Source organism: Scomber japonicus, chromosome 21 (assembly GCF_027409825.1).
Source record: "Scomber japonicus isolate fScoJap1 chromosome 21, fScoJap1.pri, whole genome shotgun sequence".
Lineage (NCBI taxonomy): Eukaryota > Metazoa > Chordata > Actinopteri > Scombriformes > Scombridae > Scomber > Scomber japonicus.
The window spans coordinates 8,828,769-8,972,947 of NC_070598.1; the positions used below are offsets into that span (position 1 = coordinate 8,828,769).

General features: G+C 38.3%; 1 protein-coding gene across 5 annotated transcripts; it reads right to left on the reverse strand.

Moving 5' to 3' along the window:
• Window positions 1-11,948: 11,948 nt before the first annotated feature.
• LOC128382042 (cadherin-12-like) lies at window positions 11,949-73,807 on the reverse strand. 5 transcript variants are annotated; one of them, XM_053342020.1, is made up of 13 exons: window positions 73,527-73,807; window positions 53,221-53,515; window positions 50,401-50,520; window positions 48,405-48,572; window positions 45,823-46,010; window positions 32,525-32,778; window positions 27,251-27,391; window positions 25,394-25,408; window positions 23,541-23,634; window positions 20,203-20,212; window positions 18,250-18,381; window positions 15,976-16,227; window positions 12,260-12,827 (listed from the first exon to the last, which is right to left on the reverse strand). In XM_053342020.1, exons 1-13 carry the CDS (start codon window positions 73,770-73,772, stop codon window positions 12,316-12,318), a joined length of 2,427 nt encoding a protein of 808 aa, XP_053197995.1. In that variant the 5' UTR covers window positions 73,773-73,807; the 3' UTR covers window positions 12,260-12,315. The 5 variants fall into 5 exon arrangements, with proteins under 5 accessions (XP_053197994.1, XP_053197995.1, XP_053197992.1 ...); XM_053342019.1 differs by lacking the exons at window positions 20,203-20,212; window positions 25,394-25,408 and adding an exon at window positions 11,949-12,148 and having other exon boundaries at window positions 12,366-12,827; window positions 18,250-18,367; window positions 23,532-23,649; XM_053342017.1 differs by lacking the exons at window positions 20,203-20,212; window positions 25,394-25,408 and having other exon boundaries at window positions 18,250-18,367; window positions 23,532-23,653; window positions 27,255-27,391.
• Window positions 73,808-144,179: the final 70,372 nt, after the last annotated feature.

Genomic DNA, 144,179 nt, shown 5'->3' on the forward strand with positions numbered 1-144,179 from the left:
AGCTTTACAATTTTCTCAAATGCAGCATACGTGCACAAATACAGTATAGTTTCTTCCTGAAGAAAAAAAAAAACTATCTGGCCAATTTCTGAAAAACAAAACTGTTGTAATATGAGTGTGAGTAGAGTTGCACTGACAACAACACAGACAATCAGTTATCTTTCACAGCAGAGGTGGGTCAACTGCCTTTTTATTAATAAATTACAGTAGGGATTTCCACTGGAGGAGTCTCAAATTTCGGTTTTTACAGAGGTGGTAGAAGTGCGATGACACCCATTTGTGTATTCATAGAAATATTCACAAGGGTAATAAATTGGAGAAAGTGTCATTTTAATCCAGCGGTATATAATTCACAAATAAATAACAAAATCATGCAAAATCATGATAAGTAGATACAACAGAAAGATTTAACTAAATGATAACGGGGCAAAACATGATAGAAAACAGCTGATTTATAAGATTACATTTGGCTGCAGTACAGACTGTCTATATAGCCTATTCCCCTTTGGTTGAGAGGATTAAGATAACTGTGTGGTTGATCTTGTTACACTGAATACAGTCTGAGGCAACAAGAATCTTAAAGCATAAATCTTAAGACTTCATGGTGTCCATCTTTGAATATGAAGGTCACATATATACTACAGCCAGACTGTATTAAGGTGGAATGATGTAGATCAAAATCTGTAGCACTCTCACCTCAAGACTATCTCATCCCAGGAGTAACAGGCCGATCTGAATATGAATAAATGTTTCTTTTTGCATCTATTCACAGAGGATTTTAGATATTGCACAACTCTTTTCAACCATGGTGGAGGTTTCAAGGTTATAAAATCTGTATTATATGAGTGTCCTGATTAGGATGCTAAAATGTGGTGGAAGTACATCCAACATTTACTGCATAAAAGAAATGTGACATCATTTATCAACCATTATCGATCAATTTGAGATGAGTGTAACAAAAATCCTGCAATATAAACCAAATATTTTCACATTGCATTTTCCAAGTCTGGGAAATCTATTCATCATACACATATAGTACAAGATTGAATGATGAAGACATAATTACTATTATCAAGCTGTCTGAACTCCATGGACATCATATGTCACTTCTCCACCGACAAGCAAGGCAGCCAGTGCATAAAAGCAGTCTTTGTATGGATACAAGGGAAGGGCAGCCATTAGTTACAAATGTACTGTACCACAATAAATTGGCATTACTTTGGTTCTCTTTATTTTCATATAATATACATTTAAATATGATTGAAGTGTTGAATTTTAAACTGCACAAAGGATACAGGTCCACGTGATTATATTACAGCATCTCAAAATAGTTAATGCTGACATTGCAAATGACTGGGAAAAAGTTTTTAGGTATTAAGTTTTTAGATATGGCATTATCTGTATATGGAAAAAATGGCTGTATCCCTTGTATTGATCGCTTTATTTATGGTCTTGGTCTACCAAATGTATTTCACTAGAACTTTACTGCATAATATGAATGTTTTAGATTTAACATTTTTTTTAAAAGTCTGATTCTACTGAAGTTTCACATATTTTGGCTTTAACTTGCCAATACTGCATTCAAAATTTTACTTTAGCAAAAGTCAAAAAACATCTGTCCCTCAAACATCATCTTCCACGGACTCTACCTCTAATTCAATGCCTCCTTAACCTCGTGCCACCCCCTGAGAGGCTCTCTACTTGTGTGTGTGATTGTCTGCAGGTGTGCCGGAGTCAGAGCAGAGCCACACCAGCTGCACCTCATCTCAATAATCAAGACCTCTACAAATACTCAACACTGCCACTTCCACTCTGCCAGATCGTAGCTTCTGTTTATTTGGAACTGTGCTTCCAGCCATTCTTAGCTGGCTGAGCATTTTGCTAGTTGCCTGCTGTCTTGTACCCAGGCTGATCTTATTTCCCTGTACTTTGGTCTGCTCTGTCCTCTGACCCCTGTCAGGGACCTCGTATCATCTTGTCTACCTCGTTCTCCTAATCTAGAGCCACGTAGATCTCCGGCTGGCTCAGCTCCCTACTCCCTAGACCTCACCTGGCTTAACCTCTAAAGTTGCTATCTTGAAATAGTTTTCTTTTTTTCAATCCTGTCTCTGGCCTGTCTGTGTTCCTATTTGGGTTCAAAAAGTATAATCAGCTAGATACACCTGGGTTTTAAAAATACTTGAAAGTGCTCATGCCAAATGGCCTTTAAGAGTATTAAATTATTATAATATTGTAAAAACTGGTGCTTGGAGAGCTTCTTAAAATTTTAGCTGGTTGAGTTGGGACTTATTTTAAATACCTAATAAGTTTCTGTGTTTTATGCAAAGCTTTATAAAACAAATATTCAATATATTATGTACATATATCCATTGTATAGTGACAGTGACTGAGTAACTTTACCATCACCTTTACAACAACAATTACAGTAAAAGGTATTATGTAGCACTTGATGCAGATGATTTTATTTATTTATATTTTGCTTATGTCACCTGCAGTCACCCCAGCTTGTTTATATTCCCAGACTGAGCTGTAAAAGTAGCTTGGAGCTTTAGACTGAACGCCTGTGTTTCACCCTGGAGCTGAGAAGATGTAGCCAAGGTGCAATTTTCACAGAGCACAGGTAAAATCACAGGCATCATTACACTGTATTATATGACTTGGGTATTATTTTAGTTCTATTTCAATAGAATTTAATGTTTTGTTTTGTTGGGTTTTTTTTGAGTGGCCCCTGTGGATGTGGTATGAAATTAGCAAATTGGTAGGATGTTTATTAAAAGTAACTCTTGGTCTATATTTGGACTGTTTCCCGCAGGTAATCACTATGATAATTACTATCACGACTCTCTCATTCTGCTACATCTCTGACAATAAATGAATTCAGCTTTTCAATAGACTTGTTAGCATCATAATCAGTCTGTCTCCATCATGTTTTATTCAACAGCTGCTGCAGTAGGCTATCTGCTATCTGCATGTTAAATCTTGTTTAGGTGCTATTACTTTAAATCATGTTCTCAATCTGTCATGAACTAAATTAAAATATTAACTTAACTACATGCCCGATTTGTGTTTGCTTGCATCAGGTGATGACAACATGAAGGCTTATTAATATGTAGAAAACTGTAGAGAACATGTTTGTATAATTAACAATGATGTAAAAATAAACCTTCTCACAGCATGTACTAAATGGGATTATTGTGTTAAGAAGTCAGTCACTGTGAGTTTATCTGCAACTTTCCTATTTACTCTCATTCAAACCTATTTATTCAGATTCTCACTTTAACATACCGAAACTGTAAACTGAACCTTTACTATACACCTGTCATTTGTTTTTATTGTATTTCACTTGTGTTTCACTATACCTGACTGCTATGACAATTTAATTTCCCTCCAGGTATAAATAAAGTAATATATTGTTGGATTTATTTTGGATATTGCTTAGATTTTCTTTGTTTTTTTGTTCCTCTTTATCATTCTTCTTCTTTCAATCAATGCTTTGGTTGCCAAAATATTTTATGTGTGGACTATTTGCCTATTAATTGCCATAGCTCTTGAATGCTTTACACAGTTGCAACCAAATATCAACATTTTTACATATATATATTTTTCCAAAGCAAAATACATGCAATATGTTTAATCCATGATGGCTGACATTGATTTTGTTTGTTTTACCATTCCTCTCTAAACAAATTGACTCAACTGTACAATTCTGTACAATACCAATGTCATTGAGATTCTGTGTGAGGCTTTCTTATCCATATACAAAACCCCAATATCCACACACAGTATTATTAAAATAGCTAATTTAGAGGATTGCACAGCATTGGTAGAAGTATCTGCTCTCTGAGTGCTTTCTAGTGTTAATCAGTAATCTGTCCAATTTCACAGATCTGTGGTCAGATCTTTTCAAGGAATCGGGGACTTCCACGCTGAATCATTTACTGTACCAGCAGTGCATAGAAGAAAGCTTCAGGCAGGGATGCTCTGCTAAATTCAATACTCTTGAAAGCTCTGACTCTCAGCAGACCCACATCTAAATTGGGTGCCACGGTAATAAGGTGGATTCACACATAAACTCCTGACACAGATAATAAAACAAACTGGTGTTAATAGCAGTTGAAAGTGTGGTTTGCCTTCACTTTTCTTTCCAAACATTAGTAAGTTCTGTCTGGATATCAACACCCACACGACTTTACAGCCATTAAATCTGGTTTGTTCACCAAACTGCAGCACTGGAAGAGATCTCTACTTTTAAATGATGTTATACAGTTCTTTGAAATTGTATGGAACTGACAAGTTAAAAAATTACAACAATCTGCTACAAGCGCACACAAAGTGTACATCCTTAGCTTGATCCTATATTTCACCAATGCATTTTGGGTTATAAACAATCAGACAGATGAAGTGCCTTCCTCTGTGTGTGTATAATATATCAGAAAAAGCTTAAGAAGGATCCCAGACCAATATTCTTGCAGATCCATCACACGGTTATACTTTAGTTGGCTTAGTAACAGCATGCATGGTTGTGTCCTGCTAGGCAGCTAAACCTGTTTGGTACTGGATTTTAAAATAGCACACACAGTCCCTTGAGACAGATACTATGTTGGAAATGGTCTATGTCTGTTGATGTTAGTAAAGCATTCATTGGTTTACTATTGGGTTGGATGAGTTCAAGCCATGTGTACTCATATGTTAAGTCTGAGCATGAGTATATTGCTCTCAAAGACACTGCTTGGAACAATAATGCATGTGTGTGTGTGTGTGTGTGTGTGTGATATGGTCTTTCCCCAGAAAGTATAATTAACACTTTTTAAAATTCATAAAATACTCCTTCTCCCTCATTAAAAAATTTATGAACATGCAGTTTCTCTGTTGGACACAGTACATCTCCTACTTCACTGTAAAGTCCATCCTCAGTGTTTGTGCACTGGAGGCTTCAAGTTTTCACATCACACTTGTATGTAATGTAAGTTGAATATTGGACCACAATTGGTGCCAAACTAACTGCGATGTCACAAATCCAGTTGATCGGCCCGCCCTTAAAAATCAGCTTTTCAATGAGCTCAAAGAAATGTCAACTTTAAGCAGATTAATGTGAAAACAACCTTCTAGTGTCAAAGTCTGCACATATATCATTATGCACAGTGGAAAAGATTATGGTGATTAAAGGGGGACTACAGGTCTTTTATTTGAAATGTTCTCATTCAGAACTAAAAGTGAAATATTAATTATTATATTGACAAATTGACTTCCATCATGGAATCTAACGTTCATTTGTGCGTTTCAGTCTTCTTTTTGCATTGTATTAGACCATAAAATATCTATTTATAATGACATATAATTATACTGTGATACCTTTTAGCAACACAACAGGAACCTTATCATTTTAGATGGAGAAGGAATGACAAAGAAATCAGCATCAACTGTCTTTTTTCCATTTGTCATTTAGAGAATGAATAATGAGTGGATCTGTAATCATGATTTAGTGGCACTGTGTGAAACTCTTAACAGTTACTGGCCATGTGATTATTACTTTTGAAGTCTGAAGAGGGCTCAAGTACACAACAACTGCTCACTGATGTCATACATTTAATACTTGATTTGATTTATCCAAGCAAGTACAATAAGTGAAAGCACTGTTTATGAAGTGAGACGAGAAGCACACATTAGTGAAAATGTTAACCTTCTTGGTTGAGTTCATAATGTCTAAACCTACAATGGAGATGCAGAATATTCTGTTCAGTTTATAATGTTTGACATTGCAATATTAAAGGTACAAGCTGCGTGCTGAATTGTTGTGACATTTCATGTTTAATGCATCAGTTTCCACTCTTGCCATTTATCGACTGTAGCAGAATTACCCAGGACCTTTTCATCACATTCTCAAGCTTTCTTAAATGACTGAAGCAAACTTTCTTTTGTATGAAATTTAGTTTTATATTGAAGATTTTCTTGTTTTATTTTATTACATGCTTTAAATTTATTTTGTCTTCTTGCTTTGCATTTGAAAGGCACTTTACAAATAAATGTGCCTCGTCTATTGGCATTTGGCTCTCATTTCTTTATTTCATGTCTCAGTTAATATTCTTAATATTTTTTTTATTTGTTTGTTAGGTAATGCAGCACCACTGGACAAGATGGACAGGTTGGAAAGCTAAAACTCCACAGAGAAGAAGCATTTACAGATGAACTTGGCCACACGTTTAACTCAAGTGTATGGACAGATTTTAAAAGTTACTCTGCAGTTTAATTTGATGCAGTACCCTCGAAGGAAAAACACAATGCTTTTTTTATTTAGTTATTTTCAACCCAGAGACAGGATTGCCTTCAGTAGCTGATTTTTAAGCAGTTTCCACATTAGTGTACCTACACTTTATAATTGTTGGTGATGATTAAAATAAAGGTTTAACTTTCACCCACACTGACATAAATGTGGTTTAAACCTCCCAATACAGTGCAATATACTGAGACACCAAGACCCTATCAATCAACACATCTCAGACAGGGTCGACCAACACCAAGCATTTCACGCTTCATATAGATATAATAGCTTGCAGAACTGTTGTATTGGATTGCATCTGATTTACAGCACCCACTTGAACCTGATGAACTGGCAACTATGTGCAAATTGCCTATGCACACATTTGTTTTTGTTTCTCCATCAATTAATGTCTTAATTATTGCTTAACACTCTGTAAACATGTTCTTAGAGTGTGATAATGACAGCTCTGTTTACCTACATGCCATCGTCTCAAGGTTCGTCACCTCTGCTGCTGCATATTAATAGGGTTAACAAAGGTTAGTGGCCACAAATATATGCAGCTTTGCACACTAAGATCAGCACATTCCTGTAAAGCAAACCTGTCAGCTTGCAAAGCATTCTGCAGCGGTGGTGACAGCTTTATTACCATATGCATAAATACTCTTAGAAAAGACCATTAGATGCAGAATAATACAAAGTGACTGGTATTAATTAAAGCACCCATATGCATCAGCACTATAATCCCTAACCCCCGTGTGCAATACAGGGTTTCATTAGACTCAGAGAGGCATAGTTCCATAGCCAACTGAAAAGTGCCAACAGAGACAGGTCTTGGTAATGTATTTTCATTTATTTCAGTCTAAGCAAATTGTTCAGTGCCTACAACAATGGAGGGGTGTATTCAAAAGACACTGTGACAACTCGTCCTTGTTGAATCATGACAGCTATGCTGGCACAAATTTGTGTGACTCAGGAAATGAATGTTGTAAACACCTTGGTTCACAACCAAACAATGCTCCTATAATTTGAAAGCACTGTAAATTGTGCTGTTTCCCTACATTGCAAAATCAAATATTTGCCACATCCTTCCCATGGCAAATAAAGCTTGTTGTTATGATGACATTATTGATAAATTACTTGCAAGGAGGACATTTTGATTTTATGGAGTCGGTCTACTCATGGTGGAGTATGGGCTGTAAAAGGCTGAAAAGGGGACTGAACAATGGGACAGTGCTGTTTACTGGTGCATTGAGGGTTGAAGTCCATCCAATCTAAACAGTATCAATGCCATCACTTTTTTTTTTCTTTGGCTTGTTTAATGGTTACTCTCCCCTCAGCTATTGCATAGATTGTGCCAGCTCTCTTATATTTATGCATAGGATGGCAGTCCCCTCACTCCTACACCCACACAACTCCTCCCTGTTAGTGCTGATGTCTCTGTTTAGTCTGTCTACTTTGCCTTATGCCACTACACAGGATGAGTCATAAGTGATATGGAAATGCTGTGATTTAGTAAAGGCCACACAACAACAGGTAGGATACAGTGTTTAGTAAGCACAACTACCCATCATACCAACTGAAAGAATGATTTCACCAAACACAGGGCTGCAGCTAATTCACTCTTAATCTCATAATTAACTGTAACTATGTTAAAAGAGACGAACTGCTAATCCTCACCTTGGATTTTTTAAACAATATTTTTGACATCCTGTCAATCAGCTAATTAATTTATTGTCACATTATTTGAAGCTATGCTCACAATTGTATTCTTAGATTTTTTTTCACCCACCTGAACAACTTTTTTCTCTCCTTTTGAAAACTCTGACCTTTTATATTTGATTTCTCAACATGGTGGCCTAATTCAGTTTTAGAGCCAAATATTGATGGAGTAATTTAAATTGATTAAAATACTAATTTACATATATTGAGGCTAAAACCACCTGATTCACTTTTAAAATATGCACTAGGAGTTTTAGCTAGGTATCCGTTTCATTACATTGATTTTGACGGAATCTCTAGGGCAAAAAGCAAATGTAAACAAGAATTATAAGTACATTCCTTCCACATAAACTACATTTCAAGTCACTTATAATGACAAGAGTGGATTCTAGCAGGTCGTGTGCACATACACAGGAAGGGAGAGAGAGAGAGAGAGAGAGAGAGAGCAATTACAAAAGTTACATTACCACTGTCACAAGCCTAAATTAAGAATAGTCTGTTTGCCAGCCTATAGAGCCCTAATGTGAACCCAGAAATGTCGAGTACCTGAAAGTTTTATGTTAGAAATGTACAGTATGGTTCCCCAACACTTAGAAACTGATGGCATAATTAGCATTTATTAGCATGATCACCTGCATGTGGACAAAATTGGACTGGTTTTGGGGTGATCCTTTTTCTGACATGGCCATTTAAACCATATCAAATTCATTGTAATGGGTCAGATGTCAGCAGTTCATTCTTGATTTTGGAGTCTCAGCTTTAATATAATGTATACATTAACCACTTAACGCACGCTGTTCCGTCTATGGGACGGGACGGATGTTAGGAGGTAGCCACAAGTTCTTCTGGATGATTTAAACACCAACCCTTAAACATGTATATTCATGCCGTACATCGTTGGAAAGCTTAGATTGTCCTGATTCATTCAAGACCACTCACGACTTATATGGTTGCTCACAGCCGTAATAGTATTAGCGATTAGCTCGGCTAGCCCCTCAGCTAAGTAAGAAAAGCTATAATGCCAACATACCTTCAAAGTCTTCCCTTTATCCACAACGATCATCTTATGACTCAGGACTTTCTGTACAGCTCGCCAAATATCCATTCTTGTGAAATATGAAATCCGTTTCCATAAAACCGGAATACTTTCCTCAATATGTCAACATGTATTTAGTCCAACACGTAACGTAATAACACAAATAACAAAGAATATACGGTCCGTTTACGTCATTTCCTGACCTGCACGTCCATCTCAGAGTACACGTGACTAGATGTTTACGACCGTGAGCCTCTCCTGCTTCTGACGACACCACACACAAGCCAATCGGTGTTTAGGATTAGGCAGTACATGTCTCCAAAGCCAATGAGGACATGTGACCGACGACATGGCTTTGATTGACTGCTGTTCTAGCCTATGGAAATGAAGTTGATAACCTTTTAGCCAATAGTCAGAGGTTTCCAACGGTGTATGACACTAAGCTATTAAGTTTGGCTGTCCATAAACAAACTCCAAGCGTAACCGGCGTGCGCCCGGTGCGTAAAAGAGTTGAACCATATATCATTACGCACTCGGCATTTTGGTACACGGTTGGTTCTTCTTCGACTTAACATATGACTTATACCAAAATAAACAGATAGATAGATAGATAGATAGATAGATATGGCCAAACAAAAAAATATGGTTATATGTAATAATAATAATAATAATATTAATAATAATAATAATAATAATATGGCGTCAGCTTTCATTAGAGACCAAGATTTTGATTGTAGGCAAAGGGGTTGTAAAGTTATAGGTGTTTGATTGTGGTTATACAGCTTTGGTAACCAAGTGTCCATTTGGAGTCTCCAAAAAGGACCTGAGGAAAACGCATGGACATACCTGTTGAAAAATAATTCTGAAAAATTCATCTTTTGGTCTTTTGACTCCAAATTTGGACTGCATGAAGCCAAGACCTGTGGCTCTGGCCTCATTGTGTCTATATCCTCCTGAATTTCTGTACACATGTCATCGTAAAGGCAAACCTATGGGCGAGTAAACAACCCCATCATTGTAACCTCTGCCACTCTTTGTCAGTAAGTCACAGAATCACACAGAGACTTTTACAAGAATCCTGAGAGTGTTTCCTTTCCAATGATACCAGACACATCTCTGAGTCTCAAACTATGTGGGATCTGTGCTGCTCACAACTTGGGCATGTTGTTTAGGCTAACAGCATAAAAAACAGGGGCGTGTGTTAAGTGGTTAAGCTGCTCAATGGAGCAACTGTATGCGCTGTCAATTGGGGCAGCATGCTCGCTTTTCCAATTAAGAATAATTTCACAGCATTGTCCAGACTATTCCTGCTGTTCTCGTGTTTTTCAGTCAGAAAGATGTAACAAATCTTTGAAACACGTCCTTGACTAAGCAACGTTACCATCTCCACCAAACTTTTATTTGCATTGGATTTATTACCTGTACTGCAGCCAGCTAGGTCAATGTGTGATCTACACTAAATACAGCAACACTCTGAGCATACATATTTACATTTTCCCACATTGCATTGTAAGAGAGGGGCCACCCCACATTCACATCGGCCACCATAGACCTACTACTGCAAACACAAATCAGAAAAATGCACTCTGAAGCAGCAAGGCAGGGACCAATAAACGTGAACTAAAATCCTACAACAAATGACATGATGCAATTTAGGAAGAAATTAACAACTGATAATAATGTAATTTGTTGGCACAGTCCTCTCTGGTGATACCTGCTCCTAATATTAATGGCTAGTGATAGTGACTACATGGCTGGTGTCAGCTATGGGCCATCATAACTCAAGGGGATGGTATTGTATAGGAGATAACTTATGTCAGCTTTGTTGCAATACCTGCTGGCTGTACGGGTCACAGATTACTTAATGTCCATTCAAACACATCACTGCTCATTTACCGAAGCTCAGCCTTGAGCTATACCTTTTGGATGAAATAGAGAGAGACTGAGAGGGGAATCGCTTTACATCCATTGGTAGAGGCTCTGCATAGTATGTCACTGACTGCTTTGGCTTTCGTTCAGACCTTCCATTATGTCGTCACCAGACCATGGCAAGAAAGATCTGAACCACTCTATTCAATGACTGTGGAAATAGGGTCATTTTGATACCTTACTGAAGCCTTGGTCTGACTTGTAATTTTTGCACCTTGATTGCCTTTCTAAGGCATGGGGGTGTTTTGCCGTATCAGGAAACATTCCCTTTTAAAAGCATTAGCAAAAGCCATTGTTGTTTTGTGAGAAGAAAAGCCAATCACTTGTGAATTTCTCCACTGAAGTAAGACTGAACTATCTTATTGGGGGGACTTCATTTAAAAACAAATACAATCTGTCTTTCATTTGATGGATGATGTAAAAGAAAAGGAAAAGAGAAAAGTTTCTGAGGTTGTTCTCTTTTAGTTTTTTTAAAATTATTTTTAACTGAAGAAAAACCAATATTTTCACTCAGATTTTACCCTAAGGTCAACATTGATGCAAACAAAATAAGTAAACATGAGGGCAGTTGTTTTTTTTTCCCAAGTGTGGTTTATTTAAGAAAACAGTGTTTATTACATGACTGAACTGCAGTATTTAGCCCTAATTTATCTTTTTACAACTCTAGTACAAGTCTATTCACAGGACCCACCTAACAGAAACATCAATTTTCTTGTGGGCCTTAATTAATTATAAAATCTTCGAGTGTCTCCAAAAATTAAAAATACAGATTGATGACTGAGAGATAAATAGATAAATACACAAAAGTCTAATCAAATCAATCAGCCAATAAATAAATAGAACAATAAATAACATTCAAAACATCTTTGGCCAAACTCGGGCCACTTCATCACAGAGTTGACATTGGTCTTGGTGGATGCCTCGGCCAGTCAGAGCACAGTACTGTATGCTGATTGAATCAGCTTGACCTATGGGGTTCTAAGAGAAAACACTGGGTGTGTGGCATGAAATGGCAAGTGACAGAACAATCATATTGAGGCACTTTTAAGGATGTCCTAGGAAATGACAACATTTCCGTGTGTATGCTTATTCCCCATTAGGAAACAAAGTGTCAGACAACAAACAACATTCAATTGAAAGGTAATTGAATGGCTGCTTTGCTTATGTAATAATGTTACTGTATATCCCCCCGCCCCCCCCCCCATTTTTTTTTTTACAATTTTGGGACCGAGCATGGTAAAGTACCACATAGAATAGAAAATGGTGAGCTGGAAAAACATTAAAACAGATAAATGAGAGGATGCTAAAACATTGTGTGTCACCAACCAAAGGAACATTGTTACATATTTGCTTTTTGAGTCTGTGAATAACATCAATGTGTGTTCTCCATTGTTGTTGAGTCCGATTGAGTTTCTGACTGTTCCCCGAATATTCCTGCCAGTGTCTTAAAGCGGGGCCCCCAGTCATTGAGGTAATCATAGTCCTCCTCAAGGTCTATAGCGTGGGAGTCAATGGAGCTGAGTGACTCAGCCACGGAGCCATCGCCCTCGTAAGCATACGTGGCAAGGGAATCGTACGGAGGGGCTGAGTTGTCCATGTCATGCTCTTTCAGACGCTCGTTGATGAAATCTCGGATGTCTGCACTGTCCTGTGAGACCGGTGGCTTGGGACCTCTCTTCAACTCAGGTTTGACATCTCTGCGGTACAGGTTCTCTTTGACAACCTTGGGATTACGAAGCGTACCCATGTCAAAGGCATGTGTGTCCTCCTCACCCCCTCCTTCATCGTCATAGTGGATGACATTATCCCGTATGTCCTCCTTGGATGACATGAGGGTTTCCTTCTTTTTCTGTCGTCTCAACCCCACGTAGAGGACCACAATGACTGGAAGAACAAATCATGAAAATCACGTTAAATCACTGTAAAGTGACCCATATCACCCCACCTTAAACACTTAACCTGTGAAGAGAAGAGATTATATCACTGTATCCCAGTAAGCACGGTTCAGATGATTTGCAGGTGAAAATATATTTTGAATTAAGTATTCAGCCTGTCTGTCAGTCAGTATTTTGACAACTATTGAGTAGATTGCTCTGAAATTTGGAACAAAAATCCATGCCATCTTCTTGATGAATTATAATCAGTTTAGCTATCCCTTTCATCTAACACCATTGTCAAATTACAATTTTTATTCTTCCAATGCTTTGTTTTATAGAAATAGATATGTTGTGCATGGAAACATGCCAAACTAAGATGGTGAACATGTAAACATTCCCTGCTTAACATCAGCATATTCATATTGTTATTATCACAATGACCAAATTAGCTTAGCATGTAGCTCAAATCACCACCACACAGACACAGGTTCACAGAGCAGATTATTATATTAGTATTATATGTTACATTTTTCCAAATCTGAGATTGTTAAATTGGTTTTATTTAAGACCTGGTTTACATTGGAATACAGTAAATAATATCCTAGTGAAACAGTATGAAGTCCATAAAAAGACACACTTTCACATGGATTAAATTATATTCTGGGTGTCCACTGTCTTTGTATGATTTACAGCTCCAAAAATGTCTTGGTTTTCTTATACTGGTTCTTTATGGAGTTCCTCATTGACCTCTTTTGAAGCAGGCTGTCTCTTGAAGGCCCACTCTGTCCTGATGGCCAGTTCCCAGTGCATTGGCAAACTTTCGGCAGCTCTGGCAGTTAGATCAACTAACTAACTCAAATACAGTTGTACATGTTCAAGCCTGAATCTGATCAGAAATATGTGAGAGGAAAACATTGCCAACCCATGTAGCAACAAAGACAACAGAATCGAAGGCCATTTGTGGCATTGCAACACAGCTATCAGAGCAAACTGAAGCCCTGGATTTTGACATGAAGGAGAGCATTATTACATTCAACTCACGTTTTGAAACCTCAATGTTTAATGTAGACATCCAACATCATAACAGTGTAAAAATGAAATAAAATCACTAAAAGCATGATGTGTCCACTGTAACCCTAGTTTTAACCTAGATGTCTTGACATCTTCTGACCTGCAAATCAGTTCTCAGTGGGGATTTAACTGCTTTAGCTGTCCAGAGTAAATAACATGTACTGTCAGAACCACATACATCATAAAAGGTAGTGAAGAAACTGTCAATACTGCAGGGAATAAAAATCGTACTGCTGGGAATATACCCAAAGCAACAGTTTACTGTTTTAGCACAGAGCACTTGCAGGTTGCATAAGGTCCTGCATATTTTACACACTGTTGTAACTCTGTGTGATTTCCAACACATAATGTTACAATAAATTTCCTTCTTTCCTTTTTTGCCTGTCAATGCAATCTGTCTACATCTCTGTCTATCTCCCTCTGTGTCCCGCTCGCTGTCTCCTCAGTAAAAAATGCAGTAAAATATATGTGTTTCTTCTGGGTCTTCAATAAGCTGTTGTATCCTGGAGGAAGAGCAGTGGCCAGGATAAAGCTGAAATCATTCAAATAAAAGTCCAGTAAATACATTCAGACTGACAAAAAAAGCTTTAAGTAGGTCTCCTCCTTTCATCCTCCCTATATCTCACTTCCTCTCTGCCTTCCTTCACTCCCAAGTGATTTTATCTACCTGTGTATATAGTGTGCTAGCTCCCCCCAGTGGCACCTGTGTAGACTTCAACAACAGGCATTTTTGTGAGACACACTAGCTGAACACAGCATGTCAGTAACTGCAGCCAATCTACCTCAGTCTGAAGACACAGCAATACAGATGAAAGTCTCTGTGCCGGTCTGGTTAATTTACCTCACCATTTCTCCTCACAGGACAACTGGGTCATCTTGACAAAACCTGCACAGGAACTAAGTGGGTCTATGGAAATGTTCTCAGCTTGAGTTCTGATTTTCTCTGCTACTTTCCTTCGCAGGGACGGCATGACAGTTCTGCATCAGCCTCAGCCTTAGGGGCGAGATGACTTAGAGCTTTGAAGCCATTCTTCGTAGATGATGTGGACACATGGACACAGCCCAACATCACTACAATCAACTGTGAGATTTTATGTTCCCTCACATATAAAACAATGAAAGCTGAGCTGATTTTTCACATGAATACATTCATGAAGGTAATGAAAAAGGATTAATGATTATAGTTGGATTTAACAGTTCAGTCGTTGAGGGACCATATATTAGAAAGAGATAGAGAAAAGTAAATACAGCTCAATTTAAAGGTCATGGCTGCCCTTGACTTGCACTGTAAAACTGGAACTTCTTTAACAACCAACTATCCCACATTCATAATTTAGAAAATGACACCATAAACCTACATTTACTTCCTCCCCGCTATGCAGATGAGTTTGGACATTAATGGCAGAGAATTAAGGAGGAGTTTTACATCCATGACCTTGTGGGAAATGTAAAAGCTATAGCCTGGGAAGCAGCCACAGGGCAGCGAGATTGGATTTAGTTTATAGAGCCAAGCGTCCCTCTTTCCAATCTCGAATGTCTCATTGAATGACCGAATTCATATGGGTCCTATAATTAACTGCAGACACTCCTGAAGGTATACCAGCCCAAGTCTGATGGTCAGCTCTGCACGTTTGAAGTCAGGTGTTGGCAAAAATGTCAACATTGGTCCCAGCTGAATAGAAATAGATCTGGTAGATTAAACATGCATTTGTATTTAAGGTGTTTATAGTTTACAGGAACCTTTCGCTCTGACATCACAAGCCAATCGATATAAAGTATTGTGGAAGATTTTTTTGCTTGTGATACAAATCTTACAAATTGTCTGGTTTGGCCAAATTATGGTTAGGATTTAGCTAACAGGAAGTCTCATTAGTTTACAGGAGGTTATGGAAGCTTAAAATTCAAAAATAAATGGTAAAGGAATAGTTTGACATTATGAAATATGTGCATATCAGGTTGCCAGGCAACCAGTAGGATGTCAGAGCTGGAGTGCCAACACAACAAATTCCTGTGTCCTTTATGATCATCTATGGTACCGTGTTAAAATGAAAAATGTTTACAAGCTAGAAGACAACATGTCTCACCTAACAGGATGATGATACATAGAAGGATAGCAACCAGAGCACCCGTGCTGAGGCCCACTGGGAGAAAGATGGCCTCTGCGCTGCAAGTTAACAGAGAACCATCTGATTCACAGCCACATACACGGATGGTCAGGGTGCCTGTGCTGCTCTTGGGTGGATAACCATTATCTTCAATCACCACAGGAAGAAAGTAGATTTCCTGCACACGCCGTCTAAAGCCATTCCGTTTTGTCACTATTCCAGCTGTATTATCTGAAAGAAGAAGAAGAAAGACATTTAGAATTTTTCTTGTAAAACAAAAAAGACATTTCCGACACAGCGTCAGATTCTTTAAATTGATTAAAAGAAAATTTGTATGACAGGCTTGAAGTAGTGCTTACCCCTTGATCTATACAGGTTAGAGGGTGTTCTGACCAAAGAAGAAGATAGTCTATCCAGTATAACCTCACATCAATCAGACAATCCTCTGAATTACATTACTAGTGTGGAGGTCCGAGTATGATAAAGATAAAACTTTTCAGTGTCTGATAACTCTTTATGTTTGATATCAAATCCTCTCCAAATGTGCTTCCCTGAATGCGATGAGATATTGTAACGTTTCAAAGACTTCTCTTATCAAAGCACTCACCATTTTACACCACTTACTTTAAACGCGGGTAGAGCTTAACCACACCCAGTACATCATTCTCCGAAACACTGCAAAGAGGCTTCTGTCTACCTATACTGTAAGACCTATAGGGATCAGTAGTTATATTGTTATCTCTTTGTGCAGGCAACATCACTCCACAGAAACAGCACATAAGACATGATAGATAATAGACTAAAAAAAAACACACAAAGGGAACCAGCTGAGAAGACAGCCGGATGTGTGCGGGTAGCGAGTGGAATAGAGGTCGACAATGCATATGAGGAAAAGGGAACGTGTCAGGGTGGACCTGCCTGGTTCGGTCTGCTGCAGCTAGACTGTCTGACCCCTGTCAAGTCAGGTTTGTTCCACTGACGAAGTCTGGCACTTTTTCTTGACAGGAGGTCAGGTGTTTTAGCACACCTTGCATGTTGTGCAGATTGTATTTGTGCCCTCTCTCTCTCTCCCTCTCTCCCTCTCTTGCTGAACCCGTCTGTGGTGTTTGTATTTCCTGTCCTTGCCTATCAGATCTTGTTCTGTGTCTGTAGAGTGTGCATACAGGGCCTGCACACTCCACAGACAGGGCACTGCAAGACAGTGTGTCCAAAAGGTAAAACTGGATCAGAGGTTCGGACGGGGGCTTGTCAAGCATGGTGAATGCATTCGTTTCCCTGGTCTCATCCTTCCATGTCCCACTTTTCATTACCCGTCTTTCTGGTTAGACTTCAAAGGGCTCGGCCAGCGCACACTGCAGTGTCATTTATGTCCTTATCATAAGACAACGTCTGACCATATGCATTTGCTATTTTTAGCATTGAGATGTGCCACTCTTAGAAGGTTCAAGTAGCAAACTTTGCAACTAGTGAGAATGTGTATCACTCCTCCAAAAAATAGGACATGAAATAGGATAAACTAATCACCGTTAATTTGGTTAATATCAGTTCTATTACAACAAATATGCACCATCATCACTGTTTGTGACTTTACAAGTTACATACTCCTTTTTTTGCTGAAAAAAATCTTTACTTCACTCCGATTGCATATTTGTTATTATTTGTCAGTTGAAGAAAAGTGTGATATGGTTTCCTTAAAATGTAGGATGAAGCATAGGCAACACCATTAATGGCAATGCTAGGGAAAGGTTAGCTTCCCCCAAATTATCATTGAAAAAATGTGACCTTTTTCTGGGCAGTTACTGCTGGTATACAGGCTCAACCTTGCTTAAATTTACTAATGGTGCACACTACATGGCATACTACAGTTAAAAAAAATGAAAATGTCTGTGTCAGCAGTTCAGCAGTTGAAAGGACAGCAACACTATATGTAACCCCAAAGTTAGCATCAACCTGACCAGGCTCACTTAAGGAGGACTGACCTTTATGATGGACCAACTATTCTCATTTAAGTGACAATCTCAGAGCATTTTTTTCTCTCACTGCACAATTGCTTCATCCCAACGCTGGATACAAGCCCTCAGCCACCTCTTTCACCTCCTGTTGCTGACCTTTACCCTCCCCAAGCATGATGTCCTTGTTCTGGGATGGAGCTCCATAAACTGTTATACATTGATAGGAAGCATTACAAAAATCAATTACCACTGTCATGCTATACTAATCACCATAAACAACTGTTATCAGAATAATACTTACTTCCAAAGTCTCGAATTGTGAAATTCTTGTTTTTTATATCTTCTTTTGGTGATTTGAAGGAGAACTGTTGTCCAGCAGGTGGTAGATCCTGGTCTTTAGCACTGAAGGTTTGAATCACCTGTTGAAAAGAGACTTAAGACTTAAGTTTTGGTTTCACTTTTAGGTTTTAAAGTTCGATTTTTCTAATGTGTTTGTAATAGCAGTGTTGTCTACATACTGACAGAAAACAGTCTTTGGATTGGCACAGATGGAAGCTTTTGTTGTGAGAAGTTGTTTCAATGTCAAGTATTTCTCTTTGTAATGGAAAAAGAAATTCCTACAGGTCAATTTGTTCTGACAGCAAATGTGAAATTCTTCAACAATGTACAGAGGTGTCAACTTCTGTCAACTGAATTGACTGTATGTCAGACCTGTCTGTGCTGAAACAAAGCAGTGTTTGTTGGCAATTGTTCTCTCAGTAGTTTTGGATACAGTCAGTGAGCACTTGATTGATAACTTGTTGAAATTCTATATTACTGCAACACAAAGCATGATGGATTAAGTTCATTCAAAACTACTGGAGGTTGTTCAAGGGTCATGAACAAAAGCCAGTTATTTTATGTTGTACTTACAATACAGTACATCTGTTATAACCACAGGAACAACCAAAACTTTGTTCCCAAAGCAACCAACAATAATAAAAGAGACACAATTTGATACCTTTTATACAGTACTTCAAAATAAAATTCATCCTTTACATTTGAAACTGCAGCTGAGTTTGCTAGTTAACACCTCGCCAACCAACCACCAACTTCTTTGTTCTTCCAGGCTCCTAGACGCAGACTGCTGATTCAGCTGCTTCTGAACCAAGCTGCTGATGGCTTTCTTCTTTTCCCCAAACATCTCAAAGTTTAGTCTGGAACCGGCTGTTCTGCCAGCCCAGCAGTAAAACCAGTCTGCTCTTCCGCACTTAGCAGGCTTGACCTGATGCAGACCTGATGCCCCAGCCCTGAACTCCAAATATAGTAGCAGCTAGTCAGCCCTCTTGCTCTGTTACATCACTTTGTCTATGTTGCTTTTTCTCTCAGTATTTGAATAAAATCCCTGTACAGTAACAAACCTGACACCAGATCGGATGAGTGCTCTGATGTGTTTACCACAGCAGATGTACATTTCACACTATTGACTTCCTGCAGCATTCATAAATCTGGAGCCAAAAAAACAATTAATTTAACTATACTTTAATCTATCAATAATTTTTTCAATGAATCAATTATGTCATAGATGGTAGTTAATGCCCATCATACTTTACCACAGAATCAATAAGCTAAAAGTGAATACTTAATCTGGAAATTTGTCACAATCGAATGTGTGGTATTTTTTCCATTTTCTAATTGAGCTATTCTATTTTAATTTTAAAAATTCATTTTTTTTGCCAATGGACAATTTGATTAATCAACAAGTTATTTAAACTCTAATAACATTCTAAATAAATACACTTCACTGTGTGATAAATTAATAATTTCACACATTGCTCATTTGCCATCTAGTCTACTGATATGACATAAGTTCCTACCTGCAGGTACATGCAACTGGGAGTAATACTGATTCAATGAAAATATTAAACATCAATACAAGACACTGCTATCAACAGCTTCAGTGCGTCAATACTGGCGTCAGCTTTTAAAACATAAAGGTTTGTTTTATTTTCTTCACTCAATATTAATTGTAGTCTATCATGCCGGCATCAAAAGCTTCTTTTCTTGCACTCAAAAGTGTGCCCCACCTCTTCCTGATCACAAGCATAGCGCTGTGACTGCTGTTACTGCTTATTACTGGGTGCTATTGTACATGTTAAATGACTTTAAGTGTATTTGGCTTTTCGCACTCAGCTGTATTGTTGAGCTAGATAAGAGCAGCAGCTAAATGTTGTAAATGTAAATGTAATTATTTCAGTGTAACAAACTGATTCACAAGGTTTGCACTTCCATGAAGTATTATACAATGCTCAAGGAACGCATTAAAATATATCTAATATGTAGAAAAAAAATGACGATTTAATTCTTGAGTTGTAAATATGCTTGTTTTATGTTTCCTTTGTTGTTACTTTTTTCCCATTTCACACTTGACCAGTTGACTGGTCAGAGCGCAGTACATCATAAAATAAGGAAATATTTTTACTGTCTTACTTGGCCACAGCCCTGTCTATTTTATTTGCAAATCTTAGTTTAAGGCCACTCTCCTTCCTGCTCTTCCGACACATTTGCATGAAAATTGTTGCTTCCCTTGCTCCCTGGCTATGTCCTGGTTACTGATCATTTTTCCCGGAGGATGTGCCACAGCATGAGACACTCCAAAACAAGCGGTTTGTGTGTTTTTCAGCAGTGTGAGTGCAGATAATCATCAAGGGCGATGTGTGAAGAGAGGATCTGCAATTCTTTATCATCCACCAGCTGTGTGCAACACCTGGTAGAATCATGCTGTGGAAACACTAGGAAAATGTATATTCTGCACTGCAGGGCAAGGAGGGGGAGGAGGACAGGAGAAAAAAGAGGAGGGAGAACGAAGAAGATGAAGTAGAGGAGATGTGATTAAGGAAGAAGAGAGGAAAGCATTAGGTGAGAATAAAGGAGAGACAACAATGCCTTTTAAATACAGGACACATTTTAGGATAATTGCAGCAGGTTGAATATATAATACAGCTAATCCTAACCCGTTCTGTGCATATTTTGACATCTCGTTTTGTCTAATGTTTCATACTTGTTTCAACCCTAGTGTTAATTCTGTCAAAATCCCATGTGTTGATTGACTGAATGTTAAAGGACACTACTCGTAAGTTGTGCAGTTGAATATTAATCTATTGAGCCACCCTATATAACTTTAATAAGTAATATAGGGTATAAGTATTTTTCTATAAGTGGAAATATTTATTCTTAAAAATGCAATAATTAAGGTTAAAGTGTGGAAAAAGCTATTAGTTTAGCTATTATTTATGATGAGTTTAAAACTCTGCTAATCTGCCTCATCAGAACTGTGTGATTGTGGTTTTAGTGGCCTTGCAGCATCGGCAAACAACCAAACATCTGCCACCAGATTTTGATTAAAATACTGCAAAATCCTGATTGATGGATTTAAGATTGTGACATCCTGTTTTTTCCAACTGAGCCATGCACCCTTTAAACCTGTTCAGGCAAGTAATTCAAATGAAATAATCAAAACTACAGCACAAAATTGTAGTGCCTCTTTGCTTTGAGTAAATAGCAATTTTGGGTTTTATTTGTTCTAATTGTAGTGTCAAATTGGCCTCATCCCCTTTTTTAAATGTCTGTGTTTCCATGTTAAGTCAGCCGAGCTCATGTCAGGAAGATAGCAATGCTTCAAATGGAGGGTGCAGCCATTGTTTTGATTGCAGTAAGCCTGAGGACCAGCAAAACATCCTCAATATGATGAGGAGTCAACACCGATTTGATAGACTGTCAAAGAAGTTGTTCCCTCAGAACACTAACTGCATATAGATGCTAGTTAATGGGCTAATTTACAGGCACGGGTGGTTTACAATGTGCACAGGCAAATTCTCCACTGCATCTCTAATATATCATCTGAAATGTACTCCAGGTTGCTGATATGCAAAGAACTGCATCATTTTGTGACTGCTTCTCCAGCTGAATCGAACTCTAAGACATAATCATAGCTCAAGATTTGGATTCAAACTCTGTACTGAAGGGTTCTCTGTAAAAATCCCTCAGAATAAAGACTTTTATTCAGGTGACCTTGAATATAAAAAACACTGAAAACCAACCCCTCTGTGAACATGAAACCTAAATGTGTTTATTTTCTACAGTAATATGGTGCTCCAAAAAGCAGAAAAATACCACAGCATTTTATCACTACGCACCACAACATCAGTGTTTATTTCTTAGTAAGTGTTAATAATGACACTTTTCCAGCACTTATAAAAATCCTCACCTTTCAGATTCAATTTAACACAAAACCCAACTGAAGTCATATCAGATCTATGGGAGAATGAACAACACTCCAATCAACATCTGCCAACTCACAACAATCAACACGTCTTGCAGTTTTTCTCAGTCGCTTTGGTATATTTCTCAGATCAGAATTGCAATTCTAAAAACTCCACATCCAGTCACTTGTGAACATCATGAAAGCAATTTGTCACTCTTTTGAACAAATTGAAAATGCTTTAGCACATTCATGCAAATTATTATGTACAATTGTCTGCTGTTTCCTACATTATCAATTGCTTATGTCATGTTGACCAGCATGTATTAAACTGGTTCTCTGTTGAATAGTTTTACCTCCCATAACATTACATCATTGCATAAGTCATTACATGCAAAACCAGCTGTCATAATATGTCAAGCATATTTTCTGTACATTTCTATTAGCTTTTTTTTTCTCTTTTAAATAAATGTGTCTTGAATTGATGAATCACTCTCAAGTGAATCGTGACTTTCACTAATGAAGGGGAATTTGTGAAGTGTGAACCAGTTCTCTAAAATAGCTCAGAGGTGAATCTTATGAACCTTCAACTGGCAAGCCTAGACAGAGCACAGTACTGTGTTACAGTTTCTGACAATGGATGAACAACAAGGAAATGAAGAGGGTCAACAGCCATGAAGAAGAAGAGGAGTAAGGCAGCAGGGAAAAGGGTAGCAAAACAAACGAAAAGGTAGAAGAAGCCAAAAACATGGGTATGTTTCTGATTAAATCAAGGCCCAATTGTGGATCAATCATTGTTCTCAATCATGACCTTGATATGGCTGAGGCTGGGTGATGGGTGCAGTGGACTGTTGAGAGTACAACTGTGTCCTCAATAATTCAAATGTTTCATTGACAGAACAGGTCATCCGTAATGTAACGTAATGTAATATGTGTTGCATATTTACTGTAATGCTTCATATTACAGTATTTCACTTGCAGTTATATATTGAACATATACCAAAACACACAAACAAACACACACACCTTATATAGTTTAGTTTTGTTGGGTCCTCTGCTCTGTTCAGTCTGTTAGTCAGTTCTGTTTCTTCATGCTGTTTACAGCCCAGTCTCAGAATATTTTTTTTTCATTTAATTTCTTTCCTACACTCTCAGCATGTGTGTCCACCTGCTCCACTATTTATAACACGCTTAGGGTGTTGCAAATGTTAAGGGTGATTTCAGAAATGTACCAAAGCAACTGAGGAAAACAGTAACACTGGAAAAATGTGCTGTGTTTAATGCCATGAGCGCATGGCATGTGTTACAGAAAGAGGCAGGGAAGAGAGTATATGTGAGCATACCTGTCCAACTTTGGAATTTTCACACACAAAGGTCTCATAAGGACTGGCGAGATCAGGTGGAAACTCATTGATGTCCAACACATGGACAGTGACAGCCACCCGACTGGTCAGAACTGGACTGTCTGGATGAGAAAACACAAGACAGAATTGTTGAACAGTTGTGGGCAGTGTTACATGAATATTGCAAAACAGGAAAAGAAATTCACAGCACTGACATCATGTGGATATATGAAGTACTACTGTCTTATGATGAGCAGGAGCATAAAGGTTTGTCAATGTTGCAGAAGGATGGCTGAGTGGTCACAGAGAATGTCATGCCTGAGTGTCCAGTCACAGCGTCCTTGAGCAGACACTAAACCGCCTTTCTGCTTGTCCACTGTAAGTCGCTCTGGTTAAACATCTGCTGGAAAAGCTCTGATGTCAGGATGACGTGCCGATGCATAAATTGCACTCGGACCCTGTTGTTTTATGAAGCTTTTGATTGATGATGAAAAGGAGAATTAAATAAAAACACACAGTAAATGCATCTCATGTATTGCCTACAAATAAAGCATGCCTGCCATTATGGAATATGGCTCAACAGAGAGAATCATTTCTTTACAAGCTGTTCTTCCCCGGGTTCTGCTATGGGTTTTAGCCATAAGATGTGTAGCCCATATTAATTATAGTGTGAAAGCCCCCTTGAGAGGGACTAACTTGAATCCAGGGTTGTTTGTTACAATGTTTACTCACTGCAGGGGCACAACGGGGAAATGTTCTTTTTGTGTGAAAGCCGAAGTAAGGTAAACTTTATGGATTTGATGTGGGAATAGGCTTTGCTCTGCAGTGGGGGGCTTAGTGTGCACTTGTTTATGTGAGTGCCAGTGCATGGGTGCGTAGGTGTGTAGGCTTGTGTGTAGGTGGGTGGTTGAGAAGAATGCTGTGGGGGGAGGGGGGTGGTCTGTAGAGTCATCTCAAGGGGATTGGAGACGCAGCCACGGCTCAGTTAGTAACCCGTCTCTGACCTTGATGGAAAAAGCAATCTTCCCACCGAGGTAAAAATGACACTGAGCATGGGATTTGCTGCTTTGCACTGACTGAACTACTAACATTGATGCTCACCCAGCAAAAATACCGATCTTTGCTTTTGTCATTGGGGTCTTGAATCATTTGGCCTCCAAAAAGTTTCAACAACTGGAACTCTTCTGCATCAATGAAATGTGTAAAATTGGTCTTGAAAAGCTTTTTGGACACAAGAGTTTATTATGTTCTCCACATCTCATCTCAAATACTAATCTCCATAACTGTTGGCTGCCTCTGACTTTGTCATGAGTGATGTATCATTCAGCCCACTAGATGGAGCAATGGTATAGTAGGTATTATTCAAATCAGACTGGCGTCAGCATTTCACTCCAATAACACATGCTCTATTTATTTTATTGAATCAGAATCCTGTATTCCTACAGAATGCTTGAGTGGTCAGCCATAAAAAATCCTGCCTTACACTGTTTTTCTGCTTGATATTACTTTTTTAATTAAAACTCATTTTAATAAAAAAGCTCCATCTTTGCAAGCCAATCAACCACAAATCTATAAAACGAGCTGCAAAATACAGATAGAAAGATTTCTTGAGGATATGAATCTGATAAAAGTGCAACTGCAGACAGAATGAGTAAGTAAACACGCAACACAAAACTCCATGTTAAGTGTAAAACTGAATTCAATTGCTGTAAATAGATAGCGAAAATGGTCCATCATCAGCTCCTTCCAAGGTTATTATTGCATTTAATAGATCTTCTCTCGTGTTTGACTCCTAAAATTTGCCACTGGGCTTAAAAGTCAAAAAGCTAACTGTTAATCTAGCCCCCGCTCTTATTTAGCACGCCTTCTGCTGTGTGCTCTGTCTCAGGAGAGTAGCAGACACTGTTCTCATTTTGCTGCATGACTGCAGTGTCTAGCAATGACCGGACAAATCTCTGAGGCTGTGTAAAGTGAAACATTTCTAACTCAGGTGTTGTTCTAATCATTGCAGAGTAAAGGTAGCTAAAGAAAGGTCAGGAAAATGTCATCTAATAACTTATAATTGTTGGATATTTTCACCTGAGTCATTGTACAAGGTAATCAAATGTGTGAATGGATAAATGTTAAAAAGAATTAACAGCAAGGACACACAGTAGATGCAGAGACAGGTCAAACACGAAGGTCTGCAATAATTAACTGTTTATTGAAAACTGCTGTGCCGTGCCAACAGAAGCAGCTTTAAAACTGTAGAAAAATGTGAACTTTTTTTTTTTTTTTTGCGCCTAACCTCTCCTCATACAATGCATTATTTGTATGGGTATTGAAGGTACCGTGTGCTTCAGTATTTATTGCTGCTCTTCATGGTTTAAGCCCCGAATAACAGAGACAGTATCCCAACCATGATAATACAATGCATCACAGAGGAGCTACCACAACTATCCAATACCCGGAACATAAAGTTCTGCCAAATCTCACTCAAGGTCAGAAACAGATTTGAACTCCCATATTGGGATACAAACTCTGGGGTGCTGAGTTTCAAGTCAAGTCAGTTTTATTTATATAGTGCCAAATCACAACAAGCATTAACTCATGCCACTTTTCATATAGAGCAGGTCAAAACTGTACCATACCCAACATTCCACCCATGAGCAAGTAACCAAAAGAGTTGATCCTGTCCCTACTGATCCAGTGCAACCATTATTTTTTCAACACTGGTTCTCAATGGGTTTTTTTTCTCATGGCAAAAATGGTCTCTAGAAGAATATCTATCTCTAGAGAGGGGAACCAAGCAGCAGGTTGGCTTTAGGAAAGGTGATACGAAAGGAGTATAATGCATGGTGGATGAAGGTAAGATGTGCAGAAATACCATTTGATTCCTGCACCAAATATGACAGACTGAGCAACGCCCTTGTAAAACTTCCATCTTCATCCTCCTCCCCCCTCCTACTACATTATATCCTTTCAGTCTACCTCATCCTCCAGTTCCTTGTCACTTACACACAAAAGCCACACAAAGAAAAACACACACACACACACACACATTGAAAACAGAATTAGCATGTCAGTGCCATGACCTTGAAGGGAAGTGAGTAATATCAGTTTCCAAGGCGACAATGACTCAAGTTTTAACAGCCCATATTTCACAGTCTGTCCTAATGAATATACAGCGTGGGTAATTTTGATTGAGCACCAGCCTGCCTCTGGGATAATGACTTTGACGGTTCTTAGCAGATTTGATGACTTGATGACGATGGATTTGCTTATTTATCCGGAAATTTGCTCCACTTCCTTCATAAAAACATAATTAGCTTGATGACATGTCTTAAAGCCACAGCTTTCTCGAGCTCAGCACACAACATGCTGTGATGCCACTGCATCTGCTTGCTGTAAAACTCTGGAAGGCTTCACATTTTACAGCGGTGTAAGTAAAAGTTGACTCTGGCAAGAAAAGCTCCCCTCCAATGCCAATGTCATCAAACGTGTTAAAAAAGGCAGTTAAAAATGAAAACAGAATTGAGACGAGTATGCCAAAGGAGACAATGTCCTGAAGATACATCCCTCCGGGAGAGCCATCATGGTTTATAGTCACCTATAAACCTTTCCCGCAAAATGGGATTGAGTATTGACTTGAGTAAAAGTGTGTTAAATCCTTCACACAGATTATGGAGTGGGAAGGACGACGACACCTGCATGAATCACAATCGATCTTGTTGTCATACTTACTAAGTTTGGTCGCCACGATGGAGATATTGTGCTGGGCGATGTTCTCCCTGTCAAGGAGTTCATTTGTGGAAATCGTTCCCTCTACTGGATCAATGTCAAAGTAGCTGTCCAAGTCACTCTTCCAGTCAATGGAATACCTGAAAGAAAATGTTTGTTTAATGGCATCCATTTCCAGCATAAACCGGAATTAAACCACAGTGATTTTCCCTCTGGGCTCATGTATATGAGTTAGGTGTAATATAATGTTGGCGTAGCCTTCATTACTCATTCTGAATGGTCATTTCCAGAAAATGTGCTGAGGATCGCATATAAATTCCAATCTAGTAATGGGGCACATGTACTTTAGCCATGCTGAATAAACGTTTTTCTTGGGAACATAAATGAATTTTAGGCACTGTTGAAACCGTATCAATCTCTCACAGCCGACGAACAACAAAAGCATAAAAATGTTGGTTTGGTGTCTATGTACAGAGGGTACAGTGTCCTCCTTGTGAAATGGATCTTTGGTCTTACCCAGCTGCTCTGAATGCAAACGATGAAATACAAAAGAGATCTGAAACCAAACACCAATAGAGACATTCATCATGTCTATGCCATTTGATCTTAAAAGGCTATTTTTCATTAATAATTTCGTGATCGCCAGTGAGTTCCCACAAGAAAATATTATCATCTTCCTCATTTCCTTCACATGGAGGTCTGATTGGGGGTTTCAGTGCTTTGCTCATGGACACTTCCACAGCACAGATGTTTAATTACTCTTGGGCTTGAGCCTGTACCTCTTTGTGTCACCATTCTGTCTTTTTTTTTTTCTTGTGGCAAGCTATTTGATCTTAAAAGGATATTTCTCATTAATATTTATCATGCTTGTTTTTTTCACTATAAAGCCTCAAACTGGACTTGACTCAGTCATTAAGAGAAAGAGGCCTAGTATATGTTCAGACCCCCAAGTCTTTTACTGTAATGAGAATGATAACAAAACCACTTCAATAGAGTTATTTTACAAGCCTCGTTTCCATTGAATTTTCTGTTTCAATTTCGATTTATCTACGTTCTCTTTTTAACTCTGTTTTGCACGTAGTCTTGAAGTGAACATGATTGTGTCAAAATAGTTTAGTGTGAGTCTCTTTGATAAATATTACAGCCAAACTCCCATCAAGAGTTCAAAAGATCAATGGCTTGCAATTTTTCCTCAGGGCAAAAAGCTTTTTGGGGGGGATGTATTGGAGTCAAGCTGCTACTAAAGCCTATGTTAACTGTCAGTGTGGCCCAGTGGTTAAAGAGACCGCCTAACCAGAATATTACAGGATGAATCACAAACCGAGCATTGCATGTTTTGAAATTTCCTTGAACATGACAACAAAGTCTCACCAGCTCAATTACAATCTCTCATGTTAAATGCCAAAAGTATTTCAGAAAGTGCATTTTCTGTATTCCTGTGAAATAGAAAACATCAAAAATGTTTTTACTTGTAATTGCTTCAATCTCTTAAGCTATCTTTTAAAATAATAGAGCTCATCCACAACTCTGAGAAAGAAATCACTGATCTAAAGAGGCTACTTAAGCTGGACTTAGTACTGAGAGCTGTAGATATGAAAATTAATTACAGCGTTATCTCTCGCTTTGAACTGCAGTGATGTTAATTCAGTCCAGTGAACATTAAGCAAGACACACAAGGTAATTTAAGTATAAAAGGAAGGCACATTTAAGTTTATTTTCAAGAGTTAATGATTTTATGCTTTAAGGTTTTGCTGTCGTAAAGCCTTTTAAAGTTCAAGACCAACATGGCTATTCTGTGTCTTGTGATTTGTGGTATTACCATTTAAAACAAAGGCCAAAAGTGAAGTCTTTAAATCTCATTCAAACTTGAGAAAGCTCTCCAGAACCAGCCACCAATGCAGTATTCATGAAGCCCTTTTGTTTCTCCAGCTAGAGATAACTTTGCACTATGCTGTTAAATAGCAGAATCAGTTGTCTAAAAGCATTATTCCCTATGCATGATGGGTCATTGGCTCTATCGTTTTGAAGTGAAGAAGTCTATGATGGCACACAAATGAACAATGTCAGCTGTGGTATTGATGAATATTTAAAGTGCCAGAAAGAAAGTAGAGATCCACAGAATAGAGGGCATAAGCTTTTTGTTGTACAAATCTCTGCTTCTTCCATTCTTTTGTTTTCTCTGGCATGAAATATTCATAATAAAACAACTACTGTTCATGCAACAGGTGCTTTTGCCATTTGCGTTATGCTCCGGAATGCATCTTGGAAGAAGCATTGATACGAAGCAATCTGCTCCAGCAAAAGTAGCTAATAGATTTTAAAAACCAAAAGGATTCTCATACATTTTTTAAGAATGCACTTCTTTTGTCTTTGTGAGGGACAGTCTATTGTTATCTCCCACTCAAGTTTTATGTGTGTGCCTGTGTGCAAGACAGACAGATGGAGGAAGAAAAGAGATGACTTGCACTGAGTATAAATCAGGAGCTGAGTCGAGCACGTCAGATCCATAAAACCGACCAGCGACATTTTTAAATGTCTCACCTGATGAGCACCAGGAGAGAGCATGGCTTTACTGGACAGTACTTTCTTAGGTGTGTGCCACTTAGGTTTTGGCATATTTTGTCAAGATTTAAATTTCGTTTGATAAGTATTCATTATTGATGATTTTGTTCTGTTAAGACAATCAAAAAGAAATCAAAACCTAAGGAATTCATTTTAAATGCTGTAGATTATGAGTTTGCATTAAGTCCTTTTGCTTTTGTGTGTTTGATACACTGGGACTTGTATTTAGGTTGTTTTGCTGTATCGTTGCGTGATTTCCTGTTCAAAACATGTTGTGCTGTGCTCTTTACATTGTATCTGTTGTTTCTGATCGTTTTTACTTGCAAATTCTGGCCAAACACTCGCTCTTTTTTCCCTCCTTGTCAGAGCATCAGCTCCCCTTGAATAGTTTAACACATCTGTCTCTGATACACATACATAACAACATTTTGGACAGATGAAAGCCTTCACCACAATTCAGTTATTACACCATGTTAGACCTAGGAGACTAAAATAGTCTGTTTCATATTCAAGGGTGTGCTTTTCCATTAGTTAAAAACAGCATTTAACAAATCTCAGAAATGTGATTAATCTGCTTATTAAGCCATAACTCTATAATCGCTATAGTGTAGTTGTAGGCCTATAACAAAGTTATACACAACAAAACGTTTAGTTTAGTAGTTTGATATATAGTTAGATATTCTGTCGAGTAGCACTCTGTTTAACACTTGAAATACATAATAAAAGCAAGTGATAAATAATTAAATAACTTAATTGCACACTTGTACTGTAGAAATATTTAACATTCAGTCATGTGAAATGTACATTGCGCTGTATAGTAAAAATAATAATATTGATAATAAAGAAGAAGAAGAATAGCCACATTGTACATTCAGTTGGCAGCCCCCCCCCCCCCCCCCCCCCCCTACTGAAAACTTCTTCCAGCAGGTCTGCATAAATAGATAGTGTAACACTGGTTAGTCTAAGCATTAACATATTATAACAGTGGGTAGAAGAGAACGCATGGGGACAGCGTCTTCTGTATAACTTGGCCCACTTTAATGATTGCCATGACAGTTGGACAACAGAACGCTGGCGAAAACGCAATACATCCACTTCACTGTCCTTTCAATTACAGCGTATCACACTGCCAAGTCAAACAATTACCAGCACTACAGTTGGCCTGAGTGGATGTCAGCCAAAGTTACAGTATTCCTTCTGTTGCAGGCAGTCACCCACAAGTCGAAAAACTGCCAACCATTGGTGCTAGAACAATTTATATGACAATGTCAAATGTTCAACACAGACTGATTAGTCCTCAAACTGATGAGTAAAACTGACAATACTCTCAAGATTAAAGCCCTGATGACATTAATGAATGGGGACTGGAGACATTGATGAATGGATTCACTTTTGTTAAGCTATGTCAGTTCACTAACTCATCATCAGAGCACAGCACAGAACATAACTTTTAATATAAATATAACTATAACTATACACTAAACTGTATGGATAGTGATTTAAATAGTAGTTATACTTTTATGTATTTATTGGCTATATTCATTACTTTACAAATGTTCACAATCAAAGTGGTCAGTGTTAATCTGTCATTAAACACCTGTTCTATATAATTATAATTAACATGCAGTGTCTATTTAAGTTCTTTGCTGGAAGAGATATTATACTTCATGCAAGTTATTTAGCCTTAGTTTAGCAGTAAGTTTACAGTTTATGTTTGTCTGAACCAGAGGTATGACAAATCACAGTTGTGTATCTTTCATGTGTTGATCTGACAAGCCTTTAGAGTACACTGTTGTTTGTTCTTCAATTCAATGTGATAGCAATGTCACTTTTCATCCAACACTACTTTAGTCCACATCTGTGTTCTGTTATTCTGACATACGTGGATGTGAAAGGAATCCTGCTCCTAGGCAAGTTGAACTATTGAACTTGTTTCTTTTTTAGGGTTGTTTACTAACTTTAAGGGTTATCTATTATTGTTAGTTTTATCCTGTACATGGATATTTAAGAACTGACAAGTCACCAATGAGTGAAAAGGTTATGCTAGGTGGTCTCTCAGAAATATTATGCACTGTACGGTACTTCTGAATATATTATTTGACGATATTATTGAAAAAACCTGACAGCACTTCTTGTGTGTGTTTATTGAGTGATCATCACTATATTATTCAGAAATGGATCAGTAATTAAAATGATTAAGTTTACATGGGAAAATGCAGAATTGAGGGAAACAAGTCTGAACATTTCTAGTTCAGTTTTTCTATTAAAGTTCATAGTTAGTAAGCACTGCAAATACTGAAACTGAAAATGTTGTTTAAATGAAAAGAAAGGGAGGACTAAAATGTGCATTTTTAAATAAAAAGATAATTCTGATTGAAATGATCCATAATTATCCATCCTTTAAGGACTGTGATTCCCCATTGAGTCCCACTAAATTGAATTAGAATTGGGAATTCAAATTCTTTGCTCGAGATGCATAAAACTGAACTTTGAATAGATGTTGTTCACCACAAATGTAGTCTAAATATGTCAAGAGTAACCTACACTAACAGTAACCAAACACAACATACATTTGTGGAATTGAATTTGTTATTTTTTAATGAAATGTAGTCTCACTTTGATAACTACACACTGATTAATTTCATTTTGATATAACACTATGCACAAAAAGGAACCTGCATAGTGTTTTAGACAGAAGAGTTTCACTTTACCTGACTGGACTGCTGCTGGCGTCTAAATCCTGTGCCGTCACTGCTCCGATGATGGTGCCTGCTGGTGTGTCCTCATACACATCCATCACATAGGAGGGCTTATTGAACACTGGGGGCTCATCCACATCCAAAACGTTTATCTTCACTGTTGCTGTGTCTTTGAAGGCCCCGAAGCTTTGAAATCGTGGATCCAGATGAGCATTGGAGGCATCTACCTTAAATGTGTACGCCTTCTTGGTTTCATAGTCCAGGGGCTAAAAAAAGGAAGAAAAATAACAGAAAAGAATTCAGTTACATTCACACCTGCAGTTGATATGATTGTGTCAGCACTCCTGCTGTAATGTACTTTCTCTGTGGTGCTCATACTGTACAAGTTGAGAGCACTTGAGGAAACGTTGTAGCTCAATAGGAGCATCAGTGTTGGCAGCAATTTACCCTCAGTTCATTTTTGTTATTCTCACATTTTCAAGCGGGTGCTGCTCAGGTGAAACTGCTATCAGATGTCAACATCAGCCTGCTCATATCTGATCTGATTTCTGCTGTTCATGCCATCAGTCAAACACTTAAATGGCATTGTTCTCAGTGTCGGACAAGAATAACCCGTTAACATAAGAGATAGTAACAGAAAGCTAACACAAAAGGAAGATTAAGGAGTAAACACACTCTTAAAATCACCCTCAATTACAATATAACAGGTGATGACAGCATACAGTCATGGAGTTTAAATGACAGCTCATGACAAAGCATTGTCTTAACTAATTCATCAGAGCACCACATGTATTTCCTGACCAGGTTGATGTTTCTGCCCCTTACTGTGAGTCACTTAAACTGCATTTAGTTGGTTCAGCAGAACTTCGACGATGCAAGAGTTCTCCAAAAAACAGCTTAAGGGTTTATACGTTCTACATCCTCAAGCCTCTGACATATCTGCTCAGGGTCAATTAGTCAAAAGCGAGGGGAGGAATTGGCATCCTCGGCATGTCTGCAGCTGAGGTGTATACATCCGACAGCGGTGACACCCGTATTCGTGCTTCTGCTCGTCTCCTGCCCTCTCATGTGAGACCGACCGTACTTGGCAAGCTTGCAGTCGGTTACGCTCTACTGGCGCGGAGTCACATGAGAGACATTCCTTTCTGTGTATTTCAAATTGACTAACATGTAACCACTATGGCAGCAATGCTATCTTCTCACCCCAGGACTTGGGCATCTACAGCATGTTGTTCCAAAAGACGCCAAGTGAAAACAGCTGGTAATGGCACAGTGAAATGTGCTTATGTGAAGAGACAGTGGATTTGAAAAGGGAGGTGCACTGGAGGATGTAGGAAGAAAAAGGCCTTTTTATGATGCAAGATAAACATAACCAATCATCTGTCCAAATTAAATGCACATGAATTAGCTAACTAATTAGAGTCCATCCACTAGAAATGATCAGAGACTGTGCAGTTGTGATTTCACAGTGATAGCAGATGCTTCTCAAGCCCTCTGTCACATCACTATCTCCATGGTTTCACAGCCTTGCTACTACAGCAGGTGTCCGTAAAAAGAAAAAAAAGAGCTATGTGAAGGCAAGCCAATCTGAAAGCAATCATTGACCATCAACCACCATGATTGGTTTGATTACAGTGCACCAGATGCAACTGGCTAGGCACAGCTATAAGATCCTTCAAGAGGAAATGCACTGTCCCTTTCAATCTCTTTCAAGAAGTGACAACACTGACAGAGCACCCAGTTCCCAGAAGCAACGGGCCACGTATAAAAACTGAATTCATCATGGGTGTCATTCAAATGCTGATCCCTACAATCAAACTAAAAGATTGCTCACTAAGTTACATCTACAAAGTAGCCTAAAATATACAGCAGTCATCATGTCAGTTTACAGAGCATCATGCTGATTCCTGTGGATTGCTGGAAATCAGCATCAAAAGTAACTTTGCTTTTCAAAGAGTGAGACTTAGACTAAGAAATACATTCATCAATAATGCAATCATTATTCTTATTATTTGGAGTTTAAGAGAAGCAAAGTAAATAACATATAAGTAAGTGCCTAATAAGTAAGTAGCTAATAAGCACATGTCATATTGAGCACATGTAGACAAGCATGCATAGCTCAGCTAAAATGCGTGCACAGGTGGAGGAGGAGGAGGAGGGACAATGATGCTGCTGGGGAGGTGGACAGCAGGAGGTGTACACCAGGCCTCATTAGCCAGAGTCTCACTGGGGACAAGGCGAAGCGTTGCTTTCCATCTCGACATGCTGCATCACCACAATTAGGATAGAGGCCCAAACTCTCACCCTTTATGACTGCCTAATTTTCGTGTAATCCTTGACTAGCCGATGATGGAGAATTGTGAAGCGCATTGGGAAAATGCTCTTTTCACACACAGGCTTTGCATTTTTGCCACAAATCTTCTAGCAAGCACAGCTGGCATCCTGGAGTCACAGCAAACAAACAGCTTTGAGCAAATATTATAATGCGTTCATTTAAAACAGTTGAGCTGGAGGGATGTTATTTAGTGTAGGTGGATTCAGTAATGTTAAAGACTAGGTTCACATTTTTCAGGTCTGTGTTAAAACAATAGTAAGTTGTCCGTATGTAAATAAAGCTGTTTTTGCCTGCTGTTATCCATCCTCCAGTACATATTGCCCATTAAAAGATCCCTTCTTCACATGCTTTGGGGTGCCTGTATTAAAACTCAGGTGAATTTGTACAATAATTTATCACAACACTCCACTCATTATTATGCTTTGCTCATTTGATACAGTCTAGTACACACCACAGCATTTTATCAGGATTAAATATTTTGCCCGTACAGGTACTCATTAAGTTGCAGCAAAGAAAGGAGATGGCAACACATGAACAAACTGCAGCACATTTCCTCAGCAGATGGAGGAGGAAGAAACCTTTCTGACATCCGAGGAACAAAGCATGGACAGCCATATGATTAACTGTCGAGCAAATCTCACAGAATAATTTACATATTCTGGTTTGGGTGCGAAACAGTAATTCTTAGAGTTTCACTGCCTTTTTTTAATGTGTTTGAGACACAAGATGGTCCAAGTATGTCTGGGATATCTGTTGTTAAATAGGAATAAAATGGGGCCAGGAGGGGGTAATGAGAAACTCTGAGTTAATGAGAAGACGTGCTAATGTGTCAACGCTTGAGTTGGGGAGAATCAAATCAGATCTGGAGGCCATAAGGGAAATTTCACAGGAAAGAAAAAAATGGCCATTCATTTTCAGACTGCATGTATCATTTTACGTTTTTTCCCCTTTCTCGAGGATGACCTACTTATAAGCCGAGAGCTGGTGTTGTATGAGTAAGTATTACCCATATCCACACATATATTATCCTTAAACAAGCTGCATACACCTATGCATGTTCAATTATAAGTTTGAAGGGTCTCATTATGGCTTCAGTTGTTATGCACCTTTTATGGGTTACTGCGGACACAACAAGGAAGTGTATCAACGGTGGAATTTGTAAAGAGGACAGACTGAGTTCCTCTCATGTCAGTGCTGCTGCTCTTCAACATCACAACAGAACACACTTGAAATTCTAGACATAGTGCTGCGCCCTTTGATATGTAAATGTGTACCTTCATTGCACTGGCAGTGATACTGAATGAAGGAACTTTTTTTTTTCTTGCCAATTGAACCTGTTATGTTCCAAGGGAATTTGTTAATTTAGAACAGGGGACTAATCAAGGCATCACAGTCTCACAGGTACAGTATTGCGCATATACACACACGCACACACACACACACACACAGGCAATAAAAAGTCCTTACATAGTCAGTTTCATATGTGTGAACACAGAAAAATGGATGTGACTGTAAGATGATTTACAGCGATAAACTAAAACTTGTTACTTTGGTCTGTTTCTGGTCCCTCCCTCACAGCTAGCTCCTTGAGCAGTGTAAAGTGTTAGTTGCAGCTGTTTTTTCGGCTTACTGGTTATTTTGGGGATGGAAGAAGCAGGATGATATGCATATTTAATAGGTTCTCAGTTTGTTTGTGTGTTCAGTACAGTATTACAATACCAGAGTTCAATATTCTCTTCAAACATCCACCACGTTCACCCACTTTATGGGGGGCGGTCTGCTGCCAACACCCATGGGTGAATCTATTTTTTCCCCGCAAAGAATAATTATCACAGCACAGCAAGTCATTAGCAGGATTTCATTTGTTTGTACTGAACGCAGGTATTACCTGAAGAGGCAGAAGATTAAATAGGGCGAAAAACACAGAAAATGCTGTTTAATCTGTGATATGGTGAGCGGCCGTAAATCCATTTTACCACAGCATTATATATTTACAATACCACTTATGAATCATTAACACCCCCTCACATGATTTATCCTGTGAGAGCAAATCAAAGCTAAGCCAAATATGCCTAGAATAAAAAACACAAATTTCTAATTACGGTTGTCTGAGCCAACATGTTTTTCCAAACAGCAACATTAGACCACGTCTGGATGCTTAAATCAAGTGGGGCCGAAACCTCTTGATCCCACATGACAGCACCCATCATCGAAAAGCTAATGATTTGCCTGTTGGGTTGCAATAAGCTCTAATAGTCCTAACAATGCCTAAAAAGCTTTAGCACATTATTTCTGAGATGCAAGCTACTTCAGTGTGAAAATTCCACTGAGATTGTGAGATAGGCAATTATGACTCAGTGGTTTGAGTCTGGCATAATATCTCTCTTGTGAATGAGTGACTTCTTTATAAGGTCACTGCAGTCATTGACTGACAGTTCAGCAAAACTCTGCCATGTGGAAGAATGCTAAAGACCTCGAGTCATCATTGTTCCATCACCAGTCAACTGACCACAGAGCACAGTGAGCTTATTGTTAGGGAATTTTCCATATTTTGGATCAAGCATGGGTCTTGAGGTCACAGTAAGAGCCACACTGTCATCTTGGCAGAGAGACATTCTATCTTTCTCCTTGAGACAGTGAAGGCAACTGCCTGTGGTGTTTTGGGGAATGAAAGAGTCACTTTGATAAGGGTAATGCAGCATTGCTGTGGCACCCAAGGTCAGAGGATATGACTGTCTGACTCCCCAAACACACAGATGGGTAACAGTGTTTCCTTGTTTGAAGAATAATGAACCAATAGACAAATTCCATTACTGTAGGCGCATTGAGTATGACCATTTATGGGCATAGAGTATTTGTAGTGCTGTACTATTTGTGAAGGCTTAAAGACTATCAACGGAGGACAGTTTCCTCAGAAACAAACAGATTTGTTTGTCAATGGTTTACCTCAGCAGTAGAAAAAAGTGTACAGGAGTCTGTCTTAAGCTGAAAGTGTTTATTAGAGCTTGGCCAAGGAGAATCAAAGTATTATCAATACATCTGTCCAAGGCAGGATGTCACCACAATTCTCCTTGACCAAGCTTTAATAAACACTTTCAGCATATGACATCCTGGACTCCTGTACCCTTTTCTCTACTGCTGAGGTTAACCATTGACAAACAAATTCTCCATAACACTTATCATCAGCAGAGGAAAGCTTACATGCCCCAAAGAGCCATTTGATGTCCCTCTGAAAACCGGGGGGTCCTAACACTGTGGAGAAGAGATGCTCACTTTATTGTGCTGCCATCAGTCACATCAGTTTGTGTCCTTGGCTGCCTCAAAGCCTCTCCATCCCCCCAGTGCTCACAACAGTGGAGTGCCATGTGAGAGTCTTGCCAGCAGCCCTGTCCACACTGCAGTGGAGTGGAGTGACTGTGAAAGACTCGCACTGCCACTCTTAATAGGACAGGGTTAGCCATGGGATGAGCCCCGAGACACTAGTTTAATCTATTACACCCACGCCTCCCCAGGCCACCAGAGAGAAGGCACTTCATCGACTCCAAGCACCACCTCAGCCGCCTCTTTATCACTTTCCTCTTTTTTTCCCCCCTCTTTGTGCTCATTCACTCACAGACAGCACATGCATACCCAGACGTACACAAAGACATGCACACACACATTGCTCCCCGCTTGGTTGCTTGGTGAGATGTTTTTCGTCCATGCTGGGTACATGGATCTCCTGCTGTTCTGAGGTATTGTTTCATCTCTGCTCCTTCTCTCAACGCCTTTCACACCAGGTCCTAAAATAACTAATTTCACCTCCCAGTGAAACATTCAGCACTATAATCAATAGATTAGTTTCAACTCCTGTCTCTCAGCAAGGTTCAGCTGGTATCATGCTATTGGATGAGTTCTTAGACACTAATGCTATGAATTTTAACCTATACTGTGATTACCTCAGGGCTATAGAAAAAAAATATGTATAGTTCAGATATTTTCACAAAGTAAGGACATCTTTAACTATTAACTGTATCGATGTATCCCTGTAAACTCTGTAAAATTTAAGAGACCACGGCCTGTTGTCTTCTTTAGTATTACAACAAGCATTCCTCACAGTGTTCTCGCTTTCAGTCAAGTTAGCAGTGTGTTCATTACACTTTTGTCACTTGACCATTACCCTTTTTTACTGCCTGGTAGTATCTCATCAAGACTGTACAGGCAGTAGCAGCTTCCATTCTCTGAAATGATTTACTGTTCAAACAGCCCAGTAATGACATTTCTGATAGAGAAATTAGACCGCAGTCAGTGTCTGGCTTTAGTGAAATTAAATCCTTAATTGATGGCAGGAAGGATGAAAAAGGCTCCTTGCCTCAATTCTGCCAATGGCCCTGAGTAGGGAAGTCTTAATAGGCCCACGTTTGGCAATCCAGGCAATTAGTGGCATTTGTTTTGCATACAAATATTGATTAGTTTTGTGCTCTGTTAGTGACAAGCTCTTTCTTTTATGTCAGGCAACATCAGTCACTTGAATGTGTTGTTCTTTAGAAATGGAATAATTGTCACCTGAAGGAATCACTGGCCACTATTTTTCCCATGTTACTCACAACAAATCAATTTTCCGCAGTGAATTAATAACATACCTGTATATTGCCTGAAGAATGAAGGCTGTCTGGGATAAGTGTGCTAAGACTTGGGCCCACGATCCAATATATGGTTATGAAATTTAAGTTATTATGAAATTTGTGATTATCTGTCTACCTACATCATTCAGAACCCTTCAAACAAGTCTCTTACTATCTGTCCATGGTGCTGAAAACATTCAGAGCAATGTCTCAGACTGATTTACAAGTCACTCCTTTGTTTATTTCTCCACCATTTCCTATATAGCAGACACTCAATAATTTACTATATAGCAAGCAGTAAACTGAGATTTTGGACACCAAAAGGATGTGGCTGGCCATTTTCTATATTTTCCTCATTGTCAGCAAAACTCATGTGCAGAGCCAAACCAACAATGAAATGTTGTGCTACATCACAACTTCTTGACTCAGTGCTATATTGTAAAATTCTAAAAGAACTTCAGTACAGTCAAAAGGTTGTGATACAGTATGTAGCACAAGCTAGTGAAGCTTTGTAAATGGAACTGCAATCATGGCATCTGCCTTACATGGAACTAGTCTACACAGACAGAACATGTGATCACTGTCATCAGTCTTTGGAGCCATTTCTAACCAAAATACTGTGACCGTAATCTTTGTGGTGAAGGGAAATGTCAGTCAGTGCAACGGTGTGGCTCATTGATGTGTTTTTAATAGTTTTTGGGCAACAATGGAAGTCTAAAGCACAGAGGAATGAAATCATCAGGCTTCGAATAAACACACTATACTTAGAAGTAGGATCGATTCATTGTTGGTGTGGCTCTGTACATGATTTGTTGACAGTAAAAAAAAGTACATAGTCAGCATCCATGTCCTTTAAGAATAATTTTGCATCATTTCTGACGGGTGCAGTGCCACTACATGACTGTAGTGAAGAAAATGTTGGAGTTCAGACACCCAAACAAAAACTCTAAAAAGTATAGCAACCACAAGGCCTCATGCATCAACTAGTTTCCTTAAAGAATATATTTTCTAGTTATTTTCCACGATGACTACTAACTTGCATTATAAATTTTACAGCTAAATACCAGTTTAAACCAGTAGTTGAGGAATACATGCAGCAGTTTGCAGCACACAAGTCACCTACAGTTCTCTGCAATGCTTCTTGAACCCCTATGACACTCTGGGGCAAAGGATTTGGAAGCAGTGCCAGAGGTCTGCAGCAAATGCTCTGTATTCAATGCACTGTTGCCGCTGGGGGTTTTCAGCTTGTACTGTGAAGAGATCGTCCTATATTAAAATGAATTTCCCTGAATGTAAGCCAGTAAATATTATGCCACACATGCTGTCATTAAACAATACCATTCCTCTAGGCTTACAACAGCAAATTTCAATTATGCATATCTGCCATCTTTTCTTCTCCCACGAGGAGATAAATAAACATGCAAATGGACAAATGCACAAAACGATATTTAATGTAATTGAAAATTATTTTACCAATACAACCCAAGGTTATGATGTCGACAATCACACCTACTATATATACGTGCTCTCCACATACGTATAGCAGTGTGTGAATGTGTCTCTTTCCTTTCACATCCCTTTTTCATATACAGTATGTCACTCTGTGCGCACACATTTGTCTGCACATTTCTCTGGGAATTCATTGGTGGATTTACCTATTGTCTCCAATAATCTTATGTTTTGCAGATGGGATGTGCTAACCCCCTCCATGCCTCTGTGCCTCTTTTTTCCTCTCCCCCTGTATCGGCAGACTAGGGAACAGATGATCATCCTTTGAACCCATTACTCAGCCTGATCCTCTTATCATAACCAACCTTCCCGAGTCTCTAATTTGGGGTCTGCCAAACTCTGCTATGTGTACAATGTGGCTTTCGTCTCTGTCCTGCTGTGCCTCTTTCTTTCCTTCCTTCCTTTTTTTTTTTTTTTTTTTTGACGTTGGTGCGAGGGAGGGAAGTCGAAAGAGAAGAGAGGGAAAGCTGAGAGAGAGAGAGAAAGGGGGTAGAGTAGGATTGTCTGCACACATTTGCACACCTGTCTCTGGGGATATTCTACCAATCTGAAATAAGACAAGTCTGTGGGTGGGTCAGTATTCTGGGAACATAGTGAACAACTCATAAAGGCTTCATCTACAGCTACCTACTCTCCGTACCTTTGCGAGGCACAGCTCATTCTTTCTCTCTTGTCCTTCTCACTCTATCTGTGCCCTGCTACTATCACAATTCCACATGGTAGAAGCACATGTTGTTTAGTAAATTACATTGTGGGGGACTTGGTCAGTTAAAGGGGCTCAGAATGTCCCCCATCAACAACGGCTTTGTGTGGTAGCTCTCCACTGTAGGGAATACATCACACTGCCTCATTGTGGTTGTGGCAGCATATCAAACACTGAAAGTAAAACAATAGGAGGGAAGATGAAGCCTTGCCATCCATCGAGGGTATACATGATGTAAACAAATAACTGTCTTCATTTACATCATAATTGCATCCTGTCTCATTCCGTTATTCCATTACTGTCAATGAGCATGGCATACATATACAGTGATCTATAGACATGACTATAAGCTCAATTCCCATACATTGTATGCACAGTGGCTATATGATGTAATAAATGCAGGTTGCTGTATGTCCATACTCTTCATACATGCATGCACAAAGCATACTGAGAGAGCTCTTTCACTGAGCAGGGAATCAATTACTCACTCAGCTGCATATTTTTGGGGATCAAAGGATCACACACCTTTGTGTGCTTGTGAGCTGGGGCATGTACTAAAAATGTAACAGTTAACGAATACCTCAGTGTGATACATCAGAAAAACAAATGCAGATTTGCATTCCCCCAAAGAGCAATTTAGACACTTACATCAGAAATACCCTGAGAGGCACAAAAACAGAATTGGCTGCACATTTTTTTCTATTACTTTTGCAATCAGATGAAATACACTGCATGCATCAAAAGTAAGAAAAAGTGACAAAGATAGATATATTTACTCTCCTTAAAAGTATTTTGTTGAGGGGAATTTGCATGAAAAAGGCAGGAATATAATGAGAAAATGATTTTTAATCTTCCAGAAGTGGATCCGCGTGTAAATATAGTTGTTTTGGAGGAAATCTGAAGGACCATCTTTTATCATGTTTGAGACTTGTACTTATAGACTCATAATGACAAAGTTTTACTGTTGTAACATTCAGCATATAACAGTTTATGTTTATTATGACTACAGTACAACTTTGTTTAAACAGTATTTCTACTTGTGTATTGTGTTGTGACTGCAACTTTGTGTGCAGGCTGCTCTTTTAGAGGGTATCAAAAGTGATGTGATTAAAACACACTAAAACTAGATATCCATCATTGGAAAATAGTAATGTCAGCACTGACAACATGATTGCTGACATGAAGGTGAAGCAGAACGAGTTGATACGAAAGTTGGGACTTATCTGCCACCTTTGAAAGAATAGTTGAATGTATGTTTTAAGTTAAATATTTTTTGTATGTTTTGGAAATGATAACACAAATCTCAGGTGTGAATATTTACCCAACAACATTTTGGAATAACACATTCCAGAGATAAATCTCATCCATGCATTCTATTGCATTATGCAAGCATAGCATCACTCTGCCATTCTTCTTTTTTTATCTATTGAACCTAAATAGCAGTGACAACAAATGGCATTTAAACTCACCACAGGGGTCTACTGCATCTGCCAAAGGGAAATGCAGCACAGTGTATGAGAGAAAAAATGTGCAGAGGTTCGTGGGTGAATGTGCAAACAAGTCAGACGGCGTGCGTAACACAATTGCAGGTTGAAAGCTTATATTTGTGCATATGCACCTGTGAGAGTTTATGAGAAATTGCATATGTGTGCATCCGTGTAGTGTTATGTGTGGGTGAGACCTAGTCACTTTAAAACATTCATATCATGTGCTTAACTGTTAGATGGCACATGTAGAGATACTGAGCCAACCGCTCCCCAGCTGTTCAAGTGATACTGACATGATGTATTTTAATCGCAGGCTGGCAGAAGTGTGGAAGCGTGAGCACTTCTGCTATTCAGTGGTTACTGGCAGTGAGATGTAACAGTTTGCATACTGTTGAAAACCACATGTTTACTAACCTGGCTGGCCTGAAATGATGCATAAGCATATGAGATTGAATAGAGAGGCAAACAAACCAACATAAGTGAGCCCACATTCCTCAACGGACCACTTACATTGTGAATGTCCAAATGTGGCCAGCACTAAGTCTAATGATGATATTATTAATACAGTACTTTTAATAATTATACTCTTTTGTCACATCGACACACTCCACAATTTTAAAACCAAATGCACCTTTCAAGAATAGGCGCATGAAACCTTAATGAGACCATGCTGAGACTCTTTCATTCTCTGCCCATGCAACACTCATAAATGCATACTGCCCACCCACTGTCACTGAGTTCAATGCCCTCAATGTCCAAAGAGAAATAATATTACGCTTTTGCTCTCTGCAGTCAAGCCTGTGGGTAGAAGTATGATATTATTTCTATTTAGTGTTTGGACATGATGGATCTCCAAGTCTTTAACTAGGCATACCCTGAGGAGAATGTCACAACAGAGCAGAGAATGTACAGAAATAAGGGAATATTTTTAATGGGCATCTTTGCACTTAATATACCAAAACAACAGGAGTAAGTTATGAAATCCAGGGACGGGCTTTGCCATGTGGCATTCCAGAAGCTCTTACTGTATTACTCAGTGTCCCTATATCCAAAATTGAAATGTTTGTTTGTATTAATGGAACTGTTTAGAGAGCACTGCTCTATGGTATGAAAAGAAATATCCATCATGTGTATATTAATTCCTGAGACTAAATTTTTTGATGTATTTTAAGTATGAATGAATTTAATTTTGAAGCAGAACTTTTTTTTTAATATATGGGCCTAAGTTAATAATTGATTTCTTAAAAAGTCCTATTATAGCCTAGGTATTTAATAGATAAGTAGTCATTGCACTGACTGGGTCACTCTATATCTCCCTCTTTGTCTGTGGCTGTAATGTCCTTTTTTCCCTCTGGTAGTTGTGGATCCCCCTTGAAAATGAGATGATAGATATCATAGGGTTTATCCTCAGAGTAATACATTTGTCTAATCTTACTGGTGCTTTTGTGCCACTTGCCATTTTTGTGAAGTACTATCATGGTCTTACAAATGCTAAATGTAGTAAAAGTTGGTTTTAAATGAGATACATTGGCTCTGTGGATCAGAGAAAGTACAACCAAAGACCAAGACCTCTTGCTGTGGGTCAGTATGTTCTGGGTGTATTAATCCACTTAGCAAGAGACAACATATGGCATAGTAAATGAGCCCTGACATGCTGAGTGTAAGCTTTATATAGCACCAGCACTCAGAGAGACCTATGCCATTACTCTGTGTTGTACTTTAAGACATGGATAGCAGGAGAGAGCACCATCATCAAATGCAGTAACTGAAAGATCACGTATTTGCATCTGCAAAGCACCCAGCAGGATACAGACAGTTTACATAGAAGGCGTCTGAGACCCCTTGCTTTCTTGTTAACGCTCTGAGGCTATTTCTGCTGTGTTGAGTGAAGCATAATCTGCATAGACAGCTGCTTGATCACACAAATATCCCACTGTATGTATTTTTAACTTATTATCGTTATCTACGACTCAACTGACAGTGAGTTGTGAACTCACCTGTTTCACTACAGGCAGATTCAATCCACTTGGGTAGTCAAATAAAATCAATGAATTAATAAACACTGTTGATTTTTTCCCACGCAGATGACTTAAACTATTTTGGTTCAGTTCATTTTTGCTGTCAGTCAGCCTGGTCAACAGGGTTAGCCAGCCGCTGGTCAGGAGCTGCTTCTGTGGACAGAGTTGCTGAACGCAGGTCCAAGTCAGTGTGGACTGAACAAACATACGCACTACTAAAATCTCTGTGGACTCCCAGTAAAACACTGAGGTACAACCTAATAATTTATGTTATTATTTTATTTCCTTGATTTTTGTTTGCCCCTTTATTGGCGTTGGTGATAAGCCTACAGCAGTGGCACCAGTGGAATAGCAGTGACAGGAAGCCTCCAGGTGTTTTTGCAAGTTTTTCTTTCTGTTACACCACCCCCCTGTATTTTTTTATTTAATAATTATGGCAAGGAATGTGAGCTTTTCTGATGGCTTGCTCATTTGCTTCATGACATGTTGTTAGTGTTTATATGTTGTGGCATAAAGGATTTAAATAGTTGCTCCACCATTCTGACAAAATACATACATTCAGAATGGTGTTGGCATATACTATGTTTGAATCTAGTTTGAAAAAGTTTTAAAAAAAATATTGTATATGTTATACATTTTGTTCCTGAGACATACCTTTTTGAGAATGATAATCCCCTCTTGGTTGTGTTCATTGGTGGTGATGTCAAACATGGCGCCTCCATCTCCTGGCACAATGGTGTACTCAACTTCAGCATTTTTCCCAATGTCCAAGTCATGGGCTTTGATCCTCCCAACAGCAGACCCCAGAGCAGAAGACTCAGGAACTCTCAGGTGAAAGAAACCTGTCAACAAACAAACATCAGACTGGACACAGTCTCATTTATATCATCATTTGACATTGGATGGAAATACTAAGCTCTTCACATCTCCATGTCCTATGTAGTCTCTTGCTTGCCTGAGGGTATCTTATCCACCCACAGGCTAGCAGCTGATATGCTCTCTGTCTGAAGTCAGCCCTGTGGCTATAGGCATGACATTATTCAATTTTGACGTGCTTGGACATCAAGGGTGCTCAACTCCTTGTAATTGGCTGGCACAACCTGTAAGATCAACAAACACAAGAGCCCAAGGGCCTTGGTTCTCCCAACAGCAAAAAATACTGCTGAAGACTTGTGTAAAACAATAAAAAACAAACTGTAGGTTGATTGATTACCACTAATGCCAGACAATGGATGGAAAGTTCTGTGTTTCCTTTTATTCTCTGTGAAGTCCAGCTGTTCGAATATTGGTATTTGCTCAAGCCAGGGAAATTAAAACTTGACCATTGCATATTATTAGTGAGTACAACTGGTGGGCAGTACCACTAAACACTAAAATAGCATTATCACAACTGTTTTAGGGACTTGGGGTAGTTATGCCTCTCTTTCTCATCCTTCAGACCAAGAAATGTCATATGAAGATATTCATTTAAGATGAATTTTTGAAACTAGTAACCAAAAGATTTATTCAGGATTATTCATTATGACTGGATGTGCGAAAATCCATCAAAGCAAAGCAGTAGTACCTGACATTACTTTAATCAAACAAATGCCTAATGCATGTTCTACTCCAACAAAGAAATAGTTAAAACAGACTGAAAAACTTTAACATTAGATTTATTTTTCCCTGATATGACAGTTTTTGAGAGGATATTTCTTTTCTTGCTGGAGGATCAACATATATTTATTGAAGCGAAACCAAAATACCTGTCTTTGCTTTGGTTATTGCAATGTGTTGCATTAAATGTTTTTTTGAAAATCAATATTGTACCTGAGGTCATGCTATTCCAATACTCTTATGTATAAGTTATTGCACTCGAACTTATTTATTATTCTTTCATTTTACCGTGGATCTTTCTCCTCAGTGTTGAGCCGAGGAATGAGAGAGGGGATCTGAGACATATGGATGAATTTGGCTGCCATAATTTCAATAAATAATCAAGTACTTTCAAGGACACGCATACATTTTTTAAAAGTCTTATTGGGTTCGTGTCCTTTAATGATAGGACAAGAACCTTTCGTTTTGTTAGCTCCGATCATCATTGTGCCAAAACATGCTGAACTGCAGGTCAAGACAATTTACATCAAAGTTGTTTTACAGCATTGTCAGTGCTTCGGTCTACCTTCTGTGATAATTCAGCAGAGCAACATTCAGCCACTATACATTACTATCAGTCCTGAACTATGCATGCTTTGCAGTTGCAGCCACATCTGTTGCCCTCATAGAGGCTCAGGGGACTGGCAGTTCTCAAATACGTAATCTATAATAACTTGGGAGGAAAGGAACGGTGTCTGGAAAATATATATGTGGATGGATATGTGCAGCAATGTCATATGTAAACTGAATTATCTGATGACTTCCTCCAATATGGCCACCACACATTTTTAACCTGTAAGCTCTCAATAGATGGAAAAAGAAGAGGACTAAGAGAGGATTTGGGACAGGGCAAAGGAGCAGCCATACTTGGCTCAAACCTCAGTGCTGTCACAGCATTATGGAAATATCATCTTTTCCTTGCAGCCAAAGGAGCTTGACCGTCTGACTGCCAGTATTTACATTCAGAGGAGGGCACTGAGAGTCGCCTATAAATACCTGAAGAGACTGCATCAGTAAAGAACAGTATCTGTGCTTTCCTGTCATATCATTGCTGCTTTAAAATAGAATAAACTTTGCACACAGTCAAATATTTATGCTTCATGTAGAAAACTCTCACAGACCAACGCATTTACAGCAAGGGATATATTTTCCAGCTTGGCTTTTTACATGAACTGATGAACAGTACAATCAAATTTATCCGGTTTAGCAGCTTATATAAAATACTGGATAAAATACAGTGTTTAAATACACTGACTCAATCCCCGGTGCAGCAGTATAGCTCTCTAACCTGATCTAAATATAGAAGGATGCTCCATGAGTAAAATAACACCAACCCTGGTTTATTTGCCTGGAGTAGTAGCTGTAGATTCAATCATGCTAAATAAACAGCCCTTTGCTTACGACAGTGCATAATGACAAATAATGAAAACCAATTACAATGAAGATTCATGATGAATACCCTGTGCCCTGTTGTAATTGCAGTGTTTATTTCATTATCATAAAATGTGTGAACCTGCATAAGGTCATCCACATTATTATTGTTTTGGTGTTGTTAAACAGGCATTATATTGACATGTCTACTTCCTACAAAGGGCACTCACTTTTGGAGAACCTAGGCGGGTTATCGTTGACGTCGCTGAGGGTAATGTTGATAATGGTGGTCCCAGCCAGTCCCCCGAGCTGGCCTCCCATGTCCTTGGCCTGGATTAATACTTGGTACTGTTCCTTCACCTCTCTGTCCATGTTGGGCAAGGCTGTCTTAATAACTCCTGGTGTAGAACAAGATTGTTGAGAAATAGATAATAAAGGAGAAAGAAATGGAGGAGGAGAGAGTGAGATACAGAGATACAGAGATAAAAAGACAAAAGGAAAAAGCTTTTTAAGATAACCTGAAGTATGTTTGATGCTAAATGCACAATTTACTTCAAAATACAGAGTAAACCTAAATAAACAGTTTCACCTAAGCGGTTCACATCCCAGCTGCACATGTGCCTCTGACCAAGGCTGAAATAGAGGTCATTTTACAAACTGGAGACACTTGACATTCAATAGGGAACTCTGGTGAAGCCATATAATGATTCACTTGAGGATCAGAGACCCTGAGATCAGAGAGCGTTTGTACTGCAGATTAATAGCCAGGTCAGTGGGAGGCTGGCAGGCTAAAAGGAAGCAGGCAGCATAGGTGGGTTTGCTCTTTTTTCCTCCTCTTACTCCATTTAATATGGTGAGGATGTCACATTTGATCCACAGACTTCTAACATGTATGAATCCAAAAATCAAAGCATATTTGTATTTTTCACATTTCTGTCTCTGAGAGGGATGATACTGTGACATGCATGGCGATTAACACACGTGGTCATCATCCCCCCCTCCCTCTGCTCACCTTTTTCCTCCCAATGTTTGTTCCCCTTGTTGATGTGCGTTTGCAGATAGATGCAGTCCCAGCAGGGCAAACATTTACTTTAACAGTTAGATTTTTTCCAGCATCAGTTTGAAATACAGTCACAGTATGTGCTCTGTAAAGCTGTGGGATGAGCGGCATAATCAGCAACAGATTCCCCCATATCTGCCTGTGTGATATGTACTGTATGAACCTATTTTCATATGCTTTGAACTGTCCCAGATAGTAAGCCAGCAGCAGCCCACTAACGGCAAACACTGGTGTTATGAGGGTATTTCATCTGCAATCCCCCCCCCCTTGCTGCCAGTCTACAACCTTTTTATTCCCATTTTCCTCCTACGACGCCATCCGCCTACTCCTCCATAGTGCAGGTATAAATAAAAAGGAAATAACTATAAAACACTGTTAATGTTATTGTCTTATTTGTCTTTTTGTCAATTAAAGTGAGCTGCTTAAGCTGTTTGCTGGCATGCTATGCACAACACGGACTAGTCAGCATCCTTGCAGCAAAGATTCAGCTGTGGTTTGAGATAGCAGTTTATTTCGTGGGCACATCCTGATACTGAGGCTGTCAGTTTATGGTTCCTCCTGACATTTTGATATGTTGCAAAGAGTAATGACCTCCTTCCATTTCACTAAACTCGCAACTACCATATTTAGAGCTCCTGTACTTAAAATATATTATACACTTACATCTAGGTTTCAACAACAGCAGAATACTGAAACTGATACCCTGAATGTTTTACAGCATGCGTGTTGATAATGTTGAATGCTTGATATCATCGCTGCTTGATTTAAGTCCAGTGTTTGATCCAATTGACCCTTTCATTCCCTGTCAAATGAATAATTCACAGTCTCTATCGAAAAACATGTGTCCTTTTGTGGCCCACTCATGAGCAGCATGCTCTGGGGTCAATACTGGGTCTTATTTTATTCTCCTGATATATGCTTGCTCTAGTCCACATTACATCACACACACTGTTCAGAAGTCGCTCAATCACACATACCATTTGAGAATAATGGCCTCGATAACCTTATTTACAGCAAGATTGCCTCACTGCAATCCCTTGCTTCATAAAAAAGACACTTATTTGTTGACAGGAGTGACTTTCAGATTTTATAGTAAAAAATAAAAACTGTCACTGTCTAACTTACTATTGGTGTCATATAAATAAAAAGAAGGAGGAGTACCATACCTGTTTTAGGGTCAACAGAGAAGTATGGCTGGCCTTGGAGGATGCTGTATACCACTCTAGCACTGTTTCCATAGGTAGGGTCATCTGCATCTGTGGCCGTCACTTGTGTCACATATGTCCCTGTGGAAAAGAGTGGGCAGATATATTGACTTTGACTTAATTTGGTTCCTCATGAGACTGAAATCCAAACCCTGTGAAGTTCATCAGTTTAATGAATGGTCTCACCTGACACTAATGAATGATGAATAACAACTGAGAAAGCTCTAGCTAATACTGAGCAGTTAAAGTCCCTGATAGAGTGCAATGCCAATGAAGATGCATGTAGAGGAGAAAATGTGTTGAATTTTCCTGTTGTATGTTTTGGTTTAAGTACATTTGTAACATTACTAAGTGGCTACTCTTATGAAAAAAAGCCTTTGTGTAACCATTTATTAAACAATGCAACCATTAAGAAAACAGAGGTCCATGGCAAGAATAGTGTTAAGATGGCAGTCTTCCAAACTCCTGCAGTAACAGGGACAGAATAATTACTTGTTGGAGGCTGGCTCATCCTCCTTAACTAGATGGCATTGAAAACACCACTTCATTAATACTGTCCTTATTTACTATGTATTTAAATTCACCAAATTCATTCAAAAGTTTCCAGTTTGAGAAGAGTTATCAAAAAAATGCCTTGTCAGCCTGAATATTTTATTAATCCCAGATTCTTTAGACAGACTACTTGCAGACAGGCTAAAGTGGATGCCTTCACAAGCAGTCAGATCCATGCACATATGCTTGTCCTTCTTGCATCAATCACACACCCACATATGGGCAGCTTCAAAACAGGCTGTGTAAAATGTTTTCAACTGCAGGATTTGTGGAACGCTTACCATTAACAGGAGAAACTGACCAGAGGGATGGCATTTACATGGTCATTTTAAATTCTGGTAAGCTCCTGGCTCCCTGTAAAGAACTTGCTGTATATTAAATAGGCTTTGCAGTCTGAGCAGATGGTAACAATGGCATTAAAACATTAGGCGCGAGAGATTAGTGTCTCAATCCTCCCTAACAAAGCCACACATGCCTGATTAGACATACCAGAGAAGGTCTGCATCGTGTCCAAAGACGAATATACAATAGATGAGATAATACATTAACACCTTCTCAGGTCTGCAAAGGACAGGAAATCCCTAGCATTGAAAATGTAACATTTAAGCATGAAAAACTCCTACACATTCCCAAGCGACAAGGCCAACAGTCGTTACCAAGGTGTGAGACAATAAATAACGTCAAATAAATTCGATTTGTATAATTACGGAAATTCAGGTGTGCAGTTAAAATGTAGGTGGAAGCCTCAGAGGGCATTGCTGGTAAACAAGAGATGAATATGATATGAACCACATTTGTAAAACATAAGATTATCTACTGTATCCCCATCCTCATATTATAATATAAGACACATTACTGTAATGTTACAATACATTACAACCCCCCCAAATAAACAAATTAACTAATTATATACATTGATATGCACATTGATTTTTGGATTACATTTGAAATCCAAAATATGTTTTTAAATACTTACCAGTTGTTAAACCATGATTATGTAAAGCATCTCTCTATTAGTTATTGTGTTTGCCTTGCTAACAAGAAGGATGTAACAGCTTATCAAGTCATTAATTACATTTGTCTTTCTAGTATAAATATTGATAAAGACTTAAGTTGTTTAGATGTTCTACAATATTAACAACCTTTGAGCTGGAGGTAAAGGTGATAATAATAAAAGCAAAGGTGATGAAAGTTGTATGATGTGCAAATTATTTCTATATATATATATATATATAGAAATATATATTTAGAGAGAGAGAGAGAGAGAGAGAGAGAGAGAGAGAGAGAGAGAGAGAGAGAGAGAGAGAGAGAGAGAGAGAGAGAGAGAGAGAGAGAGAGAGAGAGAGATTTGCAGTAATTTTGATCGAAACATTTTCATTGTGTGCATATTCTGAAATGCAGCCATATTTTGGTTAGAATCTTTTCATTATAGATAACCATTATTAATCCATTGCTTTTGATTGATTGAGTAATCCTTCATAACTTAAAGTATCAACTATGATGACATAGTAGTAACCAAACATCAAATTTTCTTTCAAAGATCACCCAGCAAAAGAGATAAATAAAGTGTATATCTGATAATAAAAGGAAGGTAACACATTTTTTAAATCTTCGATGCATTCACTTTACACGTGTTTGAGTAGTTATCTACATTGAGATTAATTTGTTTTCTATCAATCATTTAATTGATCATTACATGATTCATGCTGTGGGTGGTGTTTGAGGCTAATCTTTGTACTCTGCTTCCATAGCAGCACTAGATGTGTTTCTGATAAACTTGAAAGCCTCTCTGATTCAACAGTAAACAGTTACAGGGCAGCTTATGATTTAGAGTGTTCACTGGGGCTATGCTGTGTTATTCCTGCTTTCTACCTGTACTCTGGAGATTTTGGTGTTTTAAGGGCGTCATTGCCATTCACATCAAGAGGAACCATTCTCCCAGCGAATTACCTTGATCTGTTGTCCCAGGAGGTGGATGTAAAAAGAAAAAGCTGTGAAATATACTCAGGGCACACCAAGAATAACTGATTTTCTGAAATGTCAAAATCTGTTGGGGGGGAGTAGCATTGCACCTCTGGTTGCACCTGTGATACTCTTGAAACTCAACTTTTTTTGTCTTCCTCAGTTCAAGAGGAGAAAACAAAGCATTCTGTGCACACGATTCAGATCCATTAAAACAGGTCTTGTCTTCTCTATCTTTAGTGAACAGATCAAGTCACTGTCACATACCTACTGGTGACATCTCAGGGACGCTGGCCCTATACGGTCCTTCCAGGAACTTTGGCTCATTGTCATTGATGTCTTGGACCTTGATTACAAACTCTGACTCAGGCTCTAGAGGCCTATTGGTGTCGATGTCAACAGCCTGGGCGCGTAGGGTGTAGTAAGGCTTTTCCTCCCTGTCAAGACTCCTTAAGGCATGGATGTCCCCCGTTGTTTGGTCAATTGTGAAAATGGAGCCAGCCCCATCCCCCGAGAGAGTGTACTTCACCGCACTGTCCCCGTTATCGAGGTCAGTGTGCAGCTGCAAGACAAAAGAGGAAAAAGACAGGTTGAGTGCAAACATTGGCACAGATAATGATTCATTGAAAGCACTGGGGACGAGCTGTCAAAGAACACTATTTCACAAAGACAGTCAAGGAAACTGACTTCGCATCAAAGAGAAAATTCATGTCTCTGCAAAAATCTGCAAAACACTAAATCATGAGAAAAATAGAATGATCGTACTTTCAGAACGTTTCACAGATTAATGAGGCTAAATCTCTCATAAATAATGTATTCTCTCAGTGCAATTATGGTGCAGTGATAACTCTTCAACATCGTGGACCCATTTCTAGTCAAGCGTGACTCAAAAACCTTCTCTTATGTGAGATAGGAGATAGGAGTTTTTTCTCAAAGTGGCAAAGATCAGGTTTTGAAAACTAGGCAAATACTCGTTTTCCACAAGAACAATTTTTAATACCTTCACCTGACAGAAGAGGTCTGTGACCAGTTGACTCAACACAGTTGCTAAATATCACTGCTCGAGCCAGAGAACATTATTGTTAATATAGATCCTGGGCCATGGCAGCTCTCTTTGTACAAGACAAACACATTCTGGGCTGGTGACAGAAAGCCTATTGACATAGTTATGTTTACCTCCCTATGGAGATCAGTCATACAATTCAACCTTTTAAATATTTAAGGCTCTAATGCAAAGTGATCATCACCATATACGGATATGGGTTTTTGCCTTCTTATCAATGGCATAGGATTTCCACCAACACTGTTGAACAGCAGTCTTATTCCAGGAAACAAGACTGGATATTTAAGCATTAAAGCAGAAGCATACCGTATCTGTGTCAAAAGACACTTCCATAATTTGACATACCTCTAATTGTACACTTTTTGCATGGAATTTGAGGCATTGCCATAATTGAATAGACATTGTTACATTTTTTGGCTGCTTTTGGATGATAACTCCAATTGGTGACATCTGACTGTGATTTCATGTTTGTCGGCTTACTAGGAATTATAAGTTCAGGAGACAGACAATTTCTGCCCCAGTAATCGCCTTCTGATTTTGCACTTGCTAATGACTGACTGCAACACTGACCTTTTTAGAAATTTAGTCTGTCTGTTTTACCCTACTGGTAAATATTAAGCTATCATTTTCACATAGCAAAGTCTCAACTCAACCTCTATGGCAGTGCAAGCCATGGGGAGGTGAGGAAACATGATGAGATGCAGCTATAAATTCTCTGTAGGTTATGGTTCAAAACAACCCAAGACACGCAGAGACAAGCACAAACACAGTGAGAGTAATTGGTGATGCAATGCAAATTGCCCAGTTCACACAAGCGTAGCATGGCATTATGATGTTCTCACCCATGGTGCATTATTCATTGCTATTCAAATGAATGAGCATTATTTTTAGTACATGACCCTTGTTCGGTGACAACAACATCCCATTACATTTTCTGCAATGAGCACAAAATCTGAAATGTAGATTATGTACTGTCCATACAAATAATGCAAACAATATTCTCCTCCTTCACAAAGTAGACAACGTGACAATAAAATAAAATAAAAGTCAGTACTGAAGGTGAAATTTGGGATGATATTTTAAGGTCAGACTGGAAAATTAGCTTTGTTATAAAATTTTGTCAGTAAAAATTTGGTTAAGGCCCTCTAAAGTCATTAAATTAAACATTATAAGATTAAAAACTTCACCACCATTACAAAGCTTTAAGTAAGCTAATGAATAAGGAGATTCATATTCCCATAATTGAAGCATGATTTGTGATTCCAACCACAATTTCCACCCTTATATTTAAAATGTATTCCTTACAATTTCCTTACTGAGGTTCCAGAGATTTAATAATTAAAAAAACTAAATTACCATAATAATGATTATTATTGTGTCTTTTTAAGCATAAGAATGATCCACAATAAACACATTTCAAGCTCTTCATGGGGAGTCAACAATGTCTGTACCACTTCAGAAATTAAACTTCATCCCAATCATGCCTAAGGTGTCATTTTAGTGGGAAGAGCTCTTACTATGTTTCATGATTATTAATAAGGGCTTATGTTTTTTCATATGTCCCTCATTAAAATAGATTAAAAAAAACCCTACAGTACAGCACTGTAAAGGAACACAGAGTCAAAGCTGATGTACAAATGTTCAAGTCCCCATCCACTCAAAAAATATGGTTTTCTATTTGTTTCTACAGTTGAATATTTGAGCTATGTGCAGAGTTTGATATTTGAATATAGAGATATTTGTTTTCACATTCATCTGCTGAAATTGGAAAGTTTCTCTGTGTTAATTGTGTTAAAATCCAAGTTTAAGTTGTGGGCCTATGAGCATGATGTGTGACCAAGCCAATCGAGATCCAATATTCACTTTACACAAGTGTGATGTTGAAACCTGAGGCCTCTAGTGTACATACACCAAGAATGGACTTTACATTGATGTAGGAGACATCATGTGTCAAGCATTTAAAAACTTCTGAAATGAACAATATTTGCGTATTCATAGGATCTGGACTTTTTAAAAATGAAAACAGGACTGAATCATTGACAGAAGAAACCTGGACTCGACTGATCATCTTGAAGGTCTGTTGCTTTGTGGGCGCATAAGTGAGACACCAAGCGAGAAAGGAGAGTGCCCACCTGATGATCCCCACTCAAGACATGCTTGCCAATTGTATTATGGGATGGTAAAACCAATTCCTATGAGCCAAACAAATGAGGGATAAGGACATGCAATTTTGAATATTTTAACAATATAATTTCACTTATTTTGTGAAAAAAAACCTCACACCAAACCAAATCATTTATGATACAAATTTTTGTAAGAACAAAAAGCATCAGAAACCTCTCACCTGCAGGAGGGTAAGCTAGGGGATGAAATGAGGGAGCGAGGGAACGAGTGAGGACACTACCACCTTTGCTTCAGCTAAATTGGAAGTGAACCTTGCAGCCACCTGTTTGTTGGGCAATTTGGGGTTTCCCTCTCCACAAACCAGGGGCCAAACAGACGCTGAGAAATGCCACAGGTAGTAGCTAACATTATATCATAGCCCAGTCAATGGAAAATAAATGTTAAAAAAAAAAAGAAACGGTGCTAATGTTACAGTACCTATTTTTAAAAGAGGAGGACAACTTGCAAAGCCCTCCATATGTTAACAAGAGGAAAGACTTCGGACCCAGCTTACATGATGAAGATAAGCAGGTGAGGAGTTAATTCATGTAAAATGTTGCCCGATACAAGCAGAGAACACTTGCTAACATTTGAAAAAATCTGAAGTAAACGTTGCTCAAAGTATGCTTTCCACCATTAAGACTTTTATTTAATTAGTTATACCACGCACTTTGGTAAAGATAGCTTGGCTAATTGAGTTTAATATGTAGCTAAATCCACAATAAGTGCAACAAATTGCTTTATAGGCTTGATGTTTTTAAAGGACTTCACAGAGGAGTTGAACTCCACTGAAACATCTCCAGGTATTTGTGATGGCAACTTGGGGAAAAAAGTGTATTTTTGAGGATTTTGCACACATGGAGTTATGAACAAGATGTCAACAGACTCCTGAAGTGTCCTTTGACTACAAAAGGAAGGACATGAAAACGTTGAATTCTGTTTTTATTGTGCTTTCAGGCCGCTGTGCCTTTCTTCTTTTTTCTTCTTCGCTACTTGGTTGAAAGCTGCTGTGTCATGTATTATTCTGCTGCTGGCTGCTGTCTTATTCTTTAGCAGCTCAGTAATATTGAATAATAGTTATCACCATTTATTGACTTTTGGGAATCATAATTCAATGTTGACATTTTTCACATTTTTCTGTAATTTTATGGACAAAAGAACTAATAAATGAATAAATAAAATAATCAACAGATTAATTTACAATTATAATAATCCTTGCAGCCCTGAAATGTCACTTCTGTCAGTTAAATGACCAAACATGGACAAAGCTGGGCAGTATGTTTGAAATATGGAAATGGGTACTGTTAATGAGAGTATTTTCTGATACAAAATGATGTTGGCAAATGCATTCAAAGTTACATAAAATACCAAAATGAATATTCATTGCAATGACATGTTCTAAAATGTGAGAAAATGGTTAAAAAAAAAACCCTTGGAAAAAATGTATAACCATTGACCAATTAATTACTAATATGAGTTACAGTGGAGATCAGTCCATTGCACTGAAGATTAATTTGTGTTATTTTATGTGATTTTGAATACTTTTTCCATTATTGTTATATATAGGCATATTAGAAAATATTCTCATTAATAGTATGATATCCATTTCAAATACATTTGAATCTGGCCTTATGTCCCTGTTTTGGTCATGTATTTGGTGCAGAAGTGATCTTCTAGGGCTGCAACTAAATATTATTTTCACCATTGATTAATCTATTGACTATTGTTTTGATTAATCAAAACATTGTTTGCTCAAAAAATGTCAAATTGGTGAAACATATAGATCACTCTTTCTCTCTTATACTGTAGTTTGGCAAGTAATCCCTTTGGAAAACCTTAATTTTTTTTATATTGATTATATAGAGTCACAGAAGTTGGTTGAACAAAGGCTAGCTTCTGGACTTTGCCTCTCTCTACTATGTTGGCTGATGTGCTGCTAATTTGCCTCTTTGTGCGTTTTTTGTGTGTGTTTGTGTTTGTTTAGGAGCAAAGTTGGACAGCTGATGGGACACACTCTGCAGGTGTGACTACAAATAGGTAGGACAGCATTTTCTCTTCTTTTGTGTGTTGCTTGGGTTTTGGCCGCTGTGCCATCATGCTGGTGTTGGTCGCTGCACCATTCAGATGTCAATGAAGATGTGTAGCTTGTATAAGTGTTGTCCCACCTGCTGTGGTGGTGTTGGCAATGGTTTATCTAGTGGATTCAGTTAATTTATTTTTGTTGCTTAATATGAGTGATAAAAAATTGACTTATTAGGCTGTGCTGTCAAGTTAAGGAAGCATGTCTTTGAGCAGTTATGGTTGCATTTTTTTAGTATTGTGTGTGTGTGTGTGTGTGTCATGTAACCAGTTGAACAGTGAACAACAGAAGTGATTTAGTGATATATTATTATGTTGTTTACAGTTGTGCAGGGATTTTGACATGGCGTTTAATTAATCTGAAAACCTGCACACAAACAGTATCCACAAGCAGAAATGTATCATCAAGTTAACTTTTAAGACTTAGTGGCAGGGATTGAATACACATGACTGATGGGTTTTTTACTTTTTTTCAAAGGTGGTTGGCAAACAGCTTTTCAGTGCATAACCACCATCTGGATTTGTGCGTGGATCAGAACAGATAATATCATATTCCATTAAATTCTCCAATTAATTCCTGTGTTTTATAAAAATCTCAAAATAGCCCTGGACCTTACATCACCTGAACTCGTCTGCAACATTTATTCTAATAGCCGAGTGTCATGTGATTCCTCTGGAGAGTCATTTTAAGTGTCTCTCTTGTTGATATCAAGCACAGTATAAAAATACATGTTCCACCATTCCCTGTAGTCCACAATGTTCACATCTAACCATAGCATGCTTATTAATGATGTGATGATACCTCATGATGCTTATTCATGATGTGCAGGGCTCAAAATTAGCATCAGCCACTGGCCTAATGCTGGTAAAATGTGCGAGTGGCTGGTAGAGTTACTTCACTCACTAGCAAAAAAAAAAAAAAAATCCCACAATGGTAATCTGTTGAGTGGCTGGCAAAATTTGAATTTTTACTAGCTTTTTGGCCGCTGGACAAAGAAGTAAATTTTGACCCCTGATGTTGTGTAATGTACTGTTCAGACTGGCGTGAGCAAACCTCATCCTTCATATAATGTCCTCCCTCTCCTTTTTATTTCTATTGCTTCCTCTCATTTCTCCTATTTTATTTTTTTTGCTATTGTATTATCAACCCTCATTTCCTCTCTCCAGCTCTTCCTGCCATTTCTTTTTTCATTTCTGATTTGATTATACTTTTAACCTCAGTCTTGCTATATTTTACGACCATACCTATTTCTCTTTTTCATGCTGCTCTCTTTGCATATTGGTCTGGCAGCTCATTTCCATCCACACCAGCATGTGCAGGAATCCACATGAATTTAATTTTTATTCCTGTCCTCTCGATCCTGAATGTTGTTTGAGCAATGTCAAGTACTATGTCTATCCTTCCATGTGACTGCATGTATTTAATACATTACGTTAGTGCACTTTTGGAATCAAAACCTATCAAGTTTGTGATTGATTTGATGTCTTCTGTCTAGCTTAGAGCTAAAATGGTTGTTCTCTCCAGCAACTGCCTGTCTCTGACTGTGCCAGTGGTCAAATCAAACAGCCAAGGGTCAGGGTCAGTGTTCAAAGTGACCAGAAGAGCAGAAATGCTCCTTTGTCAAGATGCTTTTCTGTTCATGGATACTGTTGTATGTGCTCCCAGAGCAGAAATGCCTTGTTTTTATGTGTGCAGCTTTTGAGACTAATTAAACACTGTGATTTTGACTTCAGTGTTTAATCTTTGACAACAACTTGGGATTGGATATGTTGGATATGAGCTGTGTGATGGATTAGCTCACAGGTGGCTTTGTTGACTTTGTAGATACAACAGACTTCTAACATGTCTTCTGCCTATTCTATCTTGTTCTCTTCCATGCTGCTTGGGTTGAGGCCGCTGTGCCATTAACTCAATGTTGGTCGCTGTACCACTTATTTGCTTGTGTGTATGTGTGCATTCATATATTTGTGTGTGTCGTTGGCAGTGTTTGCTTATTTTTGTAACTGAAAAATGGAAAACTGTGACACAGACTCCTTTTAAACCAGCACCATTTTTGCAGCATACATACAACACACTTCTTACATGTCTTCTGTTTACATACGTACAGCACATTATTCAATTTTGTTCTTTTCTATGCTGCTTGAGTTGAGGTCGCTGTGCCATTACCTCAGTGTTGGTCGCTGAACCACTCACTTGCTTGTGTGTGCTTTCATGTATTTGTGTTATGCTGACATTGGTTATCGCTACTTACTTTTTATCTGGTTTTGTAGAAAAATAAAAAATTGTGACACAGACTCCTTATTTTGAAATCAAAGTGCTACCATCAGACAAACTGGATAAGTACTTGTTTGAACAGCAGTGATCATAGTTATCTGTTATTGTGAGATTGTGTGAAATTGCATGTCTGGTATTAGGGAGGTGAGGCTGCACAGCAATGATTTGTCAAAAAACGGAACCACAAGAGTTCAAACCCTAAACATCAGATGTCGGCGAGAGTTGCATACGTCTTTGAGTGTTCTTTAACCTTTCTTAACTTGGATTGTTTTTGTTGCTGCATATAATACAAACAGAATGCAGTCATCCAACTATTGCATTTTTAGTTGAGCCAAATCAGTGGGATGTATTTCTTGTGGGCCTGTTTGGCTGTCAGCAGTCTGGTTTAAGAGTCTTGTTGCCCTCAGGTGCTCCCCAGAAACTTGTACTTTCAGGTTTGTCAGCCTTTAATAAAATTCTGTGTTTATTCCAGCAGCCCGTGTTACTCTGATAGCAGTGGGGGACCTTTCAGATTATATTTTTTTTGTCTAACTGTTGTTCAGATATAATCCATCTTGTTTCTTATTGTTTCGTAACATCATAATCATGTTTTTCAATCCTTTCAAAAAACTTATAAAGTCATCAGTACATCATTATATCGCAGACTTTAGTATTGCTGACTTCTTTTTTTTTAACTTTTTATTTCTATTAGATGAAATGACCATACCAGTGCACAGCAATCTAATTTCTTAGGCATGATGAAAATTGGTTTTCTCTTGGCATAGTAAAAAAAAAAAAGATCACAGGAGCAGATGGACTGTCGCAACAATGTAATCATAATGAGGTCTACAATCTTTCACTGGTTAGCTCCAGCCTGGAAAAAACATGGCTGATATAAAACATGCAGGGGGTACACACAAAAACACAAACACACCTTTACCAAATATCTACATACTACTATGGTGAAAGCTATCAGTCTTTGTTGAGAATTTTTGAGGACACAAAGTTTGTGTTTGTGATTGAATTAATCTTATTTTCATGTTGATTTGGATTGGATAAGACTGTTCAGGGGTTCATGGTAATTTATATCAACTGTACTATTCTGAAACAAAAGCATTTAAACCCAAATATTGATAAAGTGACACAGGCCCTAATACATTTCTTCACTGAGGCTGGATGGGGCGTTGGTATACTCTGTCATGTGTGCACACATATTACATACTTTTGTGTACTATGGTATACATTATCACCTTGTATTTGTCATTAATGGATGAATCTATTTGCTTGTCTTTTTGACTGACAAAAAAAAAAATTAAATAAAACCCCTAACCCAAAAAAATTAGAGGATTTTTTTTTCAAATTGCAGTTTGTTCAATACAAACGCCCAGGAGAAGCACCTGCAAATTGATTCAGAACTCCACAATTAAAGATGAAAAAGAAATGCAAATGCAAATATGAAAAGAATAGGCACATTGCCTCATTAATTATAAGTGAAAGTTGACTGTTATTAATTAAAAATCCCATTACTCTAACAATGGTAATCAATTATATAAAAAGATTCATTAATAAGGAGGCAGACAAGGGCTCTTTTTAAACTACAAAACACCCAGTGGGGCACAAGAGGCAAGAATCACAGCCACAACCTTATTGACAGTACACCAGAAGAGAATAAGTTATTTTAACAAAGAGGGAGGAGAAAAAAACACTGTCCTTTTTTTTCTTGTAACAATTGTTTCCAATCTACCATGTGAGTCCACACACCAGTGTATGCATAATTGAAATGATGGCATTACTGATAACCTTTATGTAAATCCAAATGTGCAGAATGACTCAATGAGAGCTGGCATGTAGAGACAGCATGATATGCACCCATATTATGGTGAGAATGTCTTTTACACTCCATTTTTCATGATAAGCATAATTAGCAAGTTGATCAGCCCATGGCACCCGTTGACGTGACGGCTATAAAAAGAAACAGGTAGTGTGAGGAACTGCAATAAGATTCATGTCACCCTCAAAACTCACACCATCTGAGTAATTATGTTTGCATTCGTGATTTTTTCAGTGTTCAATTGTTCAATGTGCTAAACAGGACTGTCAAAAAATTAACATGACAGTTAACTCTTTCATCAAAAGGATGTTACAGCAATAATGATATGGTTCAAAATCTCACTTAAGCTCATTTTGTCAGGATGTGATGCTTTTTTATAGACATAACTGAGATATTGTAGGGATGAAGGCAGCTCTGTCCTATAACATCCATCCACAGTGGTTTCTCTAACCATTAGGCTTTTTTGTCCTGTCAGGATCAGTTGAGGAGATGCATCAAGGCTGTTATCAAAACAAATATAAGCAGACCTGTCATTTTCCTCTTAATAATCATCAGTGCAAACTACTACTTCTACTGACTAAAGCTACTGAACTACTAGTATGAATGGAGGGGGAAATGGTAGCTTGTCATGAGCGGTTGAGGAACAGTCACTTAATGATTGTGCTTTACAGGGAATTCTTGGCTGTGAGAGAAGGTGCTGTTGCCTGCTCCTCGCAGGATTTGCAGCACACGCTCTCTCATCGGCTATGCTGTAAACCCGCATATTGATTAATTTGAGTGATTTCAATGGAGAACGTAACCAACCTCTGTTGAAAATGCTGTAATTGGATTTCTGCTTCCAGGATTATATGGAGCTCCTCTCAGGAATAAATATGGAAGCCACAACTCTTTGCTTGATAGCGGGCCAACATTGTTTCCTTGAACGGCCCAGCAACCTCGAAACCAGCGAGTGCATTTACAAATCAGTAAACATCCTGGAAAGGGTCGGAATATGCTTGTTTCTGTCGTCTTTAAATGAAATTAATTTTAATGCCTTCTGCTTTTTTATATTTCCTGTTTTTTTTAGAATATAGACAGGTCAGTGCCATAGGGCCATGCCACATAGAAATATTACACTTCAATACCGTGAATACATTGATTCTGATCCATATGTAACAGCAGGTTACACTTCAAGCAGGACTGCAGCATGGACTATATGTCTCCCATCAGAATCTCTACTGTGAAGCTGTTAATCAGTGGGAATTATTCAGCATCCATCTGTGCTTTGTATGCATCCTTGTCCTACTGCTGTCTTCAATTTATCTTTATGCAGCAGTTCATTATTTGTCCCAACCGTCAATCCAACAACCACTCAACCGCGGTGTGATGACGGAGCAGCATGTTGTAGGTGGTTGAGGTGGTGCATTGTCAGGTCAGTGCCGGTTGCGCGGTACATTCTTGCGGGGTAGTCAGTATGCTGGTGAGCCGCTGATGGAAAGAAAACAACTGTGTCAAATGCTGCAAGCTTATTAAAGCTGATCGATATTGACTCGCGAGCCATTTCTTTGGCGCTGACAGCTCAGAGCTCGCTATCTGGGTTGTGTCATGCCTCAGTCAGGTAATAGGGATGGAGGAAAAAATAAAAAATAAAAAGCAGACATACACACAGAAGGCCATATAGGTAGATAAGCAACCACTGAAAATGTGTGTGTGTTTGTGTGTATGAGAAAGAGAGAGTGAGAGAGAGAGAGAGAGAGAGAGTGAGAAAGACGACTAAATGGGATGGATTGACAGATATAGCCTAGTGTGTGTGACAGATAGAAGCCGTTCAGTTGTATTCACCTCTGAAGTTGTATTAGCACAGTTCAGTGCTCCCTACATCTCTCATACAGTTGTAAACAGCCATTCATCAAAATGCAAACGACTACATTCACCGTTTGTTGAAGGATGGAGATTGTAGTCACGCTTGTTGAAATAATAATAATAAAATGTTAGGTAGTTTAAAAAAAAGCCTTGTCTAGGTCACCAGTCTGAAGGAATTAATGTGATGCAATGAGTAGAAGCTTTGTCATACAGTACCAAAAAAAATCATCGTTCATGTGATGTTTTTTTTATTTTTTTTAAATAGACAATAACATGGTGTAAGAATGATTTTTGACATATCACATTAATGTACATGATTGTTATTGATCCTACAGAATGGGCTTAAAGCTTGATTCCCTTTTTCTCATATCACACTTGATTAAGCAATATTGTGATATTGATACAACATGCAGAATGCAATTTTCTATCCAGAGTCATGGCAGTATTGCCCGTCAATGTCAAGGTACAAATGGAAAACGCTGACCACATAAGTAAGTGATACTGATTGGGGCATTAGAACACCATTTGGAAATATGATCCAGGCAGTTCAGGAGAAAAGTCCATTACCCCACGAGGACAAAATATATATGATATATATTATTTTGTCAGGACAGATGAATGGCGTCATTAGCTTTTATTTCAGCGGTTCTTTTGTGAATTTCCCGTAACATTCATCATCAGCGCACATTACAATTGTAATGCCTTCAACCTCTTAATATGTTCTAACGAGCGGCTGAATCACCTCGTGCATAATCTTCAGCGGAGCAATCTTTTCAAATTACTTTGCATTTGACAATTATTAGGCAACACATATCTAGATGAATTTAGGGTAAATATTAAAGAGAGCATGCATGAATATTTTATGAGTGCATTATGAACTTTTTACACAATGCACACAACTTTAACTTAATTTTTCTACTATTAAATCATTCTATTAATACTGAGTCATTTAATTCCAGATACTGGTGTGCTACTGTTTGTTCCCATATCAGTGATTGCAGTATTGTAGTGTCAGAGCCTCTGTTATTGCATTAGTCATTCTTGATGGACTCCATGGAGAGATCAACCAGATCAGCCTTTCAGATCTGCAGGTCAAAACTCTACACTGGGCTGTGATACTGGCATTGATGTTAATTAGCTGCTGGCTTCCAGTCAGTCTCACGGAAGTATTTTACAACAGTGGCTATCCTTATCACAGCATTTAAACAAATTTGCTGCCTTTATGTGGGCCTCTTCAGGTCTCCAAGCGTTTTACAACTAAATTCCAAAGCATTCAAACTAAACAATATTTAACAATGTGGAACACACTATCACTGGTGAGGCTGGTAAATTTCATATGGTCAGATGATGGAATCTCTTATTGTTGGTCTCCGGTGCGTAGGTCTTGTTGAAAAGAGTTTTATGTCGTTCTTATAGGTCCTCATTGAAAGATTAAATTTCGGTCTACACATCAGTAATAAATCTCAGCCAGGTGTGGGGTGGGACTGTGAGGAAAAGCCATCAATAAAAAGAAGGATGGTCATTTCTTGTCAGGCAGGAAGCAAGGGGATAAACAAGTTGTAGGAGAAGCAGGTCTGCCCTTTCTAGGAAAAGTGGTTTATTGACTTTTATTTAAATGAGCGACCTTTTGTCTGAAAGTGTGAGAAACGGGGCATTGGAGCATGCCACTGCATGCTCTATATTACTATAAAGGCTACTGAGAGTTTTCTTTTCCTTTTTCCTTTTTATAGGTCCCAAGTGTGACTCTATCTAAATTGATTGGATTTCTCTTTAACCTTCAGTACATGTGCTGTTATGGGTATGATTTTAGCCTTCTGAACTTAATGGCTGCAGCTTTAGCGAGTTATTTTATGGAACTGATTCCTCTGCTGCGTTTTCTTGCCAAGTGTATAATTTGTTTAGTCCCCTTTGAGAGAGTTTCACATGTTGCCTTGCTATCATGTTCCCCTGACTTGTGCATAAAGAACACGCTTCTCTCTGGTGTGGACTTCCAGTGTGGATTCTGACATGCAAAATATGTATTTTTTAAGATACACTGCAAAAATGGAGATCGAGTAGTCCTTATGTGGGTCCAATCCCTCATCGGTGGGTTTGCGAAAGATAGTACTGTGTACAAACGCTGTGTGTGATCTCTCACAACAACAATCTCTCTTTACACACCTGTCTCTGTATCGTATTCACTAAACTTGCTCCTTTGTGCTCTTATTTTGAAGCCTGTATGTGCATTCTCTGTAGGTTATTAGATAAATAGTACACAAATGTAGTGTTTTGTGGGGTTTTTTTGCATGTTGTCAATACAAAAAGCATTAGTCAATGCTGCCACTGTTGCTTTCGCTTCCACCTCTACTGGTAGTAAGTGGTCATTATATTTATAATGCGTCAAAATGACAAGCACAGCTCCTGAAAGCCGATTCTGACTTTCCATAATTGAAGGGAAGGTATTACAAACGGGAATTTATCACAGTGTTCAAATGCAGAGTGCCATGATGCCAGAAAGAAATGCTGGAGAATAAAGTGCAGAACTCAGTGGAGAGTTTAATAGAGAGTGAGAGGAAGCAGCTCAGTTTGATATACAACCACACCACTAATGGCAGATTTTTCTAGCAGATAATCACTGCTCGGCATAGGAAAAGGCCTCAGCATTATCTAATTCTGTGCAGGGTTTAATTGCTAATCTGCTATAATGTGGTTGCTGTCAACAGGAGATTGTCAGAAATCTCTGCATGTTGGTGCTTAAAGTGATTTAGGATCAATACATTCTTTTGGCTTCTCAGCTGATATAATTATTTATGTATTTTTAAAACTGCAGAGGAAGACAGTCATGATAATTGGATTGATAATTTAAGTAATGTTAATCTTTTTTTATTCACCCTTGGTAGACTGCTCTTTTTACTTACCTAACAGATTACTTGTAGTATTAATATCACCACTGTACTTTTTTATTTTATTTTTATTTTTTAAAGTAAACTTAACTAAACTAAAAACAAAATAACCTGAGCAGTTTCTGTCAATAGCAAGCAGCAGCAGCAGTGCTACAGATCATGCTGGATGGAGGCATCTTGCCGTGACCTTATTTACACCTTGGGGAGAAAAGAGGATAAGTAGTGTAAGTAGAAGCTCCCACTTGTGACTTCAGGTTTTTTAACATTCCCTTCACGTTTAGTGTCTGCCACCTTATCTAGTGCGGCAAAGCAGCTGTTTAGGCTTGAGGGGGTGGGGGCACAAACTCTGGAGAGACTCAGCCACACACATTTCACTCCTCTCTGTTTCTCTGTTTAGCATCGTCAGCACCATTGTTGCTAACATTGGAGCTAACCCCCTCCTCACTTTTAATGCATATGGGGAAACAATAGGCTTTTCTTTGTCTTGAGAAGCTGCAGCATTTGATAACTTAGTATCATATTACTATTTCTTCTGCTCTGCTTGCAGTCACCGTCACTTTTCTGCTGTTTGCTCTCTCACATAATCTCTCACTCTCTACGCACACACATTATGCACTGCCCTGTTCCTTAAAAGGAGCTACGCTACCAAGAGTTTGCCGGGCAACGACACAGAGGTTGACTCCTGTTTTGGAACAGCACACACAGAGTCCCCCAAATGCTATTGATTTCTGAATTAATAGATTTTTGGTCTGCTGGTGGTTCTCGTTGGTCTGGCTTCTACAATTACAGTAGAAACACTGTTACTGTTTCTTGTTGTTTTTCATAGTTAGACAGTTTCACTGATTTTGTTTTCAAATTAGGTTGCATGAATTAATTGCATTTAAAATGTGAAGGTGCTCAGCAACTGATATTGATAAGATTGTTTACTAATCTGTGACAATAATGTCATCCCAAGCACTTTTAGCATGGCTCTAGAGATGGCTCACTGAATTATTAAAACAATGATTGGATGGTTTGCCATGACATTTTAATACAGATATCCCTAATGCCATAATGAATGCCACTAGTAGAATAACATTTTCACTTATCCTGTGAAATATCTTCTTTATGGATTGGCACACAAATCTGTAGACTTGGATCAATCCCATCTATTTCTGTGATACTTTGACTTTTCCTTTGGCACCAGCATGAGGTGCCTATTTTTTTGTTTTGTTTTGTTTGTGTGAAATGTCTCAACAACTATTGTTTAATTGCCATGACATTTGGTGAATAAATGTATGTTCCTGGTGATCCCTGACTTGGATACGAGGACAATGTGCAGCACCCTGATGGTGTACAATGTGCACATTATACATTTATTTGTGGTTCACAACTGTTTATGTGCATTTTGTATTAACTTCATAATTAGCTTGCAGCACTAATTAACTTATTTTTGAATACTGTTTACCTGCTTAGTGAAGTGGAGCACACAAGTTCAGTATCAATAAACCAGACCGTCCGACCAACACACACTGCAGCTATTTTCATAAGTTGAACTGACTGGTCGGTGCTGCTCCTCACTGCTGGAGACAGCCCGAGCCACTTTTTACTCCCTGACTTCAGAACTCAGAAACCAACTTCTGTTTGTATAAACAAATGTAATCACCAGAAAGTAAATTATATTTTCATTCTATTATTCTCATACAGACTGGAGACTGAAAGATGCTTCTAAACTAATGCAGTTAACTTTTTTTAATGAAAACACTCTGTACTTTCTCCTGCTTTTCTGTTCCATTTATCATGACCATTTATCTTACCTGCCAGTTATGTTTCATATTGCATTTCAGTGGACTAAGGATACAAGTGAATTGTTTTCACACAGTGCACTGGAGTAAGAGCCTCGAAACAGTGCTCCCGTTTCTATTTATCCAATCAAGAATCATTCCTGAGTCAAGCATAGTTCCTTAAATGAATCTTGATACCAAGAATTGTGAGAATCATCAGGTCAGTTCTTTGCTTTACGATCAAATAGCTGCAAAACTAATGACTTTCCCATCAGCCCCAGCTGTACTTTGTGTTTAGTGCTAAGTCGCAAAATGTGAGCATGCTTACATACTGAACTAAAGTGGTTACCTAACATTAGTAAGTATGTATTATTATTGTTAGAATGTTAGCATGCTGATGTTAGCCTTTAGCTACGGTACACACTCACAAAGCCTCAAGCTAGTCTTGTTTTTAATATTTCAGTTTGGTTCTTCAAATTTTGACTAAAATACCTAAAATAGCTATCATCTAATGCAAACCCTGTAGTTGCCCTGAATCCCACTTTATTGAAGTTTACTATATATGTATATATATATATATATATATACATATATATATATATTTTTTTTTTAATTTATCTTTTTTTTTTTAAATTTTATTTATTTATTTATTTATTTATTGTAGATGTAGTAAGTGTGTTTTATTTGATTGCACTCTGTTGCAATATTTATTTTTTAATTTTCTTATTCTCCATTATGGGCATCATGAGTGTATTAGAAGAAGTAGAATATCACTGATATCCCCAAAATAATGCGTTACAAGCACAACAAGAGGCTCTGAAGCTGATCTGGCTGTTTATACACGGTTAACGCTTCATGACTCAGATATACACAGCAGTTTGATGGTGAACTGGATCAACTATCAAGTAGCCTGAGCTAATTATTTCTGTGGTATTCTGATGAATCATGTATGCACTAGAGGACCTCTTGTAATGGATCAAGGTTCATTTATGTCTAAGGCAATAGATGAGCACTTATTTGAAATTTAAATGAAAAAGCGAAACAGTCAATAAGGCATTCCTGAGGACAGCTAAATGTTATATTCTGTCTCTATGTGCCATCACTATTTGCAACCAGCAGTGCCTTCATGTGAAAGTCACTGATTAATAACAGGTGAACTAGCTGATCTGTAACACTGATATTGTGGCTCTTAGTCATCAGTGGTGGTCACCTTTTCTCCCCTCCCCCTCCAGTGGTTGTGTTGTATTCTGTACGCTGTCAGAGCTGACACAATTACTGCATCTTCTTAGTGTGTTAGTACTGTGAATTATATTTTTAATGGCCATTGTCAATTAGTAGCAAAAAAACTGCTGCAATTACAGCTGGCACTGATGCATTTAATACAACAGTCTTGATGAGAGTTCTCTTTTTTACTTGTGCTTTTTCTCATCTACACACAGATACAATATTTACTCAACTTTATCACTGATGCTGTTTCTTAAATTCACTTTGCATAGAATTCTTACAAATACATCTTCCTCCACTGACCAGTAACACCACAGTCTATATAAACAGTCTACATGTCAAGTACCAGATATATTGACTTTAACATCAAATTTGAGTGTTTTTGATCAGCATTTAAAAAAAGACTCCCCATTTAATGAATGAAATAAAATGTGTGCATTCTTCAAAATGTAGTTTGTAGTGTGATTGTCCGCATACAGTTGCATATCTCAGGTGCTTTGCAGGCTAAGATAAGACTTAATTCTGTAAGCCATCTTGAGGAGAATCAAAGCAGCCATGCAGCATTTCAGTCCTGGCTGGAGATGTTATGCAAAAAGCGGAGCCTTTTATACCAAAAGGTTCACATTTTCTTAATGTTTTAACCAGGGTATGTAGGGATGAAACAAAAACGCCAAACAAACAAGTTTTTTTCTTGAATGAATACTAACAGCATTGTGCACAGATAGTTTGAGAGGCATCATGCGTCATATGAAACAGCATGTTGTATCATGCACACACTCATGTTCCTCACTAACACATACATTTGTCATGCTTTTATGTGTTTACCTGGAGAAACAACTGATTAGAGAATATAAATTAAATATACATTGTGATTCAGATGTTGACTGGTTTATACTTTGAAACCAACTTTGAAACCAGCTACTCCCTTAACCTTTTCGTTCTGCTTCTGTTTCCTCTTTAGAGGGCACTGTCAGCATCACTGTGAGCAAATAAAGCTACAGTACCTTAGATAACCATGGCAAACTATTATCATAATATAGTAATTGGCTATAAACAATTTCCATTGACAATTAAAGTTCCTCAGATTGTAATATAGATTGCAAGTGTTTAGTGATAACAGACTCAACAAACTGACCACAATAGCAAGCACAGCATATCACCATTTGGTGTGGCCTGTGGAAATGAACTGATTGAGAGCCAAATGAAAATAAATTGGTAATTGAACCTTAGTTTCAAGCAACTATGCAAACCAACCATAACCTCTGAGGAAATCAGATAATGTTCATTATGTTCATTCATGCTCAAAGAAAGAAAGGGATGGGGGGGAGGGGTGCAGCAAAACAATACTAGTAAACAGTTTAATAGATATTTTTTTCATTTGGATCAGAAGGGTGCTTTAAGCATCTTCGAGACATTGTAGCCTGTAAACTCTGCAGGTCACTAAATGGAAATCATGTGTACACTCCAGAGTGAATACATTAGCACAATTACGCTTTGATGTATTATAGGAGAAGCATTCATTACACTGAAACTCATGGCCCATTAGAGTTTATTTATGTCCCTTGAAAATACAACTATTACCGTTTATATGCCTCTCTGATAGCACTTGATAAATTCTTTGGAAGACATGTCACCAACACCCTGCCCTCCCAGTCTCCAGCCATTATCTGTTAAGCTTTTATCCTGTTAGAGCTACAATTGTTTTGAACCAAAAGCCTTTCCCATAAGACTGTCCTGACAAAGGTCTGAGGATCTCATCTCCAAATGCTTTTCATATGACAAAGAATCAGTCAATTATTTTGAAGCAGTGCAGCAGCACCAGGATTAAGTGACTTAGGAGTGAAAGCAGACAGCAGTCTCCCTCCCCCTGCTTGTAGCCTCAGAGACTACCATAAACAGCATGGCTTGTCAGGGCTGATTGCAGTGGCACTAGGGCAGATAAGTCAGTCTTACTATTATCCTATATAAGCTAAGAGTGCCAAATTACAAGTTTAGCCTTAAACCCCCACAGAGTTTACTTACGCATGTCTTAAGCCACAGCAGTGAATAAAAAAATCCTATAGCCTTCTAAAAACTGAGATGGCAAGGTTTGAGGGGAGTGTGTTTGATGGGATATGTGTATATATCTCAGTAGGGTTGGGCTGGTGTAGAAATGTTCAAACCAGTTTGATATCAAGACAAAGACCGGACCTGTAATACCAAAATTTACCACTAGGGTTCACATGTGACTCGGATACTCCTAAGTGGAACATAAGGAGAACTCATTCAACGCAACTTGTCTTAACTTTCTCTCTTGTGTAACTGTTTCTGGTTTAACACTCAGAAATAATAGCATGGCACAGCTTTACTATGCTAACATTGCTAGCTATGCTGCCTAGCTGCTAGCTGCCATGCTGGCTGGTAAAATTGATCCGCGGTGTCTTTTTGTACAGGCTGCAGGAAGCCGTGAGCAGCTCGACTGGGCTTATCTGGGTTATTGGTAAGGAAAGTACTCTTAGCCTGGGATCGGCCTAGCTCCTCCAGCTCGTCTTTGGCGTCCAGCTGGGTGGACAGCAGTGGCCGGCCCTGCGGCTTCACTTTGGCCGGCGCAGGCTCCATCTGCTCCTGCCTCGTTGAGCCTTGCCGGGGCCCCACGGAGCTCAGAGAATTTGTTGCTCCTGGCATTGTTGGAGCCTCAGAGTGAGACACTTGATGTCTCATAATGACAAATTGTGGTTCAGTTTCTGTGAAATCAAACCTGTTTTAAAATCACACACTGAACCAGACCAGCAACTGGAAACCAGCCCAACTCTATATCTCAGTCTGTATCCAATTCAGGATCTGGTCTCTCTGCTGTTTGTTTTATTGCTGTCAGCATCCTCCCCGGCTCATAACTATGATGTTCTGACAGCTTTACAAGGACTGTAATTTACATTTATTGCTGCCAGGCCATCGATTCTTTCATCACTTCAGTGTCATGTGTGACTGCCGGTCTGACATAGAAATGTTGTGGCATAGCTCCATTAGCATGTATAGATTTTTTCCCCCCATGCCTGAGACCATTAATATCCTAAAACACTAGAAAACATTTTTACAACAGGACCATTACTAGATTAAAATGGTGAGGCTCAGATCAAGGGGCAACGTGAAAATAAGTCACTGGTGGTAATTGCCATCACAAACAGTACTTGCATGAATGGTACCACAATGCTAAAAAGCACAGTCTCACCTAGAATACTGTCATTTATCAATTATATATAAATACATTGTGATGTTTTGTTTTGTGGAAATTGCCCAGCTGAAACAAGTGTAGTTTTTAAACTTACTCTAAGTTGTATGCTCTTTTCAGTTCTATTTCTCATTTCTGCCTTTTCTCCCTCACGTTCTTGCGCTCCCTCCATTCACCACCAATTCAATTTCTCCCAAGCTCCTTACTATGTGATTTATGACTTCTCCCGCACCATAAATAACTGGAAAAAATAAAGCTTTTTACCTTGCCCACATACTGCGGATCTGACCCCATGTACTCCTCCAGCACAAAGAACTGGTTCCACACCCAGCCCCTCTTGACCCGCTGAAATCCAGCTGCCCCATTCCTCATCGGGCCCACCAAGCTCCTGGCGTGCTCCCTCGCTGTCCTGCTCCGTCCCAGTGGTGATGAAGGCAGGTGTAAAGAAGAGACTGAGCCTTCGTCAACGAGAAACCAAAGGAACAGCAGCAGGCAGTTCCTTGTTAGCATTGGCGATCTGTGAGGTTCAGGTCCCCAAAGTTAAAGTCTAGTGATGAGAGCTGAGCCACGTTGAAACAGCTTGTTGAAGGTTGCTTATGGGGAATGGGTGAGGTGGGGAGCCGTGCCTGGTGTGGCAACCCCAAAAAACAGTTTTCCTTGGTCGGTCAGGAGCCCACTCACAGATATAGGAAGCTCATCACCTAAAAGAGAGAAAACATAAAATACATTTAGAGGGAATGCTTTGTGCTGGATCTCCATTATCTGGGAATATTAATTATGCTTATTAGACCAAATTCAGAACTAACTGTCTAATAGCAAACAGTGGTCAGCATATACAGTGTTCATACTAGCTGGCCCTTATAGTTTGCCCACACCTTCTTTTAATTATTAACTGCTGTATGATGAAAAATAGTGCTGGCACTGTCAATCATAAATAAACATTTAAAATAGTGTCTGATAGATTTAAGCTCAGATGAACTAGCTTACTTGTCTATTGTGCAAATTGTCATTTTTGACTGTCAATTACTAACAACCGCACTGTGCTGCAGACTTGTCAGCATTACTGTTGTCATGTATAATTTAATGACACCTGAGATTGTTGATGAGCTTTTATTATTTTTGCTTCATAAATGTTGTCTCAGTATTTTTCCGTCAAACGTTTCAAGTAGCTAAAAATGGAGATGAACCATCTCTAAAGCACTTGGGAAAAAAAGTGGTGTTGCTTCATCAGTTGCAGTCAGTCATCTGAAGATATGGCATGATGCATTGGCAATCCATATATCAAATTGACATGTGTACTGTATGAGGTGTCGGCGCAAAGCAGCATGTGACAATGATTTCTTTAAGATACTGTGCTTTCCTTCAGACATCATTCCGGTTAGGAGCACAACACAGTTGACAACCAGCAGCCACAGGAGATTGTTCCGCTTGCCGCAGCGTGTCACTTGACAGACAAGCGTTCAATGAAAAAAGCGACTATTACCAAATATTACCAATATGTAATCTAGCTCTCAGACACACAGTTCTATACGTAATTTCTTCCAGTTATTGTTTATATCTATGCATACTTAAGTGCAAACACTGGTGAGCATGAAGCATGGACAGGATACATGCTATTCCACTGAGTTTGATCTTGCATGAATGAGTAAAACACAAGTGTAGCCAGAATGAGAAAATATGTAATGTAAATAATGTTGAAGCATTTTTTAACATATGAGGTTTTTGTTGTATGTTGACAACTGAATTATTTGTTTGTACAATACATTTTGTATTCATGACAATACAAGCATATTTTAAGTATCTCAGAAAAGCCAAAATATGGTTCACAATTACAGTTACATAACACAATGAATCAATCATTCTTATTTACAAAGCAAAGAAAATACAGCAACTGAATAATTTGACACAAATAATTTCTGCCATGAGTCTACATGTTAAAACAGAAACTGCAGATTATAAAATGAAACAGGATTAAAAACCTTTTTAATGTATGAAAGCTCTGTGTGGTGTAAATGGACAGAAAATATAGTATTGAATGCACAAAAAAAAATCAGTTTATTTACTTGTGCTTATTCAGGTGAGCTATGGTTTTTTGGACAGGTAGCACATTTTAATCATTAAGATGACCAAAAAAAAAGTGATTTCTCAATTAAACAATCATTAATAATAATGCAACCTACTCCACAAAAGAGGAAAAACTTATTACCAACCTTATTTGTTAAGCCTCATTCATTATTGCACTGTTGATGTTCACACCTTGTTTGCAATGCTAACTATCATATCAATACACATTTAACAGATTCAGCTCAGACCTTGTTACGAGACACTTAATTTTGGTGAAAACAAGAGACCAGAACCACAAATAGTTAGAATGAAGGATGGAGCTAATGGTTTCCACACCTGGTTTATTGTTCCTGTCTCCCTCCTAATGCACTTATAAGCTGTACTATAATGGAAGACAGCATTCCTCTAATTTCATAACTGGAGCCCTCATTGACATCATTGCCTTTTGATTAATTACACAGACTTGGAACATCGGCTTCAGAGGGAGATTACTTCAACAAGGTTATACGGTGCACCCAGATCCATTTATTCTCTCTGTCACCACAGTATCTTAAAAGTCAAAACTGATCTGCAAAGTTCTGTGTGCAAAATTGGCAGGAACTATCTTGACACGAGTCAGACATGCCTCTCCCGCAGGTCACTCCTCATTTAGCATCGACATAATGGAAAATGACTGTTCCCATAATTCCTGCAAAATCACGCCCCTGCCACTGTACAGCCCTGGGAGGGCTCGATGCATATTTTATGAGATAAGTTCATTAGCATGTGTCGGGCTTCGGTTGTGAGCCTTGACCTGTGTGTCTACTTCAGATAACACGATGCAGTGGGCTGACAGCGTTCTCACACATCACCTTCAATAATCAAAGAACATATGGCTAGCCGATCTGCTGGTGCAGATTACCACCCACAAGAGACTCCCACAGAAAGTTATTAGTCGTCAAGGCTGCCATAAACATGACAAACAAATAAGTAGGCATTGACTTCTGGGATGGAGAGGAGATATGAGTCATCTGGATCAAGTTCTTGTTTTGCATACACTTTTTATTTCCTGATATGTGGGCAGAGAGATTTTCCTTTTTTCTGCCCTTCTACTGCAGTGTTTTGCATTGTCGACTGGCATGTCCAAGGTTATAGACCTCCCTCCTCATGATTCAGACTGGAATTGATTAATAATCAAGACGTTTTCAAGAATAGTTTTGAAATCGTTGTGATTCACATTTGGATTATAAGCACTATGTTAGACCTATAATTCAAGCAGTACAAAGGTATGAAATGTGTAATGGTCTTACAACTGCAGCACAAACAGGACGCCAGTAATGCGACAGGAAAGAAGATGATTATATATAACATTATATATTGTCTAAATTTCTAAATATATTCATAACAGGATCATTTATGTCATTACATCATCTAATACAGCTGACATAAGCATTGAATAAATCTTGATAAATGTAATACAGAGCTCATCTTAATCATGTCATAAAGCAGAGAGTCTGTTAAGTTAATATAAGTAAAATCATTTAAACTAATTACACTTGAAAGGGGAACAAAACCAGACTGGCAAAAAGACTTCATGTCTCTGTATTTATATGTTGTATGCACATATATGCAAGCACCACAACTCATCGGCTCTCTGACAACAACTTAGCCTCTGGGACCAACGGCCAATATTTTGGGGTCCAATTAGATATCTGGATAATGGATATCAGATATGCGGACCAAGGTTTCCTCGTCCCTGTGCAGGTTGTTTTTTTTATAGTTCGATTAGCAACGTGAGACAGACCAGACAACATTTCAGCTGTTGTCTATAAACGTGTGCACATGAATACAAATGAATAAAAAAAGCTAATAAAAAGCTGGATTGGTGTCGGACATTAGCCAATGTATTCTGAGATGGGCAACCCAAGCATACTCAGAGATGATTGGTCAATACTATTCCAAAATCTTGTCCCGTTGCCTATACATCCTGCATTCATATGCAAATATCTGTTTGTAGAGATTAATGCCACACTGGTACAGATCATAACGTTTAAATACTGGTTGTAATAGTAGGCTCTTCTCCTTTTTAATAAGAGCTTTGAGCTCTCACTCTGTCACCACAATGATCAAAACAGTGACCTCCAATGAACTGCAGCACTGACTGATAAGAAAATACTCTCTCATACACACGCAGGCTGAGGAAATGACTGAAAAAAGTGTTAGTCAGTCAGGGAAGACCACAAAAAAAGAAAAGCACTGTTGTTTTTGCACTGCTAAGGCCAAAGAAGACTTTAATATCATTGAAACCCTTTAGGGAAAGAGTGGGAGGAGAGAAGTGTCGGAGGAAGCGATGTAATGAAAATGGGAGTAACAACACAGCTGGCCAGTCAAGCTAAATTATCAAAGAACACCTCATGCGTAGGTTATAGCACAAACAAAGTAATGAATAGTGAATAAATTGGTTCCGTTAGCTACCCAGATACATTTACTCATTTGCTATGCAGTTTGGATTCAACAATTCTGTTGGCTTGGCAAAAAAAACAGATGCTTTATCCACATTTAGGTGTGAAACAATGACATTTACTGTTATAGATGCAGAACACCACAGTGGCTATATTGGGAAAATAATGTTTTTATGTTTTTAATGTATGATATTCATGGGGGGCCTGAGCACAGAGCTGTAAGGAGCACTGAACAATGGACACATTATTATGATCTGCTGTGTCTTCTTCCCTACTTTTTCTTACATCCCACGCACATTATGTTTGGGCAGAGCCAAAATATGCTTTCCATTTATATTGTATATGAAGTGCTGTGGGCGCTCATACCAGAAATATGATGACCAGACTCACGCTACAGTGTGTCAGAGGTGCTTTTACATCTTCATGATAACCCATAATTTGACCTCATTGCAATATGATAATCTGCCTATACCCATACACCTGCTTCCCATTAAAGACATATCATTAATAGGAAGTTCTCTTTCCAAGCAATTTATCATTTGTCGGAGAGTACAGCTGATTTGATCTGGTTATTTATATGCTGATTATACTGAATTTCTCCACCCGTATGTGTGTACATCTTAGCTTACATATTGCAGGAGTTTTTTAGACCACCTACTAGCTAAATGCTTCTAATTAGCTACTTAGCTGAAAAATGCACAGTGATTAAAGCACTCAGTGATTTTTGAAAGAGATGATGCTACTATTGAATGGCAGGACTTTGAAGCATAGCATTTGTCCTGTTGAAGACAACACCTTTATCTTTCATTGAGTTCATTAGAGCACTAAGACAGTAAGCCAAAACACATTCTTTTAATAGTGACAAATGGAAACTCCTCCCTTTGCCAACTCCATTTGTGTGATAAATGTGCCTTGATGCTTACTTTACGAAAGTGCAATGTCTGCAGAACCATGAAGTCATCACTGAGACTGCAGAGGTTTGTTGTTTGTGTCAAGGAAGCTGCTTTGACACTAAAGTTTTAGTCGGCCAATCATTCCAATATTAGCAATGTCAATGCTGAAGGTTATCCTTGAGAAATCAATTAGCCAATACAAGTTATTCAAATAATTGAGTAGTTTACTACTTAAGTAAGAAATCATGCATCTTAATGTGTTACACAAACAGCAAATTATGACTTTTTGTATGTCATCAACTCTCTCAAATGTTTTATTAATCTGCTGTGTGTTTGTTATGCCAACAGTCTGATGACTCACTGCCAGGAAGCAGTCTGGCAGTTAAAGCAAACAAGACAAGGTTATGTTTGTCACAGCAAGTACAACAGATGTTAGCTCTTTTTTAGTATGAAATGTCTGTCAATCCATCACCCCTGCTTTTCCCTCTTTGACACTCTTCTACCGCAGACAATAGTCGAACACAGGTACAACCCAAATGACTTATGCTTATTCCTCAACAGAAATTCATGTGAAGGGGAGAAACGTTAACCTTCCCTTCCTTAGAATTTAGTAAGTGAATATAAACGATATAATTCAATTAAAAAAATGGCTCCCTTCCTGTTTTTCTTAATATTTATTTCATCTTGATAAATGTGTTTAAACTAAAAGTTTACTAATGCATAATCATATACACTCCTTATACAATACCTTAGCGTATATCATTTTTGATACATGGCCAACAATACTTAAGACTCTAAACAACAAATATCTTTCTTTCCAAGTTTAATTTGTCATATAGGGCCAGGCTGATAGCTCTGAAGTATTCAGTGTTACAACTAATATTTTGTGATAACTCTTTTCTTTACGACGGAGTGTCAGTTCCTTTAGTGACATTTGGTTCCTCTTTCTTGTATTTTTTACATTGCTTCTATTAAAGAGAGTTTATATCAAGTACATAGATATCATTCATTGTGGCAGACTTTTTCAACCTGTTTACACCAAATGTCAAAACAGCGAGTCAGCAGCAGAGCGGCAGCAGCATCAGCTCTCAGCCAGTCACATTACTGCTGTGTGATCAACCACATTTTAACCCAGTACACAGTCTTTGTAGAAGTGTATGTAAATCAGAAGCAGATAGACTTGTAGTGTAAAAATCTGTTTTTGTAAAGCATGTGTCAAGCAAGTTGAAAAATGATGGTTCAGTAACAAATCAGCTGGCTACTTATAAACAGCTTTTCAGAGATTTGTGAAGCCAAAGTGAATAAATGTCATCCATGCTGGATCTTTCTTATAACTATTCATATAAAGGGAAAAAAGGGCAATTCTTTGGATTTATTTGCAACCCTAGATTATCCCATCTCACATAATTTTCTATCATACCATTCAGGAAAAAGACTGGATTATAATCTGGCAAGAAGCAGCTTCATCTGTTAAATTTTGCCCATAACCTCATGTTTTGATATTTGAGGGCATTTTTAAATCATTATTGTCACTTAATTGAAAACCATTTAAAAATGATTATGGGGGTGGGTCTGTACCAAACAAAGTCTGTAGAATGCAATGTGTAGTCCAGGATGTCTCTGCTGCACCACAACATTGAACTTAAAATGGTAGTTTGACACATTTCACCTTTCATAGATACTGCACCTCCTGTGATTTGAAAAATTGCAGTAGGCCATATTGCAAATTCAATAAAATTTGGATTAATTGTTCTGTCCTGCCTCATATCATTGACTACATGAGCTCCCTGAGATAGTACATCACCTTGAATAAAATCCAGTGATGGTGAAAAATAAATTGGCTGGGTGTCCTACTGAACGAAGGTTGCCTCTCTGCACGAAACTGAACTTTTCCCCCCCCTTAAGATATGGAAGGCTTAGCTGTAGAGACAAAACTGGCCTGAGGCAATAAAGAAACACCACACTGACTCAGCTCTCCCCAGCGTGAACACGTCTGGATACCCTGCCAACAAAGTCTATGATGCAACAGATATAGCTCCAATGAAAGGTTATGATTAAAAAAGGAAATACACCGTGTATAAAACTTCAGATAGGCTCCCTGGATCTGAATCATATTTCCTCTTAACTGATATATTTAGTTGATAGTCTCTGACATGTTATACGCACACAAAAATAAAACAAACAAAAAAAACCCCACCAAACAAATAAGACCCCTGCAGCAGGAAGATGCCTACTTCCTGTTGTTTGAGTCAGCGCAGCCTCTGTTGGCTCTCTGATCTGAGCCGAATTAATGAACATTAAAATAAAAGGTATGACTGTGAAGACCTGTCAGCACTCAGCTTGACTATGAACCCAGAAGCTAAATTGACAGTAGGGAGAATCTTGCCTTACCTGCTCCTACTGGATATGCAGTGAAGACTCAGATAGTGCTTGGGCCCCCACTGCTACAGTTTGAACTCAGAAAAGACAGAGTCTGAGGCTAAATGTTGAACCCTGTTGTGTTACAGTGTGTGTCATTAAATTCTGCTGAAGGCGATGCCAGCTATTGACAACAGAGGTTACAGAAGGCCAGTCAGATTGTAACAAGACAGATGGAAGAGGGCCAATGGTCAAGCACAACAAGAGGAAGTGTGTCAAAGAAAATGCTAACAGGGTGACATTTTTTTAAATATGGTGAGTTATTACATTGCTAATAACGGGTGGTATCAATCTGTGATATTGTTTTTCCCATACAAACATTTTCTGTGCAGAACGACAACAAAAACTTTTTAAAAAATATAATCACAACTCCAGTCCATTTACAAGTCACAAAGGGGTCTTCTATGTTACACACTGTGGAAAAACAAATACAGCATGTTAAAGTCAACATTGTTGCAATCACATTACAAAAACTGACATAATGAGGTCCATAGATAATCTAAACAGTACAACTAATATATGATTCTTCTATACAAACATCTCCACCATAAATCTCCTATTGGCATAATGATAAAGAAGGTCTGTTTAATGCCCAAAATTCTAGGCAATACTGCAGTGGATTGTGGGCCAACATTCCTTTAAAAAAAAAAAAAAAGTCCCTTTAAATAACTGAATTTAATGCACCAGTTCTCCCAGTACTTTGTGAGGTATGGTATCGGCTCCTTAGATATGGTAGAATAAATTCTTCAGAATAAATCATGGGTTAAACGCCTTCACCAATAACTAAAGGATAAATTAAAGATCAAAGGCATCATTTAGGGGTTACCTCTGCTCTATTAAATATAGTTCAGGTGTTTCCTGTTGAATTACTTCTTCCATTAACCTTTAACCTGAGTCATTGTACAAGCTAAATGGAGTTCTAGGTATGAAATTTAGGGATTCCTTTCACTAAAGACTTGTTGACCCCAGTAGACATAGACCAACACCCTATCATTAAATATGGATTTGGCACCACAAACCATGTCACATAACCAGGAAAAGGAAAGCCCATGACTGTTTTTCTATAAATAATTTAAATAGGAAATCAAAATCAAAATAAAAGATGGCAAATTGGATTATGGCAAGGCTCAAAGATAGCACTAAACTAGTGAAATTTACAGGTGGCTGGTAGATGTGCTTCACTGACCAGCCAAACCCCCCCCCCCAAAAAAAAAAAAAACAAAAAAACAAAAAAACAAAACAGTGAACTTTTTTTTAACCCTGGGTTATGGATAATTAAACTACATTCAACTTTATATTTATGTTTTAGATTTGGATTTACATGTGTGGCCACCTAGTTGTTGGCAACAGAACAGTGTTGTCTTAGTTTATGTCAGCTTTGTTTGGACTATAGCTTAGATATAACCTCACATAAACTCATGTTCCCCAAAGTAGCACTAAAGTGACATTGTAAAACTTCTTGTCAGCAATAATCAACAGCACAAATACTTTTCTATTCATTTCTGTTGCTGTTACGAGTCATATGCCGGGAAATGCAATCAGCTGTTCAGCTGTTGGTGCTTAAATCTGGCTGCCGGTGGATGTTACGCCACCTGAAAGCTCCATATTTAACCAATTTAGTGATTCGATATTGTGGAGTTGATCCAGTACAGTTAATTAGTGCTGCCTTTATCAGATTATGCCAAAGAGAATTCAGGATTTGTAAGTTTTTAGTCTGCCTTCAGTGAGAGTGGAACATGGAGACTTTTTATTTATTTTTTTAGGTATTTTGCCTTAGTGACCTTCATTAGTTACTCACACAGCTGAAACTTTATGAGAAAACAATTGATGTACATTGTGCAAGTTGGCCTCTTTAATCACAGCAGAACCACTTTTGCCCATTACAGCTGTTGTCTTCCTCTAATTACCCTGATCTAATAAGTGCTTTTGCCTGGTGTGACAGACGTATATCCCAAACTATTATGACTGTCATTATCTGGCTGCAGCATTTTTCAGCCAACGCATCCCCATTTTCGCTTAATTAGACATTGCTAAATGTTAACAGATAAAGCTTGGGCGAACAAGTCAGTCTGTGTTCAGATTTACACCCAGCCTGAGCAGATGGCAATAAATTAGATATGTGAGAGAGAGGGAGGGAGGGAGGGAGAGATGGAGAGAGAGAGAGAGAGAGAGAGAGATAGAGAGAGTGGGCAGTGGCCTAAACAATTCCTGAATTCCTGTTTAATGGTCGCAGAGAAAGAACCTGCCATGTTCGTTTTATGTGCCATTTTTTGAAGGTGCCATTCTCTGTTTTAATCAGTGATTTTGGAGCGGTGTTACGAGCCGCTTTTTCTTCTCTCCCCCCACTGTTCTGTTTATTTTCTTTTTCCTTTTGTGTTTCTGTTATGTACTTAAAAGCAGAGTTATTATGCACGGCTTTTCTTTAATGTTCCATCTTATATTCAACATTTAGATCAAAAGGTTTTCACCCCCGTAACAAGTCCTCACATCAACCGCGGCCTCTCTGTTGTACTTATCACGTCGATGCAGTGGACAGATAAGTCACATTTCACACCCAGTGATAAAAACTCTCCTCAGGTTGTTGAAGTTAAAAAAACCCCAACAAAAAACAACCTTGCAAGTTAGTATTGAATTGAATCATTCAACTTTTCAATTTGTGTTCTCCTGACTGTATGAATGGTTGGCTCCTCATTGTTATTCACTGAAGCTTAAACAGGGCTAACATCTTCACCTTTGCAGTCGAATGAATGCTAATGGAATCTGACAGTTCAGTGTTAGCCATTTATGAAACTGCACTCGCCCAACGAGTTCGTCTTTGTCACCTTGTAGACAGATGGAAAAAACCCCTTTGTCACCAGTCGATAATGCAGTCGGTCTGGAGTAACAGCTAACTTGTTATCATGCTGTGCTGCAGTATCAAGTTCTCTCTCAACTTGAGAAGTAAGTACAAGAAATAAGTTAATACTAAATAACTCCCCCCCCCCCCCCCAACTTGTGTTCAATTGAGTTTCTTTCCCATTGTTTACATTTTCCCTTCTACAGTAATGACTAGAGTCGACGGGGGAATTCTCACCCGATGAAGGCGTTATTATTTGAGACAGCTCTAAAACGTGTGTATGTGAAGAGACTGGGTGAAGCTTAATTAAGTGGCTCTGATGCCGTGGAGTCGTCACTTTTTGCAATCGGAGGACGGGGGAGAACTGCAAACAAATTAAACCCTTTTGGTATGCACTATTGACAAACAGTGTGGCGCTTATGAATATGAAAATCAGCACTTTGACGTGGCGTGTGGCAAAATCCTCTCGTGATTGAAATACAATCGGTTTCCCATTTCCCCTTCTGTCTATGCCATATGGAGATGATATGTATAGAGTGGAGGAAGCATAAAAATATAACATTATGTAGTGATAGTCAAAAGTTTGGACACACTTTCCATCCAAACTTTTACTTCACTTTATATGTTTATTTCTCAATATTGCAACCTGGCATTGTTTCAAATCACATATTAGACTTTTACAAAATAGAGTACAGTTCAAACTGGGGCCTGGTGGATATGTGAGTTTTTCGGGTTGATACCGATATTAGGGAGGTAAAAAATATCAGCTGATAATCTTATATGTACACAAAATATATACATACAACATATTTTTTTGCAATGATCCCTCAAATGTGGTTATCAAACACTAGTGAGAAGTGTATGTAATGAAGGCATTATATTTTTACAGTTTTAACAGTACAGACACTGCACTGACACTGTAAACTATAGGGATTTAATGATTATAAAAAAATCACATGCTGTGGAACATTAAAAAATGTACATATTGGTGCATATTGGACAACATGATAGGCCAATATCGATTTATTAGTCGGATTCTAGTTCAAACAATGGTGACATCAGACAATGTCAGGTACAAACTATTTGGCTGAAGACAATAGGTAATATTCCTAATAGTGACTGTGTAATGTCTACAGCTTGAACAATTATATTTATTTTCCTAACTTTAGTTCATTTGTTGTGTAACACAGTTTTCTCCAGACGTTCATACTGTAGCATAGCTGTTATTCTCTAGGTATGATAGATTATGACGATTCCATTACTCATCTTTTCATACACATTCACCCCGAGTGTTCAACTTTACAATTTTATTCAAAATACAGCCACATTAGTCTCTTCATCAGCACAAGATTCATCACTATGGTTTTTCTATTACCACAGTAATCTAAATGCAAATTTTAACTGTCCCTTTTTCCACCAGGATGATGCTTCTGGCACAGCATGTGCACAAGAATTGAGATGTGTTTCTTCCCCCTTCCTATTTTACCTCTGTTACTTGTAAATTTAATCTTGAAAGGAGACTGATTATCATGTTGACATGTTGTAAAAAAAAAGATGTTACTAATTGAACAAAAGTAACACCTTGCAGTTAAATTGTGATACTGTGTACATTACTAGAGATAGTCAGCTGTGTAAAGCTTTCTAAGTAGGTGAACCGATCCACAGGGAATAACTAAATCATGACATCACAGGGAGAAATCAGCCACTACATTTTGGATTCACAGTGGTATTCTTGGATGATACAGATGTTACTTTTAAATCTAAAATCTCAAATTATAGCTTCAACTTCTAACTCCTTTAAATAAAAAACTGTAAGTGGTAATACTTTGGGGGATATGCTGCATTTACCACCTGGACTTAAATGGAGACTTTGCATAGGGAATGGGGAAATGCACACTATACACACACTGTATACACACACTGTCTACACACACACACACACACAGCATGATGCCACCGCTATCCGGGATGCACTGATATGGATTGGTGGCAGTGAAAGGCTTCATCATTCCTGCCTTCCTTCTTGCCACTGCCATCAATTTACCCGGCGTGGATATAGTCCTGAGTGACACCTGGGGAGTTGCTTTCTCCTATCTCCGCTCTTCCGCAGCACTGTAAATACATCCGCAGCGCCAGAGTTGAACGTGTCTGTCCTCGTGTAACTAAAAAGCCACGTGTTGGTGGTCTGATAGCAATAATCTTGCCCTGGCCTGCACTTTGTGACTTTGGCATCACCACTTTATTGTACTATATTACTGTGGCCAGGGAGCGCTCACTGTGGCCTTTAATAAAAAAAAAAAAAAAGTATCATGTCCTGTTCAGTAGAGGAGTTATGGGTGTCAAATATGTGGGTCCACGCCACTCATTTCCTCACTGTTAAAGCTACATTTACTTGACATGAAACCCACGTGCCTCTCATAATCCTGAATCAAAAAGTGGGCCTGGAATAGTGTTCAATCCCTTAATAATTAATGCACGCTTTGCTCTGTCTGAAAAAAAGTACATTTTTGGTGTCGAGAATTGTCCTTCAGTGTTCATGAAAGTTAAGCACTTCACTGGAGAAGCAAGATATGTGTGGACTAAGAGCATTTCCGAGATGAATGCATTATTTACAAAATACATTTTTGGGGTTATAAAATCCCCCGAAAATTCAGTCTGTAAACGTGCTGATTTTAAAGGTTTAGGATGTGTTTAATGAGACGGCAGATTCTTTTTTGTTCTTTTTATAGTCCTTCTTGTCAGTTTGAGGTCTTTCAGGCTAGGTTTTTCAAAATGAATTGAAACCAGAGGGGAACCTATTATCGCTCAATATTATGTGATCGATTCAGTGTTTTCTAATTGTTTGTTTCTGTTTTCTTATGTGTCTGTTTTGCATGTTTTTATGTTCAAACAGTGCTGTGAAAGAACAACACTGTTAATTTATCCTAGACAAACAAACCTTTTTGGAGGGCATGAGTCTCGAGTTCATTTAAAAAACTACACTTTATCTCCTTGAAGGTTTTTGGACTGTATTTCTCTGTTAAAAGAAGCGAGTCAAAGACTTGAGTAATGCAAACAGTGTTGGTATTGGCACTGTGGCATGCTATCAGTCCTGGGTGAAGTACCTGATAAAAGACTGATGACTGCAGAAAAGCTTTCAGTTGAAGCTAATTATGTATTTTACAGTCTCAGCTGATAAATTGTGCTGTCTGTGTATATTGTTGGAACGTAAAGGAGGATTTGTTGTCTCAATTAACATTTTGTCATCCAGTGCAAACACAGACGAGCTCAAACAGCTCAGAAAAGAAAATGAAAGAACAATGATTAAAAACCTAGACAAATGCATAATAACAAGTGCTCCTATATAGAGCATAGTGCAATACTATTACTAACTAAAGGTACAATTGAAAATTACAATTATCTATTTAACATTTGAAATGAGAAGAAGTCAGCAGACTGGCAGGATGTGAGATAGGTATAATTCACAGGTGATTTGAGGTTATGTTGATTATGTAGTAGCAGGTAAACAAGAGTGTGAAATTAAATTCTCTTTAAAATGTAATTACTAACGATGGGACTCCATTGCACAGAATGTAGGTGAATATGCTTAATGATCTTTCAGAGATTGATAAGGAGCAGGCTTGATAGAGTCTTGTCCCTACTGTGATCTTAAATGTGCACATTGATGCGGTTAATGTGAAAATTCGTAATTGTAATGTTAATTGTCTGGCTTCAGTTTTTTGATGCAACTTTGTTTGTCTTAGAGATGAATTACTGAAAATATCACGTTCAACCTTTTTCATTCTGTCACTGTCCATGGTGCTGATGTCTCTTTCTATGATACAAGCAGAGGCAAACAAGACTGGTCTCATTCTTTGATATTTTATTTACGTGACCTTGTTGATGTGAAATATAGCGTATTAACATTTACTATCATAATTTGAAAGTTTTGAAAAAAAACATTTAAAACATATTTTTTATTATTATAAAAATAAAACTAAGAATTTAAAGCATTCTTTAACTACAGTCAGATCTCCACATTAGGTTATGACTTGGTTATTAAGAACAGCACACAGTATGGGCATTCGGGTACGAGGAGCATTAGCAAATCCTTAGATTTATTAAGCATTATATCATCATGTAGAAACATTGGATTCTCAGAGTAACTCTTGATTAAATGATTAAATATTAGTTTTAATATTATATTTTATTTTATTTTTTGTCACAATATCCCTATAATCTATGTTCCTATACCAATATTTAGCATTCATTCAGAAAGAAACATTTCTTTTTACAAACATTTAATCATTTCTGAGTCTAATTATGTTTGAGAGCATATCTGCTGAAGTCCAATGAGCATTTAGAATAAATAATGAGAGAATTTTAAGTCGGAGAAAGGTCTGCTTAATTATTTAATGCCTCAAAAGGATTCAGTAGTCTACATCAAATGGATGAACATCAAACAGAGGATAAGGAGATCACAATTACTGCAACACAGAACTTCCCATTCACTCTAAATAAAACTGAGCTGAATATACTGACATTTTTAGGTAGAAAATCATTTTATTTTGACACACAATACATACACTCCATCAGAGAAAGATTTGTGACCTTTTTTCTTCGTTTTCATCTGTTATACATTCTGTTTCTTTTGAGTATCCACAAACAACCTTTACAAAAAGTCCAAACAAACATGTGTGTTTAATTAAATATTACAGGACTACATGCAATGCTTTCCAGTAGCGAAATTTTATGAATATTATAATTATTGTGTTTATAGATTACATTATACTACAAAGGTAGTGGAAATCCTGTGTTGACGGAGAAAACACAAAAGTACACACGCAAAAATCAACAATGATAAGCTGTGATTATATTTGAGTTGATCCATATTTTGAGAGATTCAAGATAAGACGCCTCCGCAGGTATTGTCATTGTTGCACTACATCTGTGCAACAAATAATGACAAAGACAAAGAGAAACTGCAGGGAGTCCACCGTAATCCTGGTACACAGAGCAGCACATTAACATTGTTATTTATTATACAGAAGCATTGAGTGTCAGTCAGTGAGGAGTTGGCTGGGAATTCAAGGTTTCACTTCATAAGCCTGTTTGCAGACAAAAATATTAATGGACGCAATGGATGTTGAATGGATCAAGTGCTTGACATTCCATTAAAGGATCATCAGGTCATCACCGTACCTCCGGCAAATAGAAAAGAGACAATACTCTGATATCATAACCCCATGCAAAGCTTTGCCAAGATGGATTAATGTCACTAAAGCTAATGTTACTGAGCTTGGCTTAAATTGGTATACAAGCAGTTTAACATGTTATGCTGTTATCAGGATATACTGCTTAACACATGTACCTGTTGACTTACCACTTGTGATAAATTAGAAAACAATGAGGAGCGTACATGCCAAATATTCTAAAGTGCAAATACATGTCAAACATTTAGATACTGAAAATGTTCAAAATATGTTCTTCTCTATGTGAGCCTAATTAAGCAATGGGCGAATCTACAAGTAAAGACTCATAACAACATTCAACAATCTTAACACCTAGCACCTTTTTTTAAGTGGTAGGGAGAGCCGTGGGATACATTATGAGCTTTAACAAATAATTAATAAAAAATAAACATCACATGCCAGGTAATTGTGGGCAGGTTTAATTGGCTGTTTTTATATAGCGCGGTAGCCAGGGAGAAATCCCCACTGAGTCTGTGTTGGGTGACATGAGGGACTGATGACTGATAATATGGCCATATCAGTGAGAAAATATGCTGCTTTGTTGTTCTTGCTGCAATTATGTTTACATTTTCCACACTCCAAATTTTAATAGATTTTAGATTATGTGTGGACATTGCAGTGCAAATAGTTAAACAAACGCCTCTTGAGTCTGTGAATCGATATTCCCCCTTTTACTTAAAGTGTCAGATTGTCAGCACAACAAATTTGAGTCTGCGAGGAATCAAATGACATCAGGCTGGAGACTCATGTTACGCTGAGTTTGTTATTTACTAAGCAATAACAAGTCCTTTTTGTACCAATTTTTCCCCGTGTTTTCACCCTATCTGCACTTTGAACAGACGTGCCATTTCATTTGGAAATTGAGGAAAAATGTAATCTAACTTGTGACAGGTTATCAGAACACCCACCAATGAGGAGTGCTTTGATTATGCTTTTGCTTATCAACATGGCCAAGGATTATATCTACAAAATTCCTCCTGGACTATGAAGTAATCAGATGTCCGTACAATGTCATACTTACACAGTCAACAGTATTATGCAAAGAAAATATTGAAATGTAAATGTCAATAAAGCCACTGTAACCTACAGCATACTAAGTACTTAATTGGAAGTCTGTCATCTATGTTTTGGTTGCCAAAGAGGACTGAGTGGTTTCTTTATTATAATCACTTATAATTTGAGCCATTCTGCTCCTTTGTATTCAAGATGCATTTATTTTTCATCAGGTTCTGCTACTCTGTTTGGCCAACACATCTACAGTTGATAGTCACGCCATCTCCATTTAAAAACTTAAAGAGTGATGGTGCATCTACCTACCCTAGACTGTAAACACAAGGAACTTCATGACCATTCAGGTGCACCTTGTAAACTCTTGCACTCTACCTCACTTTGTGCTTTGTGTGGCAAAGTGTGTGAAACTTAAAGGTGCATTCAAGTGCTCAGATAAAAAGTAAATTTGGATATCTATACTGAAATGGTAATGAAGGTTGTTAAAGTTTCAATTTTTTCTTCATTTCCATTGGTTGAAATACATCTGTCATTATTTTCTGACCCAGTGCAGACATTTGAGTTATAACACGAAACCTAGGGCTGCACAATTTATCACATTTTAATGACAATCTCGATTTTGGCTTCCCACGATCAAATTAATGTGATCCTCTGTCCATAGAGCACTCCGCATCAAATCATTTTTTACTGCTGTAGAGTTGTGTCAGCGCCACAAAGCAACATAACTAACTTATTCAACCATCTGTCTAATAAGCAGCAACACAGATGTATCAATTAATAATCAGGATATTAATCGGGATGTCAATATTGATCATTTTGGCCATAATTATGCAGCCCTGATTAAACCATATATATAATTCTTCAAAACTTCATTAAACATAATCAAATCTAATTGTTAGAAGCCTATTCTCATACGTAGAGTCTCTATATATCTATGTGATACATTTCCATGTTGCGTTAGTGCAGAATTTTTGACAAGATGCTAAAATCCTAATAATATCACATTAATTTTTTTCTACATAGCACAAATTATATAAAAAATCAGACAGTCATCAGCAAACTCAAACACCACTCTCCCCCCACTTTTTTTTCTCCCAGCTACCACCACAAATAGAGTGTGATTCTTTGGGAAACACTGACATGCTTCTGGGATTGCCCTCCTGGAATTGTAGTTCCACTTTCTTCCTGTTGACCTATTTTACTCCTCTTCTTACATTACAGACTGCTGCTTTATCATTTTCCATATTTCCAGACTGCAGCCCTCAGTTGTAGGCTTCAGTTACCTCTGCTGTTAGACAAATTAAATCCTCCACAGACTCAGTAATCCATCCATGTCATTGGGGTTATCGACAGTGGTGTCCTGGAACCTGCAGACTGTAGGTCTGACCGTTTCCTGACCTCTCGTGTCATTGGGAGCACGCGTCATAGTTTGTTTATATACTTTGACCTCATCTAGATGGCCACCCTCTTCGAGAATAGGGGTCTGGCATAACCTTTTCAAGGGTAGCCAGCAACACGAGTGCAGCATCAGAGTCAGTGGCCTGTGATCAGTTCATGTCTGGACTCTCCTGTGGTCGAATGTAGACCACTGTGATAAATGACCTATGTAGAAAGATCGACAAAATGTCCAGATCAGGTGATTCCCCATAAAGCACCTCCTTCCTCCTTTTTTCTCGCCAGATGTCTTTCCTGTCAGATAAACAAAAAAGTCTGGCACTGCTCTGTATTCCAGGATTTAGCCAAGTTTCTGTGAAACAAAAGACATCACAGTTCCTGACATCCCGTTGGAAACTGATGCGGGCTCAGAGGTCATCCAGTTTATTATCCAGTGCCTGTGCATCAGCTAGCAGGATACCCGGCAGAGAAGATCAACACAGCCGCTGTTTAATCCCTCCACGTTTACCTCAGTGTTTCCTCATATTGTTTAGATGGATGTAGCGATGGGTGTGCTTGTGTATGTGGTGGTGTTAATCCCCTCCACCTTTTCCTCCATGTTTGCTCCTCAACCAGCCAGGATGAGAGTTTACAAAGTGGTGAGTTGACCATTTCCCTGACTCGTAGTCATATGTTAACATTGTTCAATGTTATTCACAAAAAGTACAACAGATACAATAAAAATAAATGGATAATAAAAACGGGATAGGTGTGCGCCTGCTAGAACTAGAAGTGGTATTGCCTAACCAGGAGCTTGATTGCTTGTTTGTTTACTTTAAGTAAGCTGTAATGATCATTACTTTATGCTCTCCTTCATATCAGCCCTGCTTCTCTTTTACATTTTTTTTTCATGATTTTAGATGTTTTGTTGACTTGTTTGGCTGTCCCATTATCTGGAAAATTTAACCAAAGACAATTCATAATTTTGTTCGAAAACAGGAAAACTGACTACTGGTGAAATGACGTAAACCACACATACTATAATTACTGACATTTACTGAGAACGGCTCGCCTTTGTCTGCTGGCCCACTGTTACTGTGGGGCCCTGGTTTTAATGTTTCAGTGTCATGTTTAGCACTTAAAACACTAGATGTGTAAATGCAGAGCTGGGTCACTCACTGGTGCTAAATCACTGAAGACAGCAAGATTAAGTTAAATAAGAGTTGATCTATTCTGAGACATAAACAAGGGGAAGATGAAACGTGGTACAAATGTGCTTTTTAAAGTACTTCTCTGTTGGCTGTGATATTTTGACATGAGTGACACAAAAGGTTTATTTATTCATCCATACTACACTTTACTGATGTTGTTTCATGTCTCATCTGAATGCAGAGCACCCTTCAACTGACTGAATATACTTTAGTGTTAAAAAAAAGAGAATAAATGAAAACATGGGGAGGGGGGCTTGAATGAGAACATCATACCTGTAATATTACCGTCCTCATTTCTCCTTTTATTAGACTTACTGTACGTCCTTGAAATGAAACCTACCGACGAAGCACTCTGGACCTAATTTCATTAAATGGTAGGTTTTTGCCAAGTCAGTGAACCTAAAATGATGCAGTTGAACTCTCTGGTCTCCAGTCCCTGTCAAAGAGGGGTGGGGGGAGGGGTGTGGGGGGGTCAACCTTAGACAGGTTACCATGCTGTGGCCTCCAGTCAACCGACTCCACCTGAATTTCAGTGTGTTTTAACCTTGATTTTTTACCTCTCCTTCTTTTTATCCTACACATTGTCTATTTTCTGCTCAACTGTGCTGCAAAATCAAACTAGAAAAAGGGAGAGAAAAACAAATATTTTTTGTCATGGTGTTCTGGGCTATTAGGCACACAGAGTCACATTAAGCTGAGCCTCATTATCAGGGTAAAGATAAACTCAGAAAGCATTAAGGTTGGAACTCACTGATGTATAGCTATGATCATCACATTGGTTATGCAAATGGGTGTCTGTGTTTTCTCTCTGTGTGTGTGTGTGTGTGTGTGTGTGTGTGTGTGTGTGTGTGTGTGTGTGTGTGTGTGTGTGTAGCTTAATATTCATCAGTTTGTGCATCTGCATACATATGTGTACATGTCCGTGTATAAGAGTTTGCAGTGTGACAGAAATTACAGTAATGTAAGCGGACTGACAAACAAAGCAGTTAAAATTGTCTCATAGCTTTTCATTGTCTTGGTGAATGTTATAAAACACAGTGGTCCCATCTCATCATCTCAAACTAATGGGCCATTATGCACATTGCTCACGCTGGAAATTTAGTGTAATAATTATCTAATTAATTAATGCAGATCAAAAGAATGCAAGCAGAAGAGAATGTGTTTACATTTTTTGCCTTAGGCAGCCCTCAGTGACCACAGTATGTGATATAAACGCTACGCCTCATAGAATCTCATCTTCCTCCCCTTCAGCAATCGGCACTGCGAGCTATTGATGTTTGCCGCAATGCACTCTGTCCTCGTGGGCGATATCACTCTCAGATAATGGCAGCAAAAAAAAAAAAGAGGTCCACTTTAACCTGTAATACTTTTTGTTTAAATAGGAGAGGAAGCGCTTTGAGAATCAGTGACTTTGAGGTGGATGTTCTCTGGGATTATCGTTTTGAAACGGTTGTGATCTCATTTACTTGCCACTTCCATTGCCTGCTGTCATCTGGCTCTGATTACTGAAAACAATATGAGGCACAAAGCTGACAGAGAGCATTAGGACAGGCTAGGGTGTTGTGCTTTCAATTAAAAAGGAAATATTTATTTTATATTTAGCACACTGGTGTCCTCCTGCTTGGTGTGACTGCATGCTCCATAAGTCTGATGCTTGTCTAAAACAGAAAACAGACTTTTATAAGTAAATAAAAAGCTACTGTAGTCTTTATTATCTGATATCCCTTTCCTTTGAGAGTTTGCTGTTTTGAAGCACAGTTTGACTGTCATGCTGCACCACCCCTCTACTACTTTTTGAGATTCCTTTTTTCAGGCTGTCAAATCCCAATCTCAAATCACATATAATCTAATTGACCCTCAACTGAGCCTCACTATTAAAGTGGAGTGTTCTGACCTTAGAGGCATTCAGAAAGCTACTTAAGCACTTGTGTTTTTTCGGCTGTTAATTAAAGTGACACAAGCCGTATTCCCACAGCGTTAAATCATAGCATTCTTGAAGGTATGACAGTCTCTTTGTGGACTATGAGTTTTCCTGTACTACACATCCCACATTTCAGTGTAGACAATGATACAATAGTAAACTTGCAGTTCTGACTGGCAGCTGCCATAATGTCTTGTACATACATTGGCTGACGTTGTAATTTAAGTTGAGCTGAGTCAGTTTAAGTGCCCAGCCTCAAAAAGTGAATAAACAACGAGATGCAGTCTGTGGTGTTTGGGTAAAATTAATTTGCATTGTTTATTAATTAATATTTGAAAAATACTGAAGGCTCTTTTGTCACAGAGGACCCATCTGCATTCGTAATCAAGCATCACAGTTCAACATTATTAGCCTCAAGCAGTGCTGCTGTAATCAGTCAGCCAGGTAATATTAAAAAGGTGGGCTCTTTCAGCCTCTCAAGTGACATAACTGCCTTAATCAAGCAGTTATCACGCAAGAGACCAGAGGGATAGAGAATAATGAGAAAGCAATATCCTAGATTAAGAATTGGTCTTTTCTGTAATGGCTCTGTCTCACTGGGTCAATGCTGCATCATAGTAAAGCATACAAAATCGGGATGAAGATTTGAGCACAGTGCACTGGGGTTTCTTGATTTGCACGAACAGGAACTAAAAGCAAACAATTTGTCCCACGCACAAAGTGGGGAAATAAAGAGTATACGAGTTAGGTTTTTTTTTTCTGCTCCCAAGCGCAACATGCTTCCTTTGTTTTGATGATGTGTCTGAGCCGACCTGTCTGTCTTTGTTTCCTCACTGTTAAAGCTCTGTTTGTTGTTGTCAGCTTGAGCATCGCTGTACACGACACATTAAGTTTGGAAGAAGTGAACTGAGCTTTAAAACAAACATTTCTGATAATTGCTGACAATACTGACATTATTAACTTCTGTATTTACCAGTCAGAATATAGACTGCTGAATTTGAGACAGCAAAAATATTTTATTCACTCTGCACTGTCTGAGTTTTAAATGAGGATTAGTCTGTATTTCAGATTGTACGGAGTATCTTTAGTCTGTGTGGCAACAATACTGGCCCTAAAAGTCCCAAAGGGAGGAACTTTCTCACTCGCTTTTTCCATTTGTACTTTATTCTTTGCAAGCTGTATTGAAATATTGAACAGATGGAGTCTAATGCTGACAATAGCTATAAAAGGCTTATGAATAACTCGACGTAGCCTACCACATTTTTTCTCCCCTACATTATTCAGTTCCAGTTAGCTTCAAGTAAACTTTGAAAAGCTATTGCAGTGTATTTAAACTGGAGCAGGTTAATGTGAGTTTCTTAAAAAAAAAAAAAGAAAAAAAAGAGAGTGAGAAAACGCTTCCCTGGAAAATAGAAGTTGTTTATCCGTAATGCTGTGAGCTGAAATGCATTTAAAAATGATTCAGTTAAGCGTTTTTCAAAGCTGTCCTTTATTGTAGACTGTTAAAATAAAATATGCACTATAATGTGATGTATGCTGTGATGAAATAAGGGCAACATCCTTTCCCCACATTCTTGTTTCTAGTAATATTTATTGCATTTCTGTGATTTTGACCTTGTTTTTCTTCTTATTCTGAATGGCTTTAATGAGGAACATATTTACAAGGGATCATTAACAGAAGGCGCCAGCATGTGCGAGGTTAGTATTTTGGTATGTTTTTAATCAATAGAAATCAGATGTCCAGAGCCAATCCTTAGAGTCAGCATTAGGGCCGATCCATTTCACTGCATAAGCAACAGAGTTCTGACATCCAAGCTGGCAAAATACACAGACTCAACCATCTCCAATACAAACAAACATGTTATGGTAGAATTTATCTCTCCTCTTTCTTTCTTATTAGCAAAGATCAGTGTACAAAACCAGGTAGCACTAGCACCCTGTTATTTGTAGTCGTCACTTATCATCGCGCTAACCAATGTTACCTCCACAAGAGGTCAAAATGAAAATCGTCTCTTGTTTTAAAGTGCTAACTGCAAGCTAATGTCTGTACTCTGTCTAAGATCATTTATGAGGACAGAAACTTCACTTTGTAACACCGCTGTACAATTGTCTCATGCCGTTATCAGGCTTTGTGATCTTTTACTTGCTAGCACACACAAAGGCAACAAAGTGCATTCATTATCAGATCAATTACACAAATGTGTTAAGCGCTTAAACAATAAAAAGAAAATGTCTGTTCTTTTTCATTAGACATTGGAATGAGCCACATATGAATAGGAACATCAAATGGTAGAGGAAATTAAACACATGAGGCTGAACATTCAACTTTGGGTCTCTCAGTTTGAAGCCCCCTTATTGAGTTTGAACTTGTAGCGTTGTATAAAGACAACTGGATAGAGCGTTGGATGTGGAAGTTGCTTTGTGGAGCATAATGCTACCTCTTGAAAACATACTGCACACACTACAGTATGTGGAGCATGCTCACTAGAGCCCGACACCAGCCAAGACTGCTAGCTTCCTGTTGAACGCTCCAGCTAACTTGAATGTGAGTAAAATGATTGAAATGTGCAGCTCTACTAGACTTTTTAAATGTGATTGGACCAAATGGATCACATTCTGATAATGACATGTTATTTTGCAGGGTTTGTGATGCTAAACAACAACAACAAAAACAGGCTGATTCACTGACGTCTCTTTTGCAAAGTAAGCCTATAGAAGAGAGTCTGTTTGAGCCTAATAGCATCACATGACATTATAATTACATAGTTTGGCCACAATGTCAAATTGGCTTCAAGCCCAGCGCTGTCCCGGGGGGCTTAGTTCCAACTCAGACTGTTGCTTTGCCTGAAAGTGAGCCAATTCAGCTTCCCGGAGGTGGACATCTGGTTTGAGCTTTTATATCTCCAGAGTGTGCTTCTGCTGGAATTGTAACTGTCGATCTGTCCGAAACCTAGTCAAAACAGGAGGTGTTACTTTACTTAGAAAAGTAGTGCCAGGTGATGCTAACTCATGAGGAGAGTCATTGGCAGAATTTCAACTTGTAGCTCTTCGCAGTATGAATTTTGGGGCTCCGTCCTTCAGGACTGAACAAATTCTTCAATATAAACCATTTCACAAAATGAATAGTAATTGTTAAAAAAACAATTAAGGGAGCAAATGAGGGGGAAAAACAACTCCTTAGCTCTTACCTAACACAAGATACTCAAGCTGGACTTAATTGAACTATTAAGCTACAGTTTGCTAAGTCTCCACAGGTTACTAGATGACTCATTCAACCTTCAACTTCATGCAGGATTAGTCTCAGGATTCTTTAAACATAAACACCAGCATGCTGAAAATCACCTCAACAATCATGGAGCCACTTGCTACATACCAGCAACAAACAAAAAGGATAATTAAATCCATGCTGCTCTGCCACTCCCAGTGGCTGCACCATGCTCTATATCTCCAACAAGAACACGTTGTACCATATTCAACAAACTGCTTCCAAAATCATAGATCTTCCAACCTCTAACCTCTAAAATCTCAATAACAGAGCTGTCACTTGTATGGCACTCACCATAGCACTTGACCCTGGTGTTTACAGATGAGTGTAATGGTTAGTTTGGTGACCACATCAGCAATTAAAAGTGTTTCTAGTTGTTCCTAACAGCTACACTTGGTGCTGGAGTCATAATGACGCAGCAGATCTAAGACTGTTTAAATTTTTGGATAATGTATCACAGTCTCTCTTGGAAGGCATTCATAGTGTTGCACTCACCTTGTCAAGTGAAAATTGACATGAACGGTTGAGTGAAATGATGAAAAAACAGTTTGAGTGAGAAGTTTGAACCCTGTCTCCTTTCTCACCTAAAGCACATCTTGCCAGTCACACTTTGAGGTGGGTGTAAATGTTGGATCTTTTGGTTTTAGAAAGTTACAGAAATGTCTATTAATATATCCCACCCCATACCAAAAAGGTATTGCAGAGATTTCTTAAACTATTTGATCTACTGACAAGCAGCGGTGGCACTTTTTAAGTAAACAGACAGGACGTAGATTGAGGGGGATAGTGGGAGCTCTAAGAAGGGCAGGTCTTTATGTACTTAGAGGCCTGGCCCAGCACAGATATCACTGGTTCAAGCAAATGAACCTCCCAACTTTGCCTTCCAACTTACCTACAGAAAGAAAATGCAGCAGAGTAAGATAGGCAGAAGAGTGAGAGCAGTAATAGAGTCTGCTGTGCATTCTTGGCAACATTTTTCAGGATTAATTTAGTGAATCTTAGTCAAGTCTTATCTCATTTTGAGGTTGTAGTTTGAGTTTGCACTGTGCAGCTGTCTTGTTTGGACATCTGACAGGTTACTGTTTTCAAAGGACTCCCATTGAAATAAAAAAAGGGAAAAAAAACCCCTCAGTACATCTGTAATTGGAATTGCATCAATAAAATACTAGAATATAAATCAAGTATAAAGTGACGTTCCAGTCTTAGAAACAGAATTTGTTTTACAAGTAAAAAAAAAAAAAAAAAAAATCATTTGCAGATTTTTAATGTGTGGAAAAAAAAACTGATTAAGGGTCGATGAGCAGCTACTGTGAGACATCATCTGTCTAATGTGAATACACTACGCTTCTTCCCCGTTTTTCCAGCAGCTTCAAGCCTCAAATCATGATTTCCCCAGAGCAACTGTTAATTATGTAATTCATGCTCATATAAAGATAACAGTTCATCCATGTGTTTCTTGAATGAGTCACACGTCATAGTTATTTGTCTCTTTTTCCTCTCTTATACACAGTTATCACGCATGATTTACATATCTAAATGAATAAATGTCATATGCTGTCATGCTATCACATACATTACCATGTGGAAAAAAGTCATACTCGTTCAACCAAAAACATCTGCTCTGTGTTTTAATTACATCTCTTAGAGCTGAAAGGTAAGTTGTGTTGTTCTTTTTTTTCTTTCAGAAGTGAAGTAAATAGAATAACAGCACACTATGACTTGTTATTTCACTACCTGTGTTGATTATATATGTGACAGGTGTTATTGTGACTTTTCCTGAGTATTTTCTTTAGTAGATCCAAGCTTAGAAGCTACATCACAAAATATCAGCAAGCTATAGTTCATACAGCTCAGCATACATTTTTTTTGTGTACAGTGAATGAATTATGGATTAAGCGTAAGTGCCTCATGGCAGAATGCATTATCCAGTAGTTCAATTCTACGTAATCGAACAGGAAGCATTCACAGATCATTTTGGCTAGAGGCAAAACCAGAATAATACAGATTCATTCTTTCCACAAATAAAATACCAAGAACGTGTTTGTAGTCCATGGAAGCAAGTATGCAACACCTCAACTACTTATTTCTAATTAGATATATTTGATATTAGTATTTATATTTTATGATGGTCACTGAAAACATATTTCAAATTAGATTTGTCTAATGTCACCTGCCTACAAACTAATTGTGCCTACATTGTGGACAACAAAGACAGATTAGTATAAATTAAAGACCACTGGAGCTAAAACAGTGTGATTTTCAAGGCCCACATTGGTCAAACCTTTCCGATTCATGATCAAAGCAAAAGTAAACCACCAAAAAGATGAGTGAGCTTACACATTTCAGGGATAAATCACTGCTCACAGTGTGAAGAAAAAACGAGCTGACCTTTGATGGAAACTCAAAACCTCCTGTGGTTCCATTTGACAGGAAAAGCCCAACAGCAACAAAATTGAAGCTTTTACTTGTGTATTAAACCACAGAAAGTGAGTGATAGTTAGTTAGTAAGTAGTACTGCATGGATTAGTTGCTGAACATCAAACCTTCAACATGGACAGGTAATCAAGGTGAGGACCATTACACCAATAACACCATGCAGCTCAGGTCACTGCATTATACTGAATCAAAAACTTTACAATTTTAAGATCATTTCCACATCATAAGCCAAATGATTCATTGCTCCACCTAAAAAGGATGATCTGTCTGTCCATTGGATTGTGAGGGCTAGCAGAGGCCTCCCTAGCAAAAGGCTGACTGGGCACATTGTTGTTTATCTTCTACAAAATGAAGTCAAAAGACCCTTGCTCATCAGTGAAACTCAGCAGGCTAGGTCACAACTGCCAAATAAAAGGCAGTCCCAGGCCTATGGAGTTAAGCCTCCATTGTTTAATGTTTTATATCTCCTGTAGTACTATTTGTTGCTGACTGAGTCGTGATCATTATGATATCATGGTTAACAACAACAAAAAAAAGACCCCCATTGGCTACAGATTTGTAGGACCTTTGGTGCTGTCCAATTATTTTGATTCTGCACTGATCAGGATCCATATTGGGTCTCTGGCACCACCACTGTTTGATGCTGTTGTCACATTTTCAACTGTCTGCAGCACCAGCCAAAGAATTTGATTTTAAAATTCCAGACTCTCTACCTTCACATACTTCCATTTTACAAATACATTCTTATTTTCTTTAAAGCACACTAGAAACACATTTTTCACCTCCAGTAAGGCTCCTCTTTGCCCCAGTGGTGGTACTCAACACACTTTCAAATGAGGACAAAATGACTCTTAAGGTAACAGTAAAAACTGAACTAGAAAAGCATCTAGAGCCAGAGAGGCCTCTTGGGACACCAATATCAGCCGCATGCCATGTGAACACAAACTACATATTACACCTTTCTGTACACTTCACTGCAACCCAGATGCTTTCCACAGCATCACCAGACACTCAGTGAACACTGTAACAATACATAGGATGTTTTCTTCCAGCTATTTTGCCATAAACCTTCATGTCTGTCCTTGACTATGGAGATATGTATTGTCATGCTGCCCCATCAACACTTGAGCAGTGAAACCTCATTTATCACAGTGCATTACACTTAATCACTAATGACAAATTTCATACTCATCATTGTTCTCTGTATCACAAGGTTGGTTGGACTTCCTTACAGATGAGAAGAAGTAACCAGCTCATTTTTCATCAGTAAAGCTTCCAGACTCTCACACCTTTTTTTTCTTTTAAATCCAGTAACTCCAGTACACCATCCAGTATCTATTTAACCTCATATATCCTAATGTTAGCAGAACTGCTTTCAGGTGCTATGAATGAACTACAAACTGCCCTCAAACTTTAGTCTTGCATTCCTCTTGTAGATTTTAAAAGCATGTCTGCACTCTTCCAGTCGTTCTCCAACAGGCAACACTGCTGAGAGTTTTATCTTATTGAAACATTAGTGAAGACCCAAAAAGTAAAGTAGAGCTGAAAGCTTTAGTAGAGCTGAAACAACTAATTGATGAATCAATTAGGCTTTCATCAGTAAAATAATGTACAACTACTGTGTTCACTTCAGTTTTGTGACAGCATTTTTCCTCTTTTTTCTGACATGTTATTAACTCAAAGATTATTGTAATAATTAGGACAATAAGCAGATGACTTGTTTGACTTTTGTTGTGAGATTTTATGGCTTCCTTAGAAACTTGCAACATTAACAATTAAAAGGGCTCCCGGCTGTTGGCGTCTCGTTAATCTCAGTCACCACTGAGAAACTCTCAACTCTCTGCGGCCTCTTTTTTACAGGTAAACACAATACATTAACCTCACCAACCCCCCCACATCCTCGAATCTTGCCTTCATACTCCTCCTCCTCCTCCTCTGGCCCTTGCATCCTCTCTGCCTTACATTGTGTCCTATTCATCACAGGCTCTACACACACTGAGGAAAGTACGATCATGCTGACCTTGAGGAAGCCTCGCTCGTAAGAAGACTCACCCAGGCCAAGATCTAGGGTCTGTCAAGATGATTTCTTATTCTATTTAATGGAAGAAGTGCAATGCTTTATCACTCCCCAGGTTCATGGTTTATATAAGGCATAAGGGCCAACCCTGTTTGAAACGGTAAGCTGTTAAGTCAAAAAGCCAGCACACCAAAAAGATGTCCTTAAGAGTCAGAGTGATTTAGGTGCAAGGGGGGGGTGAATGGGTAATTTTATGTTAAATTGGCACTCTTCTGAATAGTAAACTAAGAAACAGATGACAATGTCCCCCCTATCTCCTCAATGACATTTTACACTAAGGCGTTTGTTGGAAGATAAGCATGAATGACTACAGAGGGAAGTGGTTCTTTGTCCTTGCGCTCTCATCTAAGACCACAGTTCAGAGTGTTTTGCTACTACAAAGGCTTTTGATTGGATGGAAAATCCTTCTTATTCTTTGTAGTGTAACACAGGCCTTAATCTTTTTACACAAAGTCCATCTCTTAAACTTTTTTGTACCCCCTCTCCCACCTCCAGAAATCATTTTCTAGTGATAGTCACAATGTTTCAAAACTCACGTAGAATTTGTGGTGATCCAGCTTTTTTCTCTTCATATAAAACTTGCTGGTCTGGCTATCACTTGGATCATCAGCAGCTCTCTCACAACTGACACTAAACACTCAGCTAGAAACTTGGAAGGTGTTTTTAATCAGTACCACAGCTTTAATCAGCACATTAAGAGTTTAGTTCAATCCTGCTCTTTACTAATCAGAAATATTGCCAAAGTGAAACCAAAAAAACATAGGGTAACAACTTCTCCACACCTTCATTTCCTCCCAACTTGACGATTTCGATTAATTATTTACTTGCTTAAAGTATGCAGCAGTCACCAGTTGGTGAAAAATACAGCAAGACTTCCAACAAACACTCATCCAAGGGAACTCATTACTCCAGTCACTGGCCGAAATGACACCGGCTCCCCATTCGTTACAGAATCCAATTTAAGATTGTATTGATTACTTTTAAACTCTTACATGATTTGCCTCCATTTTATATTTCAGAATTCTTAACTGCAGGATTCTGCACTAAGCCAGCTCAGATCAGAGCAGATAATATATTGTTAGAAGTTCAGGCTTAAAACAAAAAGGGATCATGTTTTACTGTAGCTCTAACATTATAGAAAAAACTCCCATCTCAGTACCTGTTCAACTCAATCAGTTTAAAAAAGCTTTAGAAAACGACCTGCAGAGACATTGTTCAGATGTCTTAATGCAGTGTTTTTTTTATTTCTCTGTTTGACCACTGTTCATACTGCATTTTAAATATTTTGTTTTACTTCTCTAGGATCACTATTTTTGCACCTTTTTATTATATGGCTTTTTTGTGTGTGAATCATCTTGTCATTTTGGTTTTGAAAGGAGCTATATAAATTTAAAGTTTATTACTATTAATTATAAAAGGCTTGAGTCACATTTTGCTTCATAAAAGAAGATTAAAAGTGTACTTTAGTATTATTAAATTCAGTAAAAATTCAGTAAAAGAGCAAAGACAATGATGCTCCATGGCATGTTTGACAGACTTCAGTGTCGCTGTGGTCACAGAGTGGAACCTCCATCATATCACCAGTGGGTGACAGGATTGGGAGTCTTAGCCTACACTCAGAACATGATAATAATATAAATGAGGAGGCTGATATATTTCATGGGTAAGTGCAACTGAGTTTTGCGGTTAGCTCCTATCCTCCCCATATCATAACGTCTGCCTGCTGCTGTGCTAGCTCAGCCTCTGTTCTACTCCAGTAAGTTATGATGTAATTTTCCTCTGTGCCATGATAACGATAAGAGGAGGAGATACCGAAAGGAGCAACTTTCATGGGTACGTATTTTAAATTAAACTTCAGCGCCTACACAAGCAATTCTATGCACATAGTGCAGAGTGGGAATTACAGCTCAGGTGTTGTAAATCTTATGAAACAGTTTCCTAATGTACGGATCAGTCCGTTCATAGTCACAACTGTTGTTTTGCTAAGTAGACTTTCTTAAAAATGGCTTCACACAGCCTACTTTGTAAGGTATGCATCACAGTATTTAAGACAGAAAGATATGTGTAAGATACGGTGATAGGATAACTGAACAGATTGGAAATAGACTAAAACATTAATGTTGAACTGGTTGCATTTAGAGTCGTCTATGTGCTGGGGAGGGAACTTGCTCCAGTGTGTTAAGCAAAATGTGAAATGTTATACTTTGTGAGAGCTACTTCACAGGAAGGTGGTGTCTGCTGCACTGGGAAATGATGTGATTTAAGGAGCACATTTGCTTTTAATGAAATGAAGATGGGTTTTGACGTGGATGAATAAAAGTGAAAATTTTATGTGGCATAGAGTAGAGGACAGAATTAATTGCAAAGGCTTCTTGAAAAGAGTGAAAAGGAAATAGTGTTACTAGATATACTAGCATGAGACCTCTTACATCAGATGTTCTTGATCACAGGATAGCGCTGTCACTTTGTATTCGAAATTCAAACTTTTGTTCAAACGTGAAGAAAATCTAAATATTGAAACTGTAATGGCCTGTTCAAATATGAAATGTACAGTCTGTGAGCTCAACAGACTGATTAAAGTAGCTTTCCTTGTGATCCAGCAGGGGCATTCTTAAAATTCACTATCAGCTTGACCCATTGCACTCTCTTTGACCTTATCAGTAAACTTAGCTTATAAATAAAAACGGAGGAGGACAGTCGCGTGCAAAGTCGTCCTGATCAGATAATCATGACACTAAGGAATCTGAGAATCAGTATTTTGTGGGGCTACGCCATAGATGCTACAATTTAGATACTACTGTTTGCCATCTTTTTAAAAATCACCTTCTTTACTCTACAAGGACAACAAATGTGACGATTCACCTTCTATCTGAACACACTAGAGAGACAGCAGAGGCATCAGACAAGCAGAGCAACATGAACTCTACAACCTTGTCTGACACAGATCAAGACACTTATTGTTTTATGACACCAGACAGGAACACATAAAGATTCTATTACCTCTGACACATTGACATCACTGGAAAAATACATGATTATGGCAGCAAATTGTATCTCCAACATATTATGGTATGTGTGTTTTTGATTTTTTTTTTTTTTTTATTAAAGCAAATTATTTGTTCATTTGAATTTGTTCACACTTGACTGTGAAGAACCCTATCATAGACATCTTAACCGTTGTAAAAATGTTTTGTTATCAGTAATGAAGTTGAGCAGTTAGTTTTTTATTAAACACAGTAATTTAATTAATCAGTCAAGTGCCAGAAAATGTCATAATCAACAAATAGTTTTAGTCACTTGTAAAGCGACTATAAGCGAAATAATCACTAAACACTCTGGTTTCAGATTCTCAAATGTGAAGATCTGCTACTCTTCACTATTTCTTATCATTAGCTTGTGAGTAACTTTGGGTTTTTGGCTGCTGGTCAACCACATTAAGCAATCTAAACATGTCATTCTGTTCTCTAGGAAATTGTGATGGTCATTTTCCTGCCCAAATGCCAACATCCACACCTATTAGTTTTTTGGTAACACTCCAACAAGTGAAAATAAAAATGTATGAATTTTATTGATCCCTCAGTTCCATTATCTGTAAAAAAAAAGAAGTATGCTAATGGCCTTGAAGTCGTCTGCAAGATTAAATCAATTCACCAGAATGGAGTATTCCGTATCTATTTCTATCTCACACTTTCCTTCAGGAGTGCTACATCGCTGCTCAGCCCATATAATGAAAGGCCCCCTAGCATCCACTCCAGAAATCATTACAATCTCCCTCTACCTCTAGGGTCAGTAAACTAATAGTCATTCACCTGTGTGACAGGAAATCTTTCCCAAGTTGCCATGGGGGGCCAGTGAGGTTGTGTTTAAGGTTATAGAGTCGAGTCCAACCAGAGATGACTGCTTATTGTTTGGATGGGTCCTGATGATTAAGCTTTCGTCAAGGAGAAAGACTTTTATCACAAATACAAAGGATAGGGAATTATGTATATAACCTGCTAATTACCTGTCTTCCTCAAACTGGCAAGCAAAGGAAACGTGTTGCCAAATGTGGAGACAACAACAAAGAACAACTTTATAAATAGTAGACTTAATATATTGGCAAAGAAACACCCTTCATCATCCACTTGTGCTCTTGCCTGCTCATGGCCTCCAGTGATTTTTTTGACCACGACCGTATCTGCCTAGTGTTGGCTGAGAATCTGTGGTGGATTTCTCAAAGGGACGGCCCAAATGTATTCAAAGGCACAGAGGATCCATTAGGCCTCTTTGGGCTATTTTAAGACTCTGCTCTACAGTATAATGTATGAAAGAAAGTTCATATGTTACATTAACAAAAGTAGAGACAATGAACTGACCTGACTTTGGCGTTTCCTCAAAATATTGTATCTTCATAGGGAAAGGGTTGTGAATGAAAATGCATTGAAGTGAAATTGTAAAAATAAGAAAAGCAGCGTAATAATGTCATGTTAAAGTCATGGGTTGTGATATTGCAGATGAAATACAACACAGCTTAGATATGAGTTATGATAATTAATGCAATCAATACAACTCTGCATAAACAGTCAAGTCTCCCAAGACCAGGCTCACTTTTTTATCTCACGCAGCACACAATACTCAGCTCACTTTTTTGAGTGTTCAATTGTGTCCTCGATATAAAACGGTGTATCTTCTGGTAACTGCATCTTTCCTACTTCTATTTTCACCACTACTTCAAATAACGTGTGTGTATACCACAGGGAAGGTTATATTCGTTTGCTTTCCAGAAAAAAAAGAAAAAAAAAGAGCCTCGGTAGGCTGCAGAAACTGTAAGGTTTTACCTCTGCGGGGCTTTTCTACCACAGAGAGGAAGAAACACCAAGTCCAAAAAGCTGACAAACGAACAGAGACAAATCTATATAAATAATTGCTAACTGGAGTGAAAAGGAGTTGCCCATCATTCAGAGCAGAAGTGTGCGCAATATCTCCTGGAGATTGAGAGTCATCCATCACCGCATGACTTTAATTTGAGATGTTTAGGACTCTCGCTGATGATTGTCTGAGTGCTGGGGAGAGCCCTGGCTTAGGTCTGCAGGGGTCTTTGGCTGAATGTAGCTCGCTGTAGGAGAAATTGCTGCCTGACACAAAGCACATTCAAAGACATACAATAGTTTCATCTCAGATTGGCCTTGAGACTGTAGACGGAACAATCAAATCCAAACTCTGATTAGCATTCAGATGCTTTTAACAGGGCGAGCTACTTTCTGACAGTTAGCTTATTACATCCAGTGGTGCTACAGATACAGATGGATGATGCTAAACGATATACCAAAAAAGTAACTAAAATCAATATGCGATTGTAATATGAGTCATGACTTGAGTGGGAATGGTCATTTTTGCATTTTATTTTCATTGATACAAATATCAAAATGATGATGTGATTTTTGTTAAGGATTTATAGCAAACAGCATGTTCTCTTAACTCTTACACATTGTTCATATTCAGACATTTTGCAGCATCCCTCATAATTAGTTTCAACATATCAGTCATTAATAAACTGGTGATTAATCCTTAACGGAGCTTTCAGAGAGCAGAGAGAGTGTTTTCTTCTTCTTTTTTGTAGACGGAGAAAAAATACATGCAATCACACTATGTAATGGTCCAATGTACTGTGAATAAATAGTATTTCTAACTCATGGTTTTTGAATTTGTATTCAAATATGAGTCAAATACTTAAAAAAAAAATTCTAAAAACATTTTTAGAAAGTTGAAATATTTTTTATAATTCTGGATGGTCACATTTCTGGCTTTTAAGGTATGTTTTTCATCTCTCAAATGTAAAAATGGGTCAAATTATATCCTGAAAAGTTTGTAATAGTTAAGTTTGAAGAATATTGGACATCTCTGTAGCACCACAATACGTAATTTATATTGTGACACATTTTACCTGTAAAAATAAAAAAATGCTGCTCTTGTGATTTGGATATTGCACTTAACCACATTGCGATTTTTGACAATATTTCAGTGAACTGTTCAGCCTTACAGATGGACACACTTTCAAGCTCACACACATCCACATATGCACACTTGGACACACCTCATTTAGAGCGGAATGATGTCAAAATGAGTCCATTGAGTGGGGGCGGAGATTGAAGAGCCCAAGGTAAAGAGAGTCTGGAGACTCCAAATAATCTCAAGTATTGATTCTATTTAAGCCCACGGCTCTTGATGTTCACTTACTTTAAAATGCAGTGATAGGTGGCATATCCAGATGACTGATCGCTGTAGTTCTGCTTACGGTAAAGGCTGCAGACTAAACATAAATAACAGCCCTCCCCTAATCAAACGGCGCGGCAGATGCAAAGATATGATGACAGCTTAGCGGACATGTGCTTTAATTTACCGCGAAGCACTCAGTCTTGCCATTAAATTTACATGGACATGGTGAAAGCAGAGGAACGCACAAGGATGCGGGTTGACTTTACATTCACCTCAGTTGTGGTGTCTCGCTGTGGCAGATTTATATCCGTCAGGCCATGAATAACATATTTTGCTTTTGTCACTTCTGGTTGTTTCAAGACTTACATGATCAAATAAAACAATACATAGAAATGTTAAATGACTTTAAAATAAACCAATATGATATGATATGTTTCACAGTTGGTCACAGACAGGGAATAAAGCAGCACATTCAAACAGTATTGTCTGCTTTACCCAAGTAGTAATATCTGTTTTGGCCCCATGTTTTAAATTATAACACATAAAATCAAACTCATCTACAGAATGACATAATAAAAGTGTAATTGCACTGCCCAACTTGAATTGAGATGTGATTAAAGTTGTGCATATAGAGGGCTGTTTGACACAAGGCAATGTGATGTAACACTATTCAGTGCATTACAATATGATAGGCTGCTGCTTGCAGTTTTTGGCAGAGAACTTTCAGCCATCAAGGGCAGTACTGAAAGTATGTATTATCTGCAGCGGTGCACAAATAACAGAAACCTGATATTATCCTGAATATGAGAAGTTAGTAGAACGGTTAATACTGATGTTTTTTTCAACTTCACTCTGTCACTAAAAAGGTGAACCTTTTTCTTCTTTATCATGATATGCACCTGAGCCAGGTAGTATCACTGTCATCACTTAATATACCACACGTATATTGTGTTTCTCTTCATTTATCGCCTCTAATGCAGTTATAATACCTGAGTGGTTGGTGGCTGCATGCCCTGAATTCTCATTTTCTGCACAGTAGCCTCTGTGTACTCAAAGGGTCCAGCTCCTCTTTTCCTCTGAAAGTGGACTCCTTGGAGCGTAATTTGATTATTCCAAAGCAGGTGTTTTCAGTTGAATGCTGATAAGAAGACTCAGTGCCTCTGACACTGAAGTGAGTTACATTAGATGTGCTTAAAATAGTGGAAGGCAAGAGCTTATTTAAAAAAAATCTAATCTGTAGGTTTAGATTGGATTGACTTTGAAAAGATGTGCTAGAATTCACATCATCTCCTCTCAGTCAGACTGAAATAATAATACACACACATTTCTAGAATGGGAAGTGAATATTCAGCAGTATTTCTGGTGCAATAGTAACAATACACATATGTTGGTAAATCCATGAAGTGGCATCATTGGATTATGTGTGTCTGTCCATGTGGCCAGTTGCTCAAACACCACGTTCAGTACAACAGTAACACAGTCATTGATGTAATTGTGCTTTGGAAGATTTGAGTAGATGCAAATTTGATGTCATAAGAAGTTGCAGTGGGACGGCTCATGTAACAATCAAAATGTGTAAGTCCACAGCAGACCTAGCTGTGCATTGCTCGAGGGTACGCTCTCTATATTTTGTGTCCTTATATTTCCTTTTGTGGCTCATCCCAATAAGCATCTGCCGCTGCAGAACGGGGGCAAGGTTGCATCTGTGATCCCATGTTTCTCAGCAAATCAGATTCTGTCAAGCCTCTTTGATATCCTCTCAGATTGTTTTCTCTAATCCCTTTCCACACCACAAGAATTGTCTTACCCACTAATAATATTGCTCATATACTCTGTGTGCAAACAAAAGGAATAATCTCAAGCCTGTGATTGAGCCGTCAGACTGTGCATGCTTACTCTCAACTGGAAACACTTTTTTATTAGCACTGCGCTGTGTAAACAGATTCTACTCTGTTACATTGAAAGAGAATATTATTGTCCTTGATGCTGCTATTGTCATGTTAAAACACATTGTAATACTGATGGTAATTGTAGAAAAAGGGTGAAATGTAGTTAAAATGTTTGTACTTCTGTAGCTTATTTACTCACAGCTTAGATCAACTTGCCAAAACCACTTGACATGCCCTGGTGTGATGATCACTGCTGAACACTCTCCAACAAAGAGTTGAAACAGCCACGCAGCCTTTCATATGCAGATGAACTCAAATAAATCAGACCTACAAATCAGGTCGGCACATTCGGAGAGAAGTGTCGGCTGAGACGTGCTTTTTAATTGAAACTTGCCGAATCCTCGTGACTCCCTGCAAAACCGTGACAGAAAGCACGAGAGAGAGACACAACAGAGCGAGTGTCTCTGCGATCTCTGCGACCTAAAACAAGCAGTCCTGTTCCTCACCAACTCCTTTGGCTGTCAAGGGCAAGCCTGATCCACATTACATCCCACTAAAGCAGGTGTTAGAGGAACGTGTCTCAGCTGTGTGTGCATGGGAGATGATACCTTTAACATCATCAAATAATACACCCCTCACTTATGTGAAGCTCTGTCTATGAACTGCACCATCCAAGTCACTGTGGAGTTGCTGAACATCAGTTTAATTCCTATGAAGGTGAAAACTAGGCTACATATGAAATACCTACAGGCAAAGAAAGAGCAGCTAGAAGAGAAGATACACTTACCCTCCGTGGGACACTTTGGAGCAGAGACGTTGCCAGTTTAATCCAAACAGTCAGTGAATCAAACTGTCCTCCAAACCTTTTACGCAAGAGCAGCAACACTCTCTCCTTTTGCAGCTTTAACTCTTCTTCTTTTTTTTTCCTTTTTTTTTTCTTAATTCCCTCTCTCACCCTGCCCTCCTCTTTGGTACCTTTCTTTCATTCTTTCTCTCTGTGTACAGTTTTGAGCCCCACGCTGGAACAGAGCGGTGCGCTGCACGAGCTACGGAGACGAACCCTTTAGAATAGCCGGACCAAAGTGGAGTGTGTCCGTGTGGTTAGAGAACGACGACTGACAGAGAGCGAGGGAGAGAGAGAGAGAGTGTGAGCGAGCCGCCAAGTGAGAGAAAGAAGCTTGTGTGTGTGTGCATTCATTAGAGTGAGTGAGAGAGGAAGTGTGTGAAGGAGAGAGAGAGAGAGAGAGAGAGAGAGAGAGGGAGAGAGAGGGGGAATGTGAGAGGGTTAGTGAGCACTGCTGGCTCTGTGGTGAGCGACAGTCGTGATTGCTTTGGCGTAAGGCAGTAGCGCAACCCAGCCCCCCACCCTCTCCCCCTCACCCCCTCACCCCCTCACCCCCTTTGCTCATCAGGTCCCCTGAGCACTGGGGGATCTTCATCATCAAGCAGATTAGAGCCAACTAGCAAGCACCACACCCCCAACACCCCCCCCAAAGAGACACACATAACAGACACACACACACAGAGAACCAGTGGTGTGTGCCGTGGTCACCGGGGATTTTCTAATCGGAGAGACACTTTGAGATGTTGCCTTTGTCCAGAGCTCATGTGATCTCAGATGCTTTAATTTTCAGCTGAAATTGGAAAATGTTTTTTATAGTGGGTAAAAAAATAAATAATAAAAAAAAAGTTTTTGGCATACATCCAGTAATGATGCTTGAGGGGGTTGGGGATGTAGGATGTTGGAGTCAAGGGTGTGGTGATTTGGACATCCATTATTCTTCTTTAGCTGACAGCTGAGCCAGCGAGGGGAGGGAGCTGTAATGTAAACAAACTTGTTTCTGGTAACCGTAACTCGTCAGCATGATGACGGACAGCGCTCTGCTAGCAGTGCAGAGGAACCGTTTGCTGCAACATTATGACACCATGCACACATAGCATGGAGAGTGACCTGCATCTGGAAATGTACCAGTGATTTTTAAAACTGTCGAACCTGCTTCAGCCACATACTAACATGTCGATTTTTCCCTCCTTTGTGGCAATTTTGCTCTCAGATTCTTCTAACCAAGGTGCGAGGCAGCATATGTTTCCATGCTTGTAGACCAAACTGACACATTGCAGCATGGGAGCTAATGTTTCCCACAAATCTTTTGTTTCCATGTCATTGGCTCCTAAATGGCTGGCTGTTAGTGTCACTGTCATGCTGCAATATGCAACTGACAATTACTGTTTCATACAAAAAACAATTTAGGATAAAATGTTTTTTTGATTGGCTTATGCAGATTGCTTCTCCACCTACGTAGGTAAATGCCCAATTGTAACCCTACTGACAGGTGCAGACAGGAAGAGTAGCCCCCCCCCCCCAAAAAAAAAAAGGTTGTCCTTAAAGCAAGGCCACAACATGTTATTTACAAAGCATGTGCAATAAATTAATGTAGCAGAGAAACCCATTTTAATTTCATCTGCATGTAAAGTGCAGTGAGGACATGTATATGAGTGCAAATGTGTTTCTATGCTCACATCTGGAACATACTAATAAAAGCATTCACACTGAGTAATTTCCCAGTGTTCACATCTGTCAGGGGAAGTTAAAAATGTAATTGTTCATGGTAGAGTTTGTTCCAGGTTTGGGGTTGATTTTTAAGGTCATTTTTGGGTCATTTTTGGGAACATTCATCATTTAATCATAATGCTGAAATATGTTGAGAAAGACTCAATGAATTAATCATTTGCTAACACAAAAACAATACTGTCACATTAGAAAAAAAGACAAAACACTATATCATTATTAAGAGAACATTTTAACGAGAATCCAGAGGTTAGAAGAATGTTGTGGTTAATTTGCATTTAGATTTTAGTTACATTAATTTAGAATTAGACTTTAGGATTTAATGTATGAATAACCATTAATATCGTTGGAGCTCCACAAGTATTTGGATTATAGAGTCAAAATTAGGTCTAATTCAAAGTTTGGTTTAAATTAAGTGAGTTAGGCTTGAATTAAATATTGGGATTAAGAAGAGACTGGGGTGCAGGGTGTGTGTACAGTAGTAAATGTTAGGCAGTGGCTGGTCGTTGTGGAGCTCTGCCGTGCATTGACATAAATGTGCGTGTGTGCAGGGGGAATATTTTTTGGGTTGTGAAATGTGTCTTTACATGTGTGCTTGCTATAAAAGAGGTGATAAAGTATATGTGTCAGGGGGATGGCCTGAGGTGGAGGGAGACCAGTTGGAAGAACAGGCATCAGCTGGTTCCTGCCAATACCCATAACCTCTCACAGAGAAAAAAAAAAAATGAGGGAAAGAAACCGAACGCCTCCTCCTTATTCCCAACAGGGATCACCACAGAGACAGAATTACATCATCCCAACATCAAAACTTTACAGGTTTCTCTGAAGTCTGGCAGTTGTCGCTGACAGTGACCTAAATTCTCTTATTTTTGTGTTTTGCATGATTTAATGCACGGCTACTTGTCTTACTTGGTCATGCAGAACACAGATGTCATATCTCTTTTTCTTGGCATACTGAGGCAAAACCACCAGCTTTAACCTTTAAAATTAGACCTTGATATGGTGGGAGAATCAAAGGTGGCACACATCACTCTATGGAAAAGGTTATTGAGGCATTAGCATTTATTCTTCTCTATATTTCATTTTCACTGGCTTGAAGATGGACAGGCCTTATAGTCAAACACAAGTCCCTCTTTTTTTTTCTCATTCCTTAATTGACAATTACACTTTTCACAGGAAACCCCTGTGAAAAAAGTATAAGGATGCACTGATCTGAGTTTTTCAGTACCGATACCAACACCTGTGCTTTGGGTGTCAGCCAAAGCCAACTACTAATCAGATACTGGTGTTAAACCATAAGCTGTTGGCTTCACTGTGTTGCTGAGACTGGCAACATTCGTCTATTTAAAAGGCAAAATCAGGCTTGACTTAAACATTGCTTTCCTAACTTTACAAAACAGAATGTCACAAATAAATAGATCAATATAAATTAACTGAATTGTTAACTATTAAAATAATATCTGACACCAAACTGGCCCATTGACACTGACCTTGACAAACCCTAACCCAAATCAGCTGTTTGAGGCATTATCAGGCTGCATCCCTAAAAACTACATTATATTCTTTCTCTCTTAGCACCCAAAACTGAAATCATAGTTATGTTTTATCACTATATATGTACTTAACACTCATTTCCCTTGTTTGCTAAAATGACAGCACGTTGAAAATCAAACAAACACAAATCACCAGCCTCTATTACTCAGAGGAAGCAGTATAAAGAAAAAACCAACATGGAAAAAAGGAAACGCTGAATCACGTGGAAAAAAAAAAAAAAAAAAAAAAATTCTCAAAAGCCGAAAGCCGTTTTTGAATGTAGTTATGCAGCTTTTATACACTCAGCAGTCCTGGCTGACAACCCTGTTCCCAGATCAACTCTGTCCAGATGGCATGGCGTAGCCCTAGAGGACTCCATTTTTAATCCTCTTGGCACAGGCTCCGCTAAGCAAGAGGTGGAACGGATGCTCGGAGTCAGGCGTCAATCAGGGCATTTCAGACTGGCCCAGTGCTGTATGGGACACTGGTGTCCCACGCAGCACTGGGCATATCATAAAGACAAAAGAGAGAGAAATGAATCAGCGTCCATACGAAGAACTGACTGACATTTAATTGAAGGTCATGATACATTGTTACTGGCCAGTTATGTAGACCTACAAGATATGATGAAGGTTCCAGCTGTGAAAAGATGGCCTTCTGGAGCGGATACAGAAATGTTCATTCAGACAAACATATGAATCAATCATCATAAAGGATCATTTTCTAGTTTCCCCTTGTACACAGAAAAATAAGTGTATTATATTTATTGTACTGGTGAGGAGGTGCAGTCCCCATTCAGAGCATTCAAGGTCATCAACACACTTTTTTAAGGCACATTAATGTTTATGTGAATAGTTTCATTTAATGCAGAAGCAGTACTTTCACATGGGAAATAAAACCCCAGAACAAAGTAGCGGAAGAAGGTGGAAAACACTAATAAGAGAAACATTGAAGAGTGTTCCTAAATCTCCAAATCTCTTCCAACCTAACTATTCATGCATTTAAACTCATCACAGTTACATTTTGGAATATCAACAGAGAACTGGGAGAAAATTAAGAGGATTTAAAGTGCATATATTTGAAGTTAAACAGAAGTTAAAAATCAAAAGAAGTAAAGTCAATGAGGATGTAAAACTGTCGGAGCCATAACAATGAAGCACTTGGTCACTGTTGCATAAAGCAGTGTAGCTGTGGTCAAACTTAACTAATAGTGACTGAACTGCTACAGATCTCAAATGTTTCATGATTTAAATTATTGAAATATTGCTTACGAATAACACCAAAAGACACCATGCAGTGAATAATGATCTCTGAATTGTTAATAAGCTAGGGGAGTATTTAAACTGTAAAACTAATGCACAGTAATAATTCAGAATTAATTGCATCTGGTTTATCTGTTAACTTTAATTGGCCACCAGAGGAGTGCCACGGCTCATTTTTCTTTTCTTTTAAAATTTCATTGGGAAACTAGAGAAGCTGTTGGAGTTCAAACTTGCTCTTCTAGTGTATATAAGATACTGTGCCAATGAAAAATGGAGGAAATGCATTTATCCTGTTCAGCTGGTCACAATGGCCTGACTCTTCGAAGGTTGTATAGATAATACATTTATTTATTCTGGTTAGCTTTTATACCCCGTGATCTGCTGGAGCATGACTGGGATGAAGGCTGGTGGATGGATGGGGTTGTGTGTTGCAGGGCAGCGAGGACCCAGGTGTAGTTCTCATTAACGACTAAGCTAATGGAATCACCAGTCTCTCTCTCTCTCTGGATCATGGAGCTCAAGACCAGACCAGCCTGTCCTGAGGGAGATCCGGCCCCAGAAGAGGGCATCTGGAGCCCCAGTCCGCCCCCACTTCTCTGACTCAATACAGCTAGCGTCGGGGGAGAGACACAGACCAAATAAACCAAGTCTGTAGATCATTATTTCAGGTAGTGGTGTCATTTAGATCAAGTGTACCTTGTCATTGAATGACCTCAGAAAGAAAGCTGATTTACCTCACATGATATTATTTAGTGGCTGAAAGAAAGCTTTGTGCCTTTTGATATCTATTCATCACCCCCCCCCCCCCCCCATTGGTAAGACATTGCAATGTTTGTATTGCCAGCACATCTTTATGTATATGTTCCTTTCCCATTAAGAAATAATGACCAGTTTATTTATAATGTATTGTTCCTGCATTATAAAGCTATACATGCCTTTCATTTATAATGTGTTCTTCTATTTTATTGTTCACCTTCTGCTGTAATTATGCAAAGTTCCCCATTGTGGAACTGATAAAGGAATATCTTATTGTATCTTGTGACTTATCTCAAAACATACACATAACTGCTGCGAGCAAATATTCATGGAACCAGTTGCAAAGTAGTAACAGCGTCTAGACATGAACAACTCTTTGTGATATTCGCTTTGTGAATATTTGGTCATGTTTGGTTGCGAGAACTCATCCGCACCCAAAAGTGTTAAATCAGTGCAGAAGTATCTTTGATTAAGCCCGCTCACGTAAACAACCTCTTAACAATCAAGACCTGAGGCACAATGATGAGAGAGAGTTTGCAAGGAAAACTCAAATATACTGAATACTGATCACACTACCAATGCTGCATTGATTTGAATGGAACAGTAATTAAAACAGCCATGTGTTTCAGGGAGTTGTTTGAATGGAAAGAGCCAAACACTCACAGTCTGACAATGCCCTTATGTACAGGTTGCCATTAACAACAATCAGTGCCGGTGCTAGGAATGAGACAACTAATCAGTTTCTTAAAGCTGTAATGCCAACCTAATGAAAGAGATTAAAAACGCTTATTTGAGAGAGGCCGGCCTGTGTTTTTCTTCCTCTGACTGAAGCAAGGTAATAATGCTGGAGGAATTATTCTTGACCGGGATTTAAGATATTGAACATGGAATTCATTTTCACGGATGAGAAATATGGGTCGTAAGGGAGGGAAAAACTCCACATGCGGTTTGATTTAGAGACACATCAGGCTGCGTCTGCAAAAAATAACGTGGATGTCAAATAAATTACCCTACAAATAAACATTTTCTGCAGGTAGCAGTTACAACTGTCTCAAAATTTGGATGATTTGACAATTTGATCAGCAATCTTCGCAGGTAATCAGTTCTGGCAGACACAAGCCCACTCCTGTCAGCGCCACAGGCTGCTGCAAAATGAGACCATATTACTTGTCTGCTGCAAAGGCTGAGGGATGTGTTGTCAGGCAAGCATTTGGTGAAGGCTTGGAGTGGGAGTGGGAGAGGAAGAAATGCATTAAATACTGTGGAGAGATGAAGCGGCCAGTATATGGGCTCCAGCCTGCAGAGGTGGAGGTATATTGAACCAGTGAACGAGGACGGGCTGAACAGCCAGGAGGGCTGTGGTGCAGAAACTGCCTTGACTCACCGCAGGCTCTGAATTGTGCTCTGCAGCTACAGTATATTACCTTTCCATGCTGTCCACCTGAACATAGCCCACAGCCTCACACTTGAGCTTATTGGGAGTATTTTACTATTTCACTGGGGCTGCATAATTTTCCCTCCGACCTGCTGCCTGTGACACGGTTTTAGTGTTGTTTTCCTCTTTTGAAAAGAAGTAACACGCTCAGATTTCACACAGCGCACTTCAAACTGCAATGTTACAAATTGTGGGCTATATTTGCAAAGACCCTACAGTGAGTAGATGACACAGTTACTCCACTGTGGTCTGGTTTTTTTGGCCACTGCAATGTGATGGGATAAGTACTGAGGTCTGTCCTATTAATGGTAGCAAGCCAACTTGGATGTTATGATGAAAACGAGAGACATGTAATCTCTGAGGGAAGAGCAATGCCAGGGAAACGGATTTCCTGTTTGTCCACAGCACAGATTCAGATCCCTTCATCCCAGCTCTCTCCCACTGCCTTCACTGGGTTATTATTCTCTGAATTCCCACGGTGTGGCCAATCAACAGATGTGTTTAAACTGAATTTGGTTAGTCTTCCCTCTCAACAACCCTCTCCCACAACCACTGATAGCCTATCATGTAACAGAACAAGGCAAATTTGGCATGATGGTCAAGGTATTGTTTGCAAATGGGATTTACGTACAACTGACATTGAACACATGTTGTGTCCTTCAGCTCAAATATCAAGCCAGAGCATTTAGCTGTAGGCTAGTTTAAACCAGTTTAAAAAGTCTAACAAAGTATAAAAATACATACTTTAGTTAATGGAAACCGTTACAGAGTTACAATAGGATGAATATATTCAGATATTAAAACATGATTACCGTGTGTATTGATTGTAGTGGTCACTAATGGTAGCAAGGGGTTTCCTACAGTCGAAGACAAAAGTAAACAGCCTTGAAGTGTGTGAATGATGAATGAAGTTGTATTTTTATGTATGTAATTATGAAAATAACAGCAACTGGGTGTTTGCACATAACATGGTTGGAGGGCATCACTGAAGGACATCTTGTCTTTAAAATGGAATTCTGAAAGTAAATACAACTTTCAACTGTTAACAGTCTCTGGTTTTCAATTTCAAACATTTAAAGTTATAAGCTTGAAGATTTTTCTATTACAGGCGGAGATCACACACTGGTGTTTTCATCTATGGACCTGAAAAGCTTGGTATTGGCATTATTAAGAATAAAAAAAACATCAAATAACAGCACACAGGTTGGGATTAGTAGTTCATCTAAGGTACATCACTGTCTGTCTCTTTGTCATGGATATAGAAATAGCTGTTTGTGTGTTTCTTTAGGAGAGCTTTGGCTGAGTGCTCAGTGCAGTTATCAGTGGTTTTGGGAGGGTTTGAGACCCGGTGTGGGCAGCCTACTTTGCAAAAAAGTTTATTGAAGGACACTTATTTTAATACTTAAAATATCACACTTTAATATCCTAAAACAACAACAAAAAACAAAAAACAGGATTGTTACACCTATTTCAACTTGTATTCAAATACAAATACAAATCATTTTGTTGCTTCAGCAAATACAGATACAAATGCAAATACTGGACTCTCTGCACTTCCTGAACAGTGACACTGTTTGGATTTCTGGGAGTGAGGTCCAAAAACACACCTGCAAATACTGTTAAACACCATATGGCTTCACCATAGAGAACAAAAGAGAGATCTTTGAGATTTCCACTGTAAAAGTAATATGCTAATATGCAGCCTTGAACTTGAGCAGTAATATTGACTTACAGTCAAGTATGCAAATAGACGTATAATAAATATTCACTTAAGTTGTCAGTTACAATTTTCTGTCTTTCAGCTAGTCAGATGAAATTAACAGTGTAAGTGTATGTCTGAGTATGAGTTCGATCTGACATGGAGTTACTCTAAGAAAATGAAAATGTAGTGGAGAAGACGAAAAACACACACCTGGCTGATAGTACATAAATACAAGATACAGTTCATTACTAGATAGCCTCATCATTGAACTTCTATCTATGCCTGTATTCTTAGTTTAGAGTTGAAGTAGTAGGCTGCAGTTGGGAAGTGCAGTTCATTGAAATGTGATCTTAATTTAGGCGTACTTAATCATAATTAAATATTTAATTTGTACGTTGCTCCATGTGACAAACTTTGCACAGGAAGAGGGGCAGGAGTTGTGTAAACTCAGTGATGGTGAGTAGCAACGGAGATATTTATTCAACTGTGTTTCGTCATAAAAAAATGTGCAGTCCCATTGTGTGAGGGCTCATTTAAAGATGAGGATAGCAGTCAGAATTACAGATTTGTATAAGCTTCTGAAATATCACAAAAAAATCCAGGAACGCTTGAGAAGAAAAAATGCTTGTCTAACACTGGAGCATTTCAACCTCCACAGAGGACACATCTTAACATGCACACTGTACATGTAACTCTAGTTAACACTACAACACAGCAGATCAAAGATTGCTGGGTTAATGCCACTTAAGGCCTTACCGCTGTTGCGCTAAGTGCTGTAATATCATACACTAATGTTAAGTGTCAAGCAGCAGTCGAGGCATCAACGTGAACATGATGTAGTATTTTGAGGCTACAGCAGTTTTATGGACAAAGCACTGAATCATACATACATCTGCTAGCCTGTTTTATCACTTACGACTTCAGCATGAACAGCCTGAGCCTGCAGACTGTGAGGATCCTTGATGATCCCACAGGACTGAAGCAGCCTCTTACCTGCTACAGTTTACAGGAAGAAAAAAAAACAAAAATGCTTCGCTAACAAAGATCAAACATGGTGGAAACAGATTCTCCTCATAAGTGGACAAGGCCTTTGTGTTTTGGGGCACATACCACATCTGGCAATGACAAAAATGAAAAAAATAATTACATAAAATGAACTGAATAGAGAAAAAGACAAGACAGAAAAGAAATGCAGGTAGAAGTATGAGAGTTATTCCCATTGATGGCATCTATTATTGAGTCTTGTGAAACCTCAGAGAGCTGCTGGTGTCAAGTTTCAACTAATGCGTGAAATTTCTCAAGAAATGTCTTTTTGATATCACAATGAAGCATACTTCAATACTTCAGAGATTACCAAGATGCCATCTGCTAAAAGGTGACTGTTGGTTGTATTATTCCAAGATAATCTCTGTCTCTCTCTCTCTCTCTCTCTCTCTCTCTCTCTCTCTCTCTCTCTCTCTCTCTCTCTCTCTCTGTCTCTGTCTCTGTCTGTCTCTCTGTCTTTGTTTCTATCTCTCTCTCTCTCTCTCTCTCTCTCTCTCTCTCTCTCTCTCTATCTCTCTCTCTCTCTCTCTCTCTCTCTCTCTCTCTCTCTCTCTCTCTCTCTCTCTCTCTCTCTCTTTCTTTTCTTTAAGTGGACACTTTTCCTGATACTATAAATAAAGTCCTCTTAAGCTGCTGATTAAGTGCCTCTGACAGTCAATGTCAACAAAATTAAAGGTCAGACATAAATCTGTGCCCTGTAGGTTGTATATTTTTTACCTTTTTAAAGTTATTCAATGTAAAAACAGACTTATTTTTTGAAAAGGTTTTCATTTTTCCATTTTTTAAGTACAAACAAACAACGCAAAATAAATAAACAGACTAAAATGAGCCCCGTATATGATTATAGAGTAGCTTGGATATTACAAACACACAAGGTAGCGGTTCAGCAGTTACCATCCAGAGCCTAATTTGTTACTGAAGAAGATGATTCCAGCAATTCTGTTTCAAAATTGGGTCAATAAATTGCTGTCAGTCTAATTCATTTGGCGCTGTGTCATTAAAGCCGGAATGATGCCGCTGTAGCTCTGCTGCATCCACCATTCTTGGCAAGCTAGGCTTCAATTAATATGCAGCTGGATTGGTTTACATACTCACACACACACACACACACACACACACACACACACACACACACACACACACACACACACACACACACACACACAGAGTGAAAGACGGATAAAGAGAACGGGAGACACAGATTATTTAAAAATTATCATACCATTACAAGCAAATAGAGATGAAACGGAATGAAAATCTCACGATGATAGTGACCAGAATTATCACAGTTATCAGTATTTTTGTGGTAAAGTACTGATACACACACACACACACACACACACACACACACACACACACACACACACACACACACACACACACACACACATCATTTCACCAAGTTTTATATTGAAAGCTACAAAAGAATGAGCAGCACTAACAATGCACACTTTTTCTTTGCTCAAACACTAAGACTATATCTCCAATATCTTCAATATCTCAAATGTGCATTAACATTGAAGATGGCACCATGCAGTCATAATGGGGTTACTGCACTTTGCACTACAGCAAACAGGACTGCCTGGCTCTTCCACTGTATGCATTTGTATGTATGTTTTTTTTTCTGACTTAAGCATCACACAGGAGCTCCTCAGCTGCATTCAGACTGAAAACAATACATGTCTGTTGGTGTGGGTGTGCGTGTAATACGATCCGGCGAGTCTGGTTGGAGTAACAGATTATTGCATTTAAAGGCTGATCAGAAAAAACACCACACAGCTGTTTGTAATACCCACAGAGTGGATTTTACAACAAGTTATCACACTGCAACCCTGTTTACTCACAGGCACAGAGGAAGAACACGCCTGTATGAAAGGAGCCACATGTGCATCTGCAAGACCACAGCTGTCTGCAGATGGGGGAGGCAGAAAAACATGACCATGACCTTGAATTAGTGAGTCGGTCCTTCAGCAGACTTGTACTTATCAAAACTTGGTCATCAAACATGGTTTTAATGAAATTTGAAACGGTAATACTAATTTTGAAACCGGTAACTGTTTCATCCCCAAAAGCAAATGAGTGCCTCCACCTTCTCCTTCAGGATGAGTTTCCACTGTGAGTAATGAGGGACTTCAAAACTTCTGGGAATATATACAGGGCTTCATAAACTTATATCGTCTGCTGTATTTCATCAGTAAAACTCATAACCACATCAACACAATCAAGTAGGCAGATAAGTAAGTGAATCTGCCAGCTGTTTCTTGTGCTTTTTATGTGGAGTCACATCTTGAGGCCATAAAACATTGTGATTGTTCCACCCCCAAACACATTTTTAACACAAATTCATCAACAAGCTTGTGATCATGTTGTGCACTTTTACTGTATATTATTTAGCAGAATTGACTAAATGAGTTGTACAATCCATTAGGCATACATGATTTATCATAAAAGAACATTGAATAAAGGGACATTCCTTCTGTATATACACCATTTCTACAGGGAACAGTCTACAAATGGAGTGGATGCTTGCTAAAAATGCCACCTTATTCCTTTCTGTAATCCTCACCAGGGACTGATGGGACTGTCTGTTGCCCATGAATGTGTAAGCTAATAGTAGAATATCATTTGATATGGTCCTCGGCTGTGAACATAATTTATAGTACTTTTTTTCCCTCTCTCTCTCTCTTTCTGTGTCTCTCTTTCTGTGTCTCTCTCTCTGTGTCTATATCTCTCTCTCTCTCTCTGTCGCTCTCTTTCTCTCTCTCTCTCTCTCTCTCTCTCTTTCTCTCTCTCTCTTTCTCTCTCTCTCTCTGTCTCTGTCGCTCTCTCTCCCTCTCACACACACATTTCTGTGTCATAGTAAGGAGGAAACAAGCTTTGAGCAGAATCAGCCTCTTTGAGGCAATACAGTGTGTGATCTTCTTACATGCAAGGGCATATTCAATTTTCTGTTTTTACCAAAGGAAATCAAGTTTTTAGATGTTTTGCATTCATGTGTTGTTGGCAAGGGAAATCAGAGGCATTCTTCACTAATGTCAACAGGCTTGTAGAGGACAAATAATCCTGTTCCTGCTTGAATGCTCCCAGTGACTCGGATATTTTAATCCACATGTTGTTTTTCCCTCCATTTAAACAAATAAAAAAACAGCATATACGCACATTACAGCTAAAGTACACAAAATAAAGTGTCTGCTCTGGCTACCCCCTGCTGGCGGCTAGTTATGTAGCATTGCACCTTTTTTAAATGATGGTTGTTATTTCACACTATTTCACCACATAGTTTCCTCTGACCTGTCATGAACAGGTCCAGCCTGCCCGGTAAGGGGTCTGGTCATTACTGGACTGAGCTTATGGTGATGTTGAGTGTGGGATCATTATCAAATGGTTTCCTCCAACAGGCACTAAAGAGTAGTGTTGGCAGCCTTCGGCCTCAAGCTGTTCAACCTTACGCTTACTAATTGCTCTCTGTCAGGAAGGCCAGAATGTGTCAGTTCAACAGTGTTCAAGACTCAGGAAGGAACTGTGGTAATGAAAGAAATGTAAGGAGTGGAAAGAAGTGGATTTCATGAGGAAAGGAGAAAATAAAGTACTGGCAAGTGGGAAGAGATGCAATATGGAATATTAACACCATTTATATAGTCATATCCTTAATTAAACAGATGTTGACATGTATGACTAACCCTTACCCTAACCCTTTTTTTATTAAAAAAAACAAGTCAGTTGATCTTCACATTTGAGAAGTAAGAATCAGTGATTTAAAAAAAGATATTTGTGCCACAAAAAGCCCTCAAAAAACCCTTAAATGATTAAGTGATTATCAAAAATATTGCTGGATAATTTTCTGCACATCAATTAATCAATTAATCAACTGATAAAACTCTAAAAGGGATGTGTATAAGGCAGTTATTATTGTTATAATTATAATATAAATTCACTACGTATTTACACAAATTTCCTCAGAAAAAGTAACTAAAGCACACATTGAACACCATCTTACACAAAATAAGCCTGAAAGAAAAAAAAGCTAAACATGCTGGGTTATTTGATTTTGTTCTAGCAGAAGAAAAAGGTTTCCAACACCTTTGGTTGAACTTTAGAGCACTTTACTTCTTTTGTAACTTGCTTCTCTCCACTAGAAAAACAGCGAGGACTGTGGCTGAGTCTCATATTCCTGCTGTAAAGTGACTTCTAGTGACTTCTGTGCAGATTCAACCTGATTGTGTTGTACTTCTCATCAGAAAAAAATGTACCCATGGTTTATTTCTGTGGAGTTTTTTTGGGGGACTGGGCAATCTACACCTCCTTCAAACAGAAGGGAGAAAGTAATGGGCTAAAAATAAATCAGAGGAAAAGGAGATGAGACAAATGAGAATGTGTCTTTTGTTCTATGCAGATATTGTTATGGGTGACCCAGGTGCATTGTGGAGCATCTACTTACGTATGTGCAGAGGAAGGAGAGAATTGCTCAGAGAGTTATTATTCACCATTACTGCCCTTTGATCACCTCCTCCTTCCATTGTGGCGTGAATCAAATGCCATTCACCTCTTATAGAATACAGCAGACGGGGGAAAAATAGGCCATTTAGCGTTGTTTTGACATTTTCCCCTTTATTACACCCAATGTTGCCTTCTTGGTGTTCGGCCTGCTTGCACATAAAGATGATGAAAAGGAAAAACAGTCCTCCAAGAAGACACAGCCGCTCATTTTAAATAATAAAATCACACAATCTATTATTTATGCTCCAAATGTCCAGCTTTGGATATCAAATGCACTTTTGAAGTCTGCAAGGGTACAGTATATCTTTTCACCTTGTTTGAAGCTGGTCCCAACAATATGAAAGGAAGTGGATGTATACAGACAGAGAATATAAAGCTGAGTGTGTGTTTACTTATTCATCCATTTCATGCATTTACTCTTTTAGGGCTCAGTTCACATAAAGTGCAGGATGGACATCTGAGCCTTTTGGGTGAGGATATTTCATAAACTGCAATAAGTGCTGTGTGCCAGCGGTAACTTCTTTCTCTTTGAGGACAATTCAGAACTCCTTTGGGAGTTAAGTATTACTTTTTCCATCCAATTGAAATTGGATTGGCAGCTGCTTTCAAGGTTTATATTTCCAGAGCAGTAACGACCAGAGTGACAGTGTGGCAGCGCAAGGAAGCCACAGTAGAACAGTTGGCAGCAAGTCTTCTAGCGTGTGTGTGTTCAGAGTTTCACCAAAGTTGCTCCAAACACACCAAGGTCTTCAGATATCTGTGTTGTTTTATTAGCTTTCTTCTGACCTTTGTTTTGATTGACAAGTCGATCCCCAAGATATCATCTGAAAAAAAACAGAGAAAAAAACAAGAACCCAGAAAGCGTTAGCTGACTTTTCCCTGCATGGTATTAGTCACTACAGCTCATCCCCACTGAATCGATATTAAAGCTGCTATGTGTAAAGTTATTTGTTCCTGCAGTGTTTGTGCCAGTTTTTTTTATTATTATTACCAATATAAAAATCTGACTCACAGGATTACACTTTGAAATGATTTGAATAATAATTGCAGATATTGATGTTGCCAGTAGAAATTAAAATTTTAAAATTCCACTGTGGTGTAAATGTGTTTTTGGAAGAAGAGAAGGCGTTGAATATATTTATAGGACAAATTTGACATTTTGTCAAAGTTGTAAAAATGCCGCTCTGTTTTTCTGTGAATTTTTTTTATGTCACAATATTAGTCACAAAGGTTGTTTTTTAACTACTTGAGGTCTCCACATAATGAAGGTCTTGTGATAACCGGGTGAAGGTGTATATCCTGGACACACTCTTACGTAGATACATAGTGTAGTGTATACATACATTGAGAATGCAAGACATGGTAACTATGGGGTGTTTATTGAATTGGTTAATCAACCGACAGAAAAATGATCAGCAACATTAATTAATAATTAAAATGTGCTCGTTCCAGCTTCCAAATTGTAGAATCAGCTGCTTTGTTCTAGTTTGTGTCATTGTAGAGTCAATATATTTGGGTTTTGTTGTTGCTTGGACAAAGAAAGACATCAGAATAATCAATAATAAAACTAATCGTTCCTCACAGCCCTAAGTGCCTTATTTTTAGTTGCACAGTCGGTCTTTAGCTCACTGTTATTGCAGCCTCAGTGTCTAAGAGGAGGACAGAAGACATTGTGTTTCTTTCTCATGAGCATTGTTGGCTGAAGATCAAATGGTTTTCTTTTCCACATATTTTCCTGATCTGAGGAGCAGAGACATAAATCCTGGTTTGCTTGAGTGTCATCAGAGGGAGAACAGAACTGTTTGCTGTCCATCTGTTGTGGAATAAAAAACATGCCGACAGTGTAATCACCGATACAGGCTGAATAAATCACAGAGTAATTATACACACAGCCGAAAAAACAGTACGACAGTCATGTTAAATAATACTCATGTTCAGTTTATCTGTTTGTGACTCCCTCCCAAAACCTGACAATGTAACATTTAATGCAGGATTCAGATGTGAATTAGTGACATCTTTGAGTACTACACAAAGGGACTGAATCCTTAAGATTGTTTAACTTTGGATCAATTGTGCTTGAACATGCAACCCACTACATGGATTACACTAATATGAGGTTTGTCGACCTTCACTATCAATAAAGTGTCATTTAAATCCCAACTTTCCTCAAATGGTTTCCTAAGAGTTTCAGAAGTCTTTATTTTCTTTTGCTTTACACTTAGTCTCTTGTGATAGCAGCACTGTTGCTTGTGCCAGAAGAGGTCTGTGTTCCCCTCTGTAGAAGGATTGAATTGACTCTGCTTTCAGGGGTTGAAGCAGTAAGGCGGAAATGAAGGAAAAAAGCAAAAAACAAAGTTGCAAATGAAAGCCTTCGCTCTCTCTGACAGCTTGTTTTCCAGAGGAGCTGTCAGGACTTCACTGGGAGAGCCGATCTCACTCAAGGAAATTATAATTAAATAATGTAGGCCTCACAAATTCCACACAGTATGGATTTAGGATTTCTTAGCAGTTTCACCTTCCCTTACTGTGCCACACGATCAATATTTGATCAAGGTCCCCAGTCATCCCCTATGCATCCCCGTTTAACTTTTAATTCCCTACCCAGATGTGCAGTTCCCTTAAACTGGGATGGCAGCTTTTGCCAATATTTGATTTTGTGCGCAACTACAATCAGTGCCCTCTGAACTGTATAATTTCAGGCATGAGTTGCCTTCAGGTACCTTTAATTGACCATAGATTGTAACGTATAAATGCATTCAAGGCATCTGCCCACACATCTGATCACATACTTTGCTGGAAATCACTAAACCATGTCTAACATATACTTAACCATATATAGCTTCATTTAATTTCATAATATGCAAATATATTGATATTTTCACTGCAAATTGAGAAAAATTGGGATTCATTTTTAAACACTTAGCAGGCGGTGATCTTTTTATATAAGAGTGTAGTGAAAATGCCACTGGAAAAAGCTAAATGGGTGGTTGTCTTTACAGTTTAGTGAGCCCAGTGGGTATTAAAGTGATTTAGAGTTAGTTTCAGTGGACAAGATGCCATATCTGGGGAAAAAAAAGTTTCTGCAGTAGCAATGGGCTGGGACTAATTCAATTCTTCTTCTTTGTTTTTCTTTTTTTCTACTTTTCATATTTCGTGGGAGGAAACGCGGGTAGGAGGAATTCACAGCAGACTGGTGAAGGCATTCTGCTGCCGTTTCGACAAGCACTTTGATGACACTCGGAATGTGCAATAATTAAAATCGTATTTGCATAATGTTCCTCAAAAACTTTATGGACAGCAAATTTAATTAAACTATTGTACTTAAACACCATGACCTTGCAGTTAGCAGAAAGGAGATGCTATTTTCCCCTCTTTCAAAGGTATGCTAATTATATGATTGAAAGCATTTTCTTTCCCTCCCTTAATTTCTCAACATACAGCCTATATCTCTCTAGTGGTCACATAAAATATGAGTATGGTACTTTGAGTTTGAACCAGTAAGCCGGACAATTAGAAACCTCTCTGCGGTAAATATTAAGCGGATACTGTGCATTTGACTAAAAATTAGGGATTAACTACTTAAAATGTTCTGCCTGATCCCTTGACTTGACTTCAAAGAGAAGTTATATTGGAAGAGGGGTGTTTGAGACGACTGGGCATTATCTGCGGCCCTGTCGCACCACTGACACTCAGAAGTCACCGAGTGCTTCCAAGAAAGTTTGAACTCCATTGAAAGTGCACAATGATCAGAATGGATGAAATGACTGGATGGAGAAACGGTTGGTTAACTTGCAAGACTAATGTAATAATCTGTGGCGTTTTCATTTCAACAGTTTCTCCCATTTTCATTGATCATTCACAACGTAATGAAATGTGTGTATTTGATATGCGTTGCTATGTGTACGGCATGGGGGGAAAAAACAAACAAAGACAACCCCCCCCCCCCCCCCCCCCCCCAGTATTTAAGGATTTGGCACTTCAACTGTAGTGAACTTTAATGTAGTAACGAACATCAACCACTTTCATCCAAAAGTGAAAAGTCAACCTAACCTCTATCTGTCTCTCTAATAAAACACAAGGAAGTAATTTGTGCTTAGGACTCAGGAAGTTGAATCAGTCTGTGTATTAATCATGTGATGAAGGTATAATAAAAGTGTCTTATGTAGGCAGGCTATAAACTGTTCTCCACTCTCAAACAAATACAATTTATAGTGCTCTATTCTGCTTATTTTGGTATAATTCTACCTGGTTTTCATCTGCATAAATATGTCCCACCCAAACTGTCACTTTGTTCTACATTTTTCAATTATGATGTATTTGCAGTTGGATTTGTAATGCTCATGAACAAATATCATGGGTATGTAGTTATGCAGTTTTTAGAGCATGCTGGCTGCCTCAGAGTCTTTACGATAGTGTATTTATTTGCCAAGCACACATTTTCATTATTATTACTTCCTGCCTTTTAATTAATAGTCTCTTTGCATTCTCTCTGCTTTGAACCCTGTTACTTCTTATTGAGAGATTGCTCTAAAATCAAACATTCTTGAGTGGTTCGTTGATTTCTAATGGAAGTGAAAGGAGTCAGCTCGTGCCAAATACCATTGGAAGCTATAGACACACACTTGATTTACCAGGAGAGCAACATAGTGGATCTTTCTCCTTTCAGTTCATTCTGAGAGCGAATAACTTTTAATTGCTGGTTAGAAACCAAACAAGAATCTTTGCCAGAGTTGTTTCCATTATGCAAAAAGTATTATTTCTTTAATTCATAAACATTTTAAATTACAGTTTGCTGGTTCACATCTAGGGAATCGTTCAAATTAAAAAAAGCACAGTGAAGTGAGAAATGTGAACATGTGGTGGAAGCACACCTTAATGTCTGTCACAACAAATGAAATGGGAACACCACAAAAAATGCTGACAGGTGAGTTTTGCTTAGAAATACAATGAATGGACAAATGGCCATGAATGACAAATATTTGCTTATTGTTGCTTCTATTCTGTGTCTTCTTTTATGTGTTGTTCATTTTCTCTCAGCTTTCTACAAAACAAATTAGTCACTTGATGTTGGTGTGAATGCAAAATCAGAAGACTTTGGATTTAGTTCTTCCTCTTTCATGTAAATCCTTTCAGTCCAACAAACTGTGTCGGCAGTTTAGTTGATTTTTAATACAAATAACTAATGAATCAGCCGATACCTAACCCCGCCACAATAAAAGTATTTTAATTGAACTGGTTAAATTAGTTTTGAATCAGTATTTTGTACCCGTAGCTGTTGTACCGTCACTCATCAGCTTGGTGATTGTGATCTAACACAGGATCAGGAATACTGCGGGGGTCTCAGTCGAACCGTGTTTGAGAGCCTATTGAGAGCTAACAGCGTTAACTCTATCATCACACAACAAAAACCCCAAACAGCTTAATTTAATCTCTTCTCAATAAGATCTAGAACACAATGGTTTCACAGAGGTCACAGGTGTTTGCTCATGTAGGTGAGAAGATCTGAAGGGATACACCACACAGCACGGTGGCATAACTTAGATCCATTCAGAGCAAGAGACGTGTTATTCCCTCTAGTACCTCTTTCATTTCATGCCTACGGTGTTTGCTCAGGAGAGAATAGTATTGACTCAATCCCAGAGGAACGGGGGGGAAATGGTCTTTTAATATTGATAACATCAATTTTCAGAATAGTTCCATTGTGGATGACATTACTGTTATCCTGAATGATAAGTCAGCTGTGGTAAGCAGACATCAGTGATAGGCAGCACCTAATTATTATTTTTATAGATTAATAGAAAAACTAATCTATCAATTATTCTAAAGATTTTTTTTTTTACAAATTGCTTGATTAATATAACAATTACTTTACCCAAAATAGATATCAAAAATGTGACTCATTAATATTTCTATCTTTTATTTAATCATCCTCACTTTAAAACCAACAAGAAACAAAGTATCTGCAAAGTACTGCAGGGCATTATTCAGCAAAAAAAAAAAAAAAAAAGTTCTACTTAACAGGTCCAACATAACATTTCTCCAAAATCAAATTAAATCAAGAGCTTGTTCAACTTAAGTCAGATGAATAAAGTGCAATCTACAAAATGAAACAATGTAAAGCAATTTTCCGGAAGAGTTGAGCAGTCCAACATAAAATCATCTTACAGTAAAATAAGTGCAATTTGAGCCACACATAATTGTTTTTCAAACAGAAATAAGTAAAACTAATGCAGTCTCAGTAACACTAACACACACACACACACACACACACACACACACACACACACACACACACACACACACACACACACACACACACACACAATGTACATGAAATCCTTCCACTTCTCCCTCCACTTCTCCTCCCCTCTCCCCCTCCCCATTTCTTTTAGGCCATGTGTATCCATGTGTACTGAGTTGGAGAGGCCGTAAGTACATAGTTCGGTATTAGAGTGGAGGAATGCGAGTATGTCTAGATGCTCTGAAGTCAGGATTATTTTTTTTTGTCACAATGTTTCCAGCAGCTGAAAAGAGGCATTCAGATGTTGGTAATGTTGCAGGGACAAACAGGTATGATTTGGCCAGAATAGCCAGAGTGGAGAGCCTTATTGCATTTTCCTTCCACATTGGAGTGGGCTCTTACCCCTTGCAATACATTGTTCACCAAAATACATGAGTAACTCATTCCTCACCATTTCATTGTCAGCAACAACTCCCTTCTGGCTATTGTCTTCCTCATTGCTGTGCTCCTATGAATCTGAGCCCAGCAAATCATCCGGCAAAGACACTGGCATCCTCTCATCACACTGTCTGAGTCATCCTGTTGAAACTCTTCCTTCTCACCTCTTTTGTCTTTATTCTGCAGCAGTCTGATCTCTGACTTGCACTTTTATGATATAGCATCTGACAGACCTTAAAGCTCTCTGAACCTGGAATTAAGAGCAGCATCAATGACACCAACATTTTGACCGTCTTCTCTAAATGTGTTCTCGCCCTCCGACCTTGAAGCTATCTCCTCCGCTGCAGCTGTTTGGAAAGAGTCGACAGGAGCAGACTCAAAGGATCAAAGGGCTTGAGAACTTGCCCCAGTTCCTCAGATGTAGGTAGTGCTTTCCCTGCTGTGTGACAACCGTGTCTGAAGTGGATGCGGTCACCAGTTACCACTGCTCCAAGAAGTGACTCACCTTGTGGTAAGATCTGTTCCGTCTTACAGATACATCCTGGATCAGTCTATGCTCGGCTGTGCCCCGTTGCTTTGGGTGGTGCTCTTTCTATGAGGCACCTTGCAGCTCTAAGTGTCCTGCTTATTTGGGGATCCATCTTCAGGGTGTGGTTGAGCGAGCATTGACGTGAAGCGAGTCAATTTTTCTCTTCCTATATCCTGAGAGCTGCCACAACATTGGCAGCATTATCATGTATGTATCACAGAGTCAGATCCTAATCCTGATCAATAAATTGGGAGGTGACTCTTGAGTATGTCTCCGTGGCGATACTTGTCTGAGAGTCTGTGGTGAGTGTGATTTTTGGATGTAACATTTTGAGTTCTGTCTTTACTCTCTCTCTAGAGTAGCTTCATGTTTCTTTTCTATTAAAAACCCATAAAGAGGCAACTGGAGGGAAGTGTGTGTACACCCTGCGTGTAATGTGTTGATCATCTCACAGAAAGCTTGACCCTCCACAATAGCAAGAGGTCTCATGTCCTTGATGATCATCTGTTAGATGCTGTCAGAAAGCTCAGCAGCCATCTGGAGTGTGCATTTTGGATTTTGGATCATTTTTGTGGAAGAAATCCTCTGTACTGGTTTGCATTACCCTGAAAAAGAGACACATGAAGCACATTAGACTAATAGCAATAGTGGCCTATTTTAAAATGAGTCTGATTTCCATGTCACTGCTGTTTTATTTAATAATTATAATGAGACACTCCAACCCTAATCAGTGACTCATTTTTATTTGCAAATGTACTTACCCTGCATTGTAATACACCATAAATAAATTATTTATTTATTTTATTGGTCAGTTTCCATCAATGCACAACAGTCACGTTTTTGAAGCATGGACAAGGTAAATTGATTTCCACACATCTGCTGTGCTTCCTTATTCACTGTCTTAATCTATTGTCTTTGTTTTTTATTGAAATATACAAGATGACAGAATAGCTTAAGGCTTACATATAACATATTATTTGTGATCAGTTCATGCCATTATGCTTGGGTCTAGAAGAAGTAACTGTTACTAGTATATCTGCGGTGGTCCTGGTTTGGTATATGGACTGGTATCTGGTTCTTATCCTGTTCTTTTGGAAGCTGATTGTTGTTGTTGTTTTTTTGTTTGTGTCCCCTCTACCAAAAGTGTAAAAAAAAAAAAAAAAAAAAAACGTAAACAATGCACAGTTGAAATAAACTTCTCAGAACATACTTGCTCTGAATGTGACTTTAATCAATCAAATACAATCTATGTTCAGAGCATTTTTACTGACTCCCATCCAAGCATCACTGTAGCTGAATCAAGTGTGTCTGTGAATAATGAACTCTGTAGCGGCTTGGGAAAATCGTTGGACTGCTGAAAACTGCATTTAATCAATTATCAAATAATGAAATTGTTGTTTGGTCTGATTTTGGGAAAAGGTTGGATATTTTAAAGATGGATCACTATTTGACAGGAACTCTTCTTCTCTGGATTCATGTGTATTTAATAACAGGATCTTTAAAATTCAACTAGATTATGTATCTAGCTGGTAAGCTACTATTTAATATTCAAAGTGTATTGCTTTGTTACCCATATGTCATTTAGCAGTGGTAAAGTCACTGTAATTAGTGACTGTCCTCAAAGAAATTCATATCTCTCTGCTGGCTTTGCCAAATGTATTTGACAAATTGTAGCACTGGCTGATGGCAAAGCTGGTAGCTGTTTTCACAAATGCCTGTGGTAAATTTCATTAGAATTTCTAATCAATTAGAGGGGCCTCTTGATTCAGCATGAGCAAAATGAGCTGGATAAGAAAAAATACAACTTTTTCCACACAGCTGGGTTTTTTTCGAAGGTTCATAAACTATACCTCCTGTAAACCTTGGATGCATCATATCTGACCACAACAAGAAGTCAAACTACTGTAGATATAGAAGTATACATTTCCAATAGTAGTCCATGGCACTGAAGCTCTCTTATATCCTCTATAGAGCCATGGCTGAATACATGCAAGTACAAGTAAAAATAATTACATCTAAAAGTAAAATGTTTTTTCATATCACTGCACCTAGCAAAAAGAGACTGATTACAACACAAATGAATGGCAGCTAAGCAGTTGAAATGTTAAGTAAACACCTTTTTAAATGAAATGTTTGCATGAAGAATACTGTCACTCTTGAATAGAAGTCAGCAGGGAGCTTGGCCCTGATTGGCCCTCTGAGTATCTTATTAAAATATGAAACCTCCAAGGACAAACCTATTCTGAAGCAGGCATTTCCGAGCTTTAATTATGTATGTACCAGATAACGAGACCCAATGATTGAGCTAATGGCAAGGTTTTGCTACCTCAGGTCAAGGACTAGTACAACCATACACATCCAAGTGCCAGTTCTTCCTCCTATTATTCATATTGGATAGTCAGGCATAGTTGAGCCAATGAAAAGCAAAAAGGACCCACTAGAAATATAATAAAAATTAAAAAAGGCACATTTCTTACATGCAATGTATGATTGGACACATTATGTTACTGTCAGTGCAGCTATTCTGAGGTTTATGGACAAAGGGGCGTGTCCCAAAGAAAAGGAGGCTTGTAATGAAGAACAAAGAGACTTGCCTACAGTTAGAGATAAAGGGTCTGGCTATTGCGGTCCTTTACAGTAGACTTCTCTGCTGGAGATCTAATTTCAGTAATTAGAGTCATAAAGGAAGTGAAATCTCATCACAGTTAGGAGATCAGATAGGACACATCTAAGGCTGCTTTAGATCTTCTATTGAGCTTCTTTGGACAAAGAGAGCTTGGGTAATTAAGTCTGGGAACCCCAATGGCTTTGGCTGATTCACTCTTATTAGTTAGGCCTGCAAGAGGACAATGACCAGAATGATAAGTCTGCCCTGATTATTTAGCCATATGTTAAGCCATCAGAAAGAAAATTAACTAGAGGGCTGCACGTAGCGTAATACATCAGCCTTTAAATGCATTATTAGTCACACCCACTGGTTAAGCAGTATTTCGTGGTATGCTTGCACACATTCTTAGACTGCAAAATCAATAAAGTAAGATACTGTGGTTGATTTGTATTTATTCTTAATGCAACCATATTTTAGAGATGAAAAAGGATTTTGTTTCCTTCCTTCATTCATTGTATTTATTTTATAGGAGTCTGGTTGCCGAAAGATGGTTTCTGCATTCTAATAGCGGTCGACTTGCTCTGGCTTTCCGAGCACAGCTCTTTCCCCTCTTATCCCTTGCAAATATATTACTGCAGCACGTTCAAGTTTTCAGACATTCATAATTGAGTAGCATATGATGAATAGCACAAGGGTGTTCCATTTTAGCCTGACTGGAAAACAGTGGCAGGATATGCAATGAGCCAGTGCTTTCTTTCAGCAATCAGGCTCCATGTATCTCAATACAGAACACAATCTCCAACAATCAGTGCATGAGAAGGAATAAGAATGTATTGTAGCATGCCACTTTTACCCTTCAGTGTCACACAGATACCCAAAGGTTTCTCATATATCTTGACCAGTAATTTATTTGCATGAATACCATGTTTTATAATGTTGGGAGTAGAAAATGGAGATAAAATAAAATAAAATAAAATACCATTGCAGTAATAATGGCTGAGAATGCAGCTTATTAATCTATTTTGAAAAAAAAAAATACACATATTGCAAATAATAATGATAATATTAATTAAAAAAACAACAACCCACATTTCAGAATTAAAAGACCTAATGGGTTTGGGTGTAGATTCATATTTTATTGCCCAGCTTGTTCTTCCATTAATCATCCCTCCAGTTCTCTTGGAAACCAGGTGTTGATTTCTCTGTTGGTTCACTTGATTTTTTCCAGGTTATATTTGGTTTTCATATATGAACATTTTTAAGTGTGTTTCACTCATTTTGTATCTTTTATGGTTTCACTGCTCTCCTGTCAATCAACACTTAATGAGTTTACCTCCAAACAGAAAACTTTAATACCTGCTTTATATTTAACAGTGTTGAATTGGCTAGATGGATAGTAAACTGCTCTATTTAATGTGGGTAAAATATGCCAGTAACCTTTAGGAGGCATGAGTGAGATCCATCTACTTGGAGTGCGGCAAAATCCACATTTGTCTTGCAGTCAGGACTACTTTGCTCTTTCGGTTGTTACTTCTTAAAAAAGGCAGCCATGTTGTGACAGTCAAGGTGCATGGTCATAGATTACCATCAATACTGAAGCACAGAAACAAACTAATAGCTGACTAACTTTTTATATGTTAAAACTTGATATTGACATTTAACTCACAAAGAGATAATATTAAATATCTTGTATTTTGGCATATTTTAGCAGTTAGGTGTGAATTTAAAATAACAATCTGGAAATTGATATGCAGTATTTTGGAATATAAATGTTTTTTTAATGTCAGGTTTAAAAGCAGACACATCTATGGTGCTCTAACAATATCTAACGCCTTGAAGTTTGTTTTGAGGGGGGGACAACTTGAAACTTTGAGTATGAGCCGCCTTAGGACACCAAACATGTAAATACTAAAGTCCTGGCATTAGCTTCTATTTGTCTCCACTCATGGCATTTGCTCAAGTAATCCCAGCAAATCTCATTTTTTTCCTTTTTAAGTGCTTAAATCCAAACATTCAAAGTGTTATGTGCACAGTTCACACACCCAAGTATTTAGTATAGCCAATTTATGGCAAACTATTGATTTATGATCAGTCCTGCAGCTTGCCTTGGGGGAGTCATAATAGCCCTATTGATGCATCCCCTCCGATCCACTAGAGATAAAATGAGGGCCTATTTTATATTTTATTTGGCATTGTTCCTCGTGCTCATAAAGACTTCAGATTCCCTGTCAGGTGACGGTTTAGTCTTTTGAACATGAGTGCCTCTAAAGTTTAACCTAGGATTTACTGGTGTGCGAGCATTAGATGGGCTCATAAATAAAAGCATTGACGGATACATTACCACCCCAAGGTCACACACAATCCACCACTTCTCAGCACAAGTGTTTATTAGTGAGGGCACTCACTTGATTAAAAAATGATTTAGATTGGGATCTGGGATGCGAGACATTTAGCTAGCTTCATTATTCCTATACAACATCCAGACATTACGGTGCATTTTGTTGGCTGTTGAAGCCATAGTGACATAAATTAACCGCACAGCTTAAAATGTCACGTCTTCTTGTGAATCGCACTCATCTTAAATGGGTTTCATCAATTAGAGACATCATTTTGAGGGGTCAGTGTCTGGAGAACACGAGAGGTCATTGTACACTTATCTGCGTGAGGATGCATATTTCATAACACAATAAGACATCTGATGAAGGTGTCTACTGAAGTGGAGAGAGTGTTTTTTGTTCAATATGGGCATGTCAGCTTACATTTTCCTCAAGATAAATGGTTGTAGATGTCATGCAATATCTCTCCTGACATCAAATCAACAGAAGCCTTTTCTATCAGCCGTCTTGACACTTGATCTGAGAATGAATTTTTGCCCAAAGTCTCAAGTTTCTAGCGGTTGTAAGTAAAGCACACAGTTTATAATTCGACCAAATGGTTTGTTCAACATGGACTACTTAAATGCAGAAGGATTACATGCTAGAAGGCGAGAGAAAGAGCTCTTGAGGGTGCTTTGATCACTAGTTCAAAATCCATTACTTTGGCTCAGTGGAGACAAGGAGATCCAGCAGTATAAATTAACATCAAAGGCAGATCAGCTAATGGGGAAAGGTCTTCTAGCCCCACACCCATTGAAAGTAAAATTATTGTACCAATATCTACCTGTTTTAATTATTCGACAAGAATCAAGAACATGGCTCCAAGCTAATGTTAAAATTCAGCAAATGAAATGTTTCTATTCTTTTGAATAATTCAGCGCTGCCTTGATTTTTAATAATCTCTGTGAAAATGTAACCCATGCTGGTCTTTTATGTAAATAATTACTATGAATAGTTTTCAGGGTATTAAGTATACACATGGACTGGATACAATATGCATCCCTACGTTATCAAGGAATTCAGGGTTCTTCCTTTTGTGTTTTTAAAGTTTAAATGTATGGAACATATTTGAATGTGATTATCATAACTAGGCCATGGTATCGTATAGTGCTTGTTAAATAAAGCCTATATCAGTTCCCTCTTATGTTGAGTGTCCTAGCTGTTGGGGATTTGTAAATGATAAAACCATTAACATACATTATTGAAAGTATTTGTTTGTGGCTGTGAATTACATACATTTCATCCAGGCTGATGACCCAGTATGGGAAAAAATAAGATTTTAAGTTAGTACATACATAAATATAAATACCAGAAACTACTATATTTACAGAAAATACCATAGCAACTGATAACAGCTTCAGCATTTATGAGATACTTCAAAATGCTTTTTTTTTTTTTTTTTTTTTGTACCTATTCAGCTTTTCTGTTTCTGAATTGTTCCCTTTACCTGCACCAACAGCTCCAACCTTTAAATCATCACATCTAAAAAGAAACCTACCACACACTGTTATCTGGCTTTGTTTGGAACACAATGAGTTTCTCAAGGACAAAAAATATCAGAATTTTCTGTAATACAACATGAAAAGCTGCACAGTATTTTCTTAACCTTTTTTTTTATTTTTGACATCCAAAGCACAGAACGGATTGTATTTGCACTGCATTTTAAGACATTGAGAAAACATAGTTGAAATTGTAGTGTGTTTAATGTTCAGAATCAGAGAAGATCATTTGAAGTGATTTTTTTTTTCTTTCTTTTTTTTTAAAACTATCAGCAGTAATACGTGATGGTCGATTTTTTTTTTCCCCCCTTCCACAATTCCAGTCCTGGTGAAGCAATATTCAGCTAATCAAGACATATGAGCTGCAGCATCCGTTTGGAAATTCCCTTTCCCCTCGCAGGGCTGTCGCTGGTTCAGTAAACGTGATGATGGATACATTTCCCGCAAGACAAGACCTTTTAATTAACTGTCTTTTGTCATTAGTAGGAGCTAGGAAAAAAAAAAAATGGTGGCTTATGAGGACACCCAAAACGATAGCCTCCACTAGCTGTTCCCAATGCCAAAAGAAAGAAAAGAAACACAACACATGAGATCAGAAGGAAGAAAGAAAAGAAAAGCATGCTGATCTCAGGCAACCATACAGCCCAGCACAGTCATGGCTCTCACTCTGAACTAATGAGCTACCCTCACAAGTAATTGTCATATCAGTCTCATTAACACTGAGGCTATTTCTTTCAAGCACTTTTACCCACTGAACTGTTTTGAAGTTTGCACACTGCTTTAAAGCAGGTAAGAGGGCTTTTATATTCTTCATTTTTCATGACAACGTCTGTGTATTAGGGGTATATTAATATACTGGGTCACAATGGATACAAGCATTATTCATTTTTTTTTTTTAGTATTGTTGGTGCTAAATGGTACTTTCTGTTGTGTGTTGGTGACTAATGCAATTTTAAAAGCACAAAAAATGACCTATTTATTCTGAAGAGGACACAGTGGCAATTTCAACAGTCACAATAAGGTTTAAAGTCTCAGGGTGATCTCTTATCACCTGTTGTTTCAACACAGCACCACCTTAGCTACAATCTCCACCACTACGGCTACCGCGTCTCACACACATCGCCTCTTAAAAATGCTCAGGAACACAAACAGGATGGGGTGGGTGTGGGCGCAAAGGGTGAAATCATGTTCCGGTTGTTTCGTGTCAGCGTGAGCATCTTCCCGGGTCTGACAGATCGGCCAATTAACCTTATTTACCGCGTCTCCCCTCATCCTCTAACGAGCTCCACTGGGCTTCTTCCTAATAACGAGCTGCTGAGATTGGGGACCCATCGGTGTGTTGGTTCCAATCGTGTGTGTCCTGCAATAATTAAGGTGACAAGATAGCGGCTCATGTTCTACTGTGCTGCCTGAGTAAGAATCTTCATGCTGTTTTTTTCATGCTGTTTTTTTTTTTTTTTTTTAAAGACTGGTATCCCTCATGTGGAGTTTCTTGGACTTCAATTAGTGTGTAACCATTGCGCAATATTTATTTGCTCAATTGCCAAATGATTTAGGTTCACAGGGAGTACATTAATACCTACATAATGGAATTATCTACCATACATTAACATGATGTTTACAAGCTTAAGCAAATAACAGCTGCCCACAGAGTATAAGATGACTACTCCTTTTTCAACAGCTGTTTGGAATAAATACTTCTTCTACCATCATCAGCCTATATGACAGATGAATCATCAACAATAATATATAATAAATAATACATAATATTATTGTTTTTATTGATTCATTTATTACAAGAACCATGACAACTAACACATATTTCAAACTAAAGGTAGTCAAGTAGCAGTGTTAACTCAACCATCAATTTGCTGTAAAGTAGGGAGATGATGGTCTTTCTCTTCCAGGGTGAGACACTTAGCTGACACATACTAATGTTAGGGCTTGTTCTAGCAAAGATCTGCCAGACAACCATACTCTTATAAGCTGGTCAAAACTTTAACTCAGCTCAGTTGATTGGATAGTGGATATGTTAATCTGACCATCTTCATTGGCTATTCAGGAGGACACATCAACATTGGGACAAAAATACTTGTACCCATGGATTTAATTCAATGTAAAATCTCATCCCTCACTTTATCTGTGACAGTGTTTTCTGTCTTATCTAAAGAAAGTTTCACCTTATCGAGCAAAGGGAGAAAAAAAAACAACAAAAAAAGCGCACAACAACTTTGCACTGGCCACTTATGATTCATCTATTCAAGTAAGCTTGCCTTTGGAGCAGACACACTCTCCGCTCTGTGACCTTCACTGGACAAGCATTGGTTTCAGGGCTATGATTTTTAGATCCCCACTGTGTTTGGTGTGGTATACCCGCAGAGGCACTAATACAGCCCATAGTTCAGAGCTTTAATACGGTACCCTGAGCAGGTGCTAAGAATCCTCTTCTATTCAACCTTCAGCTCTGTGGACGTACTTGAACAATCTTCAAGTTGACATTTTTATGAAGCGAAGGAATCTGAAACAAAAACATCCAGACCACTTAACTAAAAGAATATACTACTCTGTGTGTGTGTGTGTGTGTGTGTGTGTGTGTGTGTGTGTGTGTGTGCGCGCATGAATGCGTGCCCATGAGGACATTATTAGTCTTCATAGCTTTAGTCCAGTTTATTGCCCTAAATGCCTCCGAGGCCTTTACTCCTCGCCTATAAACACTTGTTTACCAAGTCAAAATCCCAGTTAATGTTCAGTCACAATAGCCAGTATGTGGCAGTGATCCATACCCAGTGATGTGCTTAAGGATCGTGTAATGGTCTCATGTCAAGTGTAGGTTTTTATGTCGCAGTAAGTGCTGTCACTGCAACAAGGCAGCTTCACTGCAGCAGCAGCTGTCAGGAGATGTGATCTTTTAAAAAGGCTCTGTTGTACCTCGTGTCATTCAAGCTGTATTCATCTCACTACTTCTTTTGATTTCAATATGCTCTTTTTTCAGTACATTAAAGCTCAAATTTTGCATCAGTGTGTAGTCAACCAAACATAAACAAATATCAGTGTGTTGGTCTGTCTATTTGCACATGTTTTACATCATCCATCACATTACATTTGAAGGTACACATTCTACTCATGAATCAATTAAACTAAAGCTGGAAATAACTCCTCCTGTATCCTCGTCAACTTTACTTTCTAATATTGTGACAGTTCTCAGGAAAACTTGGTGATGGTGGTGATCTTTGTGGTTTAAACATCTATAATACACAAGAGCATACAATTTGTAATCATTATGTTTTACAGCTAATAGTAATATATAAAAAGATTAGATTAGACCATGATATTAAGCTGAAAGCATGCTTTGATTGATAATTATTGGTATTCATTTTGTCTCCATTAGCACAGCCTGAAAGGAAGATTCATGTTTCACTCTCAAACACTACCACTTGGAATAGAACTAAAAGCTCTTCAGGTCAAGTCTATGGAAAACTGTGCTTCTCTCTCTAAAGTCAATAGTAAATATATATTTGCAAAGCGTGACAGAGACTGCACACTAATCCTGGTAGCTCCCCCATCTTCAAAAAGACCAGTGGTTCCCAGGCAGTGCAGAGACATCAGAGAAAATGTAGCATGTCATCTTCTCTAATGCAGCGGGAGCCATCTGATAATCAAGCTGGCAAGCCGCACTCACTTTTATTTGAACTGTAAAAGTTGATGAATCAGACTTGGCTGCATACTTATGACCCCTCTAGTCCTGTCTCCTTTGTCTGTTGCGCGGCCAAGATTTTTGTGCCTCATCCATCCTATTAGGGCACAATGCCCTCCAATATGTTACCCTTCAAAATGTGTATGGAGGGATCAATTCAACCGTTTGAATCACGGATATTGCAGTGCCTCTGGATTCGTCTACCATTTGCCCATAATTGCTGAAATATACATGTGCTACTGAGCAGCTGTTCTAAAATTAGGGTTGCACCCAATAATTATTTTCATTATTGATTAATGTGATGATTATTTCCCTTTTGACTGTAAAATGACTTTTTCAAATACAAAATTAAAAGACAGTTCACAACAATATATAACAGAGAAAGGCAAACAATTAGACCTTTATCATATATTTGTCTGTTGGTTCACTAATCAACAACTCAAACTGTTGTGATATTACTCATAGTCCTAAAAGCAGTACAGTTTATTTTTATTTTAAGTTTACCCACAGTGACGATGAGCTAGGCAAGTTTCCACTGAGAAAAGTCACAGCACACCTTAAGAGCTGTAAATTAATTGCGAAATTTATGCTGAGTCACTTGGCCGTGTTTCAAAAGCAGATATTTACACCGTTTCCTTCCAAATTCAATTAAACGGCTTTAAAAGCAAATTCCTCAAGGCTTTCTGTAGCTACGAGACTTTAACATCCAGACAAGGTATGAAAGCAGTCATGAAACTGATCTAGACCCACAATTCCTCTGTGGTTGTTTCTGGCTCAACTCCCAGCTCAATCTTGTGTTTGAGCTTGGCACTATGACTAAAAGAACATGTTGAATAAAAACATGTTTCAACCAAAAAAAAAAAGATATACTCAAATTAATTATACCAATTAGTAAGTGTGAGGGTCAGTTGACATTTCAGTTGATATTTCAAGACTGTTTATGTTTACTATTGTTCGCCTTTCATATGCTGAATTTAGAAACCCCCGATTTTTCTTCTTGTATGTAATTCAGTTCATTCATTAAAATTAATAGTTTAATTGGACATGCATTTAGTTCATTTATGAGTTAAATGCTATATAAGTTCCGCCACCATGTGAGTGTACACACGCTAGCTGATTTAGCAGCTAATTCTCTGTAAGGGGACCTTGGGTGACTTGAAAGGCACCATCAAATAAAATGTATTATTATTATTATTATTATTATTATTATTATTATTATTATTAATGACACTGTTGGAATGTAAAGTGAATATGTCCTACTTTATATTGTGCTAAATAAATAAAAGACACTACTAGTCTGGCTTGTGACTTCATCCTGAGCTGCAACATAAGGCTGTGCGATATCATGATATAAATATAACAAAGTCTGTCCATCTTTTGTGTGGATATACATTTCCTATTGGTTTTACATTTCCTTCATCAAGAAAACAAAGTGATGCTAACATTAAAAAAACTGATTAAAGCAATTAAGAAATA

Excerpts from the sequence above, each read along its gene's own strand:
- LOC128382042 (XM_053342020.1), bottom strand. The coding sequence starts at position 73,772 with ATGCTAACAAGGAACTGCCTGCTGCTGTTCCTTTGGTTTCTCGTTGAC. Across the intron at positions 53,516-73,526 it reads ATCCGCAGTATGTGGGCAAG|CTGCACACTGACCTCGATAA; the intron begins GTAAAAAGCTTT and ends TTTGTCTTGCAG. Across the intron at positions 27,392-32,524 it reads GCCAGCAGCAGTCCAGTCAG|GTATTCCATTGACTGGAAGA; the intron begins GTAAAGTGAAAC and ends ATTTTCTTTCAG.